Raw genomic sequence first — 123,426 nt, forward strand, 5'->3', positions numbered from 1 at the left:
TAGTTAAGGTGGAGACAAGTTCAAAAGCTAAAAGTTCAAGATTCAAAGTTCTTTATTTTTCATAAAATCTACAGTCATCATTGGGAATCTTGTGCAAGGTTCTCTCAGTCAACAGTTAACCAGAGGGGAAAATATTTAAAAATGTAGAACAAAATATACAAAACGAAGACATCACTTTCTGTAGGCAGCCACAAATGTGCTGACTTCAGTTTTGGCCAGACCGTTCTTGGTCCATGTCAAAACACTTTGTTGTGAACAGTGAAACTGGTTTTCCTACATTTCTTACCTCAGAATCGGCTTGAGATTCAGATTTTCTTGGGTTGCTGTATAGCATCATAACGAGTTTCCTTTCATTTGAGGAGGCAGATAGTTGCAAATTAGACAGTTTTGGGTATTCAGATAGGAAAAGTATCCAAAAAATACATAAAAACTAATTTTGAAAGGCTCATTATTACCTTTTGTTTGCTTCAAAAAGTGAGTTCTTGAGGCAAATCTTTATCCAACTATTAACGGGTAGCCTGTCATTTAAGCCTGTCAGTCATGAAAAGGAACCTGACATTAAGCAAAACATATAGATCCACTTCTTGCCAAGTGCTACTTTGATAAATAGGCCATTAAAATGGACACTTTGTTTTGATGATTAACTCGATGTGCAGTATGTACTGTACCACAAAGATTTGTCAGTATTATGTCACCCCTCAGCCACACAATGTAGCCCGTCCATATGTTGGGTTTGGTCATTTTTGCTCCACCGCTGGGTTTTCCTTTCATGTTCATCTGTTGTTGTGAGATGTGGGCGGCTCTCGGCTTCTTTCCAAACCAGCCAACGCTTAAGAAGAGTAATGACATTTTGGTTTTAATGCCAAATGAGTTGACCAACCTCCCCTTTTTCCACCCTTTGTGGTGAGCCTGATGTGCCACAGGTGAAATAAGAGCACTTTTAATTAGTTGTAGTTTTACAGTAAATTCTTTGGCTTTCCTCCAGGAGGCAGAGAGCTTGTTTTGTGCCAAAAACGGCCTCCGTACCACCTCCAGCTTCCAGCAGAAGTCAACCAGTCCTCCCACACTGTGCTTTGTCTTAAAGGGAGAAAAAAAATGTGACTGTATCAAGCAAAGCCGGCATCTTTTGTCTTCATATAATATAAAATAAAATTCAAAATGAATCAAATGTATGCATTTAGGAAGTTAGGGCATTTTGTTTCCTATAATCATCCCCACATTTCTAAGTAATAAAAAATTAATCTCCCCTTTATCAGACGGTTGTCAATATTTGGATAGCTCTCTGCTTTCCACTGCCTTTCCAGGCGCTTCCTCCGGCGGCTCCTAACCCTCCCTCCTGGCTGACGTAGAGAGGATCCTTCGCTGCCCACGGCAGTGGGCGACGCGCCGGCCGCGGGTATAAAAAGCTTCCCGGGAATCCAGAACGTCACTGCCAGAAGCCGCAGTGACTCGGTCACCAGAGCTGAACCGCAGCAGAGATAGCAGTAAGCAGGCACTTCCACGCCGCGCAGGCTAACTCGCTTTCGGCTTTGGTTCGAGATGGAGACCCGTAGGACCGTGAGGAGCTCCAGCGCTCACAACTTCAAGAGTAAGTTGCTCTGCAGGAGGAGGATGTTAACTTTTTAATCTGATCTTGTGATTTGAGTTGTCTTATGTCGTTTCTGGAAAGTTTTATGAGTTTAAAGTAGATATTTAGATGTTTAAGCAACAATAACATATATTTCTCTCTATTTTTGTGGGCGAATGAACTTTTTGCGCTTTTACGCACAGAAACCTTGGTTTATTTTCAAACTTTTGAAATATCATTAGCTTAAATGAAAGCTTAACACAACACATTTAGTTTATACATGTGTTGATTTGCATTTTTAAGTTCTGATAGCAAATAAGGTTGCCACTTTTGTATGTTCAGGAGAAAATAATATAATTAAAATAATTTTAAGTGAGCAAATTGAGTTTGGTTCTGTTGTAAAGTTTAACTTTTGCCTCTTTTTGCAAACAGAGAGTCTTAGTATAAAACTAGAGAATAAAGCAACTAAAATGTACTTCTGTATTTTAGTTCTGTCCATCAGGCTACCCCTAAAACTTAGTGATGCTCCTCTATCCATGATTTGTGCAAACAACTTTGTGGTACTTTCAAACTTTAAAAAAAGATGCTGTACTTTTCTCCACGTCATCTGCAGATTCTGCACGTAACCAAACTTGTTAAAAGGTCAGAAGGCTAGATGGTGGAAAATCTTGCGCAGAACTGATGAATGGAACCTTATTAGTATTTAATGCATGTACTTTTCCCGCATTTACGTCTTCTGTGGGGTGTTATCTGAGCGCTGCCAAATGGCTTGTGAATTATTAATTAAAACTGAAACTGACCCCGCTCTGGCTACTGGTTGTAGCTTGTACGTGCTCTCTCCCCTGGCACCTCTCCCAGCGGAAACAACCATTTGATTTAAATAACGTGAGGTCTAGAAATCTGTGTCGATTTAATGCTGCAAATAACATGTTCCAATATTTAAGAATGTCTGGGCTATAGATTGATGCCAAGTTTGACAATTAAACTTGCGTAAGGCCAGAGTTATGCAACCGAGTCACTGATACCTGTGTAAAGTGATCATCTGGAAATGAATAGGTGAATGATTTTTGTCTGAATTATATATGGGGAGTATCAAAATGACATGGGTGAAGGAACAGCGCTGTCACATGGAATTACAACAACGGGTTTGATAGACAGAAAGCTCATTCATAAACAGACAATGCACAGGTTTCCAGACCGTAACAACACAAGCATTCCTTCCTCGGTCTTAGTTTCTGTAAAACCTTCTTCCTGTAAATCATGATGTTTTCCAGCAGAGTAAAAACCTTCTGCTCCCCTGTACCTTCAGGTGGACTGACCCTTTGGTTGATTCTGTGGCTGGTGGTGGTGAAGCCGGGCGGGGTTTCTGCATGCCCTAAGCTGTGTGTGTGTTACCCTACGCCCATGACGGTCAGCTGCCAGTCCCAGAACCTCACCATGGTTCCAGCTGGAGTACCCTACGACTCCCAACGAGTCTTCCTGCAGAACAACCGCATCACAGAGCTTCGCGCAGATTCCTTTGGCTTCGAGACACAGGTGAGCTTCCCACTCGTGGGAAATGCTTCCTCTTACTAAATAATTTCTTTTTTTTAACACATTTCCCATTAAATCCCCCATGCAGGTGCTTTGGCTGTACGGAAACAACATTACATGGATTGAGGCCGGAGCTTTCAGCAACCTCAGGATCCTGGAGGAGCTGGACCTGGGCGACAACCCTTTGCTGCGGCACCTGGAAGGTGGAGCATTCAGGGGGCTGGAGAAGTTGCAGAGCCTGCACATGCATCGCTGCAAGCTGGCCACTCTCCCCCATGATATCTTCCACAAGCTGTACAGCCTCCAGTTTCTCTACCTGCAGGTAAATGCAGCATGGACACACACACAAACACAGAGAGAGAGAGGTAAAAGCATTTTTGAGATGTTCATGATTTATTATGCGTCCAACAGGAGACAGTCATGTTGCAGAATCAGTTCACTGACGCAACAGTCTGCGTTCAAGCTGCACACTCCCCCCCCCCCCCCCCCCCCCCCCCACACACACACAGAGTGACACGTTCCACACTGCTGGAAGATTTAGTCTAAGCAACACATTCAAATACAAACTCAGAAAACCAAAGGCAGCAGATGTATACCAGTGGTCATTTAATCACACAAACTATTCAGTTTTAGTAGGGTCAAATACACAAATATAAGAGAATGTTAGATGAAAAAAACAAACAAATCATCAATAAAATGAGTGAAAATTCAGCAGCACATGCCACATTTAAGCACTGCAGCTGATTACTAAAGCAAACTGAAACAGCATCAGCTTCCTCTGTTGCATTTTCACTAAATTCTCTCATATTTGGGTTTTTCTGCAGGAAAATCAACTCCATTCTCTGCAGGATGACCTCTTCTCAGATCTGGTCAACCTGTCCCATCTTTTCCTGCACGGGAACCGAATCCGTGCCCTCTCTGAGAATGTGTTCAGAGGCCTGGTCAACCTGGACCGCCTCCTTCTCCATGACAACCGCATCCGGCAGGTGAACCGTCGGGCTTTCCGTGATCTGGGTCGCCTGACGATCCTTTACCTTTTCAACAACTCTCTGGCCGAGCTGCCAGGCCAGACCATGAAGGACACCCAGGGCATCCAGTTCCTGCGCCTCAACAGCAACCCCTGGTCCTGCGGCTGCGAGTCCCGTCCCCTCTGGGAGTGGTTCCGCAAAGCCCGCATCTCCTCCTCGGAAGTCGTGTGCACCTCCCCATCCCAGCGTCGTGGCCAGGACCTCCGATTCCTGCGTGAGATGGATTTCGCCCTCTGCCCCATGCCTGACCCAGGCTCCATGGCCGGAACCACAACCACCACCTTCAGCACCAAGACTCGCTGGTGGTTCTCCAAGCACAAGCCTGCGTCTTCATCGAAGGCTTCATTCCAGAAGAGCTCAGAGGGTGTGAAGACCTTACCCTTCTCCCCCGTAAAGCCTCAGTATCCCCCCAAGAAGCCCGCTGAGACCTTACCCTACAAGTACGAACTGTCCGCAGACGAGGCAGCTCTTCCCAAGCTGGATCCGGAAGAGTACTGGGCCAACTACGGAAATGAAGACTCCTCCATCCGCTGCATCGAGCTGGATTGTGCTCCCAGCTATGACAGTGCAGCTTTCCCTTCATCCTCCTCTTCAACCGTCACTCCATCCCATCTCCACTTCCTCTCTTTCTTCATAGTAACACTCCTACTCCGTTTCCTGTTAAGCTGAGCTGTTTTCTCCTCTCACACCTTCTCTTTCCTCTAAGTTTTCCTTCTGCTCTTTCTTGTTCACGCTAAAGAAATTGCATCTTGATTCCCTTCGGTTGCCTCCTGCACATTCGTGGGGGATGATTCAGTGATGCAGGAGATGGACGAGGCAGCAGGGAGCTGTTTCGGAGCAAAGAGCAGAGGTCAGATTAGCTGAGGCAGAAAACGACAAGTGAGTGCAAGTAATCTGGTGGGGTCTTCAGATGCTACTTGTGACATCCCAGTCCAAGCGATGCAGGCTCCATGATCTAATGATTGTCTAATCACTGTTTATGTCATGGTAGCTGCGTACAGCAGGGGATTCACAGTTTGGCTCCACCAGATGTTAGAACAATATGCAGATCCTGAGAAGTAACGGAAGTGATGAAAAGGTTCAAACGCTTACCAGCAAACAAGCACAGTAAATACAGCACAGAATCACTGTAGATAAGCTTATTTCATATTGTACATAGGATTAACAGGATTTGTACTTTTAGTAAGAACAGTTTGTATTAGGTTCATTGATTTTTCAATGGAAGGAAGCCTAAGAATACGTGTTAGCTCGTACAGTTTCACCCAACCGTCACTCTGGCCTTATTTGCTTTCGTGTTGTTTCCTGGACTTTTGCAATTCTCAGTCTGTTTTGATTATGTTTGTAAAACTTGTTTTCGTGTTTCTAACTGGGACATTTTTCACAAAAATGATCATTTGAAAATGCACGACTTGCTCTGGATTTGACCAGTCCACCGGTTCATCTGGTTTCACCAGCATATATGCAAAATATGGTCAAACAGATCATGACAATCAACCAGATGTGTCTGCTCATTCCATGATGGAGCTGCAGCTTTCTGTCTCCTGTGTCTGTGGTAGAAAAGTGACTGCCGTGGACTGATCCTGCGTTGTCAATGAAAGCAATGTGTTTGTGACCAACCCTCCATGTTTCATCTGAATCATGACAGTGAGTTTCTAAACTGATCATACTGTGATGTTGCTGGATTTTGTATTTTTAATGGAAGATGCTGTTGAAGTGTTTTATTTAATAAAAAAAACTGAATTCATAAAGTTTCAGCGAGTTTATTTATTTATTTATTTATTTATTTATTTATTTATTTATTTATTTATTTATTTTTTGTCAAAGCGGTATCCTTCATTGCCACATTAGAAATAAGACAAGAAAGTGACACTGGAATTAAAATAAACCTTATGAGATGAGGTCAAAGAGATTCACATATATACAAACACAATATGTAATTATTTTTCATATTTATTAAGTCACTAATTCAATTTGGGAATAATGAATTGTTTGATTTGATCAATATACTATGAGTTAACAACCAAATGAAACAACTTAGCACTCCCACCTAAGAATGATAATTTTTAGTTACATGCAATCTAGTTCTTTCTTGCAAGTTTTCATCTTATTTATGTAGATTATTTAGATAAAATCACAGTGATTCACAAAGGAAGTTTGAACATGATTAAATAAAAACACAATTATAAAGAAAAGTGCAAATTAAGCTAAGAAGGTAATTAAAACTATAGTAAGAACAATTACTTAATTTGATACACTTTATTGGCCTCAAAGGGAAATTAATTTGCAACAAAGTCTACAAAATCCACACCACAACAACAACACTCACATTTTCTATTCCATTCTCATAATCAGAGAAACAAACAGTTTTCAGCTCTTTTTTTATGTAACAGGACATATATATTGGGACTATCATGTATAAAATAGCTAACAAGCAGGCAAGACAAACCTAAAATGTTTATATTATTACAAAATTATGCCAGTAGCTGAAGGTAAAATAAACAAGTTTTTATCCTGAATATTTTGTACTTTAGACTTTATAGTCTTTATTTTGTCTGTGCTGAACTTGTTTATAAAACTACAGGTGGTGGATGTATGGTGTGTGTGTGCTAGCGGCGTTAGCGGTTCATGTGTGACTGGGAGTGTGAGTGAAGAAGGTCACCAGTTTAAGCGCTGGTCACTTCACACCCCAGCCACTTTCCTCGTTGTTTACAGATGGCGGCTATCTCAGGCTCCTGCAGAGAGAGTCTGAACATGCATGTGTTTGGGGGTTGGTGGGTGGGCTGAGATGTGAATCAGGGAAAGAGGCAGGATGGGGAACACACACCAGGAGCGAAAAGCGACGACTTTTGTCAGAATCAGCACACCCCCTCAACAGGTCCTCTCTCAACATGAACATAGTCATCATGATACATGCAGCCATGCATGTGCCGTGCCAAGACGCTAACACACACACACACACACACACACACACACACACACACACACGCACTGAAACACAAACTTGAGATTTCAAAAGAGAACTTTCATGTTCCACTTTTACTACTTTCATGGAAATCTTACAGATGAATAGTTTACTAATTTAATCATTTAAATTGATTAGTATTTCTCCACTTCAAAAAATATTCTTTATTTCAGAAAATTAAAGACAAATCTGTTCAGACAGTAGCAGAATGCTGCACTGACTCCAGTCACAGTCGTTGTGGCTCTCCACCAAACTTTTCAATCAGCATTCTGATTGAAATATGTTATTTCAACATATTCAAAGTTGCGGTTTCTCATGTTGCTATTCACTTTCTTGTCACAATTTTTCCTTCTGCACAATATTCCATTAATATGTTTGTATATAGCACACTTTGGAAAGCCAGCTTCTTTTATAATGACCTTGCACTCTTATGGCATTGTTTATAAAATATTATTTCTGATAAAAATAAATGTAAGTCTTAAGGTTAAAATTTTGTGAGAGTCTAATCTTGGGGTTTTATTAAGTCCACGCCATAAAAGACTTGAAATATATCAGTCTGTGTGTAATCAACTTACATATTAAATTAATTTTTTCAAATGTTTATTTAAATAAATGGCCTTCATGATCATACGGAGATGTACTCAGGGGTCTTTTATCAAAGCTTGAATAAAGGCAGCAAATATTGAGCTTTAATTATTTGGCAGCTTGTCAGAAAATGTGGAATATTAAAAAAGTAAAGGATTACTTGACTGTTTTGTTGGCAAGTCACTTCCTGGTTGCCTAGCAACTGCTCAGGGAGAAGAAACAGTCTGAAACCCAATGAACTGAGCAAAACAGAAATCTTTAATTGTATGTCCATCCATTTTTTGTACAGACAAACTGGAAAATGTGTAATCAGTTAATGAGAGCTCTACAAATAATACAGCCTGATGTGATCATATATCACATTTCATTGGGTAACTTAATTTTTTTTTCTTTTACACCTCTGATTTCACTTAAAAACTTTTGTCTTTTCACCTTTACCTGCTCCAGTGTTTGTATAGGGGCCTGACACAAAGACGCAGGAGATGAACCATGTAAGCATTCATGCAGCGCCTTGAAGAGCTCATACTCCTTGAAAGTTTCCAACATTGAAGACCAAGAAACACAGCAGGGGAAAAGTTAAATAAGAGTTATGTCAATAAATAATATCCCAAGCTTAGAACATTTCATAGAGCACTGTTCAATCATCTGAACAAACTATGGCACATCTGCAAAATTGTCAAGAAACATGGCCACCTAAACTAACTGAATGTCCAAAGAGAGCGTCCATCATCAAGGCATGAACCACGGAGAAGGCAGAATCATGCTTTGGGAATAATTTTCTGATCAAAGTTAATGTGAGGATGAACAAGGCTGAATACAGAGCAGTGTGAAGAAAATATGTTAGCAGTTATAAAAGACTTCATATTGGGGTGGAGGAGGACCACCTTCCAGCAGGACTACAGCCGGAGCAACACTGGAACGGTTTGTATCAAATCAGTCTAAGTCTAGGCCTAAATCTGTACTTGAAATTTGCTTGAAAATTGCTATAAAGGTGCTGACTTGGTCCTGTTATTTCCACAAAGACTGTGAGAAATCTAATAATCTTCAATCTCTCAGGAAATAATGCTAAGCTTTTTACGTAACAGGACAGTCACTGTTCAACGTTAAAAGATGACCACCTGCAGAGCTGCAAGTTCACTGTCTCCATTGTGATTTTCCTTTCCATATTTCAGAGCTTCTCTGTTGTGACAAAACTGTAGGCGTTTGCAGCCATTCCCTTACTGGGAGTTCTTTAGACTTTCTTTGTGTTTTTTCCGGTGTAAATCCAGGTCATTAGCTGTGAGAATCACTCTGACAGTACGTGCCCACTCTTTCTCCACCCATCTGGCAACCAGTGTAGCCATGCTCAGCTTCTCAGCGTCTCTTTTATGTATCTGCGTGCCTTTATGTGGCTGTCACTCACTCATCTCATTTTTTTTATTTTTTTTATCTTAAGCTCCATCACTCCAGCGCATCTACATCCCTTTCACACTCTTCCCATCTGGCTGTGCCTTTCTTGCCTGGGTTTATTCCAGTCAGCGTGTTCATGTGCGTAGATCTTGGGTATTTGCTGACGTTCACCTTCGCACGTGTTGTTTGAAGCGGATATATCAGAGCAACACCAGGAAGGTCCAAGAAAGGAGCAGGCAGGAAAGGACTTGCCGGAAAAGAAAATGTCTAAAAGTTCAGTCTTTGATGGAAAGGAAAATATTTAACTTGCAACTTTGAAATGGTAAAAGACCCTTTGCTTTCACATTTGATGAGAATAAATCTATGAAAAATTTGAACTAATTTGCCTTTGGTATCAATAATGAATTTTTGAATTTGAATTGAATTTGAATTTTAATATCTCAGCTTTGGATACCAGCAAAAGTGAATGTGATGCTTAGCGAGAACTATAACCTCTGAATTGCAAAGACACCACTGTTGTACCTCTGAGTTGTACCTTTCTTTAGAGCCCTTATTGATAGCGGTATGTTGACACATAAATGATTTGCAGCGATTTGAAACATATAGGTCAGATATGTATAATGTGATCCATATGGAGATTCTAAATGGATGGATGTGGCTAAGATCTGGACATCAACACAAAAAAACCTGTTGATAACATTTTTTTTTAGATTCTTTTTTTTAATAATAAAAAAGATAAACAATAAATAAACAAGACTTTATTCTACAGTTTTATTTCCCTGTCCATATATTCACCCATATGTAATTACATAAAGATGGACAAGAAAAAGAAAGAGGAGTTAAATTTTCTTACTTATTTCTGCTAAAAACTTAATAGTTACATACTAATTTCAGATACATGTTTGACTGCAAAATTTAGATCGTTATTTTCACAATGAGACCAAGTTTTATATGCACTCCAAAGGATTCAAGAAGAGTAGCCGATTTAGTCTGGGCACGCTTTCATAGGTTGCTTTTGGTGATTTTCCTGCCATTTTAAGTTTTCAACATATCAAAACAGAAATCCAATAAATCCAGTAAACGTAAAACGTTGCCTCCACCAGCTGAATGCTGCATTTAAAAACATGATGCTGTCGCTGAAAGCTACTGACAGTCATGAATGATCCGCCTTCTGCTGTTCTCCTACTCCTCTGAACCTGCTTGTACTGTATTTGCATAGAAATTTAAACATGTTGCTGGTATGAGCATTTGTGATGAGAGCAATGTCCGGTTTTTGAGTCACTTTGGGGTAAAAGTGGGGGACGAGGTGAAGGAAGGGCACATCTGTCCCTTCCTTCTGTAAGCAGCTAAAAATACACTGCACCAGATCGCAAAGACAGGCTAAGACCCACAGAAACCACAGAGATTTGATGTATCTATTTGCATGACATGATTCAGAAAGGCTGAGATATAATTGCAAGCCAAAGACAAGAGAAGAAGAAACGATGAGGTTGTTGGTAACAAAGGACAATAGGAGAGTGATTAGATGTGCTTTTGTGAGTCACTCCGCCTCGCTTTGGGGAGTTGTATTTTTCTGGCACAGACGCAACTTGTGACGTCCCTTGGACGAACCAACTTTTTCTGCCCAAAAAAGTCACTGTCATATCTACTGTGACGGACAAGGGTTGCTATTCTGGGAACGCCGTATTGGCTCCTGACTTTGGAGCATTCAGTCACATCCGTCTGCTGCTCTGAAAGGATTTAGTCCTCTTTCCTGTTGCCTGTCTTGGATTCGGTCTTGTAAGCTCTCCAAATAAGGCTAGATTTTTGGATTAGGAAAATGTTTAAAGAATATGGGAGCCCAACAGTTTGGAGAGGCTCTGAAAAGTGCAAACATCCTGGTTCAAATTTCTGATTTGTGAGACTTTGATAAGTCATTTCCAAACAAAATTTTTTTACACATGCTCAAATAATCCAAAAACAAAATGTGGATGTTTAACATATTAATAAAGAAAGAGAATAATAAAAAAGGTTCAAAAACATGACTGCATACATTTTCATAACCTTAAAATAATACTTTTTGGAATTGATTTTGATTTAATTTCGGCATCTTCCTGACCTCTCACGGGTCATCAGTGTCAGCAAATATGACAAAAACCAAACGTTTCCCCAAAACTGATGGAAACAAGACAGAAACTAGTCCTGGAGGCTGACAGTAAAACTGAAGATGTTATGATTTGTGACAACAATGTGTTTTATTCTCATGTAATACTGGATACAAACTTTACTTCCAAAGAATCCACCCAGGCCTAATATAAATCCTGCAAAGGGTGTGAGCAATACTTGACTACTTTACCGTCATAACGTGCTTTAATGAGGATTTGTCCAGACAGGTGCTGCTCTTTGGGTGGATTGTGGGTGGAAACCCCCGCCCTCGTGTGAATGGTTCAGTCCGGGTAAACTCCCCCGGATCTTGGTTCAGTCGGTCTGAGCGCGAAGCCTCTCCAACAAATATGGCGTCCAAAGCAGGTGCGTGTGTTTTGTTGTGACAAATCGCAGGGAAAAAGCTGGTTATTTCTTTTAAAGTATGAAGGTGACATCCGCTAATCTCCCTGCTAAAGAGATATCTGGACATTTTGTCGTTAGTTTCACTCTTCATAGTATCTCTCTGTATGTCAAAGCTTCTAAATTAAGTTTCTGAACACATTTGTACCCTGAACTCGCTTTCTGACACCATTCTAGGACACATGTAATGATATTATAATAACCAAGCGTCGCCTTGTTTAACCCAGGCGGGTATTTGGATGATTTACAGATAAACTTAGGCTGTTTTTGTTATGCAACAAACATGTAAAATCTTGTGGTGTTCAGGCCGCAAAGGGACAAAGCGCAAAGCGGAGGAAGTGCAGACATTTTCGGAGGAGAAGAAGGAGAAAGGAGAGGAGGAGAGCGGCCAAAATGGCTTGAAAGTGGTCATTGAACACTGGTGAGCTATTTTACCAGCTTAGTATTATTATTATTATTAATAGAAATGAACAGTTGGCGTTAAATGAGATACGGGACAGGACGAGTCCCCAGTTCTTCACAGGACAAAGTTGCACACATGCATTTGTTTTATGTGTAAGAGCACATTAATTCATGCTAATATAAAAGAGATTACTGAACCTCAAATTAAATATGAGAGGCGAAATGCTTGAGGCAAAATTTATTTTATGTGGATTTGAAGACCTCTGAAGTTCATTAACTCCAATATTTCGATTTCTGCCTTTTACTGACGCATCTACGTTCAACCAAGCAACATTTATTTATAATATTTAAAAAAACAACAAGTTTTGCTTGTCATACTTAATTACAGTAAGCCAGGTCACTTATACGTTTCGCTGCTAGGCAACAGTACACTGTGCAGCCATGTTGTACGCCTTTCAAATCTCAATAGCTGTCGTCCTGTATGTTTTAGATGTTTTCCTGCTCCAACTCAGCTGAATCAAATGACTCCAGCAGAACCTGATAACATGATGTGATTCAGTCATTTAAAACTCCTGGAAAAGGAAATGATTTTCCAAACTCTCTCTTTAAACGATGGCTCAAATTGAAGTATCTTCACTTAACATCTGATATGTACTTTTTGCACACAGACCATGATATTAATTAACATTTCTGTAAAATGGTCTAGTTTTGAAGTAAAAACAAAAACTGCTCTGATTGTTTATATCCACTCTTAGACATCACATTGTATCCTTGGAGATCTCATCTCAAGTGGATATTTCCAAGTTTGCTCATAACTAGCATTAAACGTTCCCTGAAAGACAATTTGCAAATAAATATAATATAGCCCATTCTTTTCTAGCCAGCGGGTGGATGAGCCAGGTTAAAGAAGTGACCATTTATGCAGGAAGAACTTCCTTCCTTCAGAGTGATAAAATTTATTGTCAATTAGAATTTATAGTGTAATATATAACGTCCTGCTGATTAATTAATGTCCTGAGATTCATTGTTTCTTGAAAACTACCGAACATTATTACTTTTTTCTTTAAAAAGAGCATTTGTATCTTGACATCCAGTAAACCAGGTGTGTTTACTTCAGCCACATGGTCAGAGCCGGGTCTCCATCACTGTTTTTCTTGTTAAATAATTAATCTAAACCGTTCTTTTCCACCACAGGAAGTACATATGTGGGGCTTTTGCTCATTCTTGATCTTCTGTGTCCTGCAGCAAAAGCTGACGAGTGTATGGGCGTAACGCCGAGGAGGTGAAATCTGCCCTTCTGGCTGCCCGCCCCGGGCTGACGGTGGTCCTCAACCCCGAGAAGCCCCGCAGGAACAGCTTCGAGGTCACTCTGCTGGACGGAGGCAAAGGTGAGGAGGGATGAGATAGAGGCGCCAAGAATAACTGGGCCATTTGGTCTCCCCAAGGGAACACCGTTGTTCCTGCCAAGTTTTTGCCCTTTCGCATCGTAGAATCATCGTCGTGACTCGTTCGGCTGATTGTAAATTTTTTCTTAAAGTTGAAGTAAAAAATTTCCCGAAGTGGAAGATGTCAGAAAAATAATCCCTTGAACGTTGGTGTTCACTTGCCAAATTTCTTGCTTTATCCACCTACTTCAGTTGTTTGTTGTTAGATGTTTCCAGTTATTGACTTTATACTTATGATTTGACTTGCTGGTTCGAATAATCCGTCTCTTTTGTGTCATCCCTAAAGAAACATCTCTTTGGACGGGAATAAAGAAGGGCCCACCTCGTAAGCTGAAGTTTCCTCAGCCAGACAGCGTTGTTGCTGCTCTGCAGGAAGCTCTTAAGCCTGAATAAACACCAAGTGAAGGTTGGTCAAAGCTGACATATTTTTAATTTAGGCAGATATTAGTCCAAGTATTTAAATTGTATCATTTAACCAAGCTTTTCTACATCTATTACTACATTTTCTGTGTCTCAAATGAAATTCAATAGATATTTATCCGTTTTATGTGCAGCTGAGCATCTAGAAGATGTGACTGGTGGAAGCAGAATGATGAGGAGTGACCAATGAGACGCTCTCAGTCTCTCCTCTGATGAGCCCAGCTCCATCTGAAGTCTCCTGGACGCACGGCGACACCTAGTGGATCATCTGAGCAAATGCAACATTATGTTTTGCAAAGTTTTTCTACATCCCAGTTCTGAAAACTTTTGGTTTTATACCTAAATAAAGTTATTTAATTGATGTGTTTTACTTTTTTGAGTCATTTTCAGTAAATAACTAAGTTAATGTTAGAAACTGTCTTCAAACAATCACTTAATCACCACTAATAGATGAATTGATGGAGTCAGCTTCATGTAAAACAGTTCATATCCTGATATGTTTTCATCTTAATATGATTTTGAGAGACAATGCTAAAATATAAATCAAAGAGTGGTAGACCAAACCTCTAACAATTCTTCCAAACCATTGCAAAAAATTAAGGTTGGATAATTTTCTTTTAGAGAGTAAGTATAACTTGAAAAACATTGGTCCTGTAATTTTATTTTTTTAAAATTGGTTAGAACTGGCTGAACATGCGAATTGCTGTCCCTAAATTCACTTTAATCTTATTCATTACCAGTTCTAAAACGGGTCATATTTGGCACAACTACAGACCCAAATAGGAAAACACAAAATAGCATGTTGTTGAGAATGTCTAACACTACTAGCTTACACACTGGGATCCAAAACCTGAACCCATTGTGCTCTTTAGTTTTCTTAGTGTACTGCAAGTGAGAGAGATGACTGGAAATATGTATTTCTAGTTGGAGAAAATGTATTCCAGTTTGTTCTTGTAGGAACAAGCATTTGTATCAACCAGAAATTACTTAATTCAAAAAGGTAATTAACTCGAGGAAAAAAGGAGCCTCTGGATCATCTGCTCCAGTAAAGCGAACAATTCTTGGTTACTTGAACAACCCAGGTTATTTGAAATGGTCCAATAAAGCAGTTTAAAAAAATTATTTAGGAATGGGACAATGCAGAGGTAATACTGTCCGTAGGGGGGCAGTAATAAAAAAAATGTATGGCTACTATTTGCGTGACATCATCATTATGCGACAGTGGTTCCTCATGAGAGCTGCACAAATTTTTTTTGTCCTCTAAAATAAGTTTGAAATCTATCGTGTGAGTATTACACAGCACATAAAGCAACATATTAATCACCCTATTGAGAAAACTTGAGCCATGTGGAGCATTTGTATGCCATCATTCCTGGTTTTATTTGATTGTTTTTGTAGATTAGCAGCGGCATGCTAACTGAGAGCTAGTTTGTTTTCTACTTTCATCTGTTTTTCTCTTTGTATCTTATGCGAAGTTGTATCGTGTATTCTAGCATCTGTTCGCTCTTTCTATAGATAAATGTTTTTTTATGTTAGTTAATAGCTACATATCTTAAGTAACTTTGCTTTGGAAGACACGTTTACCTAAAACACAAAGTGATTCCTTTCCGAAAGCTTGTCACAAACTATTACAGCCTTTCTCTGCTGAGGCAGAATGAAGCGTTTTCTAACGATATAAGAGAATTACTGAAAGGAATGGGATTTCTGCTAGACAGTAATGGCAGCAGAGGGTGTGGAAAAGACCAGCGAAGATGCATCGTCTTCGGGGAAGGTGTCCAAAAGGTTCGACCTGGAGAAGGAGACCGAGCTTCGCTTCGAGGTGGAGGCCGGAGAGGCCGCGGATCAGGTGGAGATGGAGCTCCTGACGGGGATGGCTGAGGTGTTTGGCTCTGAGCTGAACCGCAACAAGAAGTACACCTTCGGACCAGGCTCCAAGATCGCAGTTTTCACTTGGCAGGGCTGCAGTGTGAATCTGTATGGAAAGCCAGAGGTAAGGGCCTTGTGTAGATGTTTGAAAGTTTTCATTTTGTATTCTTATTTGCAATCAAACATATACCGATGTTATTTTTTAATAAGAATAAAACTTGGGTTGTCCAGTAGTTGCGAATCCGAAAACAATTTATAAAGTTGGGTTAATATTTGCGCTCTTACTTGGAAATTACTTGAGGTTTTTCCTCAACTTTTTCCTTAATAAATGCAATTAGTGTGGTTATAAAAGTGTTGTTATCACTGCAGGTGGCCTATGTGTCCAAGGATACTCCTATGCTGCTCTACCTGAACACCCATGCTGCCCTGGAACAGATGAGGAAACAAGCTGAGCGGGAAAATGAGAGGGGGCCCAGGGTAAGTTTTAATAAGAATCTTCTAGATCTCTTCATAAAGGCTTCAGAACAAAATGACAACAAGACCAGTAAATACTTGTTCTCCAGGTGATGGTAGTGGGACCTACAGACGTGGGGAAGTCCACAGTGTGCCGAATGCTTCTCAGCTATGCTGTGAGAGTTGGAAGGAGACCTACGCTGGTGGAACTGGATGTTGGACAGAGTGGGGTAAAAGCCTTTTCATTTTATAATGTCTCTATGACCTGTTAGGGTTGTTGATCTGTAAGAGGACAACAACTTTACTTTTTATTACTCAGTTTCCAATGACATGAATAATGATGAAATACACAAATAACATGTAGTGTCATATTGATGTTTGAAACACCTACTTCTTTTAAGGAATTTGTTTAGTAGTGCTTCATGATATTAGGAAGCGTGGAAATGAAATGTTATTGAAGTATTGTTGTATTGTAAATACAATATTGTTGTTGTATTATTGTAAATAATAAAATAATAAAGAAATAAAAATAACACCAGCTTTATTGTATGAGTCTTGAACTTGTAAGGTGCTAAAGGTTGCAGGGAGAGGTGGATCCGTTGTGATGGCTAATAAGAAAGATTAGATTTATTGCATTTGCAGCCTGTAATACTAATGTCACTGTTGCATGAGTCCTGTTACTGTGCAGCTATTGTTGATGTGTATCCAGGTGAATCTGTGTTAATCCCAGGAGCCATAAATTGATGTGAATTAAGTTACTCTCCCTTATTTCCAGTGATTTTAAGACTATGGCAAGACTTATCCTATGTTGTTGTTCTGAGGACTAAGCTGTGTACTGTATTATGTTGTCTCAGGTTTCTGTTCCAGGGACAGTATCAGCTCTGTGCATCGAGCGTCCTGCAGACGTGGAGGAGGGCTTCTCTGTCCAGGCTCCTTTAGTTTATCACTTTGGTTCTACGACTCCTGGAACCAACATCAAACTTTACAACAAGGTAAGAAGGAAGATTCTGCATTTTGCTGATGTAACGTTGCTTTCTGCTGTATATTTGTCTGACTCTCTTGTCTAATCTCATAGCTGACATCGTGCCTGGCCGAGGTGTTCTCTCAACGCTGTGAGGTAAACAGGAAGGCCAGCGTTGGCGGCTGCATCATCAACACCTGTGGCTGGGTGAAGGGTTCTGGGTACCAGGCCCTGGTCCACTGTGCCTCCACCTTCCAGGTGGACGTGGTGCTCGTGCTGGACCATGAGAGGCTCTACAATGAACTCAAAAGGGACCTGCCGCACTTTGTGCGCGTTGTGCTGCTGCCGAAGTCCGGAGGAGTGGTGGAGCGCTCCAAGGAGTGCCGGCGGGAGACTCGGGATGAAAAGATCCGCGAGTACTTCTACGGCTTCCGCGGGCTGTCCTTCTTCCCTTTCTCTTTTGAAGTGCGATTCTCGGATGTTCGCATCTACAAGATCGGGGCGCCGTCCATCCCGGACTCTTGCCTGCCACTGGGAATGTCTCAGGACGACACGCAGCTGAAACTGGTGCCGGTGACTCCAGGGAGAGACCTGACGTATCACGTGCTGAGTGTGAGCAGCGTCGACGACGGAGACGAAGACGCCAGGAAGAGCATCGTGGAGAGCCCCGTCTGCGGATTCATTGTGGTCACAAACGTTGACACTCAGGCACAGGTGATGAAAGTGCTGTCACCTGCACCCAGACCACTGCCCAGACACACGCTGCTCATCATGGACATCCGCTTTATGGACATGAAATGAAGCCACATGTTGGAGAAGAGGACGCGAGATAAAGTGATGATCATATTTGTGAGCACTTTTTCTTTCTAGGTGCTTTGCAAGGACTTAAAAGAGAGCGAGATGGAATTAAAATTGGTTAAATTATACCTTCCTTTTATTGTTTGCACTGTGCAAATTTCTCTTGTTGCCATTTATAGGTGCTGGATTTTTCTTTTTTGATAATCTGTTTTATAGAATGTCTTTTCTTCTCTCTTGTACAAATAAATTTTAACTTTGAGAATCCCTGTGTGTTAATTATACTTTTATTTGAAAATGAAGCAGCTTGCTTCCATGCCTCCAATTTCAAAAGCTAATCATGTAGTCTATCCTAATTGATGGATAATTTACTAAATCCTGAAAATTATTAATTATATCACTTCTAAGTGAAGTCATGTAGATTATTTTTTGTACCTGTTAAGTTTCTGTATGAAATGGGAGGAATGGCCAGCATTTTGTGTTTTCTACATCCAGACAGTGTTTATCATGTATGTCTTTAGTGCTGCAAAGGACACCAACCTGCTTGGTGGTTACCAGTAGCAACGCTACCAGTATGGCAGTAAATGTTTTGGAGCATGACATAAAGAGCTCATTTCATATTTGGTGTGTAAACATGTACTAACTCGGGCAATATTCAGGCCTAGATTAAAGTCAGATTTATGACTTTTTTCTCAGAAATCTGAGATTAAAGTGAGAATTTTTTTTTCAGTGGCCCTAATTCTCTCCATAGTACATAAATATCTATCCGTGCTACGGTAGAAAAATCTGACAAGAAGCAGCTTTTTGCATGTGTGATTCATTTCCTATGTGGACACAGAATGGGGTTCAGTTCAATTCAAATTTATTTAATCAAGGACAGCACATTAAACAATACTACATGTGGAAAAACAGAGAAACTGTTGTTTCGTGCATACGTTTTCTAACCTAGGCACCAAATTTGTTTTTGTATTATCATTTGACACTTTTCACTTTCCATAAAAGTCAGGACATACTGGAGGAGCAGTTTGGTATTAAGCTTTGAAAATATGAAAAGCAAGTTTATCCTCATAGTTTTAGGGTTTCAGGGTTGTTATTTTTTTTTTTTTACTGTTTCTCTAAATTGTTCTAAAACTATGTTTGTTCTTAGAAAAATGTAAATTTTGAAAACTAAAAAAAAAAAATCTTCAGTACTACATTATAAAAAAAAATAAATGTAAAATTTTGCTGTTTCTCTAAATTATTCTAAAAAATATATTAGGAATACATTATGAATAAAACATATAATGCTATTAACATGAGTTTTAGTAGATGTTTAGATTCATACTGTTTCTTTGAAGTTGGGCAGGTTTTACAGGTTTAGTTTTACCCTGTGTTTTATGGAGAGCCATTTCAGCCAAAATGGATAAAGGGATACATGAAAAATGGCTCTCCATATAGTTATTTCTTTACTAGTAGAAACGTATGCTGTCGCTTTTCCTGGAGGCCACGCCCCCTCTGCTGCTGATTGGCTGTTCGTCCAACCTGGGAAACGACAGGCCAGTTCCTGGATTCCGATGTCGGCCTAGAAAGCGGCTAAGTAGTTTGCTTGTGGCTAACTCAAGGAGGACTAAAACGACCCACACACACCACAGGGAAGACAACTCTACACGTCGACATTAGGGTACGTCTTTAGCTGTTGTCTTTAGCGACTGTTCGGGTAAAAGTCTCTATATTTGCCCCTCGAATCTTCAATGAAAGCTTCTCGCCGTGAAGCTAGTCAGAGAACTGACGCTAGCTCACTTCAGTAGCTGTGGTAAAAGACAGAGCAGTGTCGCAAAAAACTTTCGAGGTTGGGTAAAAAGAGCCTGTGAGTAATTGTGATGTTTATATTACTGTTGTTATTACTCACTTGAAATGAAACCCAAAACAGGGATTGTTCAAAGGAGTAGTATTTGTGTGTTTTTTTTTTTTTTTTTTTTACGAGAATCTCCGCTGGGAGCAGATTATGGGTAACGTTAGTTGACTTCACTGAATCCTTACGCTCGCCTGGCCTTCCTCCTTTTCACGTCTTGTTCTGCCTCATTGTTTCATACGTTTTAAACATCTTCTGTCCAGTTTCAAACAAAACACCAGAAACTGGTTTCGGTTTGGGGGAAAAAAAAACAAAAAAACTGGACTCAATCGGCCACTTAATGGAGCAGGCTGTAGTAGTGACATGACCGACAAAGCTCGACACGGAGATTTTAGGATTAACATCCATTATAGTCTGGGTCGGGGGGGATTTGTTGTGGGTCAGATGAGATGATTAACAACAAGAGACGGTGTCGCGGCTCCAGCTCCTTATTACCACCAAGTACAGATGATTGTTGGACAGAGGGGTGTGTCTATCAGACTATCAGATTACACCGTTAGCAGCGGATCTGTTTGCGGTTGGCTCACACAACACGGACAAGTTTTTCTTCTGGATATGAAATAAATGAGCATGATATATGTGTGTGTGTCATAGGGGTGTTTTGCATTTCCAGTATCGGGAGGTGTTTTCCTTTTGCCGCCTGAGGGCACTGACGTTAACAGCTGGCGGACAGCCGGCAGTTTAACAACTTTCTGAGGAATGGTGAAAAGTACTGGAGTAGTAATTTGTGTCAGTCAGACTATTGTGAAATCAGAGTGAAACCAATCTTTCCCTACAACTAAATCAACTTTGCTAGATTGCATGGCACTGTGTAAAAGTGCTAATACCCCTTTAACTTAAGCACATTTTTTTCACATAATGTTTTTTATTATTATTATTATTTTGAGGGACTATTTTGAGACTGGACCAAAACAAAGTTGCATTAATAAGAAACTGTTATTTTTTCTTTTCCATGCACTGTGTCGGATCCCTGCCAGAAAGTTGTAGTTGTGATCTCACCTGACCAGAGATGAGTTTTGTAGACATCTTATGGGTTTTTTTTTTTCAGCAAGTGTTTTCATCTCATCACTCGTCCATAAAGGCCAACTTTGTGTGGAGACAACTAAACGTTGTTAAAGATTCCCTTCTTGCTGTGTTCCTTCACAGAATAGCTCAATTTTTACTGATTTTAAATAACTCATAAGTGGACTTAGATGTACTGACAAGATAACTTCTAAATGTATTTGTGTTGTGTTTTAATTAGGGATAAGGAGTAAATGGGGATGAATAAGAATTCATGACACCCTTTTCATATTTTTATGAGTAAAAGTATTGGAGCTATGTATCCAGTTTACACAACACAAATATGCACTTCTTTGGGTTTTTCTGTCACATGAACTCATAAACGTTTGTGGCTGTAATGTGACAAAAAGTGGATAAGTTTGAGGGACCTGAATACTTTGCGAACCACTGTCCATTCCTAGCATACTATAGAGTTTAATAGTCAGTTATTTGTATTTCATACTCATATTGGATAGTTTCAGTAGTCCCTCTAATAGTTAACGGTACAGGTCCTCAGTGATGAAACAAGGTAAAGAAAAATATTTCTGCTGTTTTTCAAATTGGAAAACGACTCCAAAACATAAATTCAGGAATGCAAGTCAAGCAGTTTTTGTGCAATCCTGCCAGCAAACAGCATCAGCTAATTTACTATTTGCCAGAGCTGTAATTATTTGGATAATTAGTGTTTTGCTTTTTGTACTTACATGTTGATAGTTTTCTAATGTTGTGCATTCATGTTGCCTCAGGTACCTCCAGCAGTAAATCCACAGCGCTAGGGCATGAAGAAGGAGCTGGAACCAATGAAAAGAAGAGGGCTGGCATGTGTCCATCTACATGACGCCCAAGCTGTGTGTGACTTTCCTTAAGGGATGCAGAATGAGAGAGGAGAGCGTTCTGCAGAGAAGCTGGAGGTGGGAAAGGTCCCTGCTACACCCATCCCAAAGCAAGCACAGTGGCACCTTGCTGAGCTCCATTGGGCTTCTTTATGGAATGAGTTGATTCTGTCATTGTATCAACAGACCAAGTGAAAACTGAAACAGGCTCTTGGATGATTTTTTTTTTTTTTTTTTTTACCTTTTTAAAAGCCTTTAAACACAAGGACATTAACTGGTTAACAATTTTTTTTGACAACTTAAATAAAAACAAAAAAACACCTGGACATTTTTTTTTTAAGCTTCCCACACCTGGCTTAAAAGTGGATTTGTTTCAGCTGGTTCTTCCTCCTGACTGAGTTTGAAATGCCAGAAGTGTCCCTCCTGCCGCCATCCTCAGTTTCTTCCACCCACCCAGTGCCTAAATAAGCTCTCTTGGGAAGAAGTCATCAGCAGCTGCTGTGCTCAATCCTCTCTATTTGTTCTCCTCCACGTGCTTCTGCTCTCTGTCTGATGGACTACCTCTTTTCATTTTGTTTTCTTTTTATACTGTTATCCTCTAATAATCAAAACTCAAGCACAGCGACACAATTTTAACAAAACACTGCACCGGTTTTGGTTTTGTGCTTGAGTTCTTGCCCTATTTTCATATATGCACAGCAGTGTTTATATTGTTGCGTTATTGCACCAAATACAGATGCATTAAAGCCATACTCAGTAATATTTATGAATTGCATACATATATTTTTGTATTATTTTGCTCTTGTATAGAAATTAAATGTATGCATTCAAATTAATTATCGACAAGAAGCTGCGCACATCCAAGTCGTGCGTGTTGCTGTTTTGAAAACGGTTTTATATCTCAGCCAGGAGACATTGGAAGTGTGCACACGGAGAATCCCTCATGTCTCCACTCAATTTCTGCTTTGCATAGAGTTGTAGCCATGGCCCCGCCTCTTAAACACCTACGTCATCATTTTGACCTGTAACCTCCCCTTTACAGTAGGTAGACAGTCGATATCTACCTCCCTCTCTTCTTCCTCCCCTCTCTCCGTTGCTGATGCCCAGTTTCAGTGGTGGGGTGGTTGGGGGAGGGGTAGGGGGCCCAGCTTCTGCTCCTCCCCGTCCGTTTCGCCCCAGCCGATATGTGCCGGTGTCTGCAGCCATAACTTTCCTGGTTGGGTCCACGACCCTCTTCTTTTGCTTCACGTGAGTATTTATTTATTTATTTATACATATAAAAACTGTTGTGATTTTAAAAAAGATTAATCTCTTTACAGGTTTATGTTAAGTAGGCCTGTCACAATAACAAATTTTGCTGGATGAAAAATTGCTCCAGAAGTTATTGAGATAAACAATAATATTGTTGTTTTGAGACCATTTTTAAGTAATGTAATGGTATTGGCAAAAATAATAATGCCAGAGCACATTCTAAAAAAAATCAGTAAACTTTAAATTCTAATGAACATTTAACACTGGAACTGAAAGACATTTTAAGTGTCCAAAATAAATTAACAAAACAAAAAAATTAAATGAATTTTGAAGTCTTTGTAAATCGTCCTTCAAAAAATGGTCTAGTTGAGCCCAAAGCACCAAACTGAAGATTTTTATCATCTAGTTTTTGGTAGAAAGAGGGAAAAAAAGAGAAACGATACATCATGCCAATGGAAATTATTGAGTTTGTTTTAATTTATCATGTGATTAATTGATTTATTGATTATTGTGACAGGCCTGGTAGTAATGCATTAAATATCGAAGTACAAGTACGTGGATAACTTTTCAGTATATTAAAGTATCATTTTGAAGTGAATTTATTTAGCAATTCAAATCACAACATAATACTCCTGCTGTACAGATTAATTACATCATAGGATGATATTTTTCAAGCTTTTATTTCTTTCGATTTCTAAGAATATGGCTAAAAGTTTATGGAAACCAATATGTGCTGGTATTTGCACTCCATTCTTGGTCAGGCCTCCCTTTGGATGGACCGGTTCCTCTGCTGAAGTGTTGATTTAAAGACGACATTCAGCTCATTTGCCATGTCAGTGTTAGTGGGGTTGGTAATTGTCAAGTCCTTCATAAAGCTTTGCAGCTGAGGGAAGCATGAAGTGCTCTGACACATCCAGTGAGATGCTGCGCTGGTTTTTGACTTAATAAAACACGGTGGACCGACACCAGCACATTGTGGGACTCCACAAATTATCTCTGACTGTGGAAACTTCCCACTGAACCTCAAACATTGTGGATTCATGCCTCTCAACTTTTCCTCCAAACTCTGGGATGTTGAAATGCAAAATTTATTTTGATCTGTAAAGAGGAGTTTGGACCACTGAATAGCAGTTGAGGCTTTTTTTTTTTTCTTTAACCCACATACAAGTCTTCTGGCAGTTTTTCCTCATTTAGGAGTTTCAAACACGAGGAGAGAGTAGTTGTACGCTGTGTCCTGCATTTAACTGTGTTTTGGCTCTTGAATCACTCGCTGCAGCCACAATCCACACCTTTTTAATCTCCCTTGAACTCTTGAGTCTGTCTTACTTCACAGTCCTTGCATTGCTCTATTTATCCCTTCTGTTTTCCCTACCGCATCACTCAACTTTCCCTTTATATGATTGGTTACTGCTCTATGTCTGCAGCAATGACTTTATGTGGCAGAACATCTGTTTAGTCAAGTCTTCCCTGTGACTGTGTAAGCTATAATTGATCATAGCATAATATTCTGAATTAAAAATAATAATTTTTGGCTTTTAATTTAGTTTTCTGGGCTAAATTAAAATAAATGATTGAAATATAACGCTGTTTAATGAATCCCTGTATGACTTTTAGTTTCTGTATTGAATTACTCAAATAAATTTTCAAAGATACTCCTTCGTTAAGATGCCCCTGTATCCGAAACACATCATGTAGAATTAAAAGTTGCTGTTTTTGTGGGTTGTAACTTTCATTTATTCAGAGAGAGAATTGACAGACCACTATAGCCATCTGTTCATCGACACTCCCACGGTTTCACACCGTCACACCTCTGAGCTCTGCATGCGGTATAAATTTAGTCCCTCTGCAGTCTTAGTGGAGGTGTTTGGGAGTTTAATTGCCTTTCTCAAAGACTCCTCATCAGGTGCTGTTGGGCTGTGAAAAGAGCATTTTCTGTCTCATTATGACAATCTAGAAATCTGAATATATCTGAGCAACGTTCCTTTTTTTTTTTTCTTTCTCCTGAATGTCTTCTCCAGGTGCCCATGGTTATCGGAGTACATCTCCGGTGTAATACCCATCTACATCGCTGTAATCTTCCTTTTCACACTTGCCAACTTTTGCATGGCTACATTCATGGATCCTGGAGTCTTCCCCAGAGGTAAGGATGTGGCAGCCAGTGTGTGCACACATGCAAATGCTGCAATGCTTTCAGAGCATGATGCACAACATAAGTCATTGCAAATGTTGCTGTGACTCACTGGAGCAGCATGATGTGGAGCCGGAGTTCTGGTCTTCAGCGGCCTCTGTGCTTTCAGTTTTAGACGTCGTCCTGCTGAGCAGCACGCCTTCATTTAAACAAATGCTGTGCTTACAGTTTGTTTTGCATGTTTCGCGTTTGCAGCTGAGGAAGACGAGGACAAAGAGGACGATTTCCGTGCTCCTCTCTATAAGACGGTTGAGATCCGAAGCATCCAGGTGCGAATGAAGTGGTGCTCGACCTGCCGCTTCTACCGCCCGCCCCGCTGCTCACACTGCTCTGTCTGTGACAACTGTGTGGAGGTACGCACGCACACCAACACGTGCAAGTTCACATAAAGACATTCACCCAACTTATGGAAATTTTTTGGCTCTTTAAATAAGATTGCACTTTTGGTTTCACTTTTAAATTTGGCATTTGTTGCTTATCTCTTTCTCTTTAGTCAAGCTGCCTCACACACTTAATTCCTTAAAGAAGTACAGAATGCAAAGTTGTCCATTATTGTGGAAGAAGAAAAAACTGCAAACAATTTGGGCCTGCATAAATATTCGGTCCCTTTGAGTGAATGCTTTGTAGATATTTGCTGTGATCAAAGCTGATCACTCCCGTCTGCATTTTGCGTTAGGTGACATTTGAAGGCAAGTGGGTTTTATTTAGGTGTATCAGAATCAGAGGGACCTAATATAAAATATGCCACACTTTTTAGATTTTTGTGGTTGTTTAAAAAAACAACATAAAATCCCAAGAAAATTCATCCATTGTCTACAACCGTTTATTATTGTCTGGTTGGTGGAAGTGCTGCCTGTCTCCAGCAGTCAGTGGGTGAAAGGTGAGGTTGGTTCACCCTGGACAGGTCACTAGCAACACAGAGACGCAGTTAAAACAACCATTCACAAACCACTCCCAACAAAACACAAAACATGAAAGGATGGAGGTACTTTCTCAAGGCGTTGCATATATGTCCTTCAAAGTAATTTGTGTATTAATTTTGATATTAAATCCCCATTTCACTGCTGGTTTTCAGAAACTCCAGGTATCTGTCATGTTCTTGATAGTCGATGTGAGAAGTGGAGGCTGAGCATGTCTATAATTTCATAATTGCCCTTGTTTTGTGTCCTCCTTCCTTCTAAGCTGTATATTTACTTTGAATTGTATCTTTTTTTTTCCCCCCCTCCCAGGATTTTGACCACCATTGTCCCTGGGTGAACAACTGTATTGGCCGAAGGAATTATCGCTATTTCTTCCTGTTTTTGCTGTCTTTAACCACCCACATCATGGACGTGTTTGGCTTCGGCTTGGTTTACGTCCTGCATCACCGCCAGCAGCTCGACACGCCGCACGCTGCTGTTACGTATCCTTTAAGTGGGGATTTTGAAGCCATAAAAGTGCAGAATGAGACTACTTTAATTACTTTTCACGTACTTTCTTCTTCTTTTTGGTTCATTTCTCTGCATTTCTAAAAATCTCCTTAACCCTTTTTACCAGTATGGCTGTGATGTGTGTTGCTGGCCTGTTTTTTGTCCCAGTTGCTGGCCTGACTGGGTTCCACGTAGTGTTGGTGGCCCGCGGTAGGACCACTAATGAACAGGTACAAGGAAGTGCCTAGTGCGCATCTTTTCCTCTCCCTGCCTACTTTTTTTCCTTCAAACATTTGAAACCCATTTGAGCAGGCACATGTGTTTCTCTCCCGCTGCAGGTGACGGGGAAGTTCAGAGGAGGTGTTAACCCTTTCACCAAGGGTTGCTGGAGGAATATTTCACATGTCCTCTGCAGCCCGCTGGCGCCAAGGTCGGCACTCTTCCTCGTATTTGCTCTTCCATTTTCTGCATCCGTTTTCTTTTTGTTTTCAACTGTGTTTAGCTTCTGGAATATGAGTGTGGGAATTGGCTGTGAACACTTTTTGCTGCATAATTTCTAATAAATGATGCTTAAATATCTGTGTGTGTGTTATAGGTACATGGGCCGGTGGTGGAACCGTCAGACAGTGGAAGTACAACCACCGTTTCTTAGACCGTCTCTTACTGAGGCTCAGTTAGAAGCTAAGGTTCTGGACAACGGGATCCAGAATGACCGACACAGCAGCAGGGTGAGTCATGCTCGCGTTGGCTTTCCTAAACGCACAGCTAATATTTATTAAGATGTGTTTTTATGAGACAGAAAATCACTCTGTAAGCAGGCAGGCCTGCTGCTCTTACATTTTGTGTTTGAAAAACACTTGATGTTTTTTTTTTTTTTCCCTCCCATTTTAGTGAAAGCAAATATCAGTCAGACATGACTTGACAGACATTTTAAAGAGAAATCTTAAAATGTCTAACCAGAAATCTTAAAATCTTCTAGACCAGGAGTTTATATGTTCAGAAGCCTCATCACTGTTTTTTTTTACCCACTTCTCTTATCAGTTTATGTGCCTCTAACAACTAACTGTGTTTCCTCCAGTCTAAGAGCAGTCTGGATCAGATGGAGAGCCAGTCAGCTGACATAGAGCCTCCACCTCCTCCGAAGCCGGATTTTCGTTACCCTGGTCTGCCCCGTGCCGACACAGAAGGTTGGAGGCAAATTCCCTTCAGACATTTGGGGGAATTTCTTTTCTTTTTTTCTGCTTAGCATGGAGGAATGTAGAGGAATACCACCTGAAACCTCACCTGCACAGCTAATGTTAAGTGCACTGAAATTGTTTGCCGTGACTCTGGCCCTGAAAGTACATAAGAGGGAATAAGTAGAGAGATATAAATCACCTGATGTGTGTAAAAGGAAGAGTTAACAAAGATTCTTTAGGTGTTTTCTGATCTTTCCTGCAGCGCCTTTAAGCGTCACTTTTGCTTCCTTGTGTTGCAGCGAGCAGCTTGTTGTCAGAGGCTCCACCTACGCCGTCGATGTACAAGTACCGACCAGCCTACAGCAGCCCAGGGAGGAATCACACTGGTGTCACACATCCAAACAAGGTACATTTAAAAACTCAAAGCCGTGACGTAGGTTATTCACAGCATGCCATGTAAGTACTGCAACTATATGCTGGGAAGGAAACTAAGGGGGGGGGAAGTTCTTGATACGGTCTTTTAAATAGAAACAAACATATTAAAATTTGACAGAAAGCTAATTTTCCAGTTTTCAGCTGGTTGCATGAGAAGGAAACCAGTAGAGCAGAAAACGCGCCGTCCTGTTTAAGTGTCAAGTGGTGTGGAGGCAGTTGTGTCCGCCTTCTGCTTTCATTTGTAAAATAAATGCCCTTCTTTTTGTTTTTACTTGAAATTGATCAGTGGCCATCGGTTGAGCAGTAAGTCTCGGTGTGTGTGTGCGTGCGTGTGTGTGTGTGTGTGTATCCCCCTGGCTGTCTGTGTGTGTTTGACTGGATCTACCCTCTCCCTTCAGACTGCATTGACTGGAATGTGCAGTTCGTCTTTCATATGTATTTGCATTTCCATTTATGTGTTTGCACACAGAGTCTCAAACCAGTCAATGTTTCTACTTCAGTAGTGTGATGATGGAGTAGAGCACCAGTTAAGCATCCAATGCTCCCCACCACTCTTTTGTCTTTTTACAATCTGAGCAAAGCCTCTTTGCAGGTACATCTCAATAAGTTATATTATTAAAAGTTTAACTCCTGTTGTAATTAATTTTTTTTTTTTTTTAAATTGCCGCTTATATTTTTGTTACACACAGTGATCATTTTTGTTCATTTTGATGATTATGGCTTTCAGCTAATTAACTCCTTAAAGTTCAGTTTATCATATGTAATTCCGCTTTGTCAGAGCTCATTTTGAACAAATTACCCTGACTTGAAAATGGTCTCAACACGATTTTATCGCAATCATTTCTGGGACGATTAATTTGTTGTTGCAAAATTTGTTGTTGTGCGACAGGCCCACACATGTCTTAGTCCAGGAATTGCAGCAGTTGTAGTTCAATTCCTGAAAACGGCGGCTGTGGGTGTGGCTTCTTAAGAAGCGACTCCAGTTCCCGTCTACACCTTAAATTATTTACTTACCTTTGATTTACAATCTTCCCCACGCTGCTGTTATCACAATTTTTAAACCACACTTGGTTCTTCCACTCAACTTTCCATCAATGTCTTGGATATAGCAATTTTTTCAGCCACACTGTTTTGTGGTTTACACCTACTGTGCAGAGTCTGTTGGACCGCTGTCAAGTCACCAGTCTTCCCTATGACTATATGAACCATAATCTAACATTTCTATAGAGAAATGATCGATGGCAAACGTTTGTCCAAGACGCATTTAATGTTGCAGTTTGATGCTTGCAGAAATTGCCTGCACTGTAAGCAACCATCCTCCACTGCGGAGAGAGAAGTGCTGATCCGAACCAGGCGGCTGTCGACGTTAATTCAATATTTGGAAGCGTGGCCAACATGGACGGAACGGCGTCTTTCACTTCCTCCGCTGCCATCGCTAAAACTACAGATAAACTTCAGTTCTAAAGCGGCGCATAAAATCATTCACAAATCTCCTTCGCTGATTGGTCCAGTCAAACATTCTACTGGAGGGAATCCCCTTTAATGGGAGAAATCCAGACGGAGCAGTGAAGTGAGATTTGAATTTTGTAGGAAGGCAATGACCAGGCTAGCTGTGAGCCACCAAAATCAAAATGATCAGAAATCATGCACATAATTACCCTGAAATGCATGTTTTGGTCAAATTACTGAAATTACCTGATCTTTGAATTTATTGAGATGCACCTGTACTTTCTTTATTCTTTCTGAGCTTAGATGGAAATTTTCATCATTCTGCCCCCTGTCATCTCTTCCTCGCCTCTCTCCCTCTCTGCCTGTGGTCTTTTTCTCCTCCTCTCCTCTCTCTCCTCTCCTCAGATGACCCGCGGGGAGAGTCTTGACTCCCCGTCGCCCTCCATCCTTCAGTCCAGTCGCCAGCCTAGCTACCGCTCGGAGCCCAGCAGCCTGGACGGGGCCACAGTGGTGGGAAGAGGTGTAGGGGTGCGCAGAGGGGGAGGGGACAGGGGTGAGGGCCCTGGGGGCCCCGGAGGGATGGCTGGTGTGGTGTCAGGGGGCGTGTCGGGTTACTCCCTGGCTGGGCGCTCCTACACCTCCTACCCATCTTCGCTGGTTCTGTCCACGGGCGGCTCGCGCTCGTCCAGCCTGCGCTCGGCTCAGACTGTTCATAACCCGCTGGCCACGCTCCAATCGGAGGGCACCACAGACACCAGCTACAAAAGCCTAGCCAATCAGACGCCTCGGAATGGCAGCCTGTCCTACGACAGCCTCCTGACGCCATCCGAGAGCCCGGAGTTTGAGTCCGCCGCCCATGAGCTGTCGCCACAGAAGCCTCACGTTCCCTTCCTGTCGACGGCGGGAGGCGGGCGGCCCGGGGTGGCGCCGCCCGGCGGCCCGCTGCAGGGCTACACGTCGCCCTTCCTCTCAGCTCAGATCGCTCAGCAGAGGGAGGGGCAGCTGTTCCAGAGCTCTACCACTTTCTCCTCCCCCCATAGGGCCTACCTGCGTGCTGTCAGCCCACCCCCGTCCTCCTCCCCCGGGGCTCCTGAAGCCCGCCACCTGCTCCATCACAACCAGGACCTGACTTCCCGAATCCCCCGCAACCCTTCCTCCTCGTCCTCTTCCCCCGGGGCTCGCTCACTAGACCCCCCTGTATCTCCACCGCCTCGCGGCCTCTCCCTCACCAAGTCCCCGGTTCACATAGGGGAGACGGGGTCTCAGCACAAGCCCCGGCCTGCGGGGGCGGGCGCTGTGCTGGGGGGGGGAGGAGTTGGAGGAGGGCAACAGGCTCCACAGTGAGTAGTGATCCGTCATCAGAGTCGTCAGCCTGCCACTCTTCTCCTTTCTCTACTGTTTTTCTTTCCTGGTTTGTGTCAGCCTGTCTCTTCCTTCCTGATCTGTGTGAGTCTTCCTTCTCCTCCTACATAGTTTACATTCAGTGCGTAATTGCTGTAGCTGATTGGGTGTGTTTTCGGAAACGTGATTTTCTTTCAGTAGTTGGAATCTGCAGTTTGATATTTGAAGCATGCCAGTATATTATGTTGATCTCACAGCATGTTGTTCTACTGGTTTCTTTTCCTGTCCTGTGGTCCATTGGGACATTCTGTTGTCTTTACTCACAAAGTACGCCGTGCCTTGCAAAAGACCTCACACGCCTTGAACGTTCTCACACTTGATCATGTTACAACTTCAGTGTATTTTATCAGGATTCTAACTGATAGACCATCACAAAGCCGTGTACAACTGTGAAGTGTTAGAAAATCGACGCATGGTTTCCAACATTTTTTTTTTACAAATAAAAATCTGAAAAGTGTGGCATGCATCTGTTTTTACCAACTTTGAGTCAATATTTTGTAGAACCACCTTTCGCTGCAGATATGTTGGATTATTTCTGTCCTTTCCGCCTGATAAAAACATCTCAAATTTGAGTTTCTCTAAGCATTCATTTTTAAGCCTTGCAACAAATCGTCGTTTTACTCTATTTTTGGGTTTTGACTGAGCCATTCTAACACACAAAAATATTTTAATCCAAACATTGTAGCTCTGGCTATGTTTACGGTGGTTGTCCTACTGGAAAGTGAATGTCGGCCCGTCTCATTTATCTCCATCAGACTTCCCATCACCTCTAATCATCTTCCCTCTCCAAGCCTGAGAAAAGCTTTACTGCTGCATGATTCCCAGATTTACTGTGAGCCATCTTGGCTGCATCTCTGATTATCAAATCAGAATTTATTTTTAAGTCGTTTCTCCCAGCCCCAGTAGGAATATCATTTAGTAACATAACCTGACTTTAAATGTCTCCCTGACTTGACTGCTGTTTGCTATTTAATGTCCTCTAACAAACTGAAGAGCTGATTTTATGAGTTTAAATTACACACAGGTGGGCTGTATTTACGAATTAGATTATAGGGTTCGACCTTTTTATTTTTATTTACAGGAAACAGACTGAAAGTACATGAATACATGTTGGTCTGTTACTTAAAATCTCACTAAAATACATTAAAGTTTGTGGTTTTCAAGGGGTTTAAATACTTTTGCAAGGCATTTTTGATCATCACGTGCATTATAAGTGGTTTGGTGGAGCAACATTTGCTGTTTGAATGTTTTGTGAATTCATAAGCCAAGCTTCTCACCTCTTTCTTTCTGTTTTCTCTCTTCAACCTTCGCCTCTGAATGAACGTCCAATCAGATCCACCTCTCGCCCAGCCTTGGCCAATCACACCACATCCAAACCGGTGGGTGGGGTGAAGAAGGTAACCGGCGTTGGAGGGACCACGTACGAGATATCGGTTTGAGTGACGACAGTCCCGAGTGATCTGTGACGAGGATGGGGGATAAAAAAAACAAAAGTCACATCTTGCACTTGCCTCTTAACCGTAGCTGGATATTATTCATGACTGAACGCCTCTGAGGAACTGTTCTTCTGCTGTGGACTCCAGGAAATGGCTTGTCTGGTACTTGTTTTATCTTTGTAATGGCACGGGCCAATCTTCTCCGCCAGCCTTTCAGGTTTGAACAAAGAGAAACCGGGGACGCTGATTGATCTCTCTCTGGATCAGCTCTCTCCATTTTTGCCACTTTGTGAGCCATAGACTGATGTGACTTGTCATTACGGCTGGGTACAGATATGTCTATCAAACACACATACCTATTCCATGATCTGTTTATGTTGCTTTGCTATGTTAAGACAAAGTATTGACAAAAGTGTCCAACACATTTTAAGGAAAGCTGATGTTAAATTTTAAAAGGAATTGACCAAAAGAAACATCTTGAACGGACCACACATAGATGGATGAGTCCAAGCTATAAACAGTATCATTTAAGTTTTGTATTTTTTTTTTTAAATATTTTATATAAATGTAAAAAAAAAAATCAGATTATTATAGAGAGAAAATGTCAGATATTGAAGATAATGGTGGCAGATGTACTGTATGTAATTAATCATGAAAGCTATTTCAGATCAGTTGCCTGTTTTCTTTTTTGTGACTTCTTTATATTTGATGGCTGCATCAGCCACCTGCAAACTCTTGATGGAGTTTTTCTTTTTTGTTTTTTTTCTTTTTTTGACATCCAAAGATGGAGATGATCCTTGCTGGACACCAGGCGTGGCAAATAATCAAAATTATTTTTTAAGAAAGCCACAGAGAAATTTTAATATCCCCACAGTCGCAGCACAAGCATCGTTGTGGAATGTACGCTTGTAATGTTTATGCTAGAAGCATTATGCAAACTCTGTCTGTAGCTTTAAGATCGTCGTATGTCTTTTTAGTGCGTTTTGTTTTATTTCATTTTCCCTTTTCTGTAGACTGTCAATTAGTTTTGAATGCTAGCGACCATATACTTTTTAACAGATGTTTAGCCAAATAGTGGGCAGAAAGGGAAGGGCTTATTTATTTCACCAGACAGAATAATCTGCACTAATTAAATCAGTTTCGGCAGAATAGTCTGAACATCTTTATATTAAAATGTTTATGCAAGATGCCACTAAATGGAGCAAAGAGAGACTGACTTGCTTTTTTTGTTGTTGATTCGATTGACCATTCGTAGTGATTGGGCATGGGCTGGTGTGAGGTTCTAACGTCATAGCGCAAGCTACAGGTTTCACAGTATTACCACTTCAAACAGATGTATACAATTGGATATTATTTACTTTATTTTAAACTGAAAAGCAATTATTTTAGTTGCTTTGATCTTGATACACACCTAACCTGCAAATCATTCATACCCCTGGCAGATTTAAAATTGAAAATTATTTTTATTTGACTTGAGACGTTTGTTTCTGGTATGAAATGAGACTGGCTAATTTCATAAAATAAAATAAAAAGTAATGGAAAATAAGCAGTATTTACTCACATCATAAAAATGTCAAAAATTACAAAAGTATTTCTTAAACCATACAATTTTTATTCAGCTTTTTGTATGTTTTCAGTAGTATTTTGGTGATTGATCTTCAGTAAAGTACCTAAGTCATTGACGTTGGAATTTTCCCAAAAAAATATTTGCATTCAAAAGAAACATGCTGCTAAAAATGAATACATTTTAAGGTTTAAAGGTTTGATTAAACTGCCTCTCAATTAAGTATTTGTTCTCTAGTAAATGAGCATTTTGTGCAGAATATAATAAGTTTTTAACCTTTCTTCCCTTCATAGAGTAACAGTCTAACAAGCTTAATATAAATTATTCAGGCTGTCTGCTCAGGTAGCTAGCCTCCTGCTTTAAAGACGCTCTGCTCTGAGCTCTGTAGTTTTTGGTTTCCTTAAAAGCACGCAACACTTCATGTTTAAGAATGCAAATGTCTCCAAACAGCGACATGCATTTTTCCTAGAAGTTGGGAAATATTGCATAGTCGTCTTTCAGCCAGCTGACCATCCATCTGCACAGCAACAGATGGATGACTTGATAAACATGAAATAATTTTACCAGTTTTAAGGAGGTTGCTGTTTAAAACGTTGGTTTACCCTCATAAAGTCGACCAGCCCATGCCTAATGGTGACTCCAGCTTGAAAAGTGACTTTGATCTCATTGATTGGCTCATTTATTTTTACTCTTAAAAAAAAAGAAAAAATTAGATGAAGGGAGATGTGTTTGTTGTTCTGGTTTGGGCATCACAGAGTTTTTAATTTATTAAACTGTTTTCTGTTCCAGGCCCATAGCAATGTTTGGAGTAGAATGTCGAAGTGGTGTGAATGTGGCACATCTTTAGGAGGGAAATGAACGCTTTAAGCACATGAGTATGAACTGACCCAAACAACTGTGTTGTGAGTTTCCAACCCAACCAGGCTACATCTTTAGTGTGCATGTGATTTTTTTTAATTTCCTTTTTTTTTTTTTCTCCTGTTCTTGGCCATGCCGACTGCTTCACTTGCGTGCATTCTTGTGTGATTGTCAGTTCCCACCATGCTCACATGCAGGTGACAGAAACCAACATCGTTAATGGCACAAACCTGCGTTACTTCTCACCGCATCGGCCAAAGGTTCACAATCTGGATAATATGCGCGAGTAGCAAGTATACTTCTTCTTGAGATTAAATATTGATATTGTGGGTTGTGACGGATGAAATGAGTTTCACAAATATCTGTAGTGAGTATATGAGATACATTTCCAAAATGGCCTTATAAAGAATTTTTAAGAAGATGTCTTCTCAGAATAAAAGGTCAAACTGTTTAAATAAAAAATGTGACGAGTCTTGTTTTTTGAACATGTTTTTACTTTGGTTTCGTAATGTAACGCAAAAGTAAACGGACAGGTTAACAAATACAGGCAGCAGACATTCACATGCAGCTGTGAAGTTAAACTGAGTCATTTAAAAATTAAGAAAAAAATTCCTAAAAATGTCTACTTAAATAACTTAAACTAATGCTTGGTTTTGGTTCAGTATAACAAACATGTAGCGGTAAGACTTTGTTCATGTTTCAGCTTTTTTTGGGCTTTGATTCTCCCTGGAGTTTGAGTCTGATAGGTGGAGCAGCTTTCAGTACCGCATTCAATTTTTTTGTAAATGCAACACCAGAAATGCAACACCAGAAAAACAAGCGAACCGATCCCGTTTCTTGCTGGATTTCTTCATTGGTCTTTCTTGCTCTCTGTTGACTGTTGCACTTCGCTGGTTTCCTGCTGAAGCTCTTCGCTGCCATCTTCTGTCCGAAAACCGTTCTGCTTCTTGTTCAGCTTCTTGGACTTTTGGAAAAGCTCATTCAGGTTGAACTCTCGAATAATATTCTCCTGGTGAAAGAAAAGAGGTATTCTCGTTAACTTTGTTTTGTATTAGCCAGTCGGGAAAAGGCAGTGTGCATTTACTGTCTTTTAAAAACAACAAAAAGAAAAATAGACAAACCTCATTAAAGGTCCAAGACACAGCTCTCCCTTTGTTGTCCACCATTGGACGTCTCATAACTTCCCGTCCTCCTTGAAAAAGCAGCAGTGATGGCAGCTGCTTAGCCAGAGGAGATGTGCTCACCTTGTACCTATTTTTAAAAAGAATAAAGAGGAACAAATATCTGAAGAAATAATATTGTAGCATCAAGGTGCCAATTAAAAGATAAAAGTCGAAAAATCACCTTTGTGAAACCTCTCCATAGCGACCAATGTCCACCTTTCCAAACCTGAGTCCAGCGCAGTTGTATCTGTACAAAAACAAAAAGAATGAAAATGAGACTAAAGCATGACATTCGATCATTTTATGTTAAAAAATGATCAACAGATACTAGGGATGAAAAATTCTTGTGCATGCCTACATAAACAGGACTTATTTTATAGATAAGGTGATGTTCAATCATCTGAAAACCGAACAAACGGGCTGTAAAAGTTTGCAAAAAATAAAATAAAAATTAAAGGACAAAATGCAAATTTTCTATGAAAGCAGCTATTACAGTAAAAATATAGAGTTTTGAGTACCCATGTATTTGGTTTGCATAAAATGAAGCATTTATGTGAGTGAAAATGCCTCCATTGTAAAATTACAGCTCAGGTCACAAACTCCTAGGGAGAGAAAATTAAATCCTCACTGAAGAGAAAGGTTGGCAAAGACGGGAGCGAAGGACTGGCAGTCAGACGACCAGTTGGCATAAAACTCAACAATCCAGGTGACGCGACCGTCCTTCTGCAGCTCCTCCTGCCGACACAGAAACATGTTGAACAAACAAACCACCAATATTACTATTATGGAGTTCTACATAGTTTAACAATGTTGTGTTCTTACTACATTGCATACAAATACTTTATCACCTCATGAAGATGGGTGTGAAATTGCAGAACTCGATATTTTTCACCGTTTAAGTTTTTAATTTGAATTATAACAGCAAGGTGGTGCTAGCGTACATGAAATAAGACTTATTGGATAAAAAATAAAAATGCTAAAACTCACATCTATGGTTTTGTCACTGAAGTACTTTATGTACTCTGGGCCCATGTAGAGAGGAGGCTTGCACGTCATGACAAATGCTGGAGACGAAGAATGAAACATGAAAACATTTTTATGTGAACACTTATACTAAATAAGTAATAATTCATTCAAAAGTAAAGTAACATGTAACTTCCACTACATGTGTATTTTGTTGCTTGTCTGGGTGAGTGATTCAGCTTTATTTTGCCAAATAAAGGGACGTGTTTGAGTAAATCAGATGTTTTTAATAAAATTCAGGTGAAATAATTAAAGTGACAGAAGTGGAAGGACGGGACATTTTGGGATGAGCTGTTGGGGAAGAAAAATGCCAGAAACCTGGAATTGGTCATATTTAAAATATATATGTTTAAAAGCAGATTGGTAAAATTAAATATACTAATACAACTAGTGCCACCCCTGTTAAACGTGTAAAAAGTCCTGAAATACGGCATCATAGATCCTCTACTGCACTCAGAAGTGGTCATGAAACGCTTTAACACACACAGTGGCATATTTGTATGCTGCTTTAAAGGGGTCACCATGTTTGGGGGGGAAAAGATGATGCATTGGAATTTGCATATTTTGATACAGAAGAAATGTGCTTTGATAAATCTGCTGAATGAGTAATACAGGCATAATTCTCCATGATTATTAATTATGATGCACGTCTCTTAGGAGAGAAGGTGATAAATTACTGAACTCTAAAACGTGACTGACCTACACACAGTGCGAGGTAGAGAATGCCAAGCCGTACATCCAGCCTGAAGAAGAGGATCACATTGGCCACTTTGCTGAACATGAACAAGTTGCCTATGTGCTGCTCCAGTGTTACTGCAAAAGAAAAGAATCATTGACTAAAGCATGCAGGAAAAGCCTTCAGACTCCTGAGCAAGGTCATATGAGGGTGGGACTACTCTGCACCTGTAATGTTTACACAATAAAGGCAGGATTCAGGGAATTACTTCCTGTATGTGGCCTGGTCTCGGGTCAGAGATTCCCAAAGAGCCACTCAGCATAAATCAATTTATGTTACAATAGCATAAAAATGACATAACATTTAAGTTGAGGTGGGGGGGAAATGAAAAGATTTGTACTTACTGGCTCTTCTATTCTTCATCATCACAATCGCACTCAGAAACATGAGTATCTCCACTTCTCTCTGGTAAAATGATTAAAAATCAATGACAAACAATCTTATTCTATAGTCCGATACCTGCTAGGTTATCTCCACGATATTTAATAGCAGCACCAACCCCCCCTCTCCCAGCATGCTCACCCAGTCGAAGTCGCAGGAGTTGCCGTCCTCTCGGTCGGTCGCCAGGTGTTCACACAGTCCTGGAGCCTTCCTGACCACCAAGAAGGCGACGGTCAAAAGGAACGACACGATGTAGTAAGGTTTCAGCAGCCATTTGTAGATCTGCGGTAGATGATACAAGAAGGCAAGCACTCCTGTGATTAACCCCATAGTGTCAGAGGAGACAGCCCACCAGGACAGACCGTAGGGGTGAAATGAAACGACAGCTGAACGGTCTGGGCTACACACTGCGCCTGCGCGTCAAATGGGACACATTTCTTCTTTCTGAACTTTCTTTGTGGGCATAGCGGCTTGCCGTAGAATTGGCGGGTACTTCCAAAAACGTAAACAAAGCCAGTTGAAGATGGAGGACCAGGGCGGTTCTGGACAAAATGAAGATGAAAAGCAAAAAGAAAGCGACTCCACCGAAAAGCGGACTGATGCGGCGGCCACAGAAGACGAGCCTGGCAGGAAAGCGGCGGAGGAGGCGGCTGCTCGGTACAACCGGCTGAAGCTGTTCGATAAAGTGATTCAGAAGAGCCTGAACAAGTTCATAGAGCATGCCAGGTAACACGTCCGTAAACATGTCGAAGAAAACAACAGCCGAGTTGTACGACCGTGCTTTCACCCAACTACTCTAGGCTTTAGAAGGTTTTCTGAACTTTTTTTTTTTTTTTACATTTTGTCATGTTAAAAAAACATGTTTATTTTCATTTTACTTGAAGCGAAATGTTTCCTAAATTGTGATAAATGCAGTCTTGAAAAGAGTAAAAAGAATATAAAATTTAGCTTGAGTGTTTTCAAGCTTTTGATTGTAGTTAGAAAAATTAATACATCCTCATTCACTACCCTGTTGTCCTCCTTATGTGTTATTCCTTTTTTCCACTGTGCTTTGACATATTTGCCTCCTTCTGTTACTTGCCCCTTTCTTCCCATCCTTCTCTTGGAAAACTTTGTCTCGTGTTCTTTCTCCTTATGTTCTTTCCTCCCTTTCGTCATCCCCTGTTTTCTTCTTCCGTCATACTATTTTGTTGTGGTCATTTTTAGTCCAAAGTGAACTATTCAAACATGTATTTTTACATAATACTCGTAGGTACAGCTAAAAAAAAATTTACAAATCAGATGTAAACAAAACAACATGAAGAGTCGGACATGTCTCTTTTTCAGTTTTAAGGTTTTTGCCAGCACTTTTCGCCCACTGTACAAGAAGAACGTTAAGAGGATGGAGGAAATTCATAAGCATTTTACAGAAATGCTGCAGAAATCCATACAGGTGAGAAGCACCGTTTTGATTATTTCATACACACGTGACATTGTTCAGTTGCACGTTTTTAGAGTTTTCAAGTTTCAGTATATTTAATTTGAAACAGAATTATTCAACTACTATTAATGTAGTAATTCTCAAGTTGAATTTTAGTGGCTTTGATTCAGGACTGAAAAAATACAGTGTGAAATAAATTGTCATTATTGACAGTAAACTGGTACCTCTTATTTAGTATTATATGTTTTATCTTTCATCTGCACTTGCTGATATGACTTCTGAAAAATTACAGCAAAAGAATTAAATGTATAAATATATTTAAGGTCTTTATGTGATTAGCTGCTTGATTGTATTTGTTATGTCTCCCTTCAATTTAAGGAGGACATCATGAAACTAATGGAGGAAGGCAAGTTTGAGTCCAAATTTAATGAACTGGACAAGCTGGAAAACAAAGCCAAGGACAATCCAGACCCTGCATGGTGAGTGCATATTAATAAATAATATTAATGTGTACTATATGTACTATTGTTATTACACTTGTGTGGAAGTTACAAGAGATGGTCATGTATGCATCTAAACATGCTGAGATCCTCACTACAAACTCATTACCTGAAATTTTATGCTTAGTTATCATAACTTATCAAACAAAGAGTAAAAAGTGAGTTTGCAGAATCTTTGCTTCACAAACAACTTAGTAAACTAATACCTGTGTCCGACAACTATTTATTTTCCTCTGAAAACCAAATAAATAGTCAATGAAAAGTGCACATTGACAAACATATATACATGTATATAAGTAAATTAATTCATAGAAGTCGAATAGTAAATTAAAAAAAACACAGAAAGAGAATTTTAAAACGCTAATAAACTCAATTAATTTTAAATATCAAGTAAAGTAAAATGCTTTGAGGTAAAATAAATACCTTGAGCATTTTTTTCCTGAATGGTCTGGGTTACACACTGCGCCTGCGTGTCAAACGGGACACATTTCTTCTTTCCGAACTTTCTTTGTGGGCACATTATTATTATAAATAATAATTGTTTTATTTATATTGTATACATACAACCAACTTCAAAATGACTAAATGACTACATTTAATGAAATACTAAAATACTTTAAAAGCTTTTTAAAAAAATAAATACCATAAACTAGTAAAAGAAGGATTAAAAGTGCATCAATCCAAATAAATTGTAGAAGTACAGAAAAATACACTAATAAAAAACACATTTGTAAGGGTGCTAATGTTTAGAATTAAATTAAATCCAACTTCAACATTAAAGTATAAGATTTTTCTGTTCATTTTGCAATTGGGTTTTCATTTTACCCCTTCAAAAAGTAAAAAAAAAAAAAAAAAAAAACTTTAAAAATACAGGTAATTTATTTCTTAAACCCATCCAACCATCCATTATCCCCAGTGAGGTCGCGAGGAGAGCACATCTCCAGAAGTCAACAGGCGAGGGGCAGAGTACACGATGGACAGGCCACCAGTCCAGGCAACACAAAGACAGACAGGCAGACAAACAACCATGCACAAACACCTACAGAGAATTTAGAGAGACCAATCAAGCTGATAGTCATATTTTTGGACTGTGGGAGAAAGCCGGAGAACCTGGGCCACTGTGCAGCCCCATTTCCTAAACCTATTTATTTTAACTCATGGTTATTGTTAGCTTTGTTATAATACAAGCTCAGAAAAAAAAAAAAAAGTTCATATACTAATAAATACTATTAGTATTTCAATTTAAAGCTTTTTGGTCTCTATTTATTTCAACTCCTCTAAGGCGGCCCAGTGGAGTTCCTGAGCAGGACATCTGCAGCTTTTTGATGCCATACTATCAGAAGCAAGAGGCCTACATGAAGCTGGAGCTGAAACGGATTCAAGCAGAGAATGCTGCGCTGGCAGAGAGGGTTCAGGCGGGGAGAGAAGGCATTGCTCAAACCGAGCATCGGATTTCTACAAGTGTAGATGAGTGGAAGGTAAGAAATAAGAGGCAATCTGCAGGAGACCTCAAATGTTAACAGGATATAGAGATGAGAGTTCATTGTTACTTTAAGTTTTCTGTCCATGAGGGTATAACCACAATTTAGTTTTTTGTTTTTTTTTTTAATCAATTTTTATCTTTCAGAAGTCATTAAAGTTGTATATCACAGTTTCTTTAGATTAAAGTTTTAGTTTATTTCTTTTCTGTTGCAGTTCTTACAAAATAGCTGAAATTTGTTCAAAAGGGGAAGTTTGAAGCTTTATCAAAGCTCAGGATTGATGTTTGAGTTAAATTATGTTTTATGATATTTTTTTTGTTTGTAAATTTTGAAAAGTAATAAAAAGCACTCAAATGTACATGGAGTGTTTTCCCTCTTAAGTTAAACCATGATTGTTAATTTTTTCTTTATCTTTGTCATTTGCAGGCCACAGTGAGTGAATTTGAAAGATTGGCTTCATCCCTTTGCCCTGCTCATGTATTTGATGAATGACTATTGTTATATTTTTTAACATGGTGAACTATTTAAATGCACATATGTTATTTACTCTACCAACCAGTTTGAAAATAAATGAAATTATACAAGTCAGTATTTGTGTGTTTTTTGTTTGTTCTTGACATTCATATATAAATGGTGGTACTACGGTAGTGTGCGTGTTTGCTTCCGGTATTACGGTAAATTGGGACATGAAAATAAAGCCACAAAGAAGAGAAGCAAAGCAGTTGACGCTCGCATGGATACTCGTTGAGTCAACGCTACATGGACAAGCTTTAAGCTAGAAAAGACCGGCTTTTTCCCCAAAAAACACTTTAAATGTATTAATCTTGATAAATATGACTGAAATGTTTTCCACTCTGTTCGGGCAAAATGAAGTTCAGGGACCTCCCGGGTCTTCGTCTTTAGGTTTTGGACCAGGGAAGCCGCCGCCACCCATCCCGCAGAACCAAGTCTCCATGGCGGCGCAGATGCCACCACAGCTCGTGGATGAAGGGCCTGCCCTGCGAAAGTCCGGAGCCATGAACGAACCTTTCTATTTACTGCGAGAGCTTCCTGGTACGTTCGCATTATTACGCCTGCTGGATACAATGTGTGATATTTGTATTTTCAACGGGTTTGGTTGAGATATTACACACTGACAACAGTTCCTAAACAGTGTTGCTAACAGTTGCTAACGTCACAAGTGAAAGCTAATTGTCGTTATTAGCCTCTCTGTTTATTTTTTTATCAGAATAGTTGTATTATTTACATCTCGACAAACATACCTTAAGCTTACGTTAGTTTACTTTTGTTCTTAAAGACCGTATATTCGTTTATATTTCATTTTAAAACCAAATGTTATATAACCAGAGGGAGCATCCGTGTTGTAGCATCAACACTCACCGTTCACCTAAACGTTACTGGATGTTTATTTCAACTTTATTATACATTTTGTTCTATTGTTAGCAAAACTTTTTCAATATAATTTTGTGTTTTTAGTTGGAAACGAATTGACGGGCAACACCAACCTTATCACACACTACAACCTGGAACATGCCTACAACAAGTTCTGTGGGAAGAAGGTGAAGGAGAAGCTGAGCAACTTTCTGCCAGAGTTACCAGGTAAGCAGCCTGCTAATTTATAAAAAATTAAAGCTTTCGTCTGTCATTTCCTATGTACTGTCCTTGTCATGGGAAGTTATCCTTTTTTTTTTTTTTTTCAAATCAGGAAGACTTTATTGCAGTCTCTTCTATAGATGCTAGGAATCTTTTAAATTTAACTCTAGGTCTTTTGTTTGATCATTTAAATATAAATAGAAATCTTTTTACCTCAAAAAGTACAAGTACACAACAGTATAGGATAAAGATGAAGAGGAGTAGAGCATTGCATAATGTTAATACGTAATGCATAGAAGCACAGTTTGAGCAAGGACTGCATAGTATTAAGAAACATCATGGTGACATTATTGTTGAGGGTAACAGTTGCAAAAAAGGCACATTCTCCCTACTGCTTAATTTCAATTCTGCCACCAGTGTTCCCATTACTTTCAGTGATTTTTAGCATTTCAGCCAGGATTACCTAATTCAAGTGGGAATCTGATGCTGTAAGGTCTTATCGAAATACTCATATGCCATTTATGTCCCTTGCACATATTTGTGTGGCAGGTATGATCGACTGTCCGGGCACTCAGGACGGCAGCTCGTTACGCTCGCTCATCGATAAGCCTCCAGTATGTGGGAACTCCTTCAGCCCGCTGACTGGTGCTTCGCTCACAGGATTCAGACTACACACAGGACCGGTACTTTATTTCATATTCTGGTCTGCTGCTAACGTCTTAAGCACATCGTGATTAGATATTAAACTCTAATACATGCACATATTTCCAGCTCCCAGAACAGTACAGACTGATGCACATACAGCCTCCAAAGAAGAAGAGCAAGCATAAACACAAGCACCATCGACCACAGGACCCATTACCACAAGGTAGGACAAATTATTACCTCTGAATGCAAATGAGTCCATCATGTCTGCAAGCCACTTACTTACCTGCTTCTTTACTATTTCAGAAACTCCCTCAGACTCTGATCCTAAGAAAAAGAAGAAGAAGAGGGACGATGACCCGGATCGAAAGAAAAAGAAGAAAGACAAGAAAAAGAAGAAGGTGAGAATAACTGTTTAACGCCAAAGTAATAATTTCTTTTCTTTATAACTCGGATCAAAAATGATTACATTTTGAGTTGGATCTGACTGTCCTGTCTAATGGTGTAAGATAAGAGGATGATGTTTTTTCCAGACACTACCCACAGAAAGAAATCAAACATCTCTGTAATGAATCTGATAAATATAAATACATTATTTAAGTAAATTTTAAAATAGATTTTGGTGTAGGCTCATGTAAGCTGTTAATAGTTATTAAAAATAATCAAACTGGAGAAGAAAATGGATTTATAACTACATTGTGGGTGTTACTTTTTATCATTGTTGACTTTAAAGGTTGCTGTCAATTTTCCAGCTCTTGATTTGCTTCTAGCTCCTTTTTGTGTTAGTGTGACAAACTAAAATTATATCACCATATTTGGTCAACATCCTGTCTGTTGCTGTGCAACGCTGGCTTGGTATTTAATGTTTTCTGATTACTACAATTTTCTTTAGTTGTAAATTTTTTAGGTATTAAAGCCATGTGCATATGAGATGTATGGAGAGCAAAATGTACATTATTTATTTAATGTAACAAATAAATAATTAATTTTTGTTTATGACTAAGTTGTTTGGTACAGTAAAATTAGCATAATAAACATATTTTTCTTTAAAGTGAGTTAATTGTTTCCAAGACCATGAAACTTAAACATTCTGAAATAATTGCTCATGCTTTTTTGTAAAAAAAAAAAAAAAAAACGAAAACAAAAAAACAAATCAAGATATTTAATAAAGCACTTGAGCGTTTGTCATTTTAATTAGGACTTGTTTATAATAAATTATTTATTTATAGAATTAAGGCATTTTTGGACTTTCTTCGAGATTAACTGTGAATGAAGACAACAAATCCAAAATGTTTTTGAAATTTTAATGTTGTGGTTATTTCTTAATTTGCATTAGAATTATTAAACCAGTTTGACACTTTTATCTGTGTGTGAACAATGTCGGAACTGTATAAAATGAAACCGGTGTTTATCTCTGCCCTGATCCAGAACCGCCACAGCCCAGACCACCCCGGCCTCGCTGGATCGCAGCCCAGCAGCAACAGCCTCAGATAGACAGAAGCCCACTGTGTGTGTCTGCCTGTTCGAATGTGTGACGTTTTGTAAGAGTGTGTGTTTTACAGGTTATTGTATTATTAAGAGTATGCTTAATGAGATAAACAGACGGCTGAATAATGTGTGTGTGTGTGTGTGTTGAGTAAGCAGAGATGCTGGGTGAAAATGGAAAGAGATGTTACAGATTAAGCTTAAAAGAAAACAACTGTGTGGATGGACTAAACAGCCGCTGTGTATTTCTTTAATTTTTTTGTTCTTTTGACCATAACGCCAAAATCAAATAAACTTTGATTATAAATTTTATGTTTCTTTCCTTAATCTGATTCACCTTACCAGAAAACAACACATTTACAGCATGTTTTATTTGTACATTTATTTACCAAATAAAGCCCCATAACCTACATGAATTCTGTAAAACAAAAAACTTAACGGTACAGAGGGACTGCTGTAAAGTCTTTAAATATGGTTTAAGCAAATGTTTTTGCTTGTAGCTCACAGCTGAAAAGACCACATGTAACTTATACTTACTGCTGGAATAATGAAAGTAATTCAGTCTGTTCTCATGAGGTAAAACTGTAAATTTATGGAAAATGGCTTTGGTTTACAGGGAAAGCCGTTCGGCAGAAATGTTCTTAGAAATACCTCTTCTATTGAAAGGCAAGATGACGGCAAAAAGAAAAAAAAATAATAAAGCAAAGCTACTTCCTTCTACAGAGAAAAAAACAAACCATGCATCAGAAATAAAAAGTGGCAAAAACTTAAATCTGTGTGATGTAAACATAGATATACACTTTGTTTACATTTAGGATCGTTACTTTTCTGCTGCTGACACAAAGGGAAAACTATCTGCTCAAACAGTTTTTATTTTAAAATCAGATGAGAAAGCACATCAAGGAAACAGACTAAAGCCACAGCAGGTTGTCCTTATGTTCCTATGCTATACACTCCAATATTTGTAGTTAAACAAGCTGAAAACTTTATAAAAGTAACAAGCCACACCACAGTTGTATTTACAAAAGTATATATTTTTTCTAAGTCAATGCAAGACCATAGAAATAAAAGCTGTATAGACCTAGAATCATCTGATCTACTTTTATTGTAAGCCCTCTACAAAATAGATTTCCCTTTTTATTGCTACTGCAACTAACGTATAAAAACCACACTTGCATACTCATATTATATACACACTAGTTCATTTCTGTGCATAAAGCAATACAAAGTGTGTTAAAACTGTTCAGACACACTGTGTGCAAGAACCACCCCTGTCAGTCACATTTTCCTATACAAAATTGTTCCTATATATATATATAAAAATTACAGAAATGTTTGGGTTGTAGCATTATCAGTGAAACAAGTGGATGACCAAAGGTAAAAATGGAATTTACAAATGTTTTTAGTCTTTACCTGAAGAAAAATCAGATAATCGAAAGAGTTCATCATCCTGTGGACAATGGGACAAAACAGGAGGAGGTAGATGTGGTATCGAAACATCCAGCCATTTTTGTGTTCAAATTATCAGAAGGGCTCAGATATAATTCTCAAAAACATCTTCATATGCCTCATAAGTCTTCTTGACTTTGGCAGGTGCATGCTCTATGTTTTCCTGATTCGCTTGGATTCTTCTTACTTTGGGAATACAGTAGAAAAAGCACAAATAGCATTCTGCATGATACAAAAACAATACTGATCAGATTATGTAACTGTCTGAAAAACCTCGTTGTGTCTTTGGTGTTCGCAGGTTAGTACCGATTGTCGGGAAACTACTTCAAGTACGGTGATATCCACAGTTTGTCCATGCCTCCGCTTGATCTTTAGGTTTATGGCTTAAGATGAAAACTGATTTGGCTCTTGGATCTAAATCCAAATAAATAAAAGCAACAAAAGCTGATGACACGTCTCTCCAAATAACAAGAAATCCTGACTCGTAACAAACAAACAAAAGCTACATGATCTTGTTTGTAGCAGGTAAAACAAGCACTAGCAATGACTAAAAAAAAGAAAAATAATACTGTTGAAACCAGAAGTTTATATCCACTGAATACAAGAATGCTTAAAGTTAAATCAGATCAGATGTCTCTTGTTTTAGGTAAGTCTTGATTACCATTATATCTATATGCTAAATGTCACAATAATTAAAGAAATAATATATCAGATATTCCTTTTAACTTTCTCATCATGTCAACAAGAAAGCAGTGTGAAACCTTAAAGTACATCCACTTAAATATGTCAGACAGCCTATCAGATGTTTCCCAAGCCATGACATCATCGTCTGGGCTTTTCATTATTGTTTAAAAATATAGTAATTATTCTATATTTAAACTCTAATTTTGGAGACATTCATAATAAATCTGTCATTTAGGTGATTCTAACTGACCGAAAACAAGGATTTTTGTCTCATTTAACTTCAGGCAGTGAGGAAAAAGTGTGTATGTCTCTTTTTTATTTAGTGTATGTTAGCTTCTGGTTTCAACTGCATATCGGTGAAACACTTTTTTTTCTCAATGAGAAAAAAAAAAATCCGGTGTTTATTCTGCAGCCACATGCTTAAAATGACCCATGATTTTGTCTAAGCGTCTGTCAAAGCGTTGCCGTTGCTGTGAGGCTTGTTGAAGCCGTTGGCTTCGGTGGACTTGAGAGCTTCCGTCTCCTGAAAGGCAAGTTGGTTGTCTCTGGCCTTCTGTTCCCTCAGCAGGTTTTTGCGGTGGAAAAACAAGTAGCCTGGCAGCAGGAAGCCAGTGAACGAGAAAATCAGAAGGCCCAGGTTTATCTGAAACACAGGCGGTGGGGGACAGATGAGAAGCTACACCACAAGGTTGATGTCCTGGAGTTTTTAGATGCCCCTAAATCACTTGTCCAACGCCTCTGCAGAACTAGATTTAGGCTATTTATTCTGGGGAAACATCTATAAAAGTTGCAGGATAGTAGCTCTCTAGAACTGGACTCAGACGCCCCCTGTCCTAATGGATTTGTTGCTAAGGACAAAATATGTCTAATTCCCAAAACATGCAGAAAAAACAGAATTATTCCCAATATAGACGTCTTCGTCTTTCAGATCTACTTTAGCCAAAAATATTTATTTGGTTTCTAATCCTTTAAAGTGGATTACAATATTATTCACCCAACTAATGCATCATTGATTTTTCTTAAGTGTCAGATTGAAAAAAAACAAAAAAAAAAAACAGAAAAATGTCTGCTTCCCAAAGGCTGCTGTAAAAATACAATATTTTATTTTATGTTTTTGCACTTTGAGTTAGTCTGTCTTTAAAGATAAAATAAAATAAAAATTAAAAGCTAGTGGTCCAAAATGAAATTCTAACAGAGCCAAATGTCCTACTTTATGTACTGACGGCTCTTTATTTATTTATCTTTTTTGCTATAAATCATGTATGACTCTGATTCATCGTCACAAAAAGAAAATAAGGTAGCGCTCCCTCACCCAGTAGCCGTTCCCATGAAGATGCGACACCATGACGATGAAGAGCGGCTGCTGCAGCAGAGCGACCACTGCGCTGATCATGGACTGGAGGCCTGTCAGTGTACCGAAGTGGTTGGACGGGTAGCTGTTGAAGAAAAATAATAGGTGGTTTAGCACGGCATTGAAATAAACTCCAGGATCATCAGGATGAACATCAATGCAGAGTAACTTATCTAACTGCTATGTTTCATGTTAACTTCTTCTTTTTGATGACGCAACATATATATTAAAGGTGTTAATTACTGCCAGAGATGGCTTGTTTCCATGTCTCCAGTGAGCACATGTCATCTTGCTGTAGGGAATTTGACCTGCTCTGGTTTTGCTGAAACATCTGGTTGCTTTTATCACACTGTAAAGCTCTGTTTTATTTTGGTGTTTATTTGGTGTCGGGAGATAACTCTAAATGAGCCGGAAAACAATCTGCTTGGACTTTAATACTGTGAATATTGTAGTGTTTTCTACCTCGTAGACACAAACATGGCACCGCTACATTGTTTGCTCTGTGGTTTAAAGAGGAATCTTGCCAAACGTTCCTCGCCTACGGTAATGAATGCATCCTGTGCCTGTCGTGTTGCTGGGGCTGCAGGACTCACACAGCAGCGTAGAGGCCGCCGCAGCAGGAGTGGATGAATCCTCGGACCATAGTGTGGAGGATGAACGTCAAAATCTGCAGCAGAAAAGAGGCAGCTTGTAAGCGTTTTATTCTGATGGTATTTTATCGTTAATGTGTAATGCGGTGTGTTTACCTGTAGAGGCAGATTATCCACGAGGTTACAGATTCCAAAAATGATCAGAAGGATGTTGGTGAGGATGAAGGCTCTCATAGCGTTGGTCACTTTCTGGATCTTACGGTCTCTTTTGGCTCTGAAGGAGAGACAGGACATATTTTTTTAACCTGCATGACAGTTGTGGTGTTAAACCCGCCCTCCATCTATAAGAACTTCCTGTTTCCATCCTTACATGCGGTCCAAGGAAGCCTGAAGCTGAGAAATAAAATCCCAAACAACTCACGTCTGTTGTTATTTTTTTTACTGGACGTACCTCTTCACTATCCCTGTAGAGTCACACTTCTCCTCTTCACACTCCTTCATCTTCCAGTCCATGATGTAACCAATCAGAGGACACGTCACCAGACACAGCAGCTGCAGCGTGCCGAAGATGGAGGCGTAGAAACCCACTGAAAGATCAAGAGGAAAACAGTAAAATGAGGAGAAAAGGTCATTTTTAAAGGTTTATGCCATAATACAACAAAACTCACCTGTGTTTTCAGCCTCAAGCACAAGGTCATTGGGTGCTAAAGTATAAAAAAAACAACAAATTTTACAATAGTGATAAAACAATAATAGAAAACAAAATGCTAGAGGTTAAAGCTCATTGGGCACTCACGGTGTTCTACACCCCGGGTCACCATGAACTCCAGCATCTTATTCATTGCTCCCATGAAGAAGATGATCCTCAGCTGGGTCATCCCCATTGTGACCAAACTCCACAGGAAGATGGGGGAGAACACGGACCGCCGGAAGGGAACAGCGTCTTAGGGAGGAGGAGAAACCTTTGGTGAGGTAGTTTTCAACGCTGTTAATGAACCTGAAGTTTAAGAGGTTACAGTAAAGATGAAAAAGGCAATAATTTAGACAACCTCTACTCAAATTTATAGAATCTTTTATTAGGTTTAAATTAAAAATGTGTCCTTTACCAAAAGGGTAAGGCTTCATGATGCAGATTTGAATCGTATGAAAAGTGATCAGTTGTGAACCTCACAAATCTGAGTTTTTCCTAACAAATTAAAGCTTTTTAATCCTTTTTGCTTTAATTTTACAGTGACAGACTCAAGACTGGTTTCCTGGAAAAGTTTATTATGAGCTGAATTATCAATGAGTCGTAAAAAAATGAGTAAAAATATTGCCGTTGGCCCAACACTTCAGCCATATTGCTCTCGGTGCTATGTGACGTAATGTAACTTAAAGAAATGTAACACTTTGGTTATAAAGCCTTCAGGGTGGTTTCACCTTCTACATTGTCAAATTCAAACACTCTGAAGGAAACTTTCTAAGATGATGTTCCAACAGTTAAAAACAATCTTATTTGAGTAACTAAGTTTATCTTATGTTTGTTAGAATTCATTAAATTAGATTCATCTTGTAAATATATTTTCGTCATACAGGGAGTCAGTGGTTTTACGTCTCCATCACCCCAACATTGTCTTATAAACAACTTGATCAGTACATAAACATAATTGAGAATCGTCTTATTTTTTTTTCCCTCTAACATGAGCGGTTTGCTAACTCACTTGGTGCAGTGTCGGGTCCGTTGGGAAGCTTCTCCTGGGAATGTCGGACATCTCCGTTTTTCTGGTTCAGTCTCTCCCCGGCAGCCTTCTGCTCAGATGAAGGAACCTCTTGCGTCGTGAGAATCTTACTGTTGAGTACAAAACAGCTTTAGATCCCACTTGCTGGACTAAAACCCACTGGTAACGTTTGCAGCAGACGGGCGGGTGTCACACTGACCTGTAGTCGACCTCGTCTGGAGTTGGGAAGCCGTCCGAGGGCCAGTTCCAGAAGCAGTTAACAAAAACGAGCCCGGCGAGAACCGCCCACGACCACATGATCACATGGAATTTCAAGCCTGCATCGTAGATCAGCTACGGAGACGAGAAATGATTGATGCAAAAAAAAATTAGAGTTGCTGATTGAGTTTTTTAGTGCATGCAGCAAAGTTCTGAAGTCACTGTAGTAATTGGAGACAGACGTCCTTTTTAATACTTTTCAGCAATATTGTACAACAAACAAACATTGTTCTGTAAACCCTCAAGGGCTTCAAAGAAAATTTGAAACTGAAAGATCTTCAGGAACCCTGGATAGCTTTTCATCCAGACCACTGTAGAGGAATACAGAACATCTGGATCCTTTAAAGCAAATTACAAAGAAATCTAATGCAGTTTCAACAAGGTTCCTGCAAATTTTGTAAATAAAACATCCAAACTTATCCAGACTAAGCTTTCCAGCATGTAAAATACTGAAATTCACATCCTGTAGGGGACTTTAAATGTGTGTGTGTAACAAAAAGCCGAAAAGAAATGAAGAAGGAAGGGGAAAAAAAAACACAGAAGGAAGGAAAGGATGGAAATGTAAAAGAAAGAAAAATAGGACAGATTCCGAAAAGGAAGGAAAACAGTAGAAAAAGAAAGTAGGACACAAAGGAAAAACGGAAAAAAGGAGAGATAGAACATAAAGGACAGCTTTTAGACAAAAGGGATCAGAATAAAGCCTCAAAATATATCTGAATAATACATTTTATTAGCTTTTTCCAGACCTTTTCTGTCCAATTCTGTCCACTTTTGATTGGACAAGAAAGTAGTTTTAGACAGTAGGAACAATGTCTAAATGTACTGTTCAGGTCTTATGCATGCACACACTTACAGTCACACTGAGTCACCTTTAACCTGCAGCAGGAAGACACAGGGAAAAACTAGAGCTGTGTTAAATTTTATAATTTACCTTGACGCCGGGGAAAGTGACGGCAGAGGAGGCGTAGGAGCCGATCATCAGCGACATGATGGTGGAGCTCAGAGAACCAAACATGTTGGGCAGCTGCAGGCACAAAACACACACACACGGTTATTTGTAATACTTATTAAGCTAATATTAAACATGTTAAAGCTGTTTACTTTTTTCCCCACCACCAGGGGGCAGAATGAATCAGCTTTAAGAACTGCCGGGGAAAAACTCCAAAGCTGTGTCCTCCAAACTTTCTACACATAAAGTTTTCTCCTCCTGCAGAGGAATTTATTACTTTCTAATTTCATGACAGCCTCACAGTTTCAGACGAACAAAGCTTTGCTGTTTTAAAGGATTTGGGACTAAAGTCCTGCCGACCTTTCAGCACACCGTTTGACCCACTGTGAACGGCTGCCTGAAACATACCAAACCACATGGTGGCAGGTACCAACACATCATATATTAGGCCGGCCCAGTCACAGCAGTAAGAAGATTATAACATTTAACAACAATCCATTGTGCTGGCAGCACACTAAATGCCCTTAGATTGCAGTTTTAAATGGGTCAATCGTGATTATAAAAATCACATGTGAGGAATTGTAGTTGTCCTCCACTATTTTACCTAACCTGCTGTCGGCGCCACCTAATCCCTCAGCTGTGTCAGGGTTCACCGAGCCGTGTCAGTGCCCCCCCTTTTTTTTTTTTTTTTTCCCTGCACACCGATCTCACTGTAGCGCATCTATGAGACACCGATATGTTCAGAGCTCAGAGTCTGACTTTCATTTGGGAGAGAAGAGGCCAGAAGGACAGGTGCATTAACCAACAGCTACCTAGCTAATATGCATGGCTTATTCGCTGGCTACTCGCCTTTTGATACGCATCCAGCTGCCGTGAAGCGATGCTTGTTGGGAGTTGCACTTTCTGCCGCTAGAAACCGTAATCCTCTGTGATCCATTGTAAATATAAACCAAGCAGCTTGAACTGTAACACATGTTTAATCACTCCTAATAACCGATCATGCAGAGCTATTTGTAACCCTGGCTTATTATATCTGAACCTCAAAAAAAAAAAAAAGGCAACTCTGCCAAGCTCAGCAGCCTCATAGACCCTGAGGTGGTCAGATTAAACATCAGATAATTACTGAACAGAATTGATACTTTAAAACCAACACTGGCTGTTTTAGTTACATTTTCACAGAAAATATCCTGTTTGACTAGTTTCTCAAAAGCTGGAAGTGAGATATCACCATGTTGCATCATCCTTTAATGTATCGACAAACACAGGATCGTTTGAGTAAAAAAACAGTTTGCACTTTGTACAACCTTTTTTCTGGGAGCAGGATTTCACCATTGCAACATGTTATTGGAAATTGTTCCGATTTGCCTTTATATAAACCCTCCAGTTTATACATGCATTTATATCTGTTTAAGGGTCTGAAGTAGCTCAGCCCCTTTTATTTTGATGCCCCTAACTAAATCACCTTGAAATAATAATCTGGAGAAGTTCAAAGCTGGGTTAAGAGACCTGTTAAGAGACCTGTGGCACTCTGGGGGAGCTCCACTGCTCAGGTGGGTCATGCACTACACAAATCCGGCCTTCAATGAAGAAAGTTATTGTTGAAATAATGCAACAAGAAGTCCTGCTTGCAGTTTCCTTCAAGCCATGTAGAGGAAAAAGCAAACATGAACGATTTATTATTATATGAAAAGCATTAAATGCAGCATTCCCACAGTGAAGCATGGTGGTGGCAGCATCATGTTGTGGGTTTGGTTTTCATTAGCAGGGACGGGGAAGCTGGTTAGAGTTGATGACAAGATGGACGAAGCTATGTTACTTATTACAGTTGTTAGGGTTGGTTGTGTTGTCAATATGCAGATTTAAATAGTTATTTCAATGCATTTTTATGTTTCTACCAAGAATAACAAGGAAATAATGTTCATCTGGTCATTTTGTGAAACAGAAACTCTATATAAGTATACAGAGAGACTTCAGACAGGAAGATGTGCCCACCAGGAACAGACTTCCAGGAACTTCAGAGCCACATGTCGAAAAGCTTTGTCTAGGGATTCTGTATGTGGGTGTCAAGTGTGCTTTTCTGCGAATGTTGACATTTTTATTCTCAATGTCTGTGAGAAAGCTGCATCGAGGTCGCAATATGGTGACAGTTTGCAGCCGGCGTGCTAATGTGTCTGTGTTGCACCAGGGAGCATCAGGTCACTCTGAGAGCCCGCAGCAAGCGGTTAGCAGGCAAACAGGAGAAAAAACGTTTCCCTCAGAGCGCTGTAGAGAGAGCCTGACTGTCTGAGGAAGAGGAGGAAAAACATCTCGAAGAACACTCGTCTTCATTTATGATTTCTCAGAATCGGGGGCGGGGGGGAAACCTGACAACTTCATGGCCGTTAGGTCCGTGGATCTGGACTCTTCTGGCCACAGAGGTTCAAGGAGATAATGTGAAAAGGTTCACAGAGAAGAGTCTTGAAACGCAGGCAGAACAAAATGCAAGGCCTCGTTCCTATTTAGCATATCCACGTTCTCCTTCAAAATGCATTGAAAAACATTGCTATATAGGAATTGGATCAACACAAAATAGCACATAATTGCGGGTTGTAAAATGCTAAAAGTCTGGGATGTATTTGCATTCAGCCGTCCTGTTTCGGTATTTGTTGAACCGTCTTTTGCTGCAGTTACAGCAACAAGTCTTGTGAGGTTTGTCTCTACCTGCGATCCCAGTAAAATACACTAAGGCTTTGGGGTTATGACATGACAAAAATTTGGAAAATGCCACATTTCATCTGTAAGAACAGACGTGACGAAGCCCTGCATGTTAACAGGTGACTGAGCCATGCGGGTGGTTAACCAGGGGTCAGAGAGTCACAGAGAAAAGGAGCTCAGGCCACTTGTTTGTCGCCTCCGATCATTTCAGCCTCCGCTCCGGCTGTGCCCACTCAGCTGGACTCTGTAAGATCTTGCCAGCCGGCACCGACTTTAATTAGGACTTTAATTACCGAGAATGTGCCAAATGACAGATCAATGAGTTCAGAGATGTGTTTCAGCTCTAGCGACGTGGAAGAACAGTAGATTACATGCGGAGAAGTTGGCAGAAATTATATTTTAAAAAAAGTTAGTGGGAGAAGCATTTCTTCAGGATTGACTGATCTCTCTTTAAACCACAGCTGCACCTCCTCAGCAGGAAACACTAAACCACAGCTGAGTGGCTCCGGCTTCTTCTTTCCCCTCGCTTTATGTCCTCGCTAACCTTTCACAGATTGGCTGAACTGTCACATCCAGCTGCACTGGACTTGCATAAACCAGAGCAAGGCCAAATGTTTTGATTTGGGTCAAAGCTTTTTAAAGTTTCTTTATGTTTGACCCAGAGTGTTGAACAAATTTCACCAACAGCTTCAATAACCCCGGGAAGGAACAACTGAGCACATATTCATCACCAGCAGGAGATCCAGCAGCAACTTCTGCTCTAAACCCCATTTTATTTTATTCACTTTTTCCTGGAGAGCTGATGTGGTGCAGCTGATTTGCTCACAGCTGGCAATCGATAATGGAAAACTAATCTAACAAACAGAACTGCTTTTATGCGTTTGTTACGCCATAGGAAGAGAATTGCTGCTATTCAACCGTGTGTTCCTATAATCTGTGAAACCATCACAGGTGTGTAACCCAGAGGCTGAAACAGAGACATGACTAATCCTTAAAGGAACTCTGAAAAAGGTGCAAAGCAGGTTTTCAAGCTTTACTTCTCATTGTATTATTTCACAACTTCTAACAAACAGAATCAAGTAAGATGCTGTTTTCAGTTCATCTTTTGTTGTACTGTCTCTGCATCACTCACAAGAAAACCCCAGAAAACAGGAAGACAGTTTAACCAGTAACTATTTTTACAGCTACTGGTTTTTCTATTGAATGAGAACAGAAACTTCACCGAAACTCATTAGAAAATCAAAACCTCGCCAAATAGTCAAATTCTATTTAGGTATTATAATGTTTTAATGTCTTTTTTTGTTGCTGTTTCGAGGAGATTGAAACAGATTTTGTGTTTTTATTCTCAACTTTTTCAAATGTAACTTTTAAAACAAGAGAAAAGATGTTCGAGGCCAAGTTTTTGCTTAATGTAGCTGCTATGCTAGGTTGTAATCTTTTTGATTAAGACATATTCTTTTTAATTTATTTTTTGAAATTCAGAATTTACTGTAACTGGTTTTCGTTCCCATGTTAACTATCCAGACAGGAAAAAAAATGCCCATTTTCCATATGTTTTACTTCTTTTTAGAGCTGTGTACGAACCCTGGAACGCTACTTTGCAAAAGATTTAATCTTAAATGCCGTTTTCAAATTTTTGCATTTGCAGAGAATAAATATTTGCAATTTCTATCACTGTTATTTAAAAGTAGAATTGATTTTTGTCTGCATGTTCTTTACCTTGTAAAGTAATTCATTTTTTCATGCATCTTCAATAAACGTATAATATAGACACACCAGAACAAATAGCCTCAATATACCAAAACATGAGCACACTAACAATGTCTCAGTTTGTTATCTGACATGTTCCAACTACATGTTGTTTATAATTTGCAATCCTACTAGTAATTTAAGTGGGTCATTTATTCCTGTAACTCGGTTAGGCGGTATAACACTGATGTGTAATTCTTGAAGGTTATTATTAAAAAGTTGTATCATAATGTAGGTAATTGACGATTGGAGATCCAAGCAGAAACAGGGACAGTTTTGACTCAGAGCTCTCAGACGTCTCCGGTTTTTCATGATATCCGAGTGTGTGCGTCTTTGTCCTTCTGCTGCTGTTCTTCCATCAAAGCAACATCAGCTTGGAGCTTCTGTGAGCCACAATACATCCAGAGAAATGCTGACAAGAGGCCAGACAAGGACAGACATAAGTGTGAGGCGACTCTAACATTAATGCAGGTGTAATATTAATTGAGTGTGTGTATGTGTGTGACCGATGGGACAGAGTGAACAGTACGTACAGTATATTGAACGTGCGAGGTTAAACAATGACAGGGCTGTTCATGTGACGCTGTGCTGCTACTCTGAGTCTCTGAAAACAGGGAAAGTATTTTCAACAACTTGCTTTTATTTAAATCATCCCTCTGGGGAGTTGACCTAAATTAAGTTTCAAATAATTATGAGCTCAGAAATGTTTTTGTAAAACTAAATGCCAGGTCACTGAACTGTACAGAAACCCAAGGAGTGCATTTGTGAAAAAAAAAAACTTCCAAAAATGAAATCTTCTTAAACAGATTCAATGAATCGATCAAATTGATTTATCGGCAGACCACATAGCCTTGACTCAGCCAATCACAGTCATTCAGGATTTTTTTCCAAACATTTCTTCCACACTTTCCTTCCAGTTTTTAATAAAGCGTTGAACAGTCCTCAACCCAATTTTTAGTAGTTTCTGCAACCTCTTATGACGTTTTCTCTGTTTGATACCAATACGTTGACCCTCCTTAAACAGACCGACATCCTTTCCATGACCACAGTATGTGTCAGTGTGTGTATTTCCACATTTGCTTAAGAAATGAGAAGCTACTTATTGCGTCAGCTGGGTGTTAAGTAACTTGTTGCCATCTGGAAGACAGTTTGCCAGATGCAGTAACTATCCAACACTTATGCTCACACTTTTTTTGTTGTTTTTATTTAGGTGGGGTGTCTGGCAGCTTGTCTTGTGGCTGTTTTTCATTCACGAACCTTAACAGTTATGACTGCCTGAAGTGAATTTTAACACTTTTTTTACTAAATTCATCTTTTACAAAGTCTAAAGCTGAGATTTTCAGACACATTTCCAATGCATAGATAAAAACAATTGTGCCACATTACACATAAATATTTTCTGTTTTATCAGCAGCAGGTAACATGTAAAAATAAAGGAAGGGTTATGTTGTAAGTATTTCATAGAAAATGTTTTGGGGCTGCAGGAATCTTTCCAGGTTTCTACAGAACCAGATTACATGCATAGCCACTGTCTGACCTTGAGAGAGGCCTTGAAAATCCTTGACTGTTCAACCACAAAGTGCATTCAAATGCAGCTTTTCTAGAGTTTCTGTACGGTCATACCGCACATTAACTGCTTCACTAACTGGACTTGGTAATCTGCTTTCTACCGGCCTGTTTGAAGCTGCTCACATAAACTGTATTATAATGTCAGAGAGGTCACAATAAGTCTGGTGCCATTCACGTATTCCACTTATTACAAAGCAAAATATGTTTGAATTTTGCAACCTGAAGGAGCTCCTGAAGATTATGTTTTCAGACTTTGTGCTCACTCTCAGTTGTTGGAAATCTATTGAAATAAAACACAGATTTTTATAAAAGTACAATATCCTTCAACAAAAATTTAAGCTATGTAAGATGTCATAAAATGGCAATTTTTGCCTGGAAAATAGATACTGCCCCTTTACATTTTGTTCCTAAAATTCTTTCATTCCTAGCAGTCGAGATCTGGACATTAGTGTTTGACTTTTAAGGTTTAGCCCAAGAAGAACAAATAAAATCTGACTGCGATTGTAGCGCACACACCACAGGGGAAAATATGACAACTTCTTCCATAAAGCTGCCATTGATTTCTCAAAGTCGCATAGACGTTTATCTTTCCTAATCTTAAAGTTATTTCATACAACTGCTGTGAACTGAGCCTCAGTTAAAGATATATTGTTTACAAAGTCACCAAAAAAAAAAAAAAATGCAACTCATGAATCTTTTCTCATCCAAAGGAGTTTGTGCTGAAAATCCTAACACCAGTACAATCGTAACCCAAGGTTAAAAGTAAAGAAATTTGAAATTGTTAGCTAACGCAAGCTTTGAATCTCATCTCAAAACAAACTGCTTTTAAGTGTTTCCTACTACGTCACGTCAGCTGTTTTTGAGCAGGGCCAGCTGTGTTTTACTTGGAGGCATAAATAAAGTTTATTTAACTGAAGCAGGTGTTGTTTTCACACCGCCACGTTACAGACGCCACATAGAGGCTGTGGCATAATGTCACCTACTTAATCAGCATGACCCTTCGCTTTCCAAAGCCCGCATGACAAAATGCGTCCTTGTGTATTTTAGGTAGAGGGAGGAGGATGCAGAAGGGTGTGTGGGCAGCCGTGGGCCATCATTGGTCCAAACAGGCGTGACAGAGTTTCCATCAGTGAGAGGTCAGATGCTGCCTTGGGTAAACACAATGTACCCTCAAACAGCATGACTCTAAACACACGCCAGGAAACAAGAGGCAGCTGCACTGACAAAACAGCCCTAATGATGCTGGCGGCAGCTGAGACGTCATACATGCATACATACATACATACATGCATACACACATTAACCTGATGCTGGTGAGATATAAACAGATCCCAGTCGCAACACGCTCAGCTGACCCAAACAATGCCGAGGCTGTCAGCTGACAAAATATCCCTGTTCATTTGTTCCAGGTACAAATTCCTGCGTTAGATATTAAATACAACTCGGAGTCATAAGACAAAAGCAGAAACCTACTGTACTTATGTGTTTTTATCCTTAACAAATAAATTAAAAATTAACCAAATGTCAACAGAAATAGATTTATTTACGAAGGACATGCTGTATAAATGTGAAACTGTTAAAAGACCTACCACTCGATGCATCACTTTTAGACTTGATAAGAGAGGAAATCTTCCATGTAAAATCAAAAAGAAACTTTATAGATTAACAATGCAAAAATCTACAGTCAGAGTCCAGAAGCTCCTCTGTCCTCAATTCGATTCAAGCTGGATAAGAAGCATAGTCTTGTTTTTGTTTAGATGTTTTTTGTACATTTGAATCGTGTGTTACTTTTGGAAAAATTCAAACCAACTTCATGGCAAGACGTAATATTTACTAAGCCAAGTATTTCTATTTCCAGTTTTAAGAGGATTACGTTTGTTCTAGATATTAGGAGTTTCCTGATTAACCTGTAACTTGATAGATCTATTGATAAAACCATTGATGGCAATGTCTATTATTGATATTGCAGAGTAACATCACATTTCCATCTCCGTGCTTCCAGGAAGGCTAAAATTAAATTTCCTCAAATACTGCATTTGGTAAAGAATCACCAAAAAAAGCAGTGTGTGGTTTGTATCTTGAAAATGTTTCCTTCGTTATCTGTATTTTACTTCTATTGTCTCGTTTATTCGTGTTGTTGTCGTTTCTCACCGTGATGGAGGTGAAGGTCAAGCAGATTCCTCCGAAGCCGTTCAGTGAGAGAGCCAAGAAGATGAGCGCCGACAGAGCTGCAGAGATGAGAAACATCTGGTACATTTTGTCCAAATAAAACTACAAAAAAGTGCAGGAATAACTGCATGTGCAGATAAAATGCAAGAGTTTCTAGGGGTTGACATGATGTGATTTTAAAAAATTGTACTTTTAATCTGACAGCCGAGACTCATGGGAATGTATATTAAATTTTATTGGATTTGACTGAATGAATGTTGCAGGTTTATGTATCCTTGTGAGGTTAGAGTGACGTTCTGCAGAGGACTAACTTATTTGTACTCACCGTGAGTGTTGTAAGCAGAACCAGCCATGATGATGCAGGACAGCGCAAATAAAGAACTGCAAGGAAACATGAAGGGCGTGTGTAAACAATAAAATAATCAAGCACATAGTAGAGCGTTGTGAAGATACCGTAAGATGAGTCACTGCTAAAGGATCTTCTAGTGAAAGCAGGAGGAAGGATTTTCTCATGAGTTTGATTTGACTGAAAGGCGTGTCTGAAGAAGTTTCATTCATAAAAAATGCACTAAATAAAAACTTCACAAACTAAAAAAACTGTCATAATCTTTGGGACAGGTTTTTTTGTTTTGCTTTATTTTGTATTTGTCACTTTTTGCTTTCATTATTGAGTTTATTTCTTAGTTTTAAAGGGGCGGTATTGTGTATTTTCCAGGCACATAAGGCAATTTTTTAGCACAATGAAGCAACTATGTTGCCTTTAGTTGATATAAAAATGTTGCATAAAACAAACAAAACTTAAAAGAAGTTTGACTCTGAAATTCGATGCATAGAAATTGGGCCTCTGTCTCCATCAGCCATTTTCTTGCATTTCCTCAGGTTGACCCCAGTGACCTCTGCATTATCCCCTCACAGCTGGCCTTTATTCTGCCCAACAGACCCATCTGTATTCACTAGAGATCACAGTTAAGTCTCTCAGTTTCTTTCCTTCTCTCCTGGATTTCGCTGCTGTTCTCGCTGTGGATATTTTGTGGTTTCCTCTTGCTCTCCAGGTTTTCTCTGTTTTCCATTAAGTCTCCTCTCCTTCTGTCCTGGTGTCATTTGGGTCATCAACTAAACTCAGATATGACAAAAACTTTGGCAAACAGAATAATCCTTCTAATCCAGCTATATAAAAAGGATCTAGAGGGGAAAAAACATACATCCTGGCATTTTCACAGATCCTAAACCCAAATATGTTTATAGGCTAATTAACTGTTCAAGTTTCAACTGGATTTTTCTGACAAAGCAGCCTCACTTTCAGCCCCTGGGTTTTTTTTTTTTACTTTATTTTTACATATGGTGCTAATTAAACACAATTTGGCACTCTGACTTGCATTAATGTTCTTTCTGAATTTTTTTTAATGTAGTGTAAATTTACTAATTTTATACAAAAGGTAAAGAAATCTACTTGCAGCTGATTTCAGGCTTTTCACCAAAATGAACTTAGTTTTGCTCTTAACTGGTAAAAACAAGTGTGGTTAAAAAACAACAGTTGGATTTAAAATTTAGATAAGGAGTTCAAATAAAATAAAATTATAAATAATGGTTGTATGGTGAGGACCGAAGTTAATAAAGGCATTCTGGTTAAAATGGGAATTTGCATTTTCTTGTGTTTGACATACAAAATGAAGGGACAGCGAAGGTTTAACCCTCACTCAGAGCTACTCAGTGGAAAACTCCCCAGGAAGTAAAATGTCCATCGTAAATGTCCGAGAGTCAGACTCTAGTGATCTTTGCTCATGTCCAGATCGTTGCTGAGGTTCAGACAGAAACTCAATGTAGATATCATGCAGGTATTATAGTGTTATGAATGATTATTGCACACTTTCTCCTCCCTGCATGCAAACAAACACAAAACTGCTCCATCTTGTCACACTTCACAAATACAATGAAACACATCCCTCTTTAGGAATGCTGTCCCTCCACACAGCAGTAGTACAGGAATAATGGAGGTTAAGAAGAAACATGCTGCTTCACAAGAATCCTACGTATGCATGCTGGGAAATGAGGGCAAGCGCTGATTCCTGTTAAATGTCCTGAGTCGGAAAAAGTGACGATGACTACTGCAAAAATCTGCGCTCAGCTTGCGTCAGTAAAAGTACTGACCCAGTTCACTGGGCAGAAGCAGCTCTTGGCTAATTTGACTCTTTTCTGACAAGCTACTGAACCAAGCCTGGGTTGGTTGTGGTGTTTTCACTCCAGCTTCACAGACGGATGTTCACAGTGTATTTTATGACCCTACCTGCCGACCAGCCGAATTGGACGTGGGCCGAACTTGTCCATCAGGATGCCTAATGGCAGGGTCGTGGCGCTGAGCAGGAAGGAGCCGATGGTGAATCCAAGATTTAGCATCTCCTCCTGCTCCACACAGAACAGCAAGTCATGTGCATCTTTGGTGGTGTTTTCAGGAGACGCGGCCACGGAGCTGTTTTCTGAGGGATAAAGTGTAAAAGGCTGATCAGAGAGCTGCGACAGAGCAACATCTCTGAACAGAAAATAAGCAAAGGTCTCAAGACAAGCCTTCTTTTGGTGCTCCTCTTTTGGTGTGGACACACACTAACATCTAAAATACACACTTATTCTTATTCTTTCAGCGAGATAAAGAACGTTTGAGAGAACTGAATGGTTCTTTAGCTACAAAATGCTTTTCTCTTCTTACCTGAGCACAGGTGAGAGTAGAAGCCCTCCTTCTTCAGCATGATGAGAAGAGAGCCCCATCCCAACAACACGGCCGAACACAGAAGGTTTTCGATCACCGCCGTCACCGCCATCCACCAGCGCCTCCTGTAGGCCTGAACGAGAGAGGGCGCCATGGCTGATGCCCTGAAACCCAGAAGAGAGAAGATTGTGGGGAAAAAAGCAAACAATAAATAAAATTAATCAGATGTTTAACAAAGCCTTTAGAAGGGAAATATGTGTAACTTCAAACTTCATTCATTACAGATCTTCTTCAAACTGTGTTGCAGGTTTGAGATCTACATAAGTCTCTAAGATGAAATCAATTACCTGTCAAACTATTTTAAACTAAAAAACAAATAAAATTGCCACCAGTTGCTCTTGTTTCCATAAATCTGCCACAGAAAACAAGTTGTTTGTTGTCCTATCATTTGACCCTGGAGATCAATGAAAGGCTAAATTAATCACATTCATATGATTTCATGTTCAAGACTGGGAAATTTTATGTTTCTGCATTTTTTATCTATTAATTTGCCTTTTGCTTGAGCCCAAATTGTGTTACTGTTTTGTAAACCCTTACTTTGCCACGCATTATACACAGTAATCTCCTCATTATTCTCTCAGCTACATTCATTCACATGGACAAGAAGCAACAAACACTAATCTTTTATTGTGCAAATCAGAGCCGCATCTTAAAAGCCTCAGGTTTTAGCTGAATGGGCCTTTTTTACGGACAGTTTAGTCCTGGTTTTATCTCTCTTGGATGAAACTGGTTCGCGAAATGGGTGGCTTTTATGTAACTGCAGATCCGTGTTCGAACAGAAGGGCCTGTGCTGCCAAGCCAAACAAAGAAAAGCCAGTCGTGACCACCTCTAAAGAACAGACACACGAACACACCCTCTGGACAGGTCGAGGGACACTTTGACCTCTGACAGTGGAGCTAAAAGAAATCTGACAGCACTCATCTGGAAAATGCCTAAATAAAACACAATGATCCAAAAATAACCAACTATGTGAAGCTGCAAAAAGGGGGGAAAGAAGGCGGGCGGTGGGAGGAGGGCGACAGTCAGGCCCTCTGACAGGAAACACTTCTTAATGAGGGCCCATTTCTTACATGTGTCGTACTGGACAAACTGAGACGCTCTAAAGGGACAGATTTGTCTCTGCGTGTGCCTGCGAGGCATGTGTGTAATGCGATTACTCACAGCCCAGCGAGCAGCCAGTCTGCTGAAAGGAGCATTTAAAACGGAGGATTTCCCTGTAACTGACACCCCGTGATGAAAATCTCTGCAGTGGTCAGTCACACACTCCCCATAACCCCAACACGGAGGTGACAGAGTGAAACCGTTCTCATTCACTCACTCGTGTAAGTCCATAAATGAGACTGATAATGAAGTCAGAAAGTAAGACTGAATGAGTGGAAAGTGAAGGTCTGGGCATGAAACTACAGCTGAATTAAACTGGTTTATGCAGCATGAAGTCATGAATATGTTAAAGAACTTGGAGCTTTTCCTCTTTTTGCGTTTCTCGTCTCAAAGACCTAAAATGCCTTTATATGGGAATAAATGAGTTTTTAGTTGTTTTCAAGCACCATCACCTTCAATGTGAACCCTGCTCGTCATATCGAAGGTTCAAACCAGCATTTGTCTTCATTATAGATCCATCATTATAGATCCATTATTCAGGTTTATGTCTGTATCAGTTTTGGGTAGAGTTCAGGCTTATGCCACAGTTTCCATTGTTCCTATAGGAGCAGATTTGAGCTGCCAGTTCTGATTTTGACCAATGGTTCATTTCTTCAAAATATTTTATCTCATAAAAAGTAAAAATGTGCTGCAGATTGTTGGATACAAGAGATAGGAGTTTTGAATCCAGTTTTGTTAATTTTGAGGCATTTAAAAGAGGAGAAGAAATGATTTTCAGTGGTTGCCTTGGTGATTAGAGATCAGAGCAGGTTAAGGGAAAAAATGGCAAATTGATGCATCTGTAATTTTTAGAAGATTAAATAGATGTGCCTCCCAACTCTACACACCTTGGTCAAATTCACAACAGGACGCTGGAATCAAATGCATAATTTTCTACCTTTCTGTAAGATAGATGGGTAGATATTTATCTATTTCACTTCTATTTTACCTGGAAAGACTGAGCTACAAAGAGACAAAAACTGCCAAAGTATGAAATGGCAAAGCAGTGATATGGATTCCCAGGAAGTTGACTTGTTTAGTTTGAGTTACGTCATTATACTATGATTATAAATGTCCTACATTGATCTCTGGCAGACCTGAAATGTTTAACAGTGATTTGCTTTATAACAACTATGATGGAAAAAAACAACCACACGTGAAGATGGTCCTACTCGTGTGTTATTAGTAACATCAGAGCGTAAATTGTCCTTCAAAACATCATGTGATGTGTAAACAGCACAGCAGCCGTCATACAACTGCAGCAAAGACGTTTGGGAAAACGTTCAATCTTTGACAAGCTACCAGGCCAGCACTGGTGAAAAAAAACAAAAAAAAAACAGTTCCTGAACTGAAATTAGACCATCGTAAGAGAAGAAATGACAGTGGCAGCAAATTCAACTGCAGCCTCCATAATCACAAACTGAGCTCCATGTTTTCTAATTTAACTAGAAACATGGCAGTCAGAACAAAGGGCAGTGAAAATAAACACCATAATTATGCTTTTTATATATCTTCAGAACCATCATAGTGTAGCTCACACATTTTTGTTCAATTTTGTTACTTAAAACAAGATTTACATCTTATTTTATATTCGTGTACAATATGACAAACTGTATGTAGAACTGAGGAAAGACGGTCAGTGAAGCCAGAGGCTTCTGTCTTAGTTGACAATGGTAGTTGTGTTGAGATTGTAAGGTCACAAGATAAACATAACACGTCAACACACACTGGAAACCAGTTCTCTGAAGGCAATAGCCAGCAGCCATGATTTTAAGGTATCAGAATAACCGTGTGTGTGTGTGTGTGTGTATCAAGTATCTGAGCTCAGGTTAAAGGAGGACGTGGACCGAGACAATCTGGGGTCTGCTGCTCTTCTGAATTATTTCCATCGTGTTTGTTGCTCTCTGATACTACTGCAGCTGCAGAGGTTTTCAAGTTTTCACACTCCTAGAGGCTTTTAAGATTATATCATGTTCAATCTGAAAACTTGTGATAAACCAACACAAAGTAGTACATCACTAAATATAGAGCAATCCTGGAAGGCTGCAAAAGACTTGAGACTGGGGGTGAGAATTGTCTTAACGCAGGATAATATACGTGCAGCCAGAAGTACAACTGCATGGCTTACAACAAAGAATTACCACATGTCAAAGTGGTCCAGTCAAAGTCCAGATCTCAATCCAACTGAGGAACTGTGGCACAATTTGAAAGGTAACATTCATGTGATTTTGTTTATGGAATCTGACTGAGCTTGAGTTATTTCACAAAGAAGAATGAGAAATAACTTTGCTGTACAAAGAAAAAATAAAAACATTGAAGTTTGAAGTTCATGGGACGTTAATACCTTTGCATTCCATTGTATTTTAAGAACACCAGCTGTGGGAACATGAGAGCCTTTGTGTTGTGATAAGGTGGAGCGGTCAACACAACAAATACTCGCCAACACGTAAAACAAGAAAGCAATTTGTCGTTAGAGTTGGTAGGCAGCTGTGACTCCTGACACAAAACTGCAAAGTGTGCTGGCTGAGCAGGAAGCCTGAGTAAGGAATCCCATATTTGGAAAATGTTTCCTGAAATCCCTGAGCTCCAGCTGAATGATGCAATTTTGCTTCTGCTGAAGTCATACAGCGCTGTAGTATAAAGAGACGTATTGGGTAATGAAGTTTGATTACATGCATAAATAAATGACAGTATTTAATTTTGCCATGTCTGTTTTATCCATCTTGTCTCCAGCTTTTCTTTTTAAGTGTTTCTTCCCCCGCTCACATCCAGCACTGCCCTTTTTATCCATGCTGGGGAATATTGCTGTTCCTGACCCGCCGTGTTTATCATTCTCCGCAGGACATAAAGAACCGCAGGACAAACTCTTTATTCTTATACGTTTCCAAGAAAATAAACCACACGCTCTGGGACAACCCTCTAACGCCGCCCTGCCGGGAGGGCAGCTGCTTCTCCGCGGGTGTGACCTCAGCCTGGGTCCGGTTACTGACTGCGAGGGGCGGCCGGTGCGGAAGCGACAATGCTGCGTTCACTGACTTGGCGTAAAACAGTAATTATGAGTTTAAAACAGTAATTATGAGTTTTAAAACAAGCAACGAAACGCCCCCAAAATATCGAGTTTCCAGTGACTCGCCTGTATAAGAGCATTAAGAAAACCAGTATCTTTAAGTTAAATACTTATATTTAAAATTTCAAGAATGTTCCTAGTTTTCTGGTTTCATCATTTTGAGCTGAAACCAGCTGCAGTGACAATAATCAATATTTACAAATACAACTTCCGCTACAGGCATAAAAGCTACTAATGTGCAATTTATGTAAACAAAATGAGTTCACTTCTTGATAAACACAGTTTTGTAAAACCAAACCACATTCCAGTAAGTATGTTATTTTTAAAATGATGCAAGTCAACATACTGACCTAAATTTGGAGAGAAATGTCACCGGAATTGTTTTAAGTGGCTTCAAGACACCCTTTGCATGTTGTACAGGCTAACAACATTAAGCCGTTTTGTACTAAGTCCATTTTGGACCTGTAAACAAACCATTTCATTTCCAGCTACATAAACCCATTCCCATCACTTTATCGTTTGATGTCGTATTTTTTTTATCAGAATACAAAAGTCTCACTTAGAATTTAAAGGTATTTTAATTAAAAAAAACGTGCTTTCACATCCTATTATCATTTGCTGTGGTGAACATAATATCTCACAGCCTTATTGGAAAAATGGGCAAAAGTTAAAAACATCTAAAAATATATATTTCTATCTAAATAAAAAAACACAAAAGCTCACTTTTGTCTGCACACCTTCCCAGTCACATGTTGACGGTCAATGCTGGGGGTGGTGTTATTTCAAAGTAATTTAAATAATTGATCAGTCTTTGTTAACACTGCCAGGTAGCTGATTGGATAAGGGGACAATTCTTCTGCATTTTTGTTCCCAGAACCAAACCATTTTGTATCCATCCATACTTAAAACCTTTATACAACCTGTTTATCTTTCTTTTTAGATTAATAATTAAAAACAATATTAAAAATGCTCTAATCTCCCATAACTATATTTTTGATTTCTGAAAACCTTGTGGTACGTCCCATTTCTATTTGTTGAAGATCAATTTCTCAAATAGACCAGGTGATAAACTGTGATGCCCCAATCAAACCAAAACAAGTCTAATCAACCACCTACTGGTAAATATTGATAAAACTCATAAAACCAAATTCCCATGCATTTAAAAAAATCATATAAACGGTATGAAACATCCCACAGCACATGGCTTAATGTGGGTACAAAACGACCACAATTACAAGGCTACAAAGTTGACCACAATGACAGCATCTTTTTTCCTTGGTATTTCACAAATAGATACCAACATGTTGAACAAAATTAATAAATATATTACCAAAACAGTACATTTGTAAATAATTTAATTTCGCAATTTAAAGTGAACAGGGATCTGCTTTGATAAATTCTGACTGTGGGGGGAGCCAGTGAAGGCAACGTGTGTATCTTTATCCTGATGAGACAATTAAACTAATGCTAAAATGATGTTAGGGTTTAAAATGCGGAGAAGTAAGACATAAGAAGTTGTTACGTGCGTTTTCGTCACTATAGTAAGGGTGCGATAAGCATAGGGAGTTCCTCTCAGATGGAAACAATGTTTTACTACAACAAGGAAGAAATAAGGACACACCGTTCAAGCATGGGAGGAACTCTACTACCATTCCCGACATATCCGTGGATTCCCTTTTATTAGATATAGTTTTCACTTCTCAACTTCCTCGTCTGTCCGCGCCGCGTCTTTTACGTCTTTTGCTAATTTTCGCGGGTTTATGAAGAAGCGCCTTGATGAAAGCGAAGTTAAAAAGTTATGTCCGCCTCTTTAGTTTAATGCCACGTGTCTGTTGTACCCGGTAGATTCAGCTACGGCTCAGTCTACATCTACATTATCACCATCAGTATCACGTCTACAACATACAAAAACATGACAAATCTTAGGGAAAAAACAAATATCTACTTACTTAAGTTGTGCGTTTTCTTTGTGAGAGAAACAGAGTCTTCAGATGATGTCTTAAGTTTCATTCAGGGTATCAAGCTGGTAAAACTTATCAACTCCCACAGTTACTTAGATTAGTCAATGTTAAGATCCTGAAGCCATGAGTTAGTTGTACTTTTTCTTGAGTTAGTTTGGAATTTTTTCTTGTTTCTTCTTTGTTGAGGATTAAGTTTTTCTCACACACATTTCTCTGTTCTCTCTGGCTTCATTTGAAGCACCCCCCTGTTCTCCTATTTGACTTCTAATCTCCTCCCTCTTTCAGTTTACATGGGTGGAGAGAAGTTACCACCCTTCTGCTCTTTTTTTTTTCCCACCACCCCCTTCATTTTACAAATGCTCTTCTCTCCAAATACTAAAAACACATGTAGTCCCACATGGTAAATGTTAGGACACACAATGTGATGACTGTGTGCCCTAACATAAGTCATCATATGACATGTGATATTCAATTATCTATTTGCATATTTGTTTTGCAGCCAGCAAAGAATAAATACAAAGAAAAGTATAAATATAATTGACCGAATATGAAAATAACCACAATCAGGAACACAAACATAAGCTACTGCAGTTGCTGTTTCGTCCTGTCAGATTGAATTATTGATGGTTGTGACAATAACAGGAACAAACAAATGGTTCTGTTTGCATTGTTTTTTTTCACCGTGCATCTGTGTGGCAATGGCAGCAACCTTTAGCTAAACTAAAAAGAGGTTGATTTGGGTCAGAAAGGTTTGTTTTAGCCTTCCCTTTGACGCTTGTTCTACACAAGTGGGAGCTTTGCAAGACTTATAGTCCACTTACAGTCTTATTATTTTTCAGGGTGAGGAATTTAAACCAGGATAAGTTACATCTAAAAAGTTAATATTTTGTGAAACTGCAAAATGTATTGCCAGTCATCTCAGAACATGAAATGTATAGAATCACCTCACATTGTATATATTCCAAGCCTGTTTCTTGTAATTTTGATGATTATGGTTTACAGAAAATGAAAAAAATCAGTGTCAGAACACTCGAGTACTGTAGGAAAGGTCAATTTTGGAAAATGTACGTACTCACAAACTTTGCAATCAAACTGTTTTCAGAACAAAATGTAGAGAAAGTGAAGAACTGTGAAGACATTCTGGATGCACTGTATGTACATTTACATAGGAAAAGAATGCAAGGAATGCAAGATTTTGTCATTTCAGACAAAATCTGTCTGTTCCAAAACAATCAAATCATGTAGTTTCATCTACATTCAATTGCAATGAACCCAATTAATGGTTGTAATAGTACAGCACAGTCAAATTCAGCAAACGACAATTTATAAAAGCGTTATCTTACTAGGGAAGATGAATTGATTGCATTGAATTGAATTTTTTTTTTTTTTTTTTTGCAATAATCCCTCCTCCAAAACAAGCATGTGGCAATAGTTTAAATGAGAAACTGAATACAACAAAATAAAATAAAAATTAGGCTTTGTATAAAACCTACTACAAAAGACCTAAGAAAGCAGCAAAAGAAGAAGAAGAAGAAAAAAACGTACACACTGGTCTAGCAGGAGCTTTTTATGGTAAAGAACATCATTACTGGCAACATATCGCTCTGTTAATGGCTTGAGATCGGAGAGAATATATTGGGATCAATAAAGTATTGTTAAATTTGATTAGAAGCACTTTCTATATGTAACAGGTGGAACCACCAGGTGTCGCTCTCTCCACAGCCTGAGCTTCCATAAAAGGGAAGCTGGAAGGCTGGTGGCCAAGTGTCAGTTTCCTGTGTGTGACCAGGTGTGTGTTGGGTCCACACGTTCCACCGTTTGTTGTCTGTGGGGGCCACACTATTAACGACGTTCCGGTGCCATCGTTACCTGGGCGTGTGGTCGTTTGACGCCGCAGGGCTGCACCAGATCTGCTACATCAAGTTTGACTTTAGAGTTGGTGTGTGACCAGAGAGTGCTGGTATATCACTGCTTCCTGCTGTCCTTTTAGAGTTTGATTTTCTTTTTTGTTAGTCCGCCCAGTTTTGGATACTAAGTACTATGTGTATTCCCATTTAGTACTGGTGAGGGCGAGCTAACTACTTCCCATTTATTTTGTCCTGTCTTGTCCTTGGTTTCACTTCCCAGAATACACACCTTCCATGTCGCTGTTAATCTTAAATATCTGAGACCCGATCCTGTTTGGTGTGATCTCGGGTTTTGGATTGCATGTGATCATTTTTGCAGTGAATCGAGTCCATCTTAAGTTTGCAGTGAACATTGTAGTGGTTTATGCGGGTTTGTCCGCCTAAAGGGGCCTTTAAATTCGGGTTGAACATTATCGGATTGACAACAAATGGATAAAGTTAACAGGAAACCCTCTTATTTGTGTAACAATAAATATTGTTAATTAACTTTATTCTGGCTGTTTATTGCTCTTTGGCTTGACAGAGTCATAACGTATATTGATTATTAGTATGTCAGTTTGCAGCAGTATGTTTTTTGTTGGCTTTGTCCTGGAAAGTGGCACAGTTGAACAAAGGAGCTCTGGCCCTGGTGTGTTTTCTATTGAAAAAAAAAACAAAGACAGAACAAAACAATGTATTTCTAGGAAGAAGACTCAAGGAAATAAAAACTGCACCAAGTGTCTTCAATCAAAAGCAGAAACAGAGAAAACACAGACCTTATTCAGCAATACTGTAATTGCAAAGTATGCAAAAAAGGAGAGTTGTAGGAAGAAGTAGCAGGGTGAGGAAATGAGAGTGTTTTATCAGTAAAATTTATCAAAGAAAATACAGTTATATGACAACTAACAGCTTATATTCCCAGTGTAGTTTCAGATCCTCCATAAACCAAAAGAATCCAAACAGTCTGAAAGCAAAATGTTCTGCAGGGGACGTAAGGAGGTGTGGATTTTTGAAGACATCATTCAGGGCACAAAGACATTTCTTGGATCAGCTGAAGACATATTCTGACATGTCAATATGTGTATAGTTACCTTATACATGCCTTGACCACAGTGGGATTAAAAAACCTGTAATGCAGGTTTTAAGCTAGTTGCTTTGAGTCCACTCTGTCATTTAACACCTGGAAACCACAGTATGTAAATAATATATAAACAGGAAACTGCTGAACACTTGGAAATCATTTAAATAACTTAGTATTCTATTAAGTGTGTTAAAATCCTTGCAGGTTTTTAAAACTCTAATGCATTTTTTCCATTTTTGCTTTTGCAACACTAAGTTTAAAGTTTCAAATACCATTGTTTCTAATTTTACAGTATGTGATAAAAGATCAACACTTGCTATCTAAAATTAGGTTTTTATACATTTCTGAACCTTTATTTGTATTTTGTTTATCAACAGGAAGTCTTTTTAGCAACACAGGATGTTGCTGAAAGTGTTATTTGAATAAATACAATTCAGTTCAATTCAAAAATACTTTATTGGCCAAAGAGGAAATTTCTAACTCATTATATGGTCTTGACCTGTGATTTATGCTGAAACAAACTTGAAACAGCAAAGCTTTATCGTTTTAGTACTGAGATAATAGTGTCAAAGTATTTTATTATAAAATGCTTACAAAGCAAACTTTGGACTGTAAAACTAACATTCATAAACAAACTTAACGTTATGAATCTGGTGTTGTGAGCACAAAAAAGATGCACATGGGAAGTAAATTATAAAACTTCTCGTTCTGTTGTATTTTTGCATACCTGCCAGGATCTGTGCTAATCATAGTTTCCACACAATCTGCAAACTTGCACTCTGCAGGGCTTCACAAGAAACTACCCGGCACTCTATTTTTAAATCTGTAACAATTTGTGCAGGTTAATCACAGATTTGCAGTAAGTCATGAAGCATTTGTTCAAGCTGCAGGTGTAAATCTGAGAACTTCAGGGCCTCCAAGTTTCTTAATGAAATAATCCTGCTGGAATGTGTGTGAGCTCTTTCCAGCTGTGATACTTGGAAATATAACCTTTGAGCTCACCTGCTGACCTCACCTGCTAACTGTAATATCCTCGCCAACGTGTCAGGCTGTGCTCAGGTTGGCAGAGTCTGAGCTGGACTCATTTCACAGCAGGGAAGGCAAAGTTTCATATGTGAGCTGAGCGACTGTGAGCAGAGTGGACATAATGAGGAAAATCTGTGAAAGTCTCAGTATCTGAGCGAACATTTAAATGCTTTTTATAAAAAAGAAAATTTTAAAAAACTATATTTGTGTTAATATAAAGTGCTGCGAATAAGTCAAGGTTTGTATTTACTATGAGGGAAAAAAAACGATTTTAAAACTTATGGCTTTCATTAAAATCTGTTCTGTCATTTTCATTACTTAAGATGGTAGAAAATGTCAATCTTTGCGTTATGATTGAGAATAACTTATCCAAATGCCACTGCAATATGTATCACTTACCATTCTTCAAATATAAAAGCATAAACTACTTTGTACCTTTATACAATAAAATAGTTTTAATCAAGTATGCTACACTTGATATAAAGTAGTTATAATTGCCTTATTTCAGTTTACACTGGCGTGTTTGTGTAAAATAAAGAAAAGGATGCAAATTCTACTAAATCGCACGCTGGACTCCTGATGGCGGGCGCCACCTGCTGGACGGGAAGCAACATTGGTGAAATGTCGAACTCCGTAGCGGTTAGTTGACAAAACTGTTTTAATGTAAAGATGTTCAATTCTTTTGGCCAAAGATATCAGACATTTTGAATGGTTTAAAGTTTGCAAATTTTTCATTCATTTTGGAGGTACAGTAATGATTTACTGTAAATAAATAAATTGAAGATTTATCTAAATGAAAAATAAATATATATCCCATTTAAATGAGCAACGCATAGTCTCAAAATGTTTCAATCACCAGAGCAGGAAAAACTGTGGCAGCCATCACGAGGTTTCAGTTTCCATGAAGATTACTGATCCAAAAGCATGAAAAAGTCAGCTCTAGTTTACTCAGCTATTTAAATAAGCCAAATAAATTAAGAGATTATGTTCTGTGAATCCATGGATTTAAAACTGGAAGTGTTTAGACATTTTGTGATGTGTCTGAAGGAGAAAGAATGAATCATGGAGTTAGTGATGCTCCATGGAAACCTGCTGGGTTTGGAAGGTGAGATGGAGTTACTACAGGCCTGGAAATGTAACTTACAAGATGAGGCGACCGTCAGACAGGACAAGACGCCAACACATCCCAAAGTCTTGATTTCTGAAGAGGACATGGAAGATGCTGGTGGTTATCATAGTTAACTAGCACTCCATTTAAAATCTGTAGGAGTTATAAAACTTGGTTATGGCATAAACCCAACAACAAACTTGAGGCCACTTCTCATGTGTCAGTGTTATACTGCAGCAGACATAAAAAGTGGCATTCTGCCAGTCTGTATGTTTTACCAATAACAGCCGAGGCTGGGTAGATTATTTTCAGTGTAACTGCATGTCTAGAGGAGTATCCTGGAGTTTTAGAGATGCTCCTTTTGTCAAGACTGAACATATTCCTGACACATTCAGAGGAACAACGCCAGAGCTCATTCTGAATGACTCAGTGCAACATGGCTCAGATCTGAAATCAGATCTGTCTCCTGTTAAAAATGTGTTAAGTGTCAAGAAGAGGAGAATCAGGGAGTGATGATCATGGACTGTTGGCGAACCCAGAGTCCTCTCACAAAGCTGCAGTAATGCTTAGAGTGCTGGTTTCATGAAATGCCAGAATTGTTTATGCATTTCTAAAATACATTCATCTATAAGACACATTGAGTGTCTGCTTAATACAGGATTAAACGGAACACGTTTTCTTGCGTTTACAAAACTTTCCAACCTTTTTCATGAATCAATCTTTGATTGACATTAAACCTCCAAATAGGTCAGAATCAAACTGAGGAGCTACAAACACATGATTAAAGGACATATGAAATGCATTTATGTTTAAACTCTTAGTTGCTTTTCTCCCATGAACATGTTTTTTTGTAAAGGCTACAGTGTGAAGCCAAAGTGTTTTCAGCCACTACCAGGATATGCTTTGGTAAGTTTCAGACAAATGTTATTTTTTCCTCTTGGTTTCTGACTCGTTGTCCTGCCGTGGATCTCATTTTTCTTCCCAAAGGTGGACACATGAAGCCTGACTGCAGCCAAGGTCAAAAGGAAGCCTACTTGCCCTTTTAAGTTCTTGTATGTTTTTAATTTTTCTGCGTTCGTCTCTTGAAGAGGTTTTGGCAGGGAGACTCAGCAGACTTTTTTCTACTTGAGCAGCATGAAGTTGGCTGAGATTCAGAGAAGCCGCTGGAGCTTTTGGAAAGACTTTAGAGGTATTTCCAGACTGACAGGCATCAACGTCATCCCTCTGAGGTTTTCAGGAATTGTATTTGATCCTGATGTGATGCTTCTGAAACCTAAAAGGTGTCCACGTTTACACACCGTTTGAATATAAATGTCATCTGCTGCACAGTTTAATTATAAAAACTGAACTTTAAAACAAACAAAAAAAAAAAAAACTCTTGGTGGTTTAGATCAAAGCATATTCATGAGTTTTAATGGGCCAGTCACAGCTCAAACCTAAATGTAATTGAGAATCGGAGGTTCTGATGTTCACAGGTGCTTTCAATCAAATCGGACCAAAACTGATTTTATTTGGAAAGAAAATTTGCTAAAACAATCAGTCTGTGGATGTCCAGCTGTGGCCTGCAGCTGTGAATGCCTCAAAAGTCAGCTCAACAAGCCGTTGACTCAATAGAGCCGAATGCAAAAACGCTTTTCAGTGTTTTTTTTTCTCACTCTAATCCTTTTTTTTTTTTCACCACTTCACGGTTATGCACCACTTTGTCCTGATTAGACGAATTTGCTGTGGCTATTTGATGAAATGTGAGAAAGTTCAAGAGATTAAAGGGGTTTGAATACTTTTTACAAGGCTGGTTTTGTTTAACCAGGTTTAACAACGACCCCACAACCTTCAGTAAGAACAACCAATGCGAAAGTTCCTCCTCACAAGAACCAGATCCAAGTTCACTTCACTCAAATTAAAACTGAATGTTTCATCTTTATTGTTCTCCTCCCAAATAGTGAGCCAGATCCACAGCTTTCATCATGAACCACTTCGTCTCATTTTATGAATTTTTCATGAGATGAAGTCAGAATAATGTCGCATTAACATATCAAATACATCATCAAGGAACACACTGGCTCAATCTCATTTAAATCTATTTATATCTTCACATCAACGGTTTTAATCCGGCTAAATCCACAGGAAAGTTATTTTCATTACTTTTACTTTTAATTCAGTGTTTATATATGCAGTACATAAATTATCTTTTAATGTAGTTGGATTATATTGTTATACTGTAAATGCTTCTATAGACCAAACTTCTTTATTTGAGCACAGTTCCATGTTTCTGTAGATATTTTTTTTATTATTTGTAATATAGTTATTTCTGCTTTTTATCCTTACTTTTCATGATGCCGTTTGTTCTTTTAACAAACCGCCGAGGCCTTCACAAAACATCTGGATTAATGCTGAGGTTAAATTTGTAAAATCATTGAAACCATGCATCCTTTTTTTTCCCCCCATTTGATAATTGTGCATCACTATGTGATGGTCTGAAATCTGCAGTTGCAGCATAATGCAGAGGGATGATATTTTACCCGAATGTTGTTTATGGTCAGCATTAGATTCAAGATAGTTTTATTATAACTGGAAATCCCTTTGGATCAAATCTGCTTTTCTTTTATTTAATGTTCATGTTCTCATAGATTTACATCAAGCCAATAAACAAACAATGAAACCACCGTGTAGCAGCTGAAGAAACAAATAAAAATACTCTCAGGGGTGAGTTAAGCATCAATTTGTGAAACGCAGTCGGGTGTATCAACTTGATTCATGCAGCCTAAAACGGAGAGGTTGCAGAAAGGCCAGTTTAATACAAAGGAGAATTAGCTGGAAGCATCAGTCGGAGAATACAAACAAAGTTAGAAAATTATGATGAGGACAAGTAATTAAAAGCGTCCCGGTTCGCCCGCGTTTTGGGCTGGATGTGGTTCTGGTCGACCTGAATCCTCCTCGGTGATACGGCGGCTGCTGTTTGACATAGTAAGGGAAATTCCATCTTATTAGACCTAATTATCATTCTTCAATCTGTTTCTGTTTAAATGAGGTCCAGGCAGCAATCAGTGAACGCACATAAACACGCAGACAAATTCAATGTGGTCTTAATTTTCATCAACGCGAGGATGGCTGGTGGGTTGGCAGGGCGAGAGGCCCGGTCTCACGGTACTTGAAACATAAAGCATATCTAATCCCGTGATTTCATTAGCGGGGGAAAAGCACATCATTCTTCTCGGCTCTAAACTACACACAGGTGGCCAGACACGTTCACAGCTCCTGAGGGGTCACCCGCATCCACAGTGACGCTTTCTGCTCGCCACAGGAGGGCAACAGAGGCTCATAAAACCAGCGTGGAACTCACTTTTACAAGAGGAGTCTATTTAACCTCATTAACTACTGGCCAATCATTTAGGAAGCAGAACTGTGGGCTGAGGGAAAACAGTTTCCAGTGGGGTTATTTACCCCCCGGCAGGATGTGGAGCAGGACCGCTCTCCTTAATGGAATCCAGCACTTTCCTCACGCAGAAAACAAACCAAGAATACGTCTTTCTGACACATCGCTTTGGTCCCGGACTCCGGTTACCTCCTGTAATTTGGAAGCTGCCTCCACAGCTTTTCACTTCACTTCCCAACTGGGAACACAACATCTCCCATTATTCTGCAACGTTTTCACAAGCTTCTTCGCTGCAGAGCTCACACACGCTCCCTTTATTTGTTCCCGGACATCTTATTAATTCACTTCAGTTGCCAAATAATGCAATTAATTTGGAGATTGCGACATTTATATGCTTTAACAACCAGAACGACGTACACACACACACAGCATTATCCACGATCGTCGAATTGGCTTGGAACAAGCAGTGAGGTTAATATTCAGGAAAACTTTATTTGGACAACACATAAGGAAAAAAAAAAAAAGAGAGAGAAATGTCCTTATAAGTGTCCAGCCTTGCATGTTATTAAAAATCATCTTTGTGGCAAAAAAAACAAACAAAAAAAGCCAAATAATTAAAGGCTTCAGCTGCTTACAAACCCCTCTAAATACCTCATTTCAGCTCTTTCATTCTGAATTTAACAATAAAACTTTGACCAAATGGATATAAACATGGACTTTGTCTTCATGACTTTGAGACTAATGTCTCTCAGATGGAAAGTTTCCTCACATGATGGTTCCTAAACAGCATTTGTTTGTGTGTGTTTTTCTTCAGGACTGGGTTACCAGTTAAACTTGACAAAAGCAACTTTGAACATGCACCAGACACTGACATGAAATTTAATTTGTGGAACTCAATGTTCTTTGTTTAACTCTGAACATAAATTGAATCCTAAAAATTGAGTAAAATGACTAATCCAGTGTGAAAAAAGCAGGACTAAGCGCAACATCTCCACAGTTCTCATCTTCAGATTTCATTGCGCTGATTCGTAACCGTTTGGTTTACGTGTTTGTAATAATGGGTCTCTGGTAAAGTATATTTTGCAGTGACTAAACAAATTAAGGAAATTGAATTTAGCACATATATATAAAACAGTTCATACACACATTTGACTTTCTTTCCGTCGTCGCCACTGCAGCCTCGGCTAGTTTGGTGTCAATATGCCCTTTAATTTGAAGCAGACGAGCTTTTCTGATTCAACAAAAATGTTTTTAGCAAAAATGGTAGAGACGCATCTTTTAACTGTTCACCAGGAGCCTCCAATTCAGGTTATCTTTATATCCAAATGGGTCCAACTATAAAACCCTGCTTCACCAAAGAATTTGACATTTTTTACATTTATTAATTCATATACATGACGGTACCCATGAAGATGCAGAGAAAAAGTCAGTAATTTGTGTACAGACCAGAATAAATGTTCAACGATGAAACACTTTTACTTCCATCTCAAAATAAAAATTCTGTCAGAGTTTTGCATATTTACTCATGTTTAAGTCTAGTATTGTAAGAGCCTGACCAATGCAATACACATTACAGCTGCTGCAAACACTCTCTAATCACTTCAGCTGTCATCTTTAAAGTTTAATCTTTTCACAACATACAGTATTGACCATGACTGAATTTGTATAAAGGTTAGGGCTTTCGTCTGTGCCAGTCTGGCTTTTTATTTAGAAGGTCAGAGGAGAAAGACCAGATTGTTACACCAAATTATGAAGAATATAATCTCTGATTGCACAACATCGACATACTGGAAGCAGATGGGCCACAGCAGCAAAAGACCACAGCAGATGACCTTCCTGTTAGCCAAGAACGGGAAACTCAGGACACAGTTAAAACCTTTACCCTAAAAAAACCCGCCAAACTAATAAAAACTATATTTTCTGAAGTAAATCCTATGCATACTGACACCATTTCCTCAATCTCTTTAACTTGCAGCTCAAGTGATAGACAGGATTCATGTCAACCTTTCCTCCACAGGATATTTCCAAAAAAAATATCTGTAGATGTGAAGCTGCACAGTTTCTAGTTGTCACAGGAAAAACCCCTGTAAAGAATAACTCTCCTGTTGTGTTTGGCTTAAACTCAGCTTGTTTCAAGAAATTTTTTTTGCTAATTATCGGGCTTTTATCAAAACAAGGCTTTAAGGGAAGTTGGACATGTTTGTTGTCTCATCAATAAGTGCCATATAAACCCAGGAAATGTAGGAACATGGGAACAGAGTTACAAATCCCTCCTGGAGCGAAAATCAGGATAACAAGATTTTGAGTTCAAAGAAAAGAGGCAGCCCATGTAGTTTTCTTTACTTTGACTTCAAGTAACAAAACTCAGTCCTTCCTGTCTGAGCTTGTGAAAGACCAGACATCTCAAATTGTTAATGTTACTAAAATAACTCTCTGTGGGAGGAAAACTCCATCGTTTTTCTGCAGTCCGACTGGAAAACTGACCAGAGAAGCCCATAAGATTAGATGTAGGTTCAGCAAAGCGATGAAACTTAGAAGCTGCGTCGACGTAATCTCCAGAAGTCCACAATAATTTGAGTCTCTTAAGAAAAAAAAAAAACATGCAAAAAAAGATGCATTTTCTTTATTTTCTGTGAAGAAGTAGAAAAATTTCCCTGGAGCTGCACTACCCATCATTGGATTAAGATGAAATCAGATGAAGCAAAGCCCAGGAGCTTTGAGGTTGGTTTTGGAGCAAGGAGACTGCATGCTGGCAACAAAGACAAGATGAGATATGTCACAGTTAGTAGCCAGAATTGGAAGAAGATGTGGAGATGGAGTCCAGGAGGTTTGAACCCGGCCTGAGGTTTGCTTTCCAGGGGCATTCAGACCTCGAGGGCAAAGAATGATTATCTCCCTCTCTGTTCCTCTGCGTGCTGCTGGTTTGAAGCTCGGTGGGCAGAGCAGGAGCTGGAGCTGCTCCAGTTACGGGGTTAAACTCCCACTATGCCTTCCCAAGTTCAGATTACATCTTTGTTCAGTATCAACAATGAGATGGCACCAAATATTAAAGCCATTATTTTCCTGAAACTCAGGAACTTTCACTGGATTCACATTCAAGTTGGGTATATTCAGGTTGTAATTAGTGCTGGGATTTGTTAATAAACTCAATTTAATTCAATTTCGATTCTTTGGGTCACAATTAAATATCAACTAAGTTCAATATTAGTTTAAATGTTTCTATATTGATTTAGTAGTAGTGTTCAAATAATTCCTTGGTATACCAAGTAATTTTATGCACCTATTTATAAGTTTTCCTGCTCATATGAACAGTCATGGTAGAACTTTAACATTATAAACATGAACATTTTGAGCGGTAAAATGTATGAAAATAAACAGTAGAACAAAAACACTTGTGCTCAATAAGGAGTACAAAAGTTAAAACATGATATCACTGTAATAAAACTCAAGTGTATGTAAATGTAAATCATTATCCTTGTGGAAGCTGACATTATTCACACAATTCTTTTAATCATTATTTTTAAGTATATTTGAACAATTTTGCTACTCTGGCCCACACTCCCCACCCCTTGGTTGTGGTGATGCTCTCCAAAAAGCTGCTAGCTGAGAAAGTGTGGCGGAAACGTAGGAATCAATCGAAATTTTGAACATTCCTGGTCGTTGCGCAAGGATCTCGAAAGTGTGTGAACCCACTAATCTGATCGACTCAGAGCTTGGGGAGCCGATACTGAAACAATTAAAACCAATGCACTGATGAACTGATGTTTTTAATTGTGACGTACAGCTTATTGTACTCTGGCAAAACTCAACAGGTGCTTCGTGGAACTCGACGTACATCACAGTACAGCGAGTTCCATTATGGAACTTTTTACCGCGAAAGTTCCGTAATAGAACTTTTATGGAACAAACCTGTTACTTTCCAGAACTTGCCAAGTAGTTTCATGGAGATCTTTAGGGAAGGAGACTTTTGTGGACCTTTACCAGAACTTCTGAGAAAGAATATTGAAAGTGCTGAAAAGTACTAGGTGAGGTTTTTGAAAGTACTTTATTAAATCTGTAAAATTACCTGATGGGTTCCGTGACAGAGTCATTGATGGAAGCTGCCCATCAAGTCCCAGAAACGCTCCTAAAAAGTATCCTAAAAGTTCAAGGAAAGTACGTAGTGCCATCAAAACTGACCCTCTACACTACTACTGATGAACCATGTGAGGCATGCAGGTGCCTCAAAGTAATTAGCTCCTGCGTTTGTTTTTCTACAAGGATTCCTGCTGTAACGACCAGTTAGGTTGGGGAAAAAAAAAAAAAAAAAAAAAAATCAAAGAGGCTGTGAATCACCGTTGAGGCCCGCGGGCCAACCGAACGACTCCCTCTGGCTTGAATTATGACTGAAAGCTTTTCAAACCAGAGGCTCCGAGTGCAGGGAGTCCTGTGTGTGCATGAAACCAATGCAGCGAGAATACAGGACAAGCATATTCGCATAAATATGAGATAATTACACGACAGGGCTAGCACCGCCGGCGACGGCGCATGATGGATGAGTCAGGGAAAGAAAACATGAAGAAGGCGAGCGAAGGAAGGCAGACAGGAGCGCTGGTGTAACACTAACTCTGGAAGAAGGGATGGACGGGGAAGGCAGAACAAAAGATGGACTGAAGGATGGGCAAGTAATGGTGGAGGTCTTGGAGTCCCAGGCCTCTCCTCCCGCTCGTCTTCTGTTTCTCCCTTTTAAGGAACTCCATAACTTCAAGCAGATAATGAGTGCCTTGAAGCAGATGGAGAACAACAAAAGAAGGGAGAAAAATGTGTGCGTGTGGAAAAAGGGGGGCGAGAGTCGACAGAGAGGCAGTGAGAGACAGTGAAGGGAAGAGGAAGATTAGAAGTGATAACAAATGAAGCAAGAGGAGCCGAGCTGAACGGTGATGCGTGATAAGATCATGCATCGACTTAAAAGCATACTGTAATGAAAGTCCACGAGAGGCTTAGTAGAGGGGATGGTCTCAGAGGTTAGAAAAATACACCGAGCTGCAACATTTTCATAGTTTGTACAGGTTTACAACGATAAACTTAGGTTTACTCATTGGGAATTTAAGTGAGAAGCCAACACAAAGTAGCACAAGATTGTAAGAAGGAAAGAAAATGAAATGGTTTTAATGTTTTACACTAATATAATCTGAAACTTCAAAATATAAACGTGCATACCAAATACTACAAAAATATAAAGCCCAGCATCTACATAACACATTGAGGGAAGCAGCCATGATAACGCTACAGAAGCCTTAGAGATCAACCAAGTCTTGGACGCCACATCCATAAGAAAACTGTTGATAAAAAAAAATGTTTGAAATTTGACACAAACCATATAGAGGTCAGATAAAACAAGTGGGATATGGAGCTGTGGTCAAATTAGTCCAAACTTGAACATTTTGACTAACATACCAAACAGTATGGATGAAAGCCAACACTGCACAGCAACCCAACTACAACAGTCTCACAGGGGAAGTTGGTGGTGGCAGCATAATGCTGTGGGGATGTTTCTGTTTGTAGGGATGATTGAGTGAAATGCAGCACAATGGTGGAAGAAAACCCAGGTAGAAACAGCAAAACATTTGAGACGTCACTGTATGACATTTACCTGAAACAGATGCAGTCAAAACAAAACATTCATGGCTTGGAAAGTTTAAACTGAACTCAAATGGAGAACTGAAAACTGATCTTTATATTTGCAGTCCATATAATATGACAAAGTCTCAGCCATTTTGAGCAAAACATACAAAACAATAACCATGTCCTTCAGTGAAATAAATCGACTTGAATCGATTCACACAGAAAACCTCTTGATTAGTCCAATTTAAACTTGAAATAATCAAAAACCTTTATTAACAATGCAGCTGTTATTTCTGCTAAAGAAATCAGAGATGGCTTCTTAAATGTAGTCTTAATATCATGATCCTCCAGTGGCTCAAAACGATGACAGATCTGACACGGACGCACCTTGATCTTGGAGTTCACCTTTAATTTCTTTGCTTTGAACTCTTTGGTTAGTGTTCGAATTCTCCTTTATTTCAATTTGTCATCATCAAGCTGCTTGGAGACGATCTTATAACCCTCATCTTTAACATGCTTGTTTATCATTTTCTCTCTAATCTCCTGGGACAACTCTCTTTGCAATAAAATATTATTTCAGCTCAATCCATTTCCATGGTGAAGGATTCCTGCAAATGTTTTTATCAGTGGGAGTGAAGGTACCCAACATGTTTTTGGTTACTACAGAGGAACGGGCATGAGAAAATGTTGGGTTTGAGTGGCATTCGCATTGTATTGTGTCTGGCAGCAGCTAAATGCTTTCATAAGGCGTCTGCTTGCCAAATAAGCTTTTATAAAGTGAGAATTTGTCACTGGATTCCCTCCAAGTGACTCCAAAAGTAATACAGTAAATTTAAACCTGCTTTGATGTTTAATGCATTACAGGTTTATATGAAATCAGAAAGAAAAGCAACTCTATTTTCAGATTGTTTCTGGTCAACTCGTCTAATTAGCAGCTGACTTTGTTATCCTAAAAATGTGGTAAAGTTCAATTTCCTCTGAGATTTCAAGGGGGCAAAAACATGCGAGCGTTTTTCTCTCTCAGTGTCTTTGCTGTATTTTTTATTCCTCCCCCCCCCCCCCACCATTTGCCCATTTTTCTCCTTAAACCACAACAGTTGTGGCAAATGAGCAACAGCTGTCAGCACTTTGATTTGATTGTGGGATGTGTCAATCAGGGCCAGCCACATAGCGCATAATCATATTCTGGTCACTCGTTATTTTAGCTCCCACCGAGGTCTTTCTCTAGGAATTAACTGTTTCTGTCACACAGAACAAAAGCCACGCAGATTGAAACTGACCAGCGCTTGTGATCTCTGTTCAAACTACCAAGTAAATGCAAAGGGAAAGCACAAATTAGAGGAACAACTCGTCTTGGATTCCCTTCAATGTTCTCAGACCTTGTAATGGATACATATATTGCAGTTGTGGGTTATTCTTTTTTAAATCATTAAAATAGTCGGAGAGAAAAAAAAATCTGGATTAAAACTGAAAGCAGTGCTAAAAAATGAGTGAGCCAAAAGCAAAATGCAGGGATTTCTCTTCTGAACATCTTTAGGTTTGATTTTTCAAACATAGTCATAATTTGTGAATCAAAACCACCCGCTCTGCCAGTCCTCTAGTCAAGTCTCGTCCTCCACAAACCCGTCTGAGTCGAGCATCTTCGTCTGTCCCTCCTGGCAGACATGATTGTGTCTTGCTCGAGTTTGTTTTGGTCCGGTGTTGTCTCGGTGTGGAAAAACCATAAAAAAAAGAAGAAAAAAAATTTAAAGAAAAGGAAACTCAGACAGCGTGACGGAATGAAGAAACAGCATCGTATTACCACGGGGTTTTTAAGATGAGCGTAAAAAGATATGCCCCGAGTGTGTTCCAGCTGGGAAGAGGAAAAGGTTATGTCCTGCCGCCTTAAATGGTGAACTTTGGGAGAGTTAAATGGCATGAAGTTTGGGGAAATTACAGAAAACAAAGGAGGAAATTGTGAACAATTGTCTCCAAGTAAACATGTTTTTTTTTGTGCGAGTTGTTCTTGTTGAGAAAAACAAGTCAACCATTTAAAACAACATTTTTAAATCTGTTGATCTGAAACGCATTTAATTCTGTCGTCATAGATTACAACAACTTTCCCAAATATCTGCTGATATTCATTGCATATAATGCACAATGCTTCAAAGAGTTTCTAAGAGTGTCTTTGGTTCAATGATGCACTTAAAAAAAAAAAAGACAAATAAGCCATCTAGAGCTGTTTGGTTGATTATTTGAATATTTTGGGGATCGGTGGAGTTGCTATTAGTTGTAAGTATCTTACCTGATGCTTGATTGCAGACTTCTCTCAGGTTTGAAAAAAATTAAAAGAAAACAGGAAATAGTTCTGACTTAAAAATCAAACTCATAGCTTCAAATCTAAAATGTCACGTTTTCTTTTTAACAGCCATTCATGGAGATGAGATGGAGGTTTTTAATCAATATGTCTTACTATACACTAGGGATGCACCGATTGATTGGCCAGCCGATTTATTGGTGCCGATTTCCTTAATTTTGATTTTATCCACCGATGTTATCAACTTCAGCAAAGATCTAAAAATCAACCGCTCTGCTTTTATTTTCTCCCGTGAGAAACATTTAACTGACTAACCGGCCAACCAGGTCATGTCTGAACCCTTACAGTTAACAATAGTCACCCCATTGTTGCCAATGCAGCAACTTTCTTGATATATTGAGCAACATTTGAGTCAAAAAAATGGTATCAGCCAAAATCGGGGTCGGTAAGTTAGGCTTTTTAAAAGATTGGTAATCGGCGATCGGCCAGAAAACTGCAATCGGTGCACCTCTACTATACACACTAAAAAAAATTAAAAAAAAGTGTTTTAGAAGCTTCTCAAGTTTTTGTGGAAGCTTTTACTGCAAGACAGAACATATTAATCTGACTTGGACTGAGTTGCCAATGGTAATGCAATGTAGGGTAAATAAATACTAATCCATAAAAATAAAGGAGCTGGAAAAATCTCCAGTGACAAGACGAAATAATGATGTGGTCTAAATCTGACCGGGAAACAGATCAGAGTCTGCTTTATCTCTTTAGTATTGAATTCTGTGTTGCTTTGAACTCACCTTGCATCTCAGTAGCTTCATGGGTTTTCTCATGTTCAGTTTAAATATTGTTTTACTTGTCCCTCTGTTTTCTGGCTTATCTTGTTTAGTTGTTTCCTCCTGTGTTATGTTTGCAGTCTCTTTGTGCTTTCCAGCCACTCTTCCTCTGTGCCTCAGGATATCCCTCCCCAACAGCTGCAGCTCATGCACTTAATTAGACTCACCTGTTCATTGTTCCACTAATCCTGCATTCAAGTATGGATATTTTCTCTTCAATTCACTTCTGGCCACATTGCCTTATTAGTTTTCCAGCTCCTGATGCCTTTTATGGTTTTGAGAGTTTTTAGACTGTCTATTTTTTTTAAATGTTAATTTTCCTCACCGTTTTGCTTGCTTCCTGTCTGTGTTTGGGTCTCCCATCTATATGCAACAGGACACACTCTGCAGAAAACCAAGTTAGCCCAAATATCAATAGCAAAAGCAGCAAACAGAAGTTAACACACTCTAGATAAGAGACACAATTTAGAAAAATGTTGAATGAAAACCTAAAGTATTTTTGCCCTACAAATAACTCGGTGTGTGTATTTTCACTTAGCTATCTGACAATTCTGTTTATGTTGCTAATACATTTCACAGTGAGTTGACAGATGACGTGGCTTGGAACGTCAATAAGGAGTTCGCCCGTCTTCAAGTTGATCCCATGTCAAAGAAATATTTTCAGAAGAACACAGACAACGTATTGTATCATTAAGCACATCGCTGCCCTCAGGCCTGACAAACACATAGTTTTAGGTCATTCCCTCCCTACATACCTGCTAAGAGCAAAAGTCTTTAACTTGGATCTGCAGACATCCTGACGTCTCATCTCTGGACAAAGGTATTTAGTACCGACATGACCTTTTAGCTTTTTTTCTAAAAAGGGAAAAACACCCTAGATACAGGTTTCGATGCATAAACAATAATTCACTCAATCTAGTGATAATGGATGGCCTGGATGTACGCCTGCATGTGCAGAGGTTTGAGATTTTGGGGACTTGAAATCTTACGTCAAACAGAAAGTGATCAAAAATAAAAAGGAAAATATTTGGGATGAAAACTAGAGAGGCAACAACATTTGACCTCCTTCTGACATTTGATTTTACCCAAAGAATGGAGACTCACCGCTACAGGAAATAAATAGAGCGTAATTTTTATCTTAACTAGCTTTTTTTTATGTGTTTCTTTATTTAATCATAGAGGATGGAAAATTACAAGTTCCAGTGTGTGTCAGTAACAAAGTAATAATGTTTTATGGAAGGAATTTGATAGCAAAATGTTTTTTAGTAAGTTGTATAAATAATTTGAGTTATTTTAATAATACAATGTAATTCAGGTTAATGGTGTTGGAACTGGTTAAAATACAATTAATAATTTCTTTTGCATGAAATTCTGATATTTGCTTCTTATGGATCAGTTTGCATATCATGTTCAAACTTTGCTGGCTTATTGGTTAATATTTACCATAAAAAAAGCAACATAAACAGTGATTTTCAAATGGATGAAGTTCACTTCCTCTTACTGGTTTCTCAGGCAAACAGAAACATCTTCTAAAATAATTTTAAAGTCAAAAAAAAATTCACAGGACTGTAACTAAGTTGCATATTTAGTCAAATTATTTATTTAAGACTCAACATTAATAGTTAAAGATTTCCACTGAATTCAAAAATTGCAATTGACTTTGAGACTTGGGTGGAAAAACTTGAGACCTTTTGACTGATACCTGATAATAATAACAAAAATAACCTGAGTTACCTGATGTTTCATTTCATTTCTAATGAAACTGGCGCAGTGACTGTTATTTTGCTCCTTTTGTTTCACAGTGTTCAGTTTGCTGTATTGGTTGGAGTCGCCACAAAACTTAACTGTATTTCTGAAGGTGCATGTTGTGCTGTGGGAAAGCAGGTCCACAGTGGGAAGTTCTGACATGCAGGCATAAATTAACCTGCTGCTTTTCGTGTAATTTTAAAGCCGCTCTAAGAAAACCAATCCATCTCGTAAATGCATGGGCATGACATGTGAAATATGCTAAATTACATGCTGTTGAATGAAAGTACATTAACTGGAGAGCCAAAAACACATTTTTTTTTAAAATCACATTTTATTTAATTCCAAGGCTTGGTTTTTAAAATTACATCTCCAAAGTATGAACAAAATGTCTTGTCCAAAATGACAAAACAAGTGTGTGGCTCTGTACGTGTAAAGGAGTCTGTAGTTCTTCTGTAATCTCCCGTCTTTGTGTGCCGCGCAGACAGTTTAAAAGCCCTCTATTTACCTTCTGCACCGTTCTCCTTTTTCAAGTGGTGTGTGTGTGTGTGTGTGTGTGTGTGTGTGTGTATTAGAGAGAAAGAGAGAGAGAGCACTATAAGTACTCTTGTGGGGGTGGACAGCTGGTCCCAAACAGGCGTTTTAGTCTCTAACAAACCGTGACATGTCAAACATGTAACGTAGGCTGCAACAGAGCAACACGTAAAACGCTTCATTGACTTGCACTCAAAGCTTCGGGCAAATCAAAGGAGGAAAATAAATATTTTGGCTCAATTACTCAACCTGAACCCATTAATCATGTTTGAAATTTTACAAATGATGGAACAGTATTAAAACAGCTCAAACAAATGTGCCGCCGAGAATTCCTGTGCTACAGGTAAACCCCTTCAGGATAGGTTGGTGAAACTGCAAAGTTAAGACGTGTCTTTTGCTTGGATGGATGTGTATGTGTGTGTGTATGTGTGTGTGTGTGTGTGTGTGTGTGTGTGGGTGTGTGTGTGTGTGTTTATCTCTCTGCTTGTCAATCCTAAACTCTCCCTGCTTTCATTTTGTTAATTTTTGCTTTTTAGTGGATGGAAGTCAAGCTGCCAAGATGTCATCAAATGTATTTTTGTCATATTGTTTGACAATAATTTTTGGACGACAATGGCTCCTCCATGTAAGTCAAAGTAAATACATGGGTGAGAAATTGTCATACTCGTCTTAACCTTAACCCAGAGAATAGCTTTCCGATTAATTAGAGTGGAGACCGGAAGCCAGGCTTTCTGGTCCAACATCGGTGTCTGACCTTGTGCTTCTGTAAAAATACTTAGAAATTCTCATAAAGACACTTCTAAACGTCATAGAAAGCGTTCCCAGAAAAGTTGAAGCTATTATATCTGTAAAAGGGAGGGTCAGCATCTTGTTAAACCTTACGGATTAAGTGTGAGATGTCACTCAAGTTTATTTGTGTGTGTGAAGGTGGCTGAGTAAATCTTTTAGGCATTTTGTCTATATAACATTCGTGTGTAGTACATTATCATCACACCTTCTTGTTCTGAGTATCCGTTATGGAAGAATTGAACCGCATTTTTCTGGGAACTTCACAAACTTCAGCACAAAATAAAACATTTTTGTCTGTGATCCAACGCTAGGCCTGCTGAAACGAGGACATGGGATGCTTGTTCAACCAGTTGAGCTACCCACTATTTCAAAGAACAGATTTACGTTCATATCAATCTGTCAGCTAACTTTGATGTTTTTTAGCATTATATCCTACTAGTTTCTACCAAAACTCACCATTTACACCAAAATCAGCTGTGTTAAACCACATCACAACTTCCATTCATCAACACTAACAAAGTTAAATTAACGGGAGCAGCTCTTATTATTCCTATCTTCGGACTCTGCCTATTTGTGTATCATGTGGCCGTGAACCCACAGCTGCAGCAGGACCTCACACACTGGTGGTCTGAGGTGCTTTGTAAGGTGTTTAAAGACCATTTGCCTGGATAACCGTTGACAGATGTTTTCAAAAAGACTTCACTGCAACTGCACCATACGGACACGAAGCCTTAAAATTACGTAGTTGAGTTTGGAAATGGGCGTTAGACTCAGAAATGTATGGAAACCTCCACTTGTTATGCGCAGAGTCTAGCAAAAGCATTCATTCCCTTTGAATGTTGGCATATTTTTTTAAAGTAAAAACAAAATCTTGACAATATAAAAGCATATTATTAGGGTTATATGGCAACACAAAGAGAAAAAAAAGAGAAAAAAGTTCTCATTTTTTCTTTATTAATAAAACTGAAAAGTGTGGCGTGCACTTGTATTCACCTTCCTTTGCTTTGATAAAATGCCTAAATAAAATCCAGTGCCAATAATGAAAATCATGTATCACTTTCCATGCACTTCACATTTATGTGATAGTTTTTCTACATCTATTTCATAAAATCCCAATAAAAGATATGAAAGTTTTTGTATGCTGTTGGATTTGGCTAGGCGTTAGAGGACAAAACAACCCCAAAAAATAATCCAAATAATTGTCAAATTAACCCAAATCAGCTCTAATCAGAGATTTATACTGGACGCTTCTCCTACACGACAAACCACCACGAATGGTAATTTAATCAAAATGGAAAAGTCCCAGAAAATCAAAAGCATACATAGCACTCAGGGTATTTTACAGCACCACAGATAAGTGATACTGTAAAGGTGTCATCAAATATTTTGACTGCATACACCTGCATAAAATACTTTGACAATGCAATAAACCTACAAAAACCCAGTGGAAGTGCCGTCTTGTCTACGCAAAATGTGGAGCGCTCCTGCTCAGATTTGGAGAAATGAATTGAAAAAATAAATAAATAAAAATAAAGTAGCCATCAGAATGACTGCGCTCAGTGTAAAATACAGACACAAAGCAACACAGCACTTTAATCTGGCGAGATGAATCAAAAATAAAGATGGTTTGTGTTTCCACACTTTATTTGATGCATAGTTCACCAGGAGTCAGTTGCAGTGTGATAAAATGTAAAATAGCAGACTGAAATATTTGCACTCCACAGTTTTGTGCAGTTTATAAATTGCTTAAATGCCAAACAGTAAAAATACCAGAGTCAGCGACAGTCAGAGGAGCTGCTCAATCCATTAAACATCCAGATAGTGGCCAAAAGTTACCCCGTTCAGACATCCGAACCGTCTTCCTCAAAACAGGCTTTAGGTGAGGCTTTGATAGCCGCACAACTATAAGTGCTCACAGATACGAGCCATTCAAACCTCAGATGAATGAACACCCACCCTCTTCATCGCCCTAATTGCTTTTGAAAACATGACGGAGAGCTGAACAACACGGGGAGTGACAGCTCGCGGTGCTTTCCTGAGGGACTAAGTCAACAAGCTCAGACAGTGACATGAAAGAGGCTCACACACCTCTGCGGTTATGCTCACTCACACGGACGACCGATTGATTAACTCATAAATCAGCCTCATCCCAGGCCCCGGGCCTTGTGGCGTCCCTCTCCACCTCTAGAGCTTAAAAAAAAAAGAAAAAAAAAAGAAAAAGATGTGCTGTGAATCCACGGCCCAACCCTGCAGCCGCCAGCTAAGTAAGTGGAGGCGGGATGTTCACAGCTCATGGCAGAAATCCAGCAGGAGGGAGAGGCCAGGTGGAGCAGGTAGAGTGGGGGAAAAGAAAAAAAAAAATCAGGGTGGGTTTCGCTGAAGCGAGAGTTACTGGATTAGTGAGTGTTATTATAGAAGACAGGAAGGGATGGAGAGGGAAAACACAGAGGGATTTGAAGAGGGATATAAATGTGTTAAAAAGACAAAAGACAAAATAAGCCTAATCAGATGCTGTGTAGTGCTGCCAAAACAAGGGGAGACAGATATGGAGACAAAGAGGGAGAGAGAGAGAGCATAGAGGAATGCAGAAAATCCCTGAGTGACTGAACTATCCTCTGGAGAAGGAAAAGAAGAATTTTTATGTGCTGCAGGTGAGCAGAGCACAGAGGGAGGAGGGGGAGGAAAAGAAGACGGCGATGGACAGATGGAAAAAGATGGACGGAGCACGGGGGTGGCCGAGGGAATTTGAGGGAAGCGTGAAAGGGTCTGATTTTAGCAGGGAAAAATGGGGCGCGTGGGGTGAAAATGGAGCAAAAGTGACTCAAATAAAGCAAAATGGATGCTTGTGCCATCAGAGAGGGTGGCACACAGATGGACGCAGAGAAGCGAGACAGGGAGACGTGGGAAAATTATCAGAAAAGAAGAAAACCTGCAGAAAGTAGCCGAGGACTGCAAGAGAAATGGCTTGATTAATGTATCTGTGACTTTCTAGGTAATTCATGAATGAAATCCGCGCTGAAAATAAATTCTGAATGACATATTGCAGGCAATTATTTTCTACTGGAAATGTACAACGGGGAAAAAATTACTCTCAAGGAGGAAACAAAACACTCCATGAACCACTCTTGATCTGGAAGATCAATCTTGTCTCATTCTTCTTCTTTTCTTTGAATTTATTTTCTTTGCATATAACTTTGGCTATGCTTTTATTACACTATGTTCAGTAAAATCAAACTGAACACAAGCCATTGTGAGAAAAGTGAAGAACCAGTCCATAGCAACATGGTGTTTGTTAATGATCTGAAGGCATTGGAGACCACAGTCGCCAAGAACCACAATACATTAAGCTGCGACGGATTAAAATCCCGAAGTCCCCCTGCAATAAAAGCGCATATGCCTGTTTAAGTTTGCCTGTGGAAATGTAAATAAAAGTGCTCTGGTCACATAAAACCAACATGAAGCTCTTTGTTAAACACCTCAATTCATAAGACACAAAGAACACAACATCCACTGTCAAGCACAGATGTTAAGGGATCCAGCGTTGGGATCGTTATTCTACGAAAGACAGACAATGCCATAATCCGTCGAGGGGGCTGTTTACTGGGAAATTGGGGTGACATTTGGGTGAATCACGGAGAAGAATACTGGTCTTGTCGTAAGAGAGTTGTGAGTTCAATGTGACTGTTCCCTTGAACAAAGCACTTAACCCCAAGTTGCCAACCAAACTGCTTCTGTGTAAAGTTAATTAAACGGATAGTGGGATGAAAAATGCCTGACGTAAGTGTTTTCCATTCAACAAGAATATTCTTTCCTCAACCAGAGTACTGAAGACAGGTCAAGAATTAATGCAAGATAAGGTCATGCAGTCGTGTTTCCAGTCTTCAGATTGTATTCCTTTAGAAAATCTGATTACCAGGGCCAAGTGGCAAATAAAAAACCTGAAATATTTAGAGTTTCTGTTCAAAAAATTTGGGTACAAACATTGTGGCAAACTACAAAACAAGTTTATCGACTAATGTTTAGCTTGGGAATCATTTAGTGGCACACCGAATATCAACTTTAACATAATGGGTTGTTTTTCTTTTGGGGTTTTTCCCCCCCTAATGTTGTGTTCCTTATCATTAACTCAGATCTGAGTTCCCAATTGCCAAGACAAATGTTTATCCCACGCATAAACTCACACTGCTTTTAAATTTCCATTGGGCGCACAGGTAGATGCTAGTTCTTTTGTTTAGATCAGTTTGATCAAATCATTCCTTTCACAGGTGTACAGTGTTCTGAATAGGCAGAAATAATGCTGTATTTTGCTAACTGTCTGTTCAAAAGAGAAGAAAGAAAGCTTTGAGGTTAAATAAATCAAAACTGGCAAAAAAAAAAAAAAAAACTTCAGTTTTATTAAGCATGCACCGTTGCACATCCCTCTGGTTTGTTGTTGCATTAATTGTTGCAACATTTTGATGCTAGTTCTAGAATAGCACCAGACAACTTGACGGGTTAGTTGCATGTCAAACCTTTCTCATTTTTCTGTTTGATACGTCACGTTTTTGAAAGTGCGGTCTCTTCTGCTATCATCTGCTGGGAAAGCAGCATCAGAGCCAGTAGCCTGTTTCACAAAGTATTTGTGTAATAAACCTCCCTCTGAGCTCAATTTGGCCATTCACAAATTACAAGTTCAGATCCTACACAGCTGTGAGTTTATCAAAAAACACAAGAGGTGTTGGAAGTAGCGATGTCAGTACTGCTCTTCAAATCTGCATTGTAAGTTTCCACGTACTATTCCTTTAAAAAAAAAAAAAAACAGTGAACAAATCGTAGCATTGCTAGCTAAACAAAAGCTTCGCATTCCAATAAACTATGCCGCCTTCTTCTCGTTGGAGTTTTTTCAAGCTTTTATTCCTTTGGCTGGTTGGTCACACAAACCATACTTCATCACTAAATCACTACCTTGACCTGTGAAACTTCCTTGCTCCATTACAAGTCAGTGATTCAGGGACATAAAACACAGGCTGGCTGTACTCCAGTACTCCACCCCCTTCCTTCATCTGTCATTTCACGAAACTCACGGCCGGGCTAAAAGGTGCCTCGTTGCCATCTTGAAGTGTTTTGTGAAAGGGGCTGGTGTTAAACCTGTGAACAAGTTGAAAGAGAAGGATGTCTTACTTCTGGGATCTTTTCTGGAGCCTCCAGAGATATTTATACAAAGAGGGAGGCTTCGTGAAATAAAAATAACTTAATGGACGAAACTAAGCGTCCTCTTCACCAGACTGTTCTTGAGATCCACAGATCTGCAGAGCCTTCCCGCCAGCACCACCATATTTAGAGATGAAGCGTTAAATTTTCCTTTGGGAAAAAAAAAAAAATTTTTTGAATTGAATTGACTTGAGTTATTATGATGAGCACTGCACATCAGCCCTCTGTAAAATGCAAACCACCTGGCTAACGCTGCCTGCCGCTGCTACACCTTCTGTGTTGTTAATGCTTTGCAGTTACAGAGAGAACGAGTGAACATTTTGAACACAATTATAGTGAACAAACGTTTCCCTTTCCTTAGAGATGTGGAAACAAAACACATATGCAAGGTTTACCCTATTGTTTCTAATGGCTTAATGAACCATTTTATCAATGCAGTCTTTCTCATAGTAAAATAACAACCTGTTCTTTGATTGTTAATTACTACAGGCATAAAATCAAAGTTTTACTTTATATAACTTTCTCTTTGGAACAGCTTTAGTAACAGATTTACTAGGTATCTTTATCACTTCATCTATCAGAATATGAACATTTATTAAAAAATAAATTGCTGACTAGAGTTGATCTTTAATGCATAAACCAACAGTTAACACACATTTAAAACTGATTTGGTTTAAAATATATCCAGTAAGTGATTAGGACATTTTCATTTCTTGTTTGCCCACAGCGTCTACATAAAGAAACATGGTCTTGATAAGTATCTATAGTTTAATATCAAGGCAATAAAGCAAAGAAATTTAATTCAAAACAATGTAATTGCCATGCTTTGTCCAGTTTAAATATGGGAAAATCTAACCAGGAGCTGGTCCAACAAGGATCCATGATTATATGATTCACACGAACCGACAAACTAAACCAATCATTTCTGAGGAGAAGAATAGTGAGCACTGATTATGATTATCGTGGAAAAACTAATTTTCACATAAAAGCATTTTTCAAAATAAAAGTGTGTATATAGATTTGCCAACAGAATCCAGGTGTATTTATGTTTGATTTTGAAAACTAATCAGAGGAAGATCAAACAGCTGCTGGTCATTTTACCTTTTTGTAGTAAAAAAAAAAAAATGGTGCTGTCCACCACAGGATCTGCATCAATTTGTACCCACCAGGGGCATGTTTCGTTCCTGATTGGTCAAAAAGTTATTTAAAGTAGTTTTCCACTGTTTCACTCAAGGTCTACTGTGAAGAAATTTAGTTCAATGACTTTAATAACCAACATCCAGCAGCAGGAGTTTGGTCAGAATTACACTGTAATGACGAAAGCCTTGGGTCGCCCCTCTCTGCCATTGAATTTGGTGTATTTAATCCAGCCCCTGGGCATACAGACTGCTTCTAACAAACAGTTGTGAAAGAATGGGTCACTCCCAGGAGTTCAGTGAAAACCAGCATGGTCTGGTGATATAATGTCCCTTGTGCAATAGGTCAAGTCTGGATATTTTATAGCTACAAAATATTCCATGGTGAAATGTTAGCTGTGATATCATAAAATGGAAGCAACTGGGAAGGAAAACAATTCAGCCAAAAAGTGGTAAGCATGTGAAATCGATGCACTAGATCTATCTGCAGGTTCTGGATTCTGAGGACCGTATTGTGCAGATGTGGCTGACTTTCTACAGATCCAATAGACCTCCAAACTTCAAGTGGTCTTCAGATTAGTTCAGTGACAGATGCAACAATGTAAATCACACTTCCACTGGACTCCAGTGCAGTGAAGGAACAAATCATGACGCCCTCTCCGGTAATCCAGTGGACTAATCTGGGTTACCAGGAGAACAACAATGCATTGTGACACATGTAAGGTTTGGTGCAGTGATAATTTTGATGTGCGATTATTTCTCCTGACCCTTAGGGACACAATTCGGTAACCCTAACACTTTTTACGATGACTTAGAGCGGACGGTGCAAACCAGGACTTCTCGTCCAACATTATTTTCTGTCCTCACAGATTGGCTTCAGCAATAACGGTCATATTTTCTCTTAAACATGCTCCAAAACTTTGTGGAATGCTTTCCCATAAAACTGAATAGTTGAAAAGGGCGGACTGACATTATGTTAACCTCTATGGATTATGAACGGTATATCATTTGAGTTAATTTGTATATGAAGGCAGATGAGATAATACATTTGGCAATTTTGTGTGTTTTGGTTGAATCAGAGGTCGTAATCAATCACAGAGCAAATCATCAGCACCAACATAAAGGTAACATAGTTTTCAAATGATGGTACACCACTAAATTAAATGACATGAGTATTTAGATTATTTTTTATAGTCATTTATTTTCGCAACTCGTGTAAACACTCAACTACAGTGAATAAAACAGTTTGCAGGTTCAAAAAGGAAATAGAAAAATCCAAAATGGTAACGTCTAAGAGCGAAATGGGGTTAAAAAATGATCCAGGGCTCGATCCAACTCACATTTCAGTGGTTTATTTGGGCTTGATGCCATTTAATACATCTGTAAAAACATCTTTGGAAGAGCTAGGATTTGAGAATTTGACTAACTCACAAATCAAAAAGGAAGGCCTAAGAGTTGCCTCTGCTTCAGGATGATGGAGAAAGGAAGTTTTTGTTCCGTTTTTTTTTTTTTTTTTTTTGGTAGAAATTTAAATTTTACAGTGCTGAAAAGCAGAAAAAGCCAACGAGCCAGAACAGAAGAAAGGTCTCAAGAAGCAAATAAAAGCCCTCCACCATGATAACCCCCAGGTCATTGCTCCCTCTTTATGAGATCATTGAGCGTCAATCACGCGGACAGTCCCGTCTGAGCCTGGCGGGCCAAGCTCGCTAATAATATCGATGCCTCGTCAAAGAGCTGGCTGGCTGAGTCGCTCTAACAGAGCTCAGCTGTTATATTGCGTATTAGTTCCAGCGATTTGTCTCTGCCGCGCTGACAGGGAGAAACAGGCTGAGAGGGAAACCGCGAGGGCAACGGTGAGTGATGGCTGTTAGATAGCTATGCACGACAAGCCTCATTCCAACGAAGTTCTGACACATAGAGATAATGATTCACACACGTGCTGGGCCTGCAAGCCCACACAGGGGCAAACAATACAAACTCACACATAGAATGTGCACACATAGAGCCCACAAAGCTGCCTTTGTTGACTACTGGCAGCCTCTCAGCCAGCGCTTACTAAATGTAAAAAACACACATTGTCTCGTGTGTGTGCATGCATACATGTGTCATGCGTCTGACACGGTTAGCCCTTTCCCTTTTAGTCTGAGGGCCATAAGTGAGCTGATGTTTATTCTGCATCCAGAACAAGTACCTTGGTGATTTTAGGGTGGAAACATGCGGTTGTGTGCAGGTGTCTACCTTGGAGGTGACGGTAATAGAGAGGAGATTCTCATTGATCCCTTAATATCCGGCCTGAGGCCAAGACAGCGAGCCAGAGAGCCTGTGGGAAACCGTGTAGTTGAGAGCACGAAATGAAAGAAAGAAAGAAGGAAAAAGATAACAGGTGCGGAGGCGATAAAAGACCGGGAGGCAGAGGATGACCAAAAACGATAAGAGGCAGAGGTGGTGACAGAAGCGAGCCGAGTGGCGGCATTAAAACAGACACAACAAGCGAGCCGGGTTGTTGGATGGATTAGGAAAGGTGTGTTTGTACCTGTCCTTATGTGCTCTGTCACGGGTATGGCCAATAGTTTTTTTTTTTTTGTTGTTGTTGTTTTGGGAAGTCGGGGGAAGACGAGCCTCGTGAGATAGTGGGACGAGAAAGGAAAGTAAAATGGGAGGTGGGATGGTGCAACGAGGAGACGGGAAGGGAATGATGAAAAGAAAAAGGTCGTAAATTTTCACAAGGACAGACGAATAAAACCTCTGCTAAGCCCCCGCCCCTCCTTTTTCAACCACAAACGGGAACTACGCTTTGTTTTTCAGAAAACGCCCAGACCTCAGAGTCCAGTTCTCTCATTTACTGCATCCCAAATGACCAATGACACCACGCCGTGTACAAAAACCTAGTATTTATTCTCTCTCAAGTTACAATACAGTATTATCACACAGGGAAAAATAAATAAACATTTTTGTTCAATAAATAATGGCAATATGATCCATAACCTTTGGCCATAACGGCACACATTTCAAACACATGACGACAAATTTATTCTGAAAACAAAATGTTTTAACTTGCTTGGAGGGAAAGCTGAGTGGTTTGAGTTTAGGAATGTGAAGCCAACTTACAGCATTACTTCAACATTTTGAAAAGTGAATATCAGAGTGGTGAGCATGTCTTGAACTTGCTGTCATAACACCTGGCACAAGCATGTGTCTTAAGTGATCCAGTCTGAAGGCTAGTTGAAGGCATAAGGCATTGAGTTCACCGATTTACTTCAGCTTTTCTTTCCAGCATATGGCTTAAATACTCCAGCTGTTAAACTCAGATGTGCCACGGGGCAAAATGAAGGACGAGTTATTTGAAACCCTTTATTGGTGGTCTACACTTAAGCAATATCGCTGCAATAGTGTGCAGGTAAAAATAAGTCAATTTTAAGATATGTTTGATTAATAATATTTGCGTGTATTGATTGGGTGCATTGCTCTTAAACATCTAACCACTTTAGCTGTTTTTTTTTTGTTTTTTTTTAGAAAAGGAGATTGTGTAAGATGCATGTTTATTTGTAAGCATAGAAGTTGAATTATGTGTTATCTGTTTTTTAACTTTCTCCCTGAATAGACAAAACTTTTTGACAAGCTTTGTTTATTGAAGTTTACTGACCGCCATCACTGCTTGTAGATTTCCTAAGTAGGATCTAGTTAACACAATTTCACAAATTTTGTAGACTAGAGGAACGTGTTAGCTTTGGTGTGTTAACACTTTGCTTGCAAATAGCTACAGATGCAATGACATATGCATATAGAAGCATAACAGAGAGAAGGCTAGACTAACACTGCATGTAGCTAATCAAGTCTGTTAGCAAGTTCTGTTCCTGTAATGTATACAATTATCTAAAATATAGATATTACAATTTTTGATTTTAATGTGTTTGTGTACATGTAGCATTTAAACTACCACATACCAAATAAAACATTTTAAAGAGTTTTTTGTTGGTTTTTTTCATTAATTAATAGGCTAATTGCAGGAAATGAACATCTTATTGAGTTTTCTGAAAATCTGGATTTAACTACTTATAAAAAAAGTGCTAAGATGTAGTTTAGCAAAGCTGATTTGATGAAATTGTTTCATTTGAAATTTGGGGAAAATGTTTTTTTTTTTTAGAACAAAAAAATAACTTAATTTTATCAAAGCACAAACAAATATAATCTATAATATCTTAATATTAACCGCTGATGTACTTAGCTACAGTGGTTAAATAGTCACTAGTTTCCCAGTTAGGTTGGCCAAAAAAAACTGCAATTATTTTTATTTTGGATAAGAAAAATGTTATTGTAAGGGAAAGTGCCTCCACTAACTTAAAATATGACGCAGCAGGACTGCAAAAATGCTTTAAGTTTTTATTTTTAGGCTCTAAAATTCTAAAGATTATAAAAGGTGGTGATATCTGAGTAGATTAAAGCCTAAGTCATGAGCACCAAATCTAAAACGGAGGCAAACAATGTGCTTCGCCGCTCAGCTTGGACTGTATGTGTGGCTCTGTTGTGCGATTACGGTAAACTACAATTTCCTCAATAATTACTCAGCAATACCCCTCTGCTGGTTAGTATATGTGATCACTCCCTGACTCATGGCCCCTCTCTGCCTCAATCGTTCCTTTGGGCACTTTTCCTCCTCCTCTCGTCTTTTGCCCATTCATATTTTTTTTCCTTCTTCCTTTAGAGAAAGTGAATATTTGCTGATTCACACATGTGAGGTCACTGAATCAGCTTGTGCACAATGACTGCACTGTCTGTCTGGCTGCCGGTCACCCGGCCAGGCTGCGTTGCGTGCCTGTGTTGTACAAGCCTAACCACCTACAGTGGTTTTTCTGTTGATCTATGAGCTGTGAAGTCCGGTAACTCAGACCCAGACTCAGTGAGTTTATCTCAATTACCTCCAATGTGCGGTCAGAACAGTCTTGTCATGGCTTTGTGTGCGTTATGTTCCAGTAGCAGGAATGGTGACCAGCAAAAAAAGTCCATTATCCACTGGTTCCAGTACGGGATGAATGGATGTGTTCAGTATAGATGTGGTAATGTGCTTAGAGAGATCTCGGTTGCTTCCTCTCAGACTTTGTGAAAACAATAGATTTCCGCCTTGCCGTACTTTTATGAGTCTTTGTGTCCTTGTCCGGGCCGCCCAAACGTCTCAGCCTCGGAGTCTCTTCTTGAGACGGTTGAAGTCCTTGGCCGATCTCCACAACCAGCTCTGCAGCTCTCGCAGGATCCAGAAGCCCTCCACCTTCCTGGCGAAATCGTTCATCGTTGGCCGAGCTGCCAGGAGTGACGAGGAGGTGGAAGGGGAGGAGGACGAAGAGGAGAGCAGCGGACTCAGAGGAGGAGAGAGAAGGGAGGTGCCCCTCTGTAGAGAAAGCGGGACAGGCTGGGGGAGCAGGGTGTGCTCCTCACCCACTCCGAACTGGTACAGGAGCGAGAGAGTGGAGAGGGGAGGCGAGAGGGTGGGGTAGAGAAGAGAGCGAGGACGCCGGTGGTGCTGCTGGAAGGAGGCGGAGGAGGAGGAGGCTGAGTCCATATCTGCGTCCTTTTCTCCCTTCAAAACGAATCTCCTGTTTGTTTCTAAAATAAATCCATCATCTCTGAGGGCGTCTCGGTGATCTGAGTTCAGACTGAAGCTGTACTGGTTGTTCGTTTGCTGATGGTTTATGATTTCTCCGGAGCCCAGATACGACACTTCCACTCTGATTTTGGTCTCCCTGTCCTTCTCATCCTCATTCTCTTCTATACTCAACAACCTTCTCCTTCTGCCCCAGTTTTCCACCTCTTCCTTCAGCTCCTGCACCTCCTGTTGCTCTTCCCTCTCCTCTCTTCTCACTCGTTCTCCTCTTCCCTTCTCCCTCTGCCCACCACTCCGCCCCACAGCAGTGGTTGCCTCTGCTTTCTTCCCCGTTCTCCCTCTTCTCCTGTCCATCTGGTCGCCGTCTTCCCTCTCTCTGACCATCTTTATCCGACTTCTTCTCTGGCTGCCACGCTGACTGGCCTCTGTTCTTGTCCCATCTCTGGATCGGTACAGGCTCTGGCTCATGAGCGGAGCAGGCCGGTTGCTCCCAGTCCCCCTCTGCGGGAACTGCAGCTCGCCAGCTGCAGCTTGAGCGGGGGACGAGTAACCGAGGGAGTTCATCAGTGCAGAAATGGAGCCGAGAAGTCCATCCAGACCGGTGCAGAAGTGCAGCAGGGATGTTTTGAGGGACGGGCAGAGGGTGGAACGGGCCAGCTCCCTGACAGCAGCCAGCAGGATAGAGTAGGCCCTCTGGTTCTGTGCGAGTCGGGCTTGGTTCTCCAGGCCGTGCCACAGCTCCAGTCGGGTGGCGGCACTAGGCAGAGTCAGAGCTGTGCTGTTGGGCCGAGGAGGAGAGAAGTCTTTCTCATTGAACGGCGGGCCCAGATATGTCAGCTGGAGGAAAAGCCAAAAGAAAGAGACGATAAAACATAAAAAAAAAAGTGAATTACAAACAGGGCTGCCTTCACACTTAATCGATACATACAAACTTCAAATACGCTAAGACAAGCTGAACAGCAGATTAAACAAAGCGACGAGTGACGGTGACTTTGCAGTTTGAATTTGTTTTCTTTCCCAACAAAGTTACAAAAACAGCTGGGTTAACCGCAGTGTTTTGAATAAAAATCTGCCAGATTTGGATTAACAGAGCTCTGCTGACACATTCCCATATCTCAGCAAATTAATTAGGAAAATAAGGCCTCATGAGGCAGGCTGGCAAAAACATTTGGAGCATTAAAAAAAACATTATTTGAACACTTTGAACTGTTTTTTTCTTTGCTTGAAACTCAATGAAATCCTTCAAGAACTAGGCTGCTGTGGGAATATTCTTCAAAACTCAGGATTAATAAAAAGAAAAGCAGCAGGTCAGCTGAGAAAAAAAACAAATGGATTTTCTGTCTAATAAAAACAATGTCCTATTTGATTTTTGCCAAATCTGTGTTACTGCCAGGTCAAACAAAAGGAGAAGATTAATAGTTTATAAGTGACATAAATCAACAATAAAAATCTTTTTAAGTCTTTTGGTTTTCTTGTAATGCTAGAAGTGTCTAAATAATTTGATTTATTTGACTTACTTCAGCTTAAGCAAGAGAAGAGGATAAATGAAAAGCAAATGTTTGGCTAAAATAAACTAACAGTTTCTTTTCTGTCTCTCATCCCTGGAGAAGAGTCAAAAAACTGCATATAATTCTTTAAATTTAGAATCTCAGTACCCTAATACAATTATTTAAAAAAAAATGTTTTTCAGGTTTACAATTAAGAAATATTAGCATATCTTACGAAGGAAAACAATCCTCCAGCATAAGCACAGTGAGCAATAAGGAGCTTTTCCAAATATTCGGTCATTGTTTTCCAAATATCTCCTGGTCTCACCTGACCTAAGCACATTCTTCCAGTTAAACTCCCTGTAGAGTTTAGCAAACTTACATTTTCCTGTTTGTGAATTTAGGACAAGAAAGTAAAAGTCTTTTTATTGACAAAACCACTCCGAAATGGTTTTTAAATAGCACTGAATGGTTGTTATGGAGACTAAAGTTAAATATTGACCCGTTGCAACTACGTCACTTAATCATTCGAGGCGCCATGACGGACGTCGGAAGTGAGGGACGGGAGTATTTACAGAGCAACTGAAATTGTTTTCGCAAGTTGTTTTTTCCAGTTTATTCATGGTTTCTACTTGTTCGAGTCGAGCTAATTTGTTTGTGAACGCGACACACCTGATTAGGGAGCCATAGACGGTCCTGTTAGACAAGATGCTAACCATTTTTTTTTTCCCCCACACATGCTAGGCTTCACATGCTAGGTTATGACGGTGCGGCACTGTTTCCATGGTAATGGTTAGACGCGTACCTTCCTCATAATGCGATATTTGATATCTTTCTAATCATACTTGCTTATAAAGTTTATGAACGCTAATCTTCTGACCTTGTAAAAGGTGTTCCCTGAAAATCCGCGATTACACCGAGGGCTAAGCAGTCATGATGATTGACAGCTGATCCATCACCGCCGTATCTTTCCTCATTCAAACTAATTCAGTAAGTTTGGTCAACATCCCGGTCTTTCTCTGCAGCCGACCGCGCAGCACCCTGTGACCATTTTTACTGCGAAATCAACTTAATAAGAGCGCAAGGGTTGTTTTGACGTCTGTCATGGCGGAGTGGGCGGAGTTTCGAAGATAGTGACGTCACGTGCAAACGGTCAGTATGACGTTAGGTGAGTATCTTCTGTCTTGTAGCCATTCTGTAACTCATCAGTTTTACTTGAATGTCATGTTTGCTTTTCACATTCTGTAGAGAAAGTAGAAATAGACCCTCTGTGTCACATCATATTTATACCTCAGGCAAACAAGAATCATTAATTAATTGGCCTACTAATTAAAGGTTTTTGGACATTCTGATCCACATTCAGAGGAAATTGAAGATTTTAATAATCCTTTAGGTACAGTTATTTTGTTATCATTTGGGGCTGCCAGTAAGAGTGACTTTGATAAATAAAAACAATAAAATTTCAAGTTTCATGAAAAATTTGTATCGTAGTGTGTAATTGTGTTGTATAAAAATAATCTCAAAGAATTACTCACATATACGTCTTTGATTTCCTTGAGCTGGTACTCGAGGTATTTGGTCAGCTCGTACGTGCTTTCGATCGAACTTCTCTCGCTGGCCAGGTTGTGGGAAGGATCCATGGCCGTTACCACGGCAGCAGCCAGCAGCACTGCGAGCAGCTGACGGACTGTGGGGGGAAATCAAAAGAAAAAAGGCTGATTAAAACTCCGACAATAAGAGATGCTTCTATAATGACGTGCATGTCTTAGGTGTCCAAATGTTAGCACGCACAGCAGAGTTATTTATTTTAAAAACAAAGAGGCAGAACTTATTTCAGCTATTATTTTCTCATATGTTTTGAGATTATTTATATTGGAAACTGAGTTTTATAATAAATCTAGTGACTAAATGGACAGAAATAACATTCAGCAGCAGTTTCCAGACTTCACCGTAACCCTGTTTGTTGGAATTGTAAAAAATATTCAGGTTTATTTCATTGCCTGTGTGGTGACGACTTTGCCTGGTTGCACCCTGCCGGGGTCAGAGTTATCTGACACTGCCAATGAAACCTTTTCCGTTTCCAATCTCGTTTTAGAGGTCTCTGGCTGTAGGAGGTTTACTCTGGGTTTAAATAAAACCTCGCCTAATAGCTCTAGACAGTAAAACAAATGGCTCCTACGTTCAGGGTTCACACAAAAGCTCACACGTATGTTCATTCCTGACCAAAACCCTCCAAAACAAAGACATGTGGCTTTCTTTACCATCACAAACATTAACGTGTTTGCATCGTGGCCCTCTTGTTTATGTTTTACCTTGTTTGTATAGCTGCTTTAGGTTACATGTGAGTGTTTGCTAGAATGTTTGCAGTCGACATCATATACGTGGATTAGCATTACATTGCTGCGATTGTATACAGTGATGTTATGTGTGTTTGAGGAAAAGAGAGATGACGGGACGATCAGAGGAAGTGGGGGGTAGCAACACTGAAACCTTTCAGAGCCCAAATCTCTGGTTTCAAACAGAGAAAATTGGAGCTGAAAGGTTGATTTTTCGACAGTACGGTACTTCATGTACGTCCGCCTCTCGTTTTTTTTTTTTTTTTTTTTTTCACTCTTTGGATGCTTTCACTTTTTTCCCCCCGCTAAATTTCTCCAAACACAACACTTTTTTCCTCCTCCTGCACTCTGTCATCCTTTCCCATCCTCTCGGCGCTCCCTTTCATCCTGACGTTGCCCAGACAAAAAGCCGTGATTCATGCTCCTAAAACATGCTGCTGTTCATTAGGTGTGAAAAGTGCATTGCACAATATTTCTCTCTGGCGCTCAGTCAGCCTCCGTCCAGCTCAGACACACCTCAGTCGGCCCTCCTGTTGCCCCGCCAATTCAATCCCTTTCTCCTTTTAAATTAGTCACAGTGTACTTAAGCCTTCCTCCCTTTTCCTCCAGAGTTTCTCCTCCGTCTCCTTTCTGCCTCAGGTTAGAGAAAAAAAAAGAAGAAAAAACAGCAGCCAATTAACCCTGATTAGCTCTCTTGCTCCCTCCCTTTTCTTTCTGTCATCCTCCACGATGGACCCCACAAGAAGAACGAGAGACCTGAAGTGAAATCGCTCTGACATATTTCAAAACATTTAGCTTTAACACGCTTGTTGGGCCCGCTGAATGGAGAAATGACCTTAAACAGCCAACGCGTTTTCCCTGTGACTCAGCCGTATCGGTGCCCACTCCCAAACAGGGTTGGGTAGAAACTCGCTGTTCTTATGTATGCTATACTACTCAACGGACAAAAATGTACAGCCCTTTGTACAAACCTTCCCACTGTCGCGCTGTTTGTATATTTAGGGTTGTTGTCCTGCTGGAAGGTGAAACTCCACCACTGTCTAAAGTTTTCTGTCTTTCCATTCACTCTGAACGCTGTCCCTGTTGAACAAAACCATTCCCACAGCATGATGTTTCTACCACCATGTTTCACGGCTCGCTTCTTTACAAAATAGTCAGTTAGGCGGAAAGCAGTTTTCAAGATTTGACACATATTTAGGTCACACATGAATTTGCACCAATTGTCCTGCTGCAAGGCTTTTGGAGCCTCTTACATGTCTTTTTATCCTGTTTTAGCTCCTTCCCATCAGCTCTGATCAGCTCTTCGTACCCTCGTGAAGAAATGCTGATGTTCCCACCACCATCACAACTGAATTTTGTTGGGATGTGCAACAAAATTCAGTTGTGGTCTCATCTTAGTAGAAAAACATCTTTAAAGAGGATTGGGAGGAGTGGTGTGTGTGTGTGTGTGTGTGTGTGTGGAGTCATGGAAAATCAAAGTTTTTGCTCTTTGTATCGTGTTATGTTGAAGCAAAATCTAATTTCTTTTAAGTTGTTTTTATTGTGCCTGGAAAACACATTGTACCTCCCTTTAGCGTCTTCTGATAAACTGCCAATTTCTTTCAGCAACAGCTTTGGGCCAAATTTGTGAACTGCATAACTAATAGACGTCCTGTCAACATGATCTCCAACCTGAGCTTCGGATCTGTGCAGAGTTACCAACGTCCTCTTGGCTGCTTCCCAGTTTGCCGTTGTTCTTGTTCAGCCTGTGGCGATGCAGTTGTTCTGAACTCCCTACATGTTCGTATGGATGATCAATGCTGCTAACCTTAACCTTGTGAGACATCCCTGGTCTGGATGGTTATCATAAGCGTGCTTTAAGCATGTTCACAACTTTCTTCCTGATGTGTTTGTTGTGTTTCTTGGTCTTCATGATGCTGTTTCTTCACTAATATTCTCTAATAAACAAAACAGAACAGCTGGATTCATATTGAGATTTAACAACACAAAGGTAGATTTTTTATTTTTTTTTGTAGATTATTTTGCCCTGGATTTCCTTTATAAGTAATAAAGTGGGGATACCACAAATTCCATCTTTTTAAATGGTTGAAAGCCATTTTTCACTAATTTTACAGTTCTAACCCACTTTCTGTTGATCTCCTAAATAAAATCCTAGTATTAAAACACATTTAAGTCTGTAACAAGATAAAAAAGGACTATGAATACTTTTGCAAGGCTCTGCATTTAAAGAAGAAAGCACACAGAGACCTTTTTTTTTGTTTAATTTGCTACAAACAGAGCCTGGGAAATAATTAGAAAGGGAACAAATTGGAAGCATAAATCCTCTTGTTACAAATTGCGATAATAACGACTAAGTCACTGTGATGACACATATTTCCCAAGATATCTCAACCCACCCAGCAGGCTAAACCTCACTTCAAAACATATTTGCCAAATGAGCTTTCCTGGCAGATTGAATGACAGATTGGGAAGTTGGCAGTTTCAAATTAAATCAAGATTAGAAATGCCTGTCGCTGCGCTGACAAGGACGAAACCTGAACAAACAACTCCCCAACTGCTCATCTGGAGGCACGAACATAATGTAGCCGCTAATGTTTCTGCTACCTGCTAACCTTCAGTTGTTGATGGCATTAAAAAAAAAAAAATCCTCCCCCAGACTATTATCTAAATTACTGAGGTCTAGCCAAGAAGCAGCTCCCGCATGTTCCCACACAGACACACACCTCGAAATCAGTCAACCAGGGCAGCATCTGCCAACAAAGCCTCCTCCGTTCTCCCTAACTGCAAAAGCCTCATCACCTGTCAGCTGCAATGCGCATCTTTCAGCCGCACATTTGCAGCTCCTGGTGCCGCAGAGCATCCTGAATTACACCCCCCCACCCCCCTGTCCCCAGAACTCACCACAACACCAGTGACTCACAGTAAACAGCCCTGGAGGTAAGTAGGTTGCATTAAAAAAGGTATAAACAGGTAGCAAAGAAAATGAGTCCCGGGGAGAGGAAGGAATAGCACTCCTGGTAAAAATGAGCCTAAACTACTGCTAGCGGCTCTCTTTGTCTGCCGCCACATGCTCGGGAGATGATTGCCAGACGTGGAAGGCTCTTGTTGTTTTGATTGAGCTCTGACATGTATGAAGGCAACCTTTGCTGCAGCTGAAAACAATCTCTCTTTGTACGAGTAAACTGAGATAATTCAGACTCCAAGCTGTTTTGTTGTTATATAATATTAGATTGAGTAACTACAGTACAGTCGGCATATCGGCTGACTTCAAGGCGAGCCCTGCGGGTTCGAGGCCGACTGCGTGTACCTGGCAGAGGAAGCACACTCCGCAGGGCAGGGATGAAACCAGAACATTCTCAGTGGGAGGATTGCATTACGGCTCACCGGGGTTCCCTCCAATGGCTGACCATGACCCGCATCTGTGCGTCCTACAGCAGATGCGCATGCAAATCTGAGCTGCGCACACACACACACATGGGAGCACTGTTATCCACAGCACATCATATTTTTATCCTTTGGTTGGTTCTCTGGTGTAATGTCAGATGTGGCACTCTGGAATCTGGCTGCCATCTGCAGAGCAGACCAAAAAAAGCGGAACATGCACAGCTTCTGAGCCCCCAAATAGGTTTAAATTAAACACCACCAGGGGGTCGGAGGTCAGAGTTGAAGTTTAGGGCATAAGGATAAGTTTTGGGGCAAAAAGATCCTCGTAAGGGCGGGATACTTTACAACCCAGACGGTGTTTTGGTAAACCAGTGACCCGGTGTTTGTGGATGTTGTACCACTTCCCTCTGAGAGCGCTGGTATGTCATCTTTCACAACATGCACCACCATTTGAGGTTTCAAACAAGCACTTAAAGAGAATTTGGTACGGTGGGAAAACCATGCGCAAGTAAATGTAACCGGTCTGCTCCAGGAAAAAGTGGCTGCCAAAAAAGGTTGCCCTCCATCACTCTAACCACTTGAAAGAGCTCTCAAACAGAGAGAAAACATAATGTACGTGCACAGAAGATGTTGTTAATCAGGCTGAAATTTATGTTTATTGTTTCCCATGTGACATTGATTAGGAAGGCTAAAGTAGATTGTCATGATCTGGGTATAAATTTGGAGACTGGATTTAACCGTAAACGAGCCCAAGCTGTGTTTTCCAGACTTAAATTTGCTACATGCTTTGATTCTGTTGCTGCAGAGGAGCTGCAGCGGAGAACAAAACCAGGTAACATCAGTTACAGTGAAACCAGATATTTACATACACTAAAAAGACACATAACTTTTTTTTTCTCACTGTCTGACAACAAGTCAGACTAAACATTTTGGTTTAGGTCAAATAGGATTAGCAAACTTATTTAGATTTCCTAAATGCCAGAATATGAAAGAGGTATTAGAGACTCTCTAAACAACATGTGGATGTTTATTAGAAAAAAAACACCTCAAACATGAAGCTTCTTTGACATTATAAGCATTTAAGGATGTAGGAATACGTTTTCAAGTCCAATCCCATCTGTGAAGTACAGTGGTGGCTGCATTATGTTGTGGGCTGTTTTGCTGCAGAATTAACTGGTGAATTTCAAATATTAAATGACATTGTGAGGAAAGAAAATCCAAAATTTTTGACCCAAGTTACACAGATTAAAAGACAATTCTAACCAACACTAAGAAAATGCATGTAGCGTTCTGAATTTAAATAAATTTAAAAAAAAATCTAAAGTTCTCTGATTATTCAGCTGTTTAACAAACAAAAATTTAAAAATAGGTATCTTTAACTGACCTACAACAGGAAAAGTAGAGTCTGATTTAATGTCTTAAAGTAAAAAGAAAGTATTTTTAAAAAGTCTACTCTGAAAAGTTCCCATTCAACTCTAATAAAAACGAATAAATTCAGTTATGGTGCATTACTTTTAATGTGCTTCCACCCACTCACACTCGACAGGAGAAATCTAAAATTCCATAAAATGTCCTCCTGACAGACTGAAATCATATTACAGTGAAAAAAACCCTAACTTTAAATTTCAGCCTGTAAGAGATTTGAAGTCAGACACATCAGAAACATCTGACAGTCTGAAGGAAGCAATACGTTTTTGGGAAGATGTTTCATTTTACTTTGAATCTGTATAAGTTGTGAATAAGTAAGTAATTGGACTAAAAAGTGAAATATTTTGTAGATAGATTTATTAAAGTAAGTATTGAGCCACAGAAATCATTAAATGTTTCAGTGAAGGCAGAAAATAAAGAAAAGCAAAAGCTTTTTAGCTATAATCATTATTTTGATTATAGCTAGAAAAAAAATCGTCAGAAAATAAAAGATTCATAGTAAAATGAAACACGGCTAAAGAATGCAACCGATCCAAATGTCAGTGCCAAACACACACCGACAAGTAAGAAGATTAAGCTATGGAAACACGATTAGGAGCAGAAGTGCTTTAAAAACTGGGATTGTGGTGAATCTACAGTTACACAACCTGCTTGCTGATAATCTGCTGCAAAACATATGTTGCACTAATGGCATAACAATAAATGAGGAAAATCCAAATGAATCCCTTTTTCTACCGTTTAAACATTTGACCTGACAAAACAAAGATCCAAGTCAGATTGAAATGTTCAGTCTATAAAATATTACTCCTACTGTACAGATCAAGAATGCAGGCCTTTCTCTGCTCCTTCGCAGCCCTGCAGCTTCATCCTTTCATATCTGCGTTATACCTTGTTTTCATTCATATCGTAAGTTTAATATACGATTGACCAAAGAGGTTTTAGCTTCATCAGTCCACTTTACTCAGCCATCTTATTCAAAATAAGTTAAGACAACATCAAGGATCAACCTACTGCCTGAGAAGATTAACTGCTACAACATTAATATTAACTCTATTTAATGTTTATTGACTTTAGTTCGGCAAGCGTCTTAATAAAAAAAAACTCATAGCCCACACGGCTAACAGCGAGACTAAAAACGTGTGGGTAACGATGGGAAACACAAAGAAAGGAGACAAAACTGCAGTAAAATAAATCTAAACTAAACAGCGAAAATTGGCATAATCTTATTCAGAACCGTATCAAACCATCTGCACAGCAAAGCCATGGTCACAACTTCCACCCTCAGAGACAATTAGCCCCAGAAATTGTGTTTCTGAGCTACAAACGCAAATTAGCTCCAGCTTACTTTATATTGCAGACGCAATAAATAAAAACATGGTTATTTACAAACATATCGGCGCCATTGCACTACTTTTTTTTTTTTTTTAAACATGCTTCTGTTCTGCATGTTAGATTTAATATTCTGCTAAATAAGTCGGGTTAACTCGTCGATGAGTGATAGGAATGAGGAAAATATGTAAGTTAAAATATTTGGCATTTTCCACCCACAGGTCTTCAATAGTCATCTCTAACTGATGTACTGTGCAAACCGCCTGAGTCATTCATCCCACGTTCACCTCATATTTAGCCTGCAAGGAGTTTGACTTTTCTCATGCCTGCATGAGTCATAGGTCAGCGTTAAGTGCCTTAGCAAACAAACCAAAACACTGGAAAATCATCAGGTAGGTCTGAAAATGACATGACTGAAAATGAGTGAAAAGCAGCCAAAGTTCATGGGAAAAAAATACTGAAGATGAAGATAAACCGATTACAAGGACATCTGGCTGCTTCAAACCCAAATCTTTAAAAAAAAAAAAAAAAAAAAGAAAAAAATTTTGCATTTAAATTCTTATTCAAAAAGGGAGCTCATTATGTTCTACCACATGTATTCACTAAATATTTCAGTGCACACATAAAGTTGTTTTTGTGTCTTTTTTTTATATAAAGCACACCCATCCTCTATCCTGATTTGCATAATTACTGTCATCCAGCTAACGTGGCAGCTGGAGACTCCTGCCTCTGGGAACGACTCATCACAGCCAAACTTAGTCAAGCTGCTTCACTTTCCACATATCTGCCAATAGATTGCAGTCATTTTACAGCTTGGTTATTTTTTTTATTTTTTATTTTTTGTCTACTACAGCACTTTCCTGAATGCTGAACGATAAGAGGCAAAGAGACGGATGAGGACACTGATGTGAGGGGACAGAGACACAGGCGAAAAGGACAGACACATGTGGGCTCGGGGTCATTGTTGTGTGTCTGTGTACAGTTAAAGGCCAGATTTATGTGCAGCCTGTCCTCAATCAAGCGTGCACATTCCTCTGCTAACTCAACACACACACACACACAAGCATCCAAAGTGTGCACTGTGCAGCAGATCCATGTATCCAAAGGCATCGCTGCACCTAAAACGCATCTAAAAATGGACATACAAGCACTAATCCATGTACTTTTCCCTTCTATTCTCTCTGGAGATTTCTTAGTCGGCGTTTGCTCATAAAAGCTTTAACAATGGAGACACTCAGAAACATCAGTGACCCAAAAACAAGCGCAACAGAAAACAGTCCAATAAAAGAGATCCTATAAAAATTATGTTTATTCCCAGAAACTCCATTTCTTAGTGTCGTAAATGCCACATCCTCTGCTTTGTTTCTGCTCTCGCCTTGTTGTCTCTCCTGCTTCACCTTATAAGCTAATCTTTTTTTTTTTTTTTTTTAAATCTGAACATTCCTGTTGCTTCATTTTTTTTATTGCTGTGCTTGGTTTCAATTTCATTGTCGCCTCATCCGTCTCAGTCTCTTCTCCAAATCCGCCTTAGACATCAGACCCTCCTCCTCCTCTCCTACTTAGACCCCCTTGTTTTGGAAGTGGCCTCTCCAAATTTTCTACATCAATGTCAATAATTCCACTCTTCTAGTTTTTTTGGGCCCAATTCACTTAAATATATCAGGTTAATCAATTGGCCGATGGAAATTACTGTAAGGTGTGAGCGTGTGTACGGCCTCTGTTGGTCAAGAAACCTGAGCTGCGCTGTCTTTGGGTTTCATATGTTATTTTTTTTTTGCTAATAAAAATCTACAAAATGTTGCATGCATTTGCATTTAACCATCCTTTACTTTGATGGCCCAAAATAAAATCTAGTGGAACCGGTTGTCTGCAGAAGGCACGCAATTGTCAAAAACACAACATCTGATATATCAGGATCTTTATCAGATCTGACTTTTGACGCAGAGATCTCTACCACAAATTTCAACATGAACAAAGTAAGGCAAAATTGTAAGGTGGGACAAAAGTGATGAATACTAAACCAAATGCTCTTATGACCCTATGACACTTGGTGGAAGCACCATCATGCTCTGCAGAAGCTTTTCCAGCAGGACAATATCCCTGAACATACACACAAACTTTTAAAAACACATAACTTTCTTCCCAACTCATGAGGATCTTTTCCTTTGTATTGGTGTAAAACAAAAAATAATAATAATAATAAAATTCACCCACGTTTGTGGTCTCAACATAACAAAATGTGAAAGGAACATGAAAACTTCTCAAAGGCTCCCTACCTGCTGCTTATGTTATTTTAAATTTGCAGCGTCTTGGAGGTTTTGGGTGCCAAAACTAAAAGCCACAAGTTGCATTCTTGGAAGTTCTCCGTTTCAAAATGTGTTTATAACAGAAATAGTTTCCTTATGATGCCCTGTCTGCCTTTTTTTCTACTTGTAGATGTTGTTTTGTTAGCTCTGTTTACACCAAGATTATAATTCATCTCCTCTCAAAACAGCTTTACATGTCAGCAATTGAAAAAAATGGTAATTTTACAATATTTACTGTTTTCATCAAGACGACAAGCTAACAAACGTGCTTTTCTTACACAAAGATCAGTTTAACACTAAATAAAACTCATTCTAAAAACAAGAAGAACTTAAGATTGACTTTACATTGTTTCATTTTCTTCATTGAATTCCACTGTAGCATTTATTTTCCCAGGTAAATGTTTTCCCAAAAATACAAAATACGTGATTATAAATTAAATACCAAGTGCTGAGACGTTATTCTCGTTTGGTTTTTGCTGCTGCACACCTGCAGTCAAACTGCATGACATTTAATCAGCTCTGTTTCAGACGGCGTTCGTGAAGCTTCAGTGAGTCTGGATCAAACATGTGAAATGTGAAGGATTGCAATGACGTTTCTCAAGCCGCTGAACAGAAACCTAAAGGGAACTGCTGCTCAGTGAAATCGTTCTTCTGATCCGAGTTGCTATTGGATTTTAAAGCTACCAGCTGAGCTTCTCGGTAAAATGAAGCCAGCTCTCAGTTGTAAACCAATAATTACTTCAGATCAAATCTACCCTCCAAAAGAAAAGAAGTTTCCATGAACGCACTCTCCTGGTATCATCACAAAAGACATATTCAGAATTCTTTTGAGCACATTTATATTTTTCCCCCTTTTTTAATCTAATCCTTTCTTCAAGTGTGTCTACATCTGCGGCAAAACTTTTGAGACGTGTATATATATATATATATATATATATATATATATATAAAAGGACGCTGCCTGAGTTTGTCAAATATTTGGAAAATATAAAACCTGGAATCCGTTTAACTTGAATGAAAGTTAGAAGGGAGTTTACTAAATATTGCTGATAATCTTGATTCTTGTACATCTTGTACACGAAGCGGATTTTCTCTACAGCCTTGGATTTTGTGAAATCCTGCAGTGGGAATCCAGTCTACAGCTGTGATTTTATAACAAATATATGTTTCTTAAGAGAAAAAATATACGACTTCATACAGAGCCAAATTTACAGCTATTTGAGGTTCTGGGCTGGAGCCAGTTTCAGTCCCCGATCCACAAATTATTATCATTTTTTTTTTATCCTACGATACTGTACCGTGATAGGTAGGCTTACACATCAACTAGTAAGAACTGATGCATGGTTAGTTTAAAATGTCCCCTGGCAGATCTTCATGAAATGTTTGTAAAATAAACATTAAAAAATAATAATAACTTGATGAATCTTTGCTTCCCCAGGACGCTGGGCCCTGGGCTACCGCCCTTGTACGCATAACTTTGTGTTATTTTGGGCAGGTTGTTGAGATTATTCTGAAAAACAGTTTAGTTCAGTCTCTAAACCTTTGTGGACTAAGTTGAAATGCGGAATAAAACCTTTGGGGATTTGGACTCGCAGAGAAAACAGGGAATATATTGTCTGCTGCTTGCTTGCCTCATTGTCAGACTGAATTTTACACTTCTGTGTGCCAAGTTGTGATTTATTTCAGGTTTTGTCTCCCGGTTGTTTGTGATTTTATGTTCAGAACATTACGCTCAAAATGTACCAGCTGCAGAATGAAAGTAACGACTGCGTATGATTGAATAAAAGATTTTAATTGGTATTGCAATGGGAACTTTTCAGGTTTTGGGGAGGAAAGGACATGTTAAGAGTCTGGTAGGATAGAGGGGGCAGGAGGTGGAGGAGGAGGAAGAGGAAAAGGTGGAGGGGAGGGAGCGTTTTCTGAAGCGAGGGGCCATGTTAATTTGGGAAAAATGTAAACAGCATGTGTAACTGTTCAAAGCGTGACCGACTCATTTTATATCAGCCCCCCTCCCCTCGCCTCTCCTCCCCTCTGGGTGCTCCTAACTTCTGTCAATCTGCACTGCATTAACCCCTCTGCAGCCAGTTTCCCCTCTCCTTTTATCTGTTTCTCCTTCCTGTCCTTCACACACACACACACACACACACACACAAACGTAACCTCTTCGCCACAAACCTTCCTGACTTCTTGTATGCACCGTGAAGAATTGGCTTGAGCGAATCAGAAGATGTGAAGGAGTTCAGTTTATCCTCCCTTTTTTTCCACATCTCCCTCTGTCTCTCCTGCTTCCTTTGTTTCCTCTGATTGGAGCTCCCTGATCCAAGACACACTAAAGGTTTTATCTGAAACACACCGAGTCTAATGCAAGCCTCCATGCAGTTTTTTTTTTTTTTTGTCTTTTGACAGTGTGAGAGTGTGTTCTGCAGCATCAGGCAGAAAGGGAGCTGTGTGGAGTCAGATACAGTTGAACCTGGAGAGATTAATGCTCTGAGAGTCAAAGGCAATGTCTTATTGTGTATTTATTTGCTCTGCGTGTCAAGGGAAGCAGCTTAGCTTTATATTTATTATCTTTTTAAAAGTTCTACTGAATTTGCTGGTAGTTTAATATTCTCCACCTTGTGGCCACCCAGACGGGTCAAAGGATGAAGGTAGAAAAGAGAAAAAGGCGTCCAGTGCAGGATTTTACCACAGATTCTCCTTCTGTCTTTTTTTTTTTTTTTTACATTTCCCTTCCTTTTATAGACGAGGAGAAGCAGCCGGGCCAGTCATCCCAAGAGGAAACACTATGTGTCTGTGTGTGTTTGCATGCGTGTGTGTGTGTGTGTGTGTGTGTGTGTGTNATTGTGAGGAAAGAAAATCCAAAATTTTTGACCCAAGTTACACAGATTAAAAGACAATTCTAACCAACACTAAGAAAATGCATGTAGCGTTCTGAATTTAAATAAATTTAAAAAAAAATCTAAAGTTCTCTGATTATTCAGCTGTTTAACAAACAAAAATTTAAAAATAGGTATCTTTAACTGACCTACAACAGGAAAAGTAGAGTCTGATTTAATGTCTTAAAGTAAAAAGAAAGTATTTTTAAAAAGTCTACTCTGAAAAGTTCCCATTCAACTCTAATAAAAACGAATAAATTCAGTTATGGTGCATTACTTTTAATGTGCTTCCACCCACTCACACTCGACAGGAGAAATCTAAAATTCCATAAAATGTCCTCCTGACAGACTGAAATCATATTACAGTGAAAAAAACCCTAACTTTAAATTTCAGCCTGTAAGAGATTTGAAGTCAGACACATCAGAAACATCTGACAGTCTGAAGGAAGCAATACGTTTTTGGGAAGATGTTTCATTTTACTTTGAATCTGTATAAGTTGTGAATAAGTAAGTAATTGGACTAAAAAGTGAAATATTTTGTAGATAGATTTATTAAAGTAAGTATTGAGCCACAGAAATCATTAAATGTTTCAGTGAAGGCAGAAAATAAAGAAAAGCAAAAGCTTTTTAGCTATAATCATTATTTTGATTATAGCTAGAAAAAAAATCGTCAGAAAATAAAAGATTCATAGTAAAATGAAACACGGCTAAAGAATGCAACCGATCCAAATGTCAGTGCCAAACACACACCGACAAGTAAGAAGATTAAGCTATGGAAACACGATTAGGAGCAGAAGTGCTTTAAAAACTGGGATTGTGGTGAATCTACAGTTACACAACCTGCTTGCTGATAATCTGCTGCAAAACATATGTTGCACTAATGGCATAACAATAAATGAGGAAAATCCAAATGAATCCCTTTTTCTACCGTTTAAACATTTGACCTGACAAAACAAAGATCCAAGTCAGATTGAAATGTTCAGTCTATAAAATATTACTCCTACTGTACAGATCAAGAATGCAGGCCTTTCTCTGCTCCTTCGCAGCCCTGCAGCTTCATCCTTTCATATCTGCGTTATACCTTGTTTTCATTCATATCGTAAGTTTAATATACGATTGACCAAAGAGGTTTTAGCTTCATCAGTCCACTTTACTCAGCCATCTTATTCAAAATAAGTTAAGACAACATCAAGGATCAACCTACTGCCTGAGAAGATTAACTGCTACAACATTAATATTAACTCTATTTAATGTTTATTGACTTTAGTTCGGCAAGCGTCTTAATAAAAAAAAACTCATAGCCCACACGGCTAACAGCGAGACTAAAAACGTGTGGGTAACGATGGGAAACACAAAGAAAGGAGACAAAACTGCAGTAAAATAAATCTAAACTAAACAGCGAAAATTGGCATAATCTTATTCAGAACCGTATCAAACCATCTGCACAGCAAAGCCATGGTCACAACTTCCACCCTCAGAGACAATTAGCCCCAGAAATTGTGTTTCTGAGCTACAAACGCAAATTAGCTCCAGCTTACTTTATATTGCAGACGCAATAAATAAAAACATGGTTATTTACAAACATATCGGCGCCATTGCACTACTTTTTTTTTTTTTTTAAACATGCTTCTGTTCTGCATGTTAGATTTAATATTCTGCTAAATAAGTCGGGTTAACTCGTCGATGAGTGATAGGAATGAGGAAAATATGTAAGTTAAAATATTTGGCATTTTCCACCCACAGGTCTTCAATAGTCATCTCTAACTGATGTACTGTGCAAACCGCCTGAGTCATTCATCCCACGTTCACCTCATATTTAGCCTGCAAGGAGTTTGACTTTTCTCATGCCTGCATGAGTCATAGGTCAGCGTTAAGTGCCTTAGCAAACAAACCAAAACACTGGAAAATCATCAGGTAGGTCTGAAAATGACATGACTGAAAATGAGTGAAAAGCAGCCAAAGTTCATGGGAAAAAAATACTGAAGATGAAGATAAACCGATTACAAGGACATCTGGCTGCTTCAAACCCAAATCTTTAAAAAAAAAAAAAAGAAAAAGATAGAAATTTTGCATTTAAATTCTTATTCAAAAAGGGAGCTCATTATGTTCTACCACATGTATTCACTAAATATTTCAGTGCACACATAAAGTTGTTTTTGTGTCTTTTTTTTATATAAAGCACACCCATCCTCTATCCTGATTTGCATAATTACTGTCATCCAGCTAACGTGGCAGCTGGAGACTCCTGCCTCTGGGAACGACTCATCACAGCCAAACTTAGTCAAGCTGCTTCACTTTCCACATATCTGCCAATAGATTGCAGTCATTTTACAGCTTGGTTATTTTTTTTATTTTTTATTTTTTGTCTACTACAGCACTTTCCTGAATGCTGAACGATAAGAGGCAAAGAGACGGATGAGGACACTGATGTGAGGGGACAGAGACACAGGCGAAAAGGACAGACACATGTGGGCTCGGGGTCATTGTTGTGTGTCTGTGTACAGTTAAAGGCCAGATTTATGTGCAGCCTGTCCTCAATCAAGCGTGCACATTCCTCTGCTAACTCAACACACACACACACACAAGCATCCAAAGTGTGCACTGTGCAGCAGATCCATGTATCCAAAGGCATCGCTGCACCTAAAACGCATCTAAAAATGGACATACAAGCACTAATCCATGTACTTTTCCCTTCTATTCTCTCTGGAGATTTCTTAGTCGGCGTTTGCTCATAAAAGCTTTAACAATGGAGACACTCAGAAACATCAGTGACCCAAAAACAAGCGCAACAGAAAACAGTCCAATAAAAGAGATCCTATAAAAATTATGTTTATTCCCAGAAACTCCATTTCTTAGTGTCGTAAATGCCACATCCTCTGCTTTGTTTCTGCTCTCGCCTTGTTGTCTCTCCTGCTTCACCTTATAAGCTAATCTTTTTTTTTTTTTTTTTTAAATCTGAACATTCCTGTTGCTTCATTTTTTTTATTGCTGTGCTTGGTTTCAATTTCATTGTCGCCTCATCCGTCTCAGTCTCTTCTCCAAATCCGCCTTAGACATCAGACCCTCCTCCTCCTCTCCTACTTAGACCCCCTTGTTTTGGAAGTGGCCTCTCCAAATTTTCTACATCAATGTCAATAATTCCACTCTTCTAGTTTTTTTGGGCCCAATTCACTTAAATATATCAGGTTAATCAATTGGCCGATGGAAATTACTGTAAGGTGTGAGCGTGTGTACGGCCTCTGTTGGTCAAGAAACCTGAGCTGCGCTGTCTTTGGGTTTCATATGTTATTTTTTTTTTGCTAATAAAAATCTACAAAATGTTGCATGCATTTGCATTTAACCATCCTTTACTTTGATGGCCCAAAATAAAATCTAGTGGAACCGGTTGTCTGCAGAAGGCACGCAATTGTCAAAAACACAACATCTGATATATCAGGATCTTTATCAGATCTGACTTTTGACGCAGAGATCTCTACCACAAATTTCAACATGAACAAAGTAAGGCAAAATTGTAAGGTGGGACAAAAGTGATGAATACTAAACCAAATGCTCTTATGACCCTATGACACTTGGTGGAAGCACCATCATGCTCTGCAGAAGCTTTTCCAGCAGGACAATATCCCTGAACATACACACAAACTTTTAAAAACACATAACTTTCTTCCCAACTCATGAGGATCTTTTCCTTTGTATTGGTGTAAAACAAAAAATAATAATAATAATAAAATTCACCCACGTTTGTGGTCTCAACATAACAAAATGTGAAAGGAACATGAAAACTTCTCAAAGGCTCCCTACCTGCTGCTTATGTTATTTTAAATTTGCAGCGTCTTGGAGGTTTTGGGTGCCAAAACTAAAAGCCACAAGTTGCATTCTTGGAAGTTCTCCGTTTCAAAATGTGTTTATAACAGAAATAGTTTCCTTATGATGCCCTGTCTGCCTTTTTTTCTACTTGTAGATGTTGTTTTGTTAGCTCTGTTTACACCAAGATTATAATTCATCTCCTCTCAAAACAGCTTTACATGTCAGCAATTGAAAAAAATGGTAATTTTACAATATTTACTGTTTTCATCAAGACGACAAGCTAACAAACGTGCTTTTCTTACACAAAGATCAGTTTAACACTAAATAAAACTCATTCTAAAAACAAGAAGAACTTAAGATTGACTTTACATTGTTTCATTTTCTTCATTGAATTCCACTGTAGCATTTATTTTCCCAGGTAAATGTTTTCCCAAAAATACAAAATACGTGATTATAAATTAAATACCAAGTGCTGAGACGTTATTCTCGTTTGGTTTTTGCTGCTGCACACCTGCAGTCAAACTGCATGACATTTAATCAGCTCTGTTTCAGACGGCGTTCGTGAAGCTTCAGTGAGTCTGGATCAAACATGTGAAATGTGAAGGATTGCAATGACGTTTCTCAAGCCGCTGAACAGAAACCTAAAGGGAACTGCTGCTCAGTGAAATCGTTCTTCTGATCCGAGTTGCTATTGGATTTTAAAGCTACCAGCTGAGCTTCTCGGTAAAATGAAGCCAGCTCTCAGTTGTAAACCAATAATTACTTCAGATCAAATCTACCCTCCAAAAGAAAAGAAGTTTCCATGAACGCACTCTCCTGGTATCATCACAAAAGACATATTCAGAATTCTTTTGAGCACATTTATATTTTTCCCCCTTTTTTAATCTAATCCTTTCTTCAAGTGTGTCTACATCTGCGGCAAAACTTTTGAGACGTGTATATATATATATATATATATATATATATATATATAAAAGGACGCTGCCTGAGTTTGTCAAATATTTGGAAAATATAAAACCTGGAATCCGTTTAACTTGAATGAAAGTTAGAAGGGAGTTTACTAAATATTGCTGATAATCTTGATTCTTGTACATCTTGTACACGAAGCGGATTTTCTCTACAGCCTTGGATTTTGTGAAATCCTGCAGTGGGAATCCAGTCTACAGCTGTGATTTTATAACAAATATATGTTTCTTAAGAGAAAAAATATACGACTTCATACAGAGCCAAATTTACAGCTATTTGAGGTTCTGGGCTGGAGCCAGTTTCAGTCCCCGATCCACAAATTATTATCATTTTTTTTTTATCCTACGATACTGTACCGTGATAGGTAGGCTTACACATCAACTAGTAAGAACTGATGCATGGTTAGTTTAAAATGTCCCCTGGCAGATCTTCATGAAATGTTTGTAAAATAAACATTAAAAAATAATAATAACTTGATGAATCTTTGCTTCCCCAGGACGCTGGGCCCTGGGCTACCGCCCTTGTACGCATAACTTTGTGTTATTTTGGGCAGGTTGTTGAGATTATTCTGAAAAACAGTTTAGTTCAGTCTCTAAACCTTTGTGGACTAAGTTGAAATGCGGAATAAAACCTTTGGGGATTTGGACTCGCAGAGAAAACAGGGAATATATTGTCTGCTGCTTGCTTGCCTCATTGTCAGACTGAATTTTACACTTCTGTGTGCCAAGTTGTGATTTATTTCAGGTTTTGTCTCCCGGTTGTTTGTGATTTTATGTTCAGAACATTACGCTCAAAATGTACCAGCTGCAGAATGAAAGTAACGACTGCGTATGATTGAATAAAAGATTTTAATTGGTATTGCAATGGGAACTTTTCAGGTTTTGGGGAGGAAAGGACATGTTAAGAGTCTGGTAGGATAGAGGGGGCAGGAGGTGGAGGAGGAGGAAGAGGAAAAGGTGGAGGGGAGGGAGCGTTTTCTGAAGCGAGGGGCCATGTTAATTTGGGAAAAATGTAAACAGCATGTGTAACTGTTCAAAGCGTGACCGACTCATTTTATATCAGCCCCCCTCCCCTCGCCTCTCCTCCCCTCTGGGTGCTCCTAACTTCTGTCAATCTGCACTGCATTAACCCCTCTGCAGCCAGTTTCCCCTCTCCTTTTATCTGTTTCTCCTTCCTGTCCTTCACACACACACACACACACACACACACAAACGTAACCTCTTCGCCACAAACCTTCCTGACTTCTTGTATGCACCGTGAAGAATTGGCTTGAGCGAATCAGAAGATGTGAAGGAGTTCAGTTTATCCTCCCTTTTTTTCCACATCTCCCTCTGTCTCTCCTGCTTCCTTTGTTTCCTCTGATTGGAGCTCCCTGATCCAAGACACACTAAAGGTTTTATCTGAAACACACCGAGTCTAATGCAAGCCTCCATGCAGTTTTTTTTTTTTTTTGTCTTTTGACAGTGTGAGAGTGTGTTCTGCAGCATCAGGCAGAAAGGGAGCTGTGTGGAGTCAGATACAGTTGAACCTGGAGAGATTAATGCTCTGAGAGTCAAAGGCAATGTCTTATTGTGTATTTATTTGCTCTGCGTGTCAAGGGAAGCAGCTTAGCTTTATATTTATTATCTTTTTAAAAGTTCTACTGAATTTGCTGGTAGTTTAATATTCTCCACCTTGTGGCCACCCAGACGGGTCAAAGGATGAAGGTAGAAAAGAGAAAAAGGCGTCCAGTGCAGGATTTTACCACAGATTCTCCTTCTGTCTTTTTTTTTTTTTTTTACATTTCCCTTCCTTTTATAGACGAGGAGAAGCAGCCGGGCCAGTCATCCCAAGAGGAAACACTATGTGTCTGTGTGTGTTTGCATGCGTGTGTGTGTGTGTGTGTGTGTGTGTGTGT

General features: G+C 39.3%; 9 protein-coding genes and 1 long non-coding RNA gene across 12 annotated transcripts; 7 read left to right on the forward strand and 3 right to left on the reverse strand.

Moving 5' to 3' along the window:
* Positions 1-1,410: 1,410 nt before the first annotated feature.
* On the forward strand, positions 1,411-5,872 carry LOC106935348 (reticulon-4 receptor-like 2). The gene is made up of 4 exons (XM_015015779.1): positions 1,411-1,588; positions 2,877-3,103; positions 3,189-3,422; positions 3,925-5,872. Exons 1-4 carry the CDS (start codon positions 1,540-1,542, stop codon positions 4,795-4,797), a joined length of 1,383 nt encoding a protein of 460 aa, XP_014871265.1. The 5' UTR covers positions 1,411-1,539; the 3' UTR covers positions 4,798-5,872.
* Positions 5,873-11,466: 5,594 nt separating this feature from the next.
* On the forward strand, positions 11,467-14,236 carry selenoh (selenoprotein H). Its single transcript, XM_015015773.1, has 5 exons — positions 11,467-11,572; positions 11,915-12,029; positions 13,256-13,398; positions 13,742-13,861; positions 14,010-14,236. The coding sequence occupies exons 1-4, from the start codon at positions 11,557-11,559 to the stop codon at positions 13,846-13,848; spliced, it is 381 nt and encodes a 126-aa protein (XP_014871259.1). The 5' UTR covers positions 11,467-11,556; the 3' UTR covers positions 13,849-13,861; positions 14,010-14,236.
* An 819-nt stretch (positions 14,237-15,055) lies between these two features.
* clp1 (cleavage factor polyribonucleotide kinase subunit 1) lies at positions 15,056-18,212 on the forward strand. 2 transcript variants are annotated; one of them, XM_015015781.1, is made up of 6 exons: positions 15,056-15,160; positions 15,591-15,865; positions 16,111-16,218; positions 16,305-16,424; positions 17,049-17,186; positions 17,270-18,212. In XM_015015781.1, exons 2-6 carry the CDS (start codon positions 15,593-15,595, stop codon positions 17,954-17,956), a joined length of 1,326 nt encoding a protein of 441 aa, XP_014871267.1. In that variant the 5' UTR covers positions 15,056-15,160; positions 15,591-15,592; the 3' UTR covers positions 17,957-18,212. The 2 variants fall into 2 exon arrangements, with proteins under 2 accessions (XP_014871267.1, XP_014871268.1); XM_015015782.1 differs by having other exon boundaries at positions 15,058-15,160; positions 15,587-15,865.
* A 1,250-nt stretch (positions 18,213-19,462) lies between these two features.
* LOC106935347 (uncharacterized) lies at positions 19,463-22,019 on the forward strand. Its single transcript, XR_001421882.1, has 2 exons — positions 19,463-19,610; positions 21,629-22,019. It is a non-coding gene; the product is annotated as an uncharacterized LOC106935347 (long non-coding RNA).
* A 128-nt stretch (positions 22,020-22,147) lies between these two features.
* On the forward strand, positions 22,148-32,514 carry zdhhc5b (zDHHC palmitoyltransferase 5b). Of its 2 annotated transcripts, none has more exons than XR_001421881.1 (11): positions 22,148-22,963; positions 24,985-25,106; positions 25,350-25,507; positions 26,384-26,556; positions 26,691-26,793; positions 26,902-26,993; positions 27,159-27,291; positions 27,642-27,750; positions 28,041-28,147; positions 30,031-31,071; positions 32,360-32,447. XR_001421881.1 is itself a non-coding variant. In XM_015015774.1 (11 exons), the coding sequence occupies exons 1-11, from the start codon at positions 22,815-22,817 to the stop codon at positions 32,463-32,465; spliced, it is 2,187 nt and encodes a 728-aa protein (XP_014871260.1). In that variant the 5' UTR covers positions 22,148-22,814; the 3' UTR covers positions 32,466-32,514. The 2 variants fall into 2 exon arrangements, 1 of the variants encoding a protein (XP_014871260.1); XM_015015774.1 differs by having other exon boundaries at positions 30,031-30,965; positions 32,360-32,514.
* Positions 32,515-34,988: 2,474 nt separating this feature from the next.
* LOC106935343 (thioredoxin-related transmembrane protein 2-B) lies at positions 34,989-38,610 on the reverse strand. Its single transcript, XM_015015776.1, has 8 exons — positions 38,329-38,610; positions 38,151-38,211; positions 37,770-37,883; positions 37,035-37,111; positions 36,676-36,782; positions 36,229-36,294; positions 36,006-36,135; positions 34,989-35,893 (listed from the first exon to the last, which is right to left on the reverse strand). The coding sequence occupies exons 1-8, from the start codon at positions 38,515-38,517 to the stop codon at positions 35,735-35,737; spliced, it is 903 nt and encodes a 300-aa protein (XP_014871262.1). The 5' UTR covers positions 38,518-38,610; the 3' UTR covers positions 34,989-35,734.
* Positions 38,611-38,619: 9 nt separating this feature from the next.
* pmf1 (polyamine modulated factor 1) lies at positions 38,620-42,179 on the forward strand. The gene is made up of 5 exons (XM_015015778.1): positions 38,620-38,913; positions 39,514-39,619; positions 39,986-40,086; positions 41,390-41,585; positions 42,015-42,179. The coding sequence occupies exons 1-5, from the start codon at positions 38,711-38,713 to the stop codon at positions 42,078-42,080; spliced, it is 672 nt and encodes a 223-aa protein (XP_014871264.1). The 5' UTR covers positions 38,620-38,710; the 3' UTR covers positions 42,081-42,179.
* A 99-nt stretch (positions 42,180-42,278) lies between these two features.
* On the forward strand, positions 42,279-45,623 carry med19a (mediator complex subunit 19a). The gene is made up of 6 exons (XM_015015777.1): positions 42,279-42,641; positions 43,065-43,187; positions 43,731-43,864; positions 43,953-44,049; positions 44,133-44,227; positions 45,255-45,623. Exons 1-6 carry the CDS (start codon positions 42,422-42,424, stop codon positions 45,318-45,320), a joined length of 735 nt encoding a protein of 244 aa, XP_014871263.1. The 5' UTR covers positions 42,279-42,421; the 3' UTR covers positions 45,321-45,623.
* A 259-nt stretch (positions 45,624-45,882) lies between these two features.
* Positions 45,883-69,698, reverse strand: slc43a1a (solute carrier family 43 member 1a). The gene is made up of 15 exons (XM_015015775.1): positions 69,410-69,698; positions 63,193-63,356; positions 62,776-62,965; positions 60,817-60,872; positions 60,474-60,550; positions 52,293-52,385; positions 51,303-51,436; positions 51,086-51,213; positions 50,182-50,328; positions 50,054-50,089; positions 49,837-49,972; positions 49,542-49,659; positions 49,389-49,462; positions 48,757-48,880; positions 45,883-48,087 (listed from the first exon to the last, which is right to left on the reverse strand). Exons 2-15 carry the CDS (start codon positions 63,344-63,346, stop codon positions 47,887-47,889), a joined length of 1,668 nt encoding a protein of 555 aa, XP_014871261.1. The 5' UTR covers positions 63,347-63,356; positions 69,410-69,698; the 3' UTR covers positions 45,883-47,886.
* Positions 69,699-98,890: 29,192 nt separating this feature from the next.
* On the reverse strand, positions 98,891-109,824 carry clcf1 (cardiotrophin-like cytokine factor 1). The gene is made up of 2 exons (XM_015015780.1): positions 104,636-109,824; positions 98,891-102,450 (listed from the first exon to the last, which is right to left on the reverse strand). Exons 1-2 carry the CDS (start codon positions 104,738-104,740, stop codon positions 101,188-101,190), a joined length of 1,368 nt encoding a protein of 455 aa, XP_014871266.1. The 5' UTR covers positions 104,741-109,824; the 3' UTR covers positions 98,891-101,187.
* Positions 109,825-123,426: the final 13,602 nt, after the last annotated feature.

Source organism: Poecilia latipinna, unplaced genomic scaffold (assembly GCF_001443285.1).
Source record: "Poecilia latipinna isolate Pla-1442-1.1 unplaced genomic scaffold, P_latipinna-1.0 Scaffold1951, whole genome shotgun sequence".
Classification (NCBI taxonomy): Eukaryota; Metazoa; Chordata; class Actinopteri; order Cyprinodontiformes; family Poeciliidae; genus Poecilia; species Poecilia latipinna.

Bases quoted from the DNA above. Each gene is read 5' to 3' on its own strand.
- clp1 (XM_015015781.1), top strand. From the start codon at position 15,593: ATGGCAGCAGAGGGTGTGGAAAAGACCAGCGAAGATGCATCGTCTTCG. The intron at 15,866-16,110 runs GTAAGGGCCTTG...TTATCACTGCAG, and splicing joins ATCTGTATGGAAAGCCAGAG to GTGGCCTATGTGTCCAAGGA. The intron at 16,425-17,048 runs GTAAAAGCCTTT...ATGTTGTCTCAG, and splicing joins TGGATGTTGGACAGAGTGGG to GTTTCTGTTCCAGGGACAGT.
- LOC106935348 (XM_015015779.1), top strand. From the start codon at position 1,540: ATGGAGACCCGTAGGACCGTGAGGAGCTCCAGCGCTCACAACTTCAAG. The intron at 1,589-2,876 runs GTAAGTTGCTCT...CTGTACCTTCAG, and splicing joins CAGCGCTCACAACTTCAAGA to GTGGACTGACCCTTTGGTTG. The intron at 3,104-3,188 runs GTGAGCTTCCCA...TCCCCCATGCAG, and splicing joins CCTTTGGCTTCGAGACACAG to GTGCTTTGGCTGTACGGAAA.
- slc43a1a (XM_015015775.1), bottom strand. From the start codon at position 63,346: ATGGCGCCCTCTCTCGTTCAGGCCTACAGGAGGCGCTGGTGGATGGCG. The intron at 51,437-52,292 runs GTAAATTATAAA...TCGTCTCCGTAG, and splicing joins TCACTTTCCCCGGCGTCAAG to CTGATCTACGATGCAGGCTT. The intron at 49,463-49,541 runs GTAAACACACCG...TTTCTGCTGCAG, and splicing joins TGGATAATCTGCCTCTACAG to ATTTTGACGTTCATCCTCCA.
- med19a (XM_015015777.1), top strand. From the start codon at position 42,422: ATGACTGAAATGTTTTCCACTCTGTTCGGGCAAAATGAAGTTCAGGGA. The intron at 42,642-43,064 runs GTACGTTCGCAT...TTGTGTTTTTAG, and splicing joins TTTACTGCGAGAGCTTCCTG to TTGGAAACGAATTGACGGGC. The intron at 44,228-45,254 runs GTGAGAATAACT...GCCCTGATCCAG, and splicing joins AAGACAAGAAAAAGAAGAAG to AACCGCCACAGCCCAGACCA.
- clcf1 (XM_015015780.1), bottom strand. From the start codon at position 104,740: ATGGATCCTTCCCACAACCTGGCCAGCGAGAGAAGTTCGATCGAAAGC. The intron at 102,451-104,635 runs GTGAGTAATTCT...CTTTTCCTCCAG, and splicing joins AGGAAATCAAAGACGTATAT to CTGACATATCTGGGCCCGCC.
- pmf1 (XM_015015778.1), top strand. From the start codon at position 38,711: ATGGAGGACCAGGGCGGTTCTGGACAAAATGAAGATGAAAAGCAAAAA. The intron at 40,087-41,389 runs GTGAGTGCATAT...AACTCCTCTAAG, and splicing joins GACAATCCAGACCCTGCATG to GCGGCCCAGTGGAGTTCCTG. The intron at 41,586-42,014 runs GTAAGAAATAAG...TGTCATTTGCAG, and splicing joins CAAGTGTAGATGAGTGGAAG to GCCACAGTGAGTGAATTTGA.
- LOC106935343 (XM_015015776.1), bottom strand. From the start codon at position 38,517: ATGGGGTTAATCACAGGAGTGCTTGCCTTCTTGTATCATCTACCGCAG. The intron at 38,212-38,328 runs GTGAGCATGCTG...TCATTTTACCAG, and splicing joins ACTCCTGCGACTTCGACTGG to AGAGAAGTGGAGATACTCAT. The intron at 37,112-37,769 runs GTCAGTCACGTT...CTTCGTCTCCAG, and splicing joins CTACCTCGCACTGTGTGTAG to CATTTGTCATGACGTGCAAG.
- zdhhc5b (XM_015015774.1), top strand. From the start codon at position 22,815: ATGCCCAGTTTCAGTGGTGGGGTGGTTGGGGGAGGGGTAGGGGGCCCA. The intron at 26,794-26,901 runs GTACAAGGAAGT...CTCCCGCTGCAG, and splicing joins GTAGGACCACTAATGAACAG to GTGACGGGGAAGTTCAGAGG. The intron at 27,751-28,040 runs GTTGGAGGCAAA...CTTGTGTTGCAG, and splicing joins GCCCCGTGCCGACACAGAAG to CGAGCAGCTTGTTGTCAGAG.